This window comes from Rhinolophus sinicus, linkage group LG03, assembly GCF_036562045.2.
Source record: "Rhinolophus sinicus isolate RSC01 linkage group LG03, ASM3656204v1, whole genome shotgun sequence".
Lineage (NCBI taxonomy): Eukaryota > Metazoa > Chordata > Mammalia > Chiroptera > Rhinolophidae > Rhinolophus > Rhinolophus sinicus.
Genome location: NC_133753.1, coordinates 160,418,590 through 160,562,768, shown reverse-complemented (window position 1 = coordinate 160,562,768; position 144,179 = coordinate 160,418,590). Strand labels below are relative to the sequence as shown.

Below are 144,179 nucleotides of genomic sequence, written 5' to 3'. Positions count from 1 at the left end.
TTACATATATCTTATATGTAGTCTTTTGTGGTACAAATATGAAAAGAGAAAAAGAGGCGGCAAAACTGATGGGGTGATGAGTCTTTAGGCCAACACTTGGCCTACATCAAGGTCCTGCAGGACACAGGGGTCATGCTCAAGTGGGGCAGCTGAGGGGAGTCAAGGGCTATTGACAGAAGCATGGTCAGGGCTATGGGAACAGCAAGAACTAGTACTGTGTTTCCCTGAAAATAAGACCTAGCTGGACCATCAGCTCTAATGATTTTTTTGGGAGCAAAAATTAATATAAGACCCAGTCTTATTTTATATTATATAAGACCCGGTCTTATATTATAGTAAAATAAGACCTGGTCTTACATTAATTTTTGCTCCAAAAGATGCACTAAAGCTGATGGTCTGACTAGGTCTTATTTTGGGGGAAATACAGTAATAAGGAGAGGGAACTGAGGCTGAGGAGAGAGCTTCCTGACAAAAACTGTGGCTCTAAGTAAAGGGACCCAGCACGGGGGTGGGAAGAGGGAGCAGGAAACTAAGTGCCCTGACTTCTCTTGAATTCTGCCCTCCTTTCTCATGATACCGCCTCCTCTTGGCCAAATTTAACCAGAAGCCAGAGGGTGAGGGAAGCTGAGATACTTGCCACAAAGGGCAGAGCAGGCTAGGGAAGTGTGGAGGGATCTCTAGAGGTAAAGTAGACAGTGCCTCATCCATAGGTTTGTTAATGGGCTAGCTAGACATTGACTGGCTGAGAGTGCCTGTCTCTTAGGCCTTGCATGGGCTGGAATTCCAAGGTCATGGTTCATTCCTACCCTGTGCTGCTCAGGAGTTAACCGTGGGGGACTCGAGACTTGCCTTTTCCTCCCTGGTTGTTTTTCTGGTCCATGGAGCCACTGATCCCTCAGCTTCCACCCAGCTGCTGTTACTGCCCAGAGCTTTGGCTCCTATGGCTGTGGCTTCTGGGCCTGTGGAAATGGTACAAGATGACTCACTGGCATTGCCCAGCTGATGAGCTATGGCAGTAAGTGCCCTGAGCACAGGCCAGGGACTTGGCAGGGGGCAGGGCAGGGGTCTTAGTAGGAGCTGGTGAATGAAGGAGTCTGCTACAGGCTCAGGGGCAGACAGAAGCTTTGGCCGTGACTTGCATGGAAGCTTTGAACTACGCTTCACTTTTCTTTCCAATCTGGGAAAAATGGCCTCCTGCCAAATTTTGTAAGGAACGGCAGACCCCTCGCCAAGCCTCCTCCCCAGCTCAGGAGAATGCTAGCTGAGAAGGGAATAAGGTTGGCATTATTTTCAATTCCCCCAGAAAAATACCATTCTCTGCCCTGTGAGAGCCTCTTTGCCAAATTGCTTTTAGCAAGGCTGAACTAGTGACAGAAAAAGACTCAGATGGCATTCTATAGAAGTAAAGAGAGGAATGAAAATAGCAAATGCTTATAGTGTGCCTACTCTGTGCTAGGTGTGCTCTAAACACTTTACGTATGTTCTTTTTTTATAATCCTTGCGACAACCCCATTAAGCAGAGACTAAAGTTATCCCTAGTTTGCAGATGAGGAAACTGAGGTAGAGAGAGATGAAATAACTTGCCCAGTGTTACACAGATGGTAAGCAGTAAAGCTGGGATTTGAACCTGGGCAGTCTGGCTGCAGAGTTATGCTGCCTCCTTTTCCTTCTTGGCTCACATCTCCTTAGGTAGGTGCCAAGAGACAGGATGTTCCTAAATATGAATGGAGGGTAGAGCTGGAAATAACTTGGGGTTTATTTAGTCCAGCCTCTGTGTCCTTACAGAGGGGGAAACTGAGGTTCAGCCATCAGGTCTCTGGGGCCATGATCTAATGTGAGGGATTTACTTGGCAGTTCTGGAAACACTGGGCAACTCAAAAGAGGCTGGCTGTGCCTAGTGATACTCTGGCAATTTTCCTAGTGTTGTTTAGCAAGTAAATTTCTTTGAAGCAAAGTTCCTTTAATCCAAGAAGCAATGTGACCTCAACTCTTGTTTTCATAAAACATCTCTGACGTTCGCTGCATGAGGCAAAAGCCCTGAAGGTGTGTGTGCTGCCCTGTGCTCCCTGAAGCTGATGCTGTCTCTGGCACTGGCTGAGGAGCCGTTTCTCCTGTGAATAACAGTCAAGCATCAGGGCGTGGGTGGGTGTGTGGGGGCTGGGCAGAGGCCAGGTGAGCTGCGCATGCTGGGGACACAGGAGAGGAGAGAATGTTATCAATTTCCAGGGGGTTCAGGGGGCACCTGGAGCATCTTTGTCTGCAGAGGTCTGCGGCCCACCCAGCCAAGCTGCTGCCACAAAGAACAGAGTGTCTTGGGCCATGTGACCATGGGGGAGGTTGCCCAGGACTCCGAGGGGGCTGCCAGCTTCTGAGCTGTTGATTCCATGACTCTGGGACCCAGAGCTGCAGAGAAAGGGCAGCATTCTTCCTGCAGAGGCCTGGTCCAAATGGCCCCGTGGCTTTCTTTTCTCTGGGATCAGCAGGGCTACTGTTGGGAGGGACAATCGAGGTTGTTGTCCTGGCCTGGCCCAGCGGCACCGCTGCCAGATGCAGAGCTGGCTCTCTGGGCTCATCCTTGCTGCACCTGCCCTCCTTGTCACCTGGTGATCGTGGGTTGGCGCCATACAGGCCCTCTGTTTCTTCTCACCTCCTGGCAGCTGAGGCCTGGGACAGCCTCCCCCTGTCCAAACCCAGACAGCCCAGGGGCCAGTGAAGAAGCCCCCCTTCCCCCACATAGCTGGCATGTTTTTCTTCTCCTTCTGGATACATTAGAATTAAGATGGAGACACTCTATGTCTAAGAAGAAAGTTTGGTGCTAAATTGGAGGACACTCATTTGCCCCGATTTTCCAGATAATGCACTTACAAAGGGGTTAACATGTCAATATTTTCCTTTTCCATCACGTGGCTTAAGTGATAAAGGGGACAGCTTGCTCTCTCTAGGGATGAACCCGCTATCTCTTCTCTCTTACGGATGCTATGTTTTTTAGTCCTCAACCATGTCTGTTTTGAGAAGGCCAAACATGACTTTGACAACCTCTACTCTTGGTATTGGGGCGAATGCTTTCTCATGTTCCAAGTGGGAGATCTCAGGCCTGGGTTTGGCTATTGGAGGAGAAACAGAGAGAGAAAGCATACCACAATTTCTTTGGTCCAAGGTACTTCAGCCTATTGGGTGTTTGGTCAAATAATCTTGGAATTCTTAAACCCTGTTCCAGACCACAACCCTTCTCTCAAGTGATTTCCTATCTCATCTGTATCAGTCAGGGTCCAGCAGGACATGGATGGTATACTCAAACTGAGTAATTTGAGGAGATTTTAATTAAAGGGATGACTTATAAGTGTGGGCAGGTTTAGGGAAACCAATGATGGATGGTGCAGTATCCTGGAGCTAGCAACAGCAGGAAACTATTACTACTTCTAGTCCTGAAGGCCAAGGGGAGGGAGCAGTTACTGAATGCAGGGAGAGCCCTAGTTGTAGGAGACAGTCTCCTGATGGAGGCTTTGGCCTGTGGAAGACGAAGCCATCAACCAATCATGATCTGGCCAAGGGGGACCGGGTGTAATCAATCTCACTCTCCTCCCTCACCCCCACTGGCCAGTTTCTCCCATTGGCCAATCCCAACCAGAAGCCAGAGAGAGGGAGAGAGAGAGAGAGAGAGAGAGAGAGAGAGAGAGAGAGAGAGAGAGAGAATGTTGATGAAGTCTGTCAACACAACTTATAAGAGTCAACTTCCCGAGACACATAGCAAGGTAGAGAAAGGTGGAGAGGATTTGGAGGGGTAAATAGGAAGTATCCAGCACAATATCATGTCATCTGCTGTCTAGTATACAAGGTCTGACAATTAGGTTTGCGAACTTGTTGCAATGATGTTGCTAATCTTTCTTGATATCAGAGGGATTATTCATTATGAATTTGTACCAACTGGACCAACAGTTAACCAAGTTTATTATTTGGAAGTGCTGAAAAGGCTGCATGTAAAAGTCAGACGACCTGAACTTTTCTCCAACAATTCATGGCTCTTGCATGCCAACAATGCACCAGCTCACACGGCACTGGCTGTGAGGGAGTTTTTAGCCAGTAAACAAATAACTTTATTGGAACACCCACCCTACACACCTGACCTGGCCCACAGTGACTTATTTCTTTACCTGAAGATAAAAGAAATATTGAAAGGAAGACATTTTGATGACATTTAGGACATGAAGTGTAATACAATGACAGCTCTGATGGCCATTCCAGAAAAAGAGTTCTAAAATTGCTTTGAAGAGTGAACTAGGCGCTCGCGTTAGTATACAGCTTCCCAAGGGGAGTACTTTGAAGGTGACTGTAGTGATATTCAGCAATGAGATATGTAGCACTTTTTCTAGGATGAGTTCATGAACCTAATTGTCAGACCTCATATCTCTGACTCCTAACAAATATATATACACCCCAACTCAGGGAGGGGTGCTGCTGGCACTTAGTAGACAGAGGACAAAATTGCTGCTAAACATCCTACAAGGCACAGCACAACCTTCCCAATATAAAGACATACCTGGTACAAAATGTTGATAGTGCCAGGGTTAAGAAACTGCTCTAAGTGGAGAAAGGAAGGCTTGGGTTCTGTTAAACAGAATCAGAGAACAGGTAGAAAGAAGAATTTTGTGTGCTTTTGTTTGTTTGAGTTTGCTTGTTTTGTTTGGGCAGGAGTAGCCTATCACAGAGGAAGTTTCCACCTCTCTCTTTGGGGAGCATTGTCCCCTGTTGGGTCCCAGCTGGGCTCTCACAGTCTCACTGCCATCTTGGCAATCAGCTGAACTACAAGGCCAAGCATGTGAGAAGCAGGACCGAGAACTCTTTGGGGGAACGTCTCAGACTATGTGGACGATCCTCAGAGTTTCCTTGCTCTCTGTAGCTGCTGGAAGTGGTACAGCAGACTCGCAAGAGCTGTTTCAACATGGTTCAGCCAGACCCAAAGGTCTGGCAGAGTTCTTGTCTTTCCCAGGCTTTGGGGTTCCCCGCTTTTCATCTCAAAGCTCTTAGAATGTTAATAAGCAGGGACTTACAAAGTCCTGAAATAGTTCTCAGGACACAAAGGAAATGTCCCAGCACAGAAAGTAAAGAAGCCTGTGTTAGTCAGCTGTCCTTTGTGAACTTGCTAGTCTTTGCTTCTTTTTTGTTTTCCTTCCTACATCTCATTTTCAGGTCATTTCCCTGCCTGTTTGTACGTCTGTTGGAGAGGATTGACTGGGCTGTATTACAGCTTGAGTGACTTTCATATTTATTACATTTTCTTTATTTTTTAAACAAGTAAGTTATTTACATTGTTTAAAAACAAACTTTTAAACAATGGACTTAGATAAAGAGGGGACAATCTCTCCCGTCAAATCCTGCCCCCTCCACATACCCCCAAAAGCAGTATCTATCCAGAGATATTTTATGGCTATACAAACAATATGCATATTCATGTTTCTTTGATCTTTTCATTCCATATAGATAGTAGTATATTTGCTTTTTACTCAGCAATGTATCTTGGAAATCCTTTCATATCAGATCAGTAAAGAACTTTTGTTTTAATGGTTCCATAGTATCTTATGGATATATGTCACCAATAGTGACTTATTTTTAAAAAGACTTCATAACCTATTTCAAACCAGAAAGAATGCTCAACTAAAAAAAACAACAAAAAAATTGTTTGATAGTTTAGCCACGAAAGGCCAGTTGCTTCTATCATTTTGTAAAGCTTTTGTTCTCTCATCTTACTGAGATTTTCAGATTTTTTTCTTTTCTGCATTTGCCCCTTATAACTTAAAACCTCTGTCAAATAGCTGTTCAGAACCATGGAGTACCCCAGAGGTTTGGATGCTACACGTGACTTAAGTGGTAGCTGTTTTATTAAATTACTGACTGTTTATTATTTTTTCTTATTGAGAGCCAGACTGAGCCAGTCAAATGATATTAACACCAGAAAAGCTTGTTTGGTCTTGGGAGGAGACCTTGCACCTCTCTGTTTTCCAGTTTTTCCATTTTTAAAAATCTGGGTATTTTCCTGGAGTCTTAGCAGTTCTGAAGCTCTGTGCCCGGCAGGGCTAGCTCAGATTCAGAAGTAAGAGCCTAGTTCCCTGTAATATTTCAGTGGTATAGCCAGGACCCATGTGAAAGATGAACATATTTTTAAGTAAAGAAAGAGCTTGCTGTATTTGGAAGCCAAAGAGAGGGCAGGCAGAAGAGCCGTTGTGGTGTACTGCGTTCTGGGCTCCGGGGCTTTGAAATCCTTTCCAGTATTGTCACTTGGATGTCGAACACGTTATTCTCAGTGGACACTAAAGAGAAGTACAGGTACGGGGGACTCCAGGGGGGATTCATTATTCAAGGCACAAAATTTCCTACTCTGGCCTGCAACACATTATAATTCAAATGAGCCCAGCACAATAGAGGAAAAATATGCAAGCAGATTTCTCTCTGTCGTGTTTTTTTCTTCCTCTCTGAAGCCCTGTAATTACAGCAGGCAGGTGGAGCATCTGGGGTGTGGGGTAGTCCACTGTATTTTTACCCTCCCAGAAACGCGACTTGCCTACCGCATCAATATATTTTATTTTTAATTAAGTGCTTATTGCAGAACCTGAGTCCCTGCGTGAAAGCCTGATTCACAACTTATTTTTCCCCTGCCATTTCCTGAGATGCTGCTGCTATTAGTGTCTCAAATTTCCTCTCTTAAAATTTACTCTTTTCGTAAATTAGTGCTGGACTTTCAGGAGCTTGGCAGCTCTGAGATGGCCGAATTGCGGGGCTCCACCTCTTCTTTCCGCTCTGCATCCCTGGGTCAGTTTCCACTCCCCGCCCCCGCCCCCCCTCCCCCTGCGCGCAGCAGCGCCACGTGCCGGGAGCGCGCAGTCCAGGGTGGGGAGCCCTTTTCCCCCCTGCCTAGCGCCTGTCATGCTGGGATGGGGAAGGCACTGTGCCCCGAAGAGACCTCTAGTGATGCGGTGGGGGATAGTGGAAACGCAGAGACCACGGGACAAAGCGACCTCAGCCTTACAGCGCCCCCGGGCACCCAGCAATGCCTGGGCTTCAGGGGCTCGGGTAGAGGAGCCACACCTGGAGAAGATGGGATCGAGACCCCTAGGTTGGCTAAGTGTATGCGGGGTGTGTGTGTTCAAGGGAGCCTCCTTGAGCACACACGGCACCTGGCCGATGAGGGTTAGGGGGAGAATAGGGCAGGAGTGCAAGCTGGCGTGGGAGGGTCGTCTTCTTTCCGCCTCCACGCGGGCCACCAAGGAAGCCCAGGCAAGGCAGCCCCAGGGCCTCCGCGGAGCACTGCTTTTCCGATCCGGCTTGTCTGGGGCTCTAGGCGGGGCAGGAACTTGTGTCCCGTGACGGCCTCGCTCAGAGACCCCCAGACCAACGTCTCGGCGTGGTGAGGGCTCCCGGGGTTACGAAGGGAGAATGAAAGAAGGCCCGCGCCCCTTCGCCTTCGGACACTCTGGGGGCAGGCAGGCCTCTGCTGGATCCCTGGGAGCCTGGTGTCCGGGCAGGGTACGCCTCCCCAATTCCGGCTCGATGAATCCCAGTCCCCTTCTCCGGGAACAAGTAACTGGATGCAAATGGATTCCCAGCAATCCGCGGGATCCTGCCCAGGCCCGCCTGCCTCGCGGGGGTGGCTCCCGGCCACCCGGCAGTCACCCCGAGTGTCAGCTGGCATTTCTGCCTCCTAGGGGCAATTCGAGGCGTGGTCAGAGTTGGCCCGGGACGTGGAGGGAGACTGAGAGGCAGCAGCCAAAGGGCTGTCAGCACTTGCAGAGAGAGGCAGCCACCTTCGGTCACTAGTGAATCTCAACCAAGGGCAGGAGAGTCAAAAGGGTGTTTCTGGGCAGATCCAAAGGAGAGAAATCTGTCTCCGGAAAACGAATACCCACATGTCGCCAAGTGAGGAGCCAAGCCTGAAATGAGTGCTGCCGCCTAACTCCCCCCTTGGATCTCCTTCAGGCTCAGGCTGCCTCTGTCCACGCCCGCGTTTCCTGGGCTCCGTGTGCAGGGCACAGACCGGTTCTAGGGGCCCAGATCTCACTAAGGAAGGGTGGGGAGAGTTGGGGGCTGACTGCTAGTTTGACCTCCGGGAAGGGCAGGCCTCCATGGGGCCAGCAGGGTGCTGACAGGTACGGGCGGGTCCCAGCTCCCTCTCCGGAGGGCGTGGGTCAATTCTATGACTCAGTCCTACACTCCTGCTCTTGGTCGCCCTGGGAACTAGGACCGGGGCTCTGTGATTCCTCTTTTACAACTTCTATTGTATTTTTTCTTTCTCATTACAAAAGCAGTACATGTTTATTGTAGAATTAAGGAAAAATGCAAACATGCAAAAAGAAGAAAATAAGAACCAAACAAATACACGCTCATCACCTAGAGACAGACCTTTCTTGTATATCTTGAGTACAAACAGTTATTTTGTGGGATAACTGGCTTTTTCGTTTCCAACAATGTATTTTGAATATTTTTCCAGGCAAGCATCCTTCCAATGAATCTAGTGCAATAAATAAGCTCTCTGCCTAGTGACTACCCAGTACTTCATTGCAGGAATTTTGTGTGATATTTTCAACCATTCCTTTACTGGGCTTTTAGGGTGTTGCCATGATTTTACTTCTGTCCACTCCATTCCAGGGTCTTTCTCCTGCTGGGTCATTATACATGTCCTAAATTATTTCCTTAAGATCTATTCCTCAACGCAGCTGGGTTAACTGCTCTGCATTTTTAAAAAGTTTTACTACATTTTGTCAAATTGACCTTTAGAAAGGTTATGTCAATTCATACTCCCACCTGCAGAGAATGCAAAAAGTCTGTTGCCAGAATTCATCGTCATCAATCATGAGTATTAATCTTCTTTTGTTCTTTTATCTTTGCCTATTTTTTTAAATTAGAGTATTCATCCTTTTTCTTATGGTTTGTAAATGTTTTATATATTCAATTGATTAATTCTTGCTTATGTGTTTTGCAGTATTTTTCCTCAATTTATCAATTGCTTTCCACATTTAAATTTACATTGAAAATGTTTGTATAGTTGAAATTCTTCATATTTTAGTTTATGGCTTGTGCCTTTGATGTCATTCTATAAAGTCTTTCCATACCTCAAGATTTTCTAACTGTTTGCCTATATATGGTCCTCTAGTACTTTCATTGTTCCCTTTAAATTTCTAAGTCATATGGAATTTATTTTGGTATATGGTATAAAACAAGAATCTAAATGTTCTCCCGGCCCTCTCCCCCTACCCTCATTGTTGTTTCTAAATCCTCTTGACTCTGGCACACACTATGGCCAGTTCCTAAACAAGCAGAACAGAAGGGAAGATCTGGTGGCTGAGGTCCTGCCTCTAGGAAGCACAGAGATTGTAGGTGAGGGATTGCGACATTTCCTGGCACTGGAATAGGACCCATTTTGTAGTTGTGTGTCATTGGAATCACATAGATCTGGCTGAAGTCCAGTTTCTGCCACTTTTGTCCTGTAGAACCTGGAGCACGTGACTTAACTTACCTAAACCTCAATTTTTTTATCTGTAAAACAGGTGTATTAATGGCACCTACTTCTGAAGATGGCTATGAGGGTAGTGTGATATTATGTTTGGCATGTAGCAAGTACTCAGTATTATTATTAGGTAGAGAGAAGGTGGGGAAGATGAATACAACTGCATGTAATAAGGAGATGTTAAAAAGAAATACAAACTATGAATAATTATAGAAATAAAGGTAAATGATTCCATGTGCTATAGTATAGTGTGAGTTCAAGAGAGTTTATCCAAACCAGTTTGGAGGGTTTTCCATGAGGGCGGGGGAGTGTGGGAAGGCTTATAGTCTTACAGCCTGGATCTACTGGAGTCTGGATTTAAACTAAACTCAAACATTTCAGAGGAATTCAGTATCATTTCTGTTCTCAAACCTGTTCCAAAGCTTTCCGATGGACCTTCCTGGGATGAAGAGAATCTGCGGCACGCGCTGGCATTTGGACAGCTCACAGGATAGAGACACTGGGGCTGGGGCTCTAAGTGGGCAGCCACCTCCCTCCTGGCTCACCCCCAGCTGAGGTCCACTGCAGAGAGAAGCAGACACTGGACATGAGCCAGGGGCACCAGTCAGCTTAACCAGAGGACTCAATAGACACTGTGTTCCCCCCTGCAAATGAGGAAAATGACATGGTGAGAAGGCTTATGCCTTGTCCAGAATCACAAATCCCAGGAGCAGAGAAAGCCAAGAGAAATGCTGCCTCAGAAGGAGCCATTTCCCATCGTGAGGATGCCCAGAGCCTGGCCTCGATTACCAGAGACAGCAGGAACGTTGCTCTTGAGCTCCTGGCCAGTGGAGGCCCAGCATATGTTTATGAGGCATGGACGGTGAGTAGCCATGCCAAAGGCCAACGCTGCCTCTTAGAACTCTTAGAAAAAGGCAAATATTTTAGGAATCCCTTGTTACTAGGCAAATGTCTGGTTGCTTTTCAGGGGAATGAGACTCAGCTTGGTGCTCTGTATTTAGGGCTTTAAGCTTTGATTCTGATTTGCTCCAATAGGACAGGAGTTCTCAATTCTGGCTGCACAGTGGAATGAGCTGTGGAGCTCTTCAAAACACAGATGCCCAAGCCCCATTCCAGGAGGCTGGATTAAATAGGCCCGTGGCAGGGCTGAGATGTCAGTGCCGCTGAAAAACTCCATGGTGACTCATGTATTTTAGGATCGAGAAGAAGCCCGTTTTTGCAATACTGCATTATCTTCCCAGCTACTGAGAACTAGCTTAACAAGACAAAACTATCCTAGCAACATGTTTCTCGAACTTTAAGGAATTATCTGGGCATCTTATTAACATGCAAGTTCTGATTCAGAATGTCTGAGATAGGGCCTGAGATTCTGCATTTCTAACAAGCTCCCAGATGTTGCTGCTGCTGCTGGTCTCAGGACTACCTTTGAGTCTAGAGGTGGTCCTCGTATTTCAATGACCATAAAAATGACTTGAGAAACCTACTGACAAAGCAGATTCTAAGGCTGATCCAGAGTGTCGGGGATGGGGTTCAGGAATCGGCATTTTAAACAAGTCCTCAGGTGAATTGATGCTCTTGGTAGTTCAAAAGCCACACTTGGAGAATGTGGTCAGCCTGCCTATGGTCTTCTCAGGTATTTATCCTTTTAGCACATCCTGGAGTCAGTGCTTGCCTGGAAGATCAGAGAGTCAATGGCTTGAAGTTGAAATTGAGCTGAGATCCCAGGATGCCTTGCTCCCAGGCTGGAACTCCAGCTCCCTGACTCTGAAATCCCTTAACATTCAAGCCAAATCCCATTACCACAGGAGAACTACAAGTCCTTGCATTTTCTTGGACTAAAGAAATCATCAGTTTAGGTTTGGGTTTTAACTGTAAAGTTATTTGACCTGTCCCTCCTTGGAACTGTGACTAATGCATCAAGAGTCAGAGCACAGATCCTGGGAGGAGGAAAGCAAAAGGCTTTCAAGATACTTTCCACCCAAGGAAAAACCTCAAGAAGGAAAGTGAAGGGTGGTATAAACAAAATCAATGCTATATGTGACCTTAAAGACATCAAATAAAAGGTCTCCACCAAAGTAGTGTGCTTTACAGCCTGTGAGGTAAGATAAACTCAGGGACCTGAAACGAGACTCTGAAAGAAAATGGACATATCCCACCTATTCTCTTGTTTGGTTCTTGTTAAACCCACTGTTTCCCAAGTACTAATCATTCAGCTTGTAGATGATTCTGGGCCTTTATTTACTGGTTCTTCTCTTTTATTTCTCCTTTTTTGGGTCATTTCACTGCTTAATAGGAGGCAGGTAACATCTATGAGTAGATCTGCTTAGAGGTTCAGTGGGGAGAAACAGATAATTTATTAGTGCAGGTCATATGGCGTTCACCTGAATGTGTTATCTAGGCTGACTTTTATATGACTAATTCAAGACTTAGAGTTAGAACAGAATGCCTTCCCCATAGTTCAACAACCAACAACAACAATTTGGTAGAAAAATTAGAACTTGAAAAATGCTTTATTCTTTCATTCATTCAGATATATTTATTACTTTATATGCTTTTTATTCTCATGGTCTTCTGGTAACACTGGTATGAGATGGGGACCATAAATTTATTACCACATATGTGTGACTTTCATGCTTAAGAAAGGGTCTTTTGGGTTGTTGTCTATTTCTTCTAGCTACTTACAATACATTATATAACAAAACATAACTCCTATTCCTGTTACTTGGTATAATAAATAACTTGGTGAAATTTCTTACAGAGTTTGATTACTCAGTCAAAACCTAAGTATCCTGCTGGGAGAAGAACAATCATTTTAGTGACATTGTTTTATGCTTTGGTTGAATTGAATAGTTACTAATCTAGCCAGAGAAGAAAAAGACAGGTAATTGGAATTGAGCAAATACACTGAGCCCCTCAAAAAAAGACTCACAAGAAGTGTATAATTCTCATCAAACATCTATTGTCTATTTTCTCCTTTCCTTGCAATAGTCATTATAACTGTAGGAAATAACTCTAGGGGCCTGGTCTACGCCAGGGGAAAAATGCTGTTCCTCATTCAAGTGATCTGGAAATGAATTTAAAAAATAAAACCTGCCAGTGGTCAATGTTAGGTCAATAACTCTAATAACCAATTTGAATTTTTTTATGAAAGTGTAATATCCCCACCCACTACTCTACCCCTCACTTTGTAATGCCACCAGATATTTTTGGATTGTCTGAAGGTAGAAAACAAGGAGGTTGGTTGACCAGTTTTCATGTAACTTGCATAAATTAATAGCAACTGTTTTCTCTCATTCATCTACACAACCTGAAGTACCAGGCGTTATCCAGGACCACTGTTGGAGAGCACTTAGAAGAACTGACGCAATGGGATTGACTGTCTTGGTTATGGAGTGGTCAGGAACATGTAGAGTGGGTGCTTCCTGAAAGTTTCCTGACTCTTTCTCAGTGCTGTATCCCTGGTAAATAACAGTACTTGGTTCTGGGTAGGCATGTAGATTGGCAGTCTGGGGTTAAACCGTATCAGGCAACTAAAGACTTTTTTAATTTATGGGTTTTTAGCATGGGAAGGGATCTTTGAGAGAACAGACATTACTATAAATTTCCTATCTAGCTGCAATTCCCCCCATTTTCCTTCTACACAGAATCATGATTTTGTGCACTTGTCCTCCCTCTCCTGTACCCTCGGGAGGCTGAAGCAACTCCTCTCGAGGATTCGCCTTCCCAGTGATTGGTTCAAAAATGGCACGTGTGACTCAGCGATGGCCTGTGCTGTGTGAGGGGAGGTCTTCTGGGGGATTCGCTCTCCTTTTCCTGGATGTTTTGTGTTTGACTGTGATGCCGAGAATTACAGCAGTCATTTTACTAACAATATAAAAATAAAGCTGATATTCAAGATGACTGACAAGATTAGACAGAAAGATAGAAAAAAACCCAGGTCCTTGATGACATCATTGATCCACTGAATCAGCCGTCCCCTGTAATGGGTAATTTTATGTGTCAGCGTAACTGGACGAAGGGATGCCTAGATAGCTGGGAAAACATTGTTTCTGGGTGTGTCTGTAAGGAGGTTTCCTGGAGAGATTAGCATTTGAATCAGCAGATTGAGTAAAGAAGACCGTAAGTGTGGGTGGGGCAACATCCAGTCCATTGAGGACCTGAGTAGAATAAACAGGTGAAAGAAGGATGAATTTGCTCTTTTTTTTTTTTTTAAGATTCTTATTAAAATATAGCTAACATACGTTTATATTAGTTTCAGGTGTACATCATAGTTATTCAACAGGACCCACCTGGCACTATAAATGGTTATCATCATATTATTGGTTATATTCCCTATACTTTAATCCCCATGACTATTTTGTAACTACCAATTTGTATTTCTTAATCCCTTCACCTTTTTCACCCTGTCCCCAACCTCCCTCCCATCTATCACCCCAATAGATCTAGTATCCATCTGACACCATATATAGTTATTATAATATTATTGACTATTCCTTATGCTGTACCCTACAACCCCATGACTACTGTGTAGCAACCAATTTGTACTTCTTAATCTCTTCCCATTTTTCATCCACCCCCAACCCCTTCCCATCTGGCAACCATCGAAATGCTGTCTGTATGTATGAGTTTATTTCTGTTTTGTTTGTTTATTTTCTTCAGATTCCACTTATAAGTGAAATCATATGACATTTGTCTTTTGCTGTCTGACTTACTACACTCAGCACAATACCTTATAGGTCTATCCATGATGTTGCAGATGGCAAGATTTCATTCTTTTTTATGGCTGAGTAATATTCTGTTGTATATATGTACCACCTCTTCTTTATCCATTCATCTATTCAGGGACATTCAGCTTGCCTTCATATCCTGGCAATTATAAATAATGCCACAGTGAACACATAGATGAGCACATCCCCTTGAAGTAGCATTTTGGATTTCTTTAGATAAGTATGCAGAAGTGGGATTACTAGGTCCTTCTTTGTCTCTTATTATAGCCTTTGTTTTAAAGTCTGGTATAAGTATTGCTACCCCAGCTTTTTGTTTATTTGTCTGTTTCCATTTTGATGAAATATCTTTTCCCATCTCTTTACTTTTAGTCTGTGTATGTCTTTTGATCTGAAGTGAGTCTGTTGTAGTCAGCATATATAAGGGTCTTGTTTTCTTATCCATTCAGCCCCACTATCTTTTGATTAAAGCATTTAATCCATTTCCATTGAAAGTAATTATTGATCGGTATATAATTATTTCTATTTATTTATTTATTTATTTATTTATTTATTTCAGCTTAAAGAAGTTCCTCTAAGATTCCTTATAATACTGGTTTGATGGTCATGAACTCCTTTAGCTTTTTTCTTGTCTGGAAAGCTCTTTATCTGTCCTTCAATTCTAAATCAGCTTTGCTGGGTGGAGTAATCTTGGTTGTAGGACCTTGCTTTTCATCATTTGGAATATATATATATATATATATATATATATATATATATATATATATTCTCTGTTTCTCCAGAGAAACAGAACCAACAGGAATATATGTATATTCCTGTGTGTGTGTGTGTGTGTGTGTGTGTGTGTGTATCCTGTTGGTTCTGTTTCTCTGGAGAACCATGACTAATACAAACCCTAAGCTGTCCTACTATTCAGTTTTCTGTTTTGCAGTATAATACATTTCCTTAATGTTTAAACCAGTTTGAGTCATGATTTCTGTTGCCTATGACCCAAAGCATCTTAAATAATTAAGAGAAGTTTAAGGCCAAGTTCTCATTTTCACAGCAGATGTAACAGAGTTTGCTCAATATGATATTGCAGGTGACAACAGGCCTCAGGACTAGGGGTTGGGTCTTGTGCCCCAGGGTCATTTGTATCATATGCTGCCTCTTTCACAAGTTACTCAATTACAAATTAAGGGCGGCTTAACAATGTCTCTCTGAACTCACTGGACTTGCATTTAATAAATTTACCTTGTTTAAGCCAAAGTCTGGAATTCTAATCTGAATTGTCCTCATTTGGACATGCTGAATCAAACTGTTCGCTCACGTATACCAAGAGTGTGCTTGTTGACTTTGAAGAACTGAAAACCCTTTGTTCTTCTTTGCTGGGGAACACTGGACTGGGAGACTTGATCTGCTCAGTAGGCATGGGCAAGAAAGACAAGTGGTACCTCTTTGGGTCAAAGACTTCAGGATGTTGTCTAAGGCCTTTGTCAAGACTTTGGTTGGAAGATTTCCTGGAATCCACAAGCAGAGCATGAGGTAAGGGGGGTAAAGAGTGGGAACATTGGTTTATTCTTTCTGTTCCTAGGGGCATTTCTTATATCAGGCCATCCCCCATGTGTGAGGCCTGCTATTGGCCTCTGGTGCAACCTCCCTTTGACCACCCCCCACCCCCTCCGTCTGCCCATGCTGTAGGGCCCAGGTTAAGCTGTCTCCTCCACTGTAGCAGCAACTCTTTCTTTGAACTCACTAATTTCCTGACCTCCTTATTCATTAAGGATGTCATGTTATTATGAAATAATTCTTCTGGTATTTCACTCATATGTTTTGTCCTAAGTTTTATCTTTAGGGAGCAGCTCAGCAAAGAAGACAGGACATAAACTTTAAGGACCCATTGACTTTGTTTGAATCCTGCTCTGGGGTCCCTGCTTTGCAGAACTCCAGGGGCCAGTGAGGCAATGTGGCAGCCCTGCTTGGCTCTACCATTGTGGAGTAACCTTCTCTGGCCAGCTCTGGAACGTACTGAAGGCAGGCATGAATAAGCACACTGTATTATTTTTTAATTGCTGCTTAAATTATCATGACCTTAGTGCCTTCAAACAACACACATGTATTACCTTCAGTTCTGGAGGTCAGAAGTCAATTGCGTCAGTGAGGCTGATGTTCTCAGGAGGCTCCAGGGGAGAACCCATTTCCGTGACTGTTCTAGAGGCTGCCTGCATTCCTTGGCTCAGGGCCCCACACCAGTCCAACCTCTGCTTTCTTCATCATATCTTTGTTGTTCTGTCTCTGACCTTCCTGCCTACCTCTTACAAAGGCCTTTGAGATTACCTTGGGCCCAGATAATGCAGGAGAATCTCCATCTCTCAAGATCCTTAACTTACTCACTTCTGCAAAGTCCCCTTTGCCATTTGAGTAGCATATTCACAGGGATTAGGGTATGAACAGCTTTGTGTGTGCGGTTAGGTGGAGAGAAGTGTTCTGCCTGCCACACATACATGCTTTGGAAGTCAGTTTCCACATATGTAATATGGAGATACTGCTGTCTTCCTCACAGGGTGTTACTGAGGTTATTGACTGAGGTGATTGATGTCTGTAAATTCCCAGCCCCGTGCCTGGCACCCTAGAGGTGATCAATTCTGGGCAGTGTTCTCTCCTGAGTGTGTTGTTGTGAGCTGAAGGCCAAGCCCTCTGACTTCTGCCTCTTTCTAACCCTTTAACTTCTAGCTAGTGCTCAGTCCTGAGTAGGAAATCAATAAATGTAATAAATAATTACCTCGATCGATGACAATGCCTTGCATATAATAAGAGCTCTAAAATGATTTGTTGATTGTTTGTTATTTTGTTAGCAATGGGTGGGGTGGTGAACATCTGATTAAATGCTACGATTTGTCAGATCCAAAATATAAATTTGGGTTCGTCTGCTATAGTTTTACCTAATTACCCTAAACACTAATGGGAGGGAGGAATTAGTTCACGATACAATTTAAGGGGAAAAAAATCTTGCTGCCATGGACGTTTCTCCTTGGTCTGGACACTTCTCGGTTTCCTAGGGGGCAGCTGACTGTTCTCTCTGCAACTGAAAAATCTCTCAAAGGGCCCTGTCCAGTTAAGTCACACAAAGCCAGTCTTATTATTTAGAGAGCACACAATGCCCCCTCACATGGAGCACAGAGAGGAAGGAATTTTTTTAAAGCCAATTCCAGTGCCCTGGAGCTGCAAACTGCCCTCGGGGCAGAGAAGCCTGCAGAATAATTGGGAGGAGTTTGGCAGGAGAGGGGCCTACGTAGGCTAAGGCTGCATTTTCCTACATCCAGGGATGGACGCCTCGCCACCTTTTAAGCATTCCCCTCTGGGACAAACCTGTATGTCAAGATAAACAATTAAATAATATGCAAGGGCCAAATCAAGAACTGCAGTCTCAGCCAGAGAAAATAATACTGGGAAACGTCAGCCTGTCTGCCGCTCGAACTTGAGGAGACAGGTTCCTACAATTCTGTGAGAGAACTGGGTCAGGGAAGAGACACTGGCTGTTTGGAATATGCTTCAGGCCCCCTAAACTTGGTAGGTTCATGCTTTTTTCATGATAATAAGGTGGCAAAGACCTTACATCATTCCTCTGTCAAACCTTAGTGCAGTGGTCCCAGAATCCTTAATGTAGTCGTAGATAGTGTGTTTAGAGACTGGGGTGAGACAGGGTCCAAAAACCAGACCCCAAAACTGTGAGAGAGAGGTTGTGAGAGGAGGGCAAACCATTGGCTGGGATGCCTCTGCCCTTAGAACCAGATGGGGACTGGGAGGAGAGGATTCTGCGCTCTGCCAAGCCTGCCCCATGGTTCCACGTCATCAGGCCTGGGGCAGTGAAGGCCAAGGTGCAGTCAGGTAAACGTGCCTAGTCATGACCTTCTGAACTACTAGCACATGGCGGCTGAGTTTGTCTAAGGGACTTTTTGGGGACAAGGGGAAAGCATTGTTTGAATACTGTGTGACCAGAGTATAGCATTCATAGTCCCAAGTTGACGGTTGAATGGTCTTAATGTCTCATTTTCTCTCAGGACAGAGCAAACCAGCAGGATCTGGGGAGTCAGGCTGGCTGAGGTGGTGTATTTCAGAGGACAGAGCAAATCCCAGCAATAATACCCAGGAACATAGCCTCCAGTGCCCAGGGCAAGCACCCCAGACCTGGCGTTGGGTTATCAAGGTTGTAGGCAAGAGAAGGGTGAGTCAGGTGAATATGCAAGAGCATCTGACCCAGGGAGCTAATAAGTGCAGGGTGAGGACCCAGGTTAGAAGGCGTGGCCTGAGGGAAACTCTGAGCGTCTGTGTGCAGGGGCTCCTTAGATCAGTTGTACCTACGTAGGACATCTGCACCTTAAGACTTAAGGACAAAGATCAAGAGTGAAGGCTCAGAAGTGTTTTGAGCAGACTGACCCCTTAGAAAAAGTGAGACACACTCAGTCTTTAAGATGTACATTAAAAAATGCAGGTGAAGCAGGGGGCTATACTTTGGAGCCTTTTGCCACAAAACAGAGGGCAGTTTTTGAGTTAATGTCTATGTCAGACCAGCCCCATCCTATACAGGGCTGTTAAGTATATGCTCAACAGAGGGCTTTCTACACTTTTCTTGGATGGGGTAGAAGAAAGTTATGCTCTGAGAAGCCCCCGTGGGGGTATCAGTGTTGGATATGAACCAAGGGAAGCTTGGGGTTCATACACTGGAACAGAGGAGGGACAACAGATTTAGCAAAAAGTTTTTTTTTTTTTTTAAAGGACACTCAACTAGTTTGAATTTCAGAAAAACAATGAATAAATTTTTTGTATACATATATCCCAAACATTGCATAGGACATATTTATCTGAAAATCATTTGTTCTTTTTCTGAAATTTGAGTTTAACTGGGTGTCCTGTATTTATCTGGCCACACTACACAGAGGCCCATGTAGAGCAGTGGACTGAGACGATCCCAGGTGTCCGGCCAAAGGAAATCAGGCCCACGTCTCCCCTTGACCTCCAGGAAAGGTCCATTTTAAAAGTCAGATGCTGAGTCAACAGAACAAGCATGTGTATTGAATAAAATATCATTTGCCATTAGAAGGTCTTTGGATTTAGTTCGTAATCCACCCATGGAGGTGCCACCCACCAATGAGCCTCACCCAGCTTGATAAATACACACTACAGATACAGATGGAGCCCAGCTCAGGCACAGCACTCAAAATCCCATTGTTTCCTCGATTTCAGAAAGCTTGCTGATATCTCTCTTTTGGCTTGTGTTCTGAACTCTCCTTGGAGAAATCATTGGAGAGGAAGTCATGACTGCTCTCACTGGGCCAGAAATTCCAGGCTGAAATGACCCAGGGGTGGCAGGCTGGCTTGACAATCTGTCAGTCTCTGGAGAGTGTTACTCGTCAATCACTCATTCCTGCTAAATTGCAGAAACTCCGTTTCTTCCTATCAGACTTTATTTGCTCATGATGCAGTTTGAGTCCAGTTTCTGCAGTGTTTACAGGGAGCTGGGTACCACCCTGTCCACTTGGTTGTAGGAGAAACTATTTAGTCAATCCAAGGCGTTGGCTTTTATTTCTTCCCATCTGACACTAAACCGCTGGGTCTTTTCTGTATTCATTTTATGTTCTGATCTCATTTTGGCTGTAGTCACATTTACCTACTTTCTGTTTCTTGAATGTGCTGTGGCTCCTTCCCTCCAAAGGGCGCCTGGAATGCTCTTCCCCAGGTCTCCCTACTGCTGCTCCCCTTGCCTCCTCCCTGGCCTCCCCGTCTTATCTCTTTCTATTGCCTCATGGGCTTTTTAATAAACCCCTCATAGTGCTTATTGCTACTTTTTGTTTTCCAGTTTATGGGTTTGTTCATTTATTTATTTTGTTTCCCTCATCTGGAATGGAAGCCCCAGTCTTAGGATAGTGCCTGGTGCATGGGAATGGCTGAGGAGAATGGAGAGCTTCCCCTCTTCCCCTCCCCCCTGCACCCCCTACCCCCCCCCACCCCCATTCCTTCTCTTCCTCCCGGCCTCTTGCCTTCTACCACACCCACAGGAAGAGAGAATAACCCCAGCAGCGCAATGCTCTGATTGTTTTACAAACGCAGATAAGAAAACAAGTGAAACTTGGTCCTTGCTCTATGGAGATAAAAACAGAGTAGTATTTTATTCAAGAAGAATGTGTGTAATAACAGTAATCTGAAAATAATGATATCTATGAGGACCTTGGCAAAGCCACCCAGGAAAAGAAAAACAATAGAGGTGAAAGCTTCAGTGAGTCATAACACCACCTTTCAACATCAAACTGCCCTGGAATCAGACTCAGATAGACCGGTTTCCTCAGCCCTAGACTTGGCTGCATGTGTCCATTTTCATTCCTAGTGCCAGTTGCACATTCCCCAGATAATGGCAAGGTAATTGGCTCTCCTTCAGAATATTCAACTGTGCAGGGGAGGAATGAAAAGGATTCCTCCTCAGAGTCTTAGATCTAAACACAAATAGCTCCCTTCCTGGGCCTGCCCATTGGGCTTTCTTTTCCCGCTGGTCATCTACAGAGAACTGCTGGCTGGACCAGTGTTCAGCAAAGATGGCCCATGGACCACCTGCATCAGAATTATTTAAAAGCTTATTTAAAATGCATGTTTCTGGGAATCACCAGAGACCGTGACTCTGCTCTCCTGGGTAGAGCCCAGGAATTCTGCCTTTTTAATGACTCCACGCCCTGAGGGTTCTCAGGCACTAGGGTCTAAGGGTCACTGGGTTTGTCCAGCCATGTGGCCCCCACCTTATCCTGCTGCCTGTGTTGTCACCTGGTGTTCTTTGAAGGAGTGTCTCTTCTTTCCCATGTATTTCTAAGGGCAAGGGATACATCTGAAATTTCTTTCTTTCTTTTTTTTGTTCACCTTTAGTGCCTAGTTCACTGCAATGTTCATGGTGTTCAAAAAAATATTTATTGAAAAAAGTACCTGAAATAATTTATTTTTGCTTAGAACTTGTTCAAAGAAACATTTCCCACAGAAGATTGGATCGTGAATTTGCCAATTTGATATTTAAGGCAAATAGATTTCTGTGTGTGTGAGTGTGTGCGTATTGCCCTCCTGAACAAATATTCTGAGGCAAAGCCCCACCACCCCTTCCCCCCAAAAATGACATGTTGCTGGGCCGAATTGTGTAACCCAAGTGGTAGAAGCGATCTTTGTCTTTTCCTGGAACCACCGTCTGAAGAGATTCATAAAGATGTCAGGGTAAAGGAGATCTAAGTGAATAGGTAAATATTTGCACGGTGTGGTTGAAGGGGCATTTGAAGGCCTACCTGACCAGTTGTACCGAGTGGCACTTGACCAGTTTGTACCTGGTGCCTGGTGGGGAGGGAGCAGTGGGAGAGAAAAGGTCCCCAGCAGGCAGTGGTGGAGGGCAAACATCACCTCTTGCTCAGAGGCTGCATTGCCACTGTGAAGTTCAGAGTGGCAGGAATGAGAAGGAAGGAAATGGAGGTTGGAGCACAGAACTCTAGACTCCCAGAGCTGGATCTTAGTTCAACCTGCCTCTGTAATTAGGAATTTGATCCACAGCCTCCTGAACGTCCTGTGTGAGCCATCCCAGGGAGAGGCTGCTCATTCCCTTACAGGCAATTCGGGAGTTAGAAAGTACGTTCATGGACTGAGCCACAATTTACCTCCTCGACATTTCCTGCCCTTTCCTTGTAATCCTTTCTTTTCTAGACTCCCTTTTTGGAATTGCTTCATTTTCTAGCCTCTACTTCCTGACAGACATTTATGTATATGAAAAGAGCTCTTGTGTCTTCCCTCAGTTTTCTATCCTGCAGGTTGAACTTTCTGAGTTACTTCCACTTCTCCCTATGACTCAGTTCCCTGCCTTTTGTTTCTTCTGCTCATTGACATTCTGATGTGCACCTGCCTCTATCACCCTCTCTGTGTCTGTAGATGACACCTTCATCTTCTCTGTCACCCAGGCTTGAACAATGAACTCTTTCCGCCTCTTTCTTCTCACCCTCAAGATATTGGGATGTGGGGTGGTAGCAGTGCACTTTTACACATCTTTACACAGATTTTGTTGTGGAGCAGTCCCCAAGGCAGAAAGTGGACATATATGTGGTGTAAGCTTGAGGTAGTTCATGCCCGAGGCTGGATTCTCTCAAGGAGAGCCTGCTTAGACCAAACTGCCCACCACTGAGACTTGCTGAGACTTCTTCCATTGCTCTTGGGACGAGTTTAAATTTATTTAGGCATAGAAAGGCCCTTCCTGATCCAGCTCAGTGCATCTCTCCTGCTCATCTCTTGCTCCTTCACTCTGTGCTCCAGCCATTCTGAATGCCCCATGTTTTTTCTAGCAGAACTTTCTCTATTAATATGTTTGGTTTGGCCTATTAGTAATGGGGGATCCATCAGAGCTTCTGGAAGCTGTAAAAATGAGGGTAAGCTTATCTTAAACTTATATTGATTAAGTTTATATTGTAAAAAGATCAAGCAATATGAGCTTGGAGGATGAACGAGAAGGAAGTGAAGCACTGGAGGAAGTTCGCTCTGGCTGAACTTGATCCTGAGGGTAATGTGGGAGCCATGAGTATGTTTTAAGCAGAGCGTGAAGTAATCGTGCTTGCATGTTAGATGACACTGGCTAGAAAGCAAAGCACAGATTTGAGGATGACTCATTTGGTATGGGGATGTGGAAGGAGTCAAGAATTTTGTCCCAGTGTCAAACCTGGGCAAGTGGGTAGATGGTTGTGCCATTCAATGACCTAGCGGTCAAGGAATGAAGACTAGGTGGGGTGGGAGGTCGTGAATGAATTTAGTTTTGGACAGTCTGAGTTTGACCTTTGGGACATCCAAATGGAATTGTTTAGAAGTCTGTTCAAGAGAGGGAACTGGGCTGGAGTTATAGAGTTAGGAGTCATTAAAGGATATAATTGGTCAAGTTCAGAGAAAGTTTTTATTGAGAGTGAGGAGGGTCTTGGGCTGAACTCCAAAGAGATGAGAAATACGTAGAGGAGGCTGAGAAGGAGAGGCCTGAGGAGGAGGGAAAATAACCAGAGTGGGGTGTGGCATGAAAACCAAAGGAAGAGAATGTGTCCAATGCAGCTCAGATGAGATGAAGACAGAGAAGAGTTTGTTGGCGTTAGTAAACAAGCAAATAGTTGGTGATATTGGTAAGAGGTCAGAAGGTGGTTGCAGTGGGTCAGAGAATGCAGACATGTTTTATTTTTAAAGAAATTTGGTTGTAAAGGAGAGGAGAGGCCAGCTGCTTGAGTGATGATTGAAAAATAATATTGGGAGACACTGAAGTATGTTTAAAGGTTAATATGAAGGATCCAGTAGAGAGGGCAATTTTGACCTTATGGAGGAGGGAGAAATTGATCCATGTAGTAAAGATATGTCTGAGGAGGGGGTGGAAAGTAGGGATGGGATACAGAGTAGGCTTTTCCAGGAGGAGGGACAGATCTGCCATGGTAACAGGAGGAGAGGGGGAGATGTGGACCAGTGAGGCTGCAGGGAGAAAATGATGGGAATCAGAAGGAGTTCTACCTGGTGTTTTATTTTACTTTGAGAAGAAGGGAGCAAGATCAACAGATGAGGTTTGCAAAAAGGGACAGATGCAGCCACCCAGGTTCAAGGATAGTGGAAAAGGTTTAAATAGCTGTGTCAGGGAACCAGAGAGCTGCTGAGTGAAACCATGGGTTTCTGTGGAGTGTGAAGGCTCAGTCAACTTTTGACGACCTCTCAATACTCTTTCTATGTGGAAGCAATCTCTGTGTCTCTCACACTCTCATCATGTCTCACATTATCTGTACCTCTCTTAGTGAGCTTATCATTTCTAACTCTTTGTACAGTTACATGGGCCTCTGAGCTCTCCACTCTTGTAAGCTCCACAAAGGCACGCTTTGTCTTTCTGTTACTCACAGCCCTGTGACATTGCATGGCATATAGAAGGGGATCAAAAAAACATTTGTAGAATAAGTGAGTGCCGCCTGACACTGTAAAAGACAGTAGGACTCTTACTCTGTGATCTGGTGAATGTATATTTAGAAAGCAGAGCTGTATCTAGTACGCTCTGAGGGTGAGACGCATAGCTAGAGATATAGATTTAGGAGTCACAAGTTTATAAATGGCCAAGTTCAGAGAAGTTTGACTCCGATGCCCTACTCTCATTTAGATGCTCTGACGTTCTGAATTCCAGGGATCTCGGGGCACCATTCTCAGCCCTATCAGACACAGCACTCCCTTCCATTAAAATATATTCGATAACTCCCATTTTACTTTCTTGAGGTGAAATTCAGTGATAAGACGACCCACCTTTTATAGATAATAAAAAAGATAATGTAAGGTCCTAATGTAATAAAGAGAAGAAATAAAATGAAAGTCATTTATAATAAAGGAATACTTTTTTCAATGCTCATGTCTACCTAACCAAGAAGAGAGGTTCTCAGACTTTTATGTTTAAGAACCCTGTGGAGGTCTTGCTAAAATGCAGACCCAGACCAGGTAGATTTGGGCCAGGGCCTAACAAGGGTGTGGGGAGAAGCAGATGCTACTTACTGGTCTGTGGGTCACCCTTGAGGAGCAAGGAAACAGGGCTCAGAAGGAAATACTCGGATGCTTTCCTTATCTTATAATAAAGCCTTTGGATGTAAGAGAAGTAGCACAACGTTTAACTGAATACTGACCTTTTCCTTAGAGTGGCAGTTTGAAATAAGACATATATATGTTAATAATAATGTGAATGTGACAGCAAAGGCAGGTTTATACAGGTGTCTCAAATATCATCATACGATTTTTGGAAATGGCGACTAACTCTGGGAAGAGTTTTAGAAAAAGCAAAGTAAATCTTTCCCCAATTTCCACTGCAGTTTCATTATTGGATGACTTATTGGATATTGAAACTGTGCAAAAAGTACTTTGTATTTATATGTAAACCATAGTTAGGCCCCAGTTTCAGAAAACTGTAAGTGGGATTTTTCATTGGCATCCATATCTGGTAGGACTGCAAAGTCATGTTGTCACCACGCCTGTCATCCATTGCAGAATGTCTACATCTCTGCCCCTGCTCAATAAATGCTGGTGACACAAGCAAAAACGTCCCTGAGAACCACTGACTTAGAGGGACTGAGGAAGAACACCTGAGGGTGGAGACTTCGAGAAGCATGTTGCTGCGTCAGAGCCCACTGCCGTGAGCAGAAGGTGCATGCCCGAGGGCAGGAGTCACATCAGATAGCATCCACTGAGCCGAGTCTGCAAATCCTCGAATGCTGAGTGGACACAAATAGCTCGCGTTTTGTATCGCTAAGAAGACAGAAGCTGCATGCTATCCTGAGATAAGACTTTTTCAAGGTGCTGCCTGAGACATAATTACACATCTTTCTAGGCACAAATTAGCGCCAATGATGTTTCTGCAATGACAGTCAAATAAGACAAGGCTGCAGTCTTGTCCTTGCTCCTCCTGGAGAAGAGGGAGAAGTACATGAGGTGGGACCGCTCTTCCTGGCTGCCGGCGGCTTCTCCAGCTTCGTCTGGCACCAGGCCTCTTCATGCTTACTCTGCTTGTTTGGTCATTTGTTTGTAATGTTGCTTTGGTGGTTTCTAGGACCACTTTCAGGTCTCAGGCTCTCTTACATACTGTGCCTAGGATGTTATCCTGCTTTCTCATCTTGTTTAAATGACTCTTTCTCAGGGAAGCCTTCCTGGACCCCCAAGACAGGGTCACAGATGGTCCTTCCTTTCATGCTCTCATATCACCCTGAGCTTCTCCTTTCTAACTCCAACCACAATATTAATTACATAGTGATTTTTACTTAAAATCTGTTTTTCCCATTTAGATGTGAACTAGTCCTATTTTCTACTGTGTTTCCCCGAAAATAAGACTGGATCTTATATTAAGGTTTGCTTCAAAACACACATTATGTTCAGGGGATGACATCCTGAAAAATCATACTAGGGGTTATTTTCCGGTTAGGTCTTATTTTCAGGGAAACATGGTAGCACAATTCTTGGCGCCAAGCAGACTCTCAATGCTTGTTTGGTGAATGCATGTGAGTCAAATCGAAGGGATTTTATTTATTTATTTTTGTAAACAATAAAGAGTATGCAGGCCACGAGTTTGTGGAAGGATTAAGCTAAACTAATAAATACAGCAGGGCACAAGTGAGTTAGTTCTTCAGAAAGAAAAAAGGAATTCTGGAATGTGAAAGAGTTTTCAGGCAACCATACAACCGGCGACTTGACTTTCTGCAATTCCGTCGGGAGCAGTTTGGGTGTGTTTCATATAGTACGTGACTGTGTATCAGTGGCCTCCAACAGCAGGATGAGGAGATGTGCAGACAGAATGAGAGCAACTCCAGAGAACTAGTTGCAGGGCTCCACAGGAGCAGATCAGTACATCTGCTGCCTAGTCGGAAGCAACACTGAGACTTTTGCCCAGTTGAGAAGTGAATTCATATTAAGGCAGGGCCCTGGCTTGCTTTCCAATGTCCACTGTTTCTGGGCTTTGGAAAAGCTTATTAAGTCCCTTCACCTTCAGTTGCCTCACCTGTAGATGAGGACATTACCTATCTCGGCTCTCAGCTACGGCGATTAAGATGTGCTGGTCGAGCAAGGCCTGTGTAGATTGCAAAGTACCCTACAAATATTTGAGTTGCTGTTACTTTCTGTCCTAAGCAGATTTCCCCCCACTGTCTGAGCTGCACCTAGAAACACTGGCGACAGCCTACACTCTGTAACACGCAGCAAGCATTATTGAGCACCTGCTGCATGCCAGGAGCTTTTCTCGGTCCTGAGAATGTAGGATGAACAAAGCAAAGCAGGTGGTAGTAAGTGCTATGAAGCTAACTAAAGCGGGGAAAGGGGTGAGCGAAGGATGGAGGTGGAGAGTGTGCTATTTCAGCTTGGGCTGTCAGGGCGGCAGTGACAATTGAGCAGATATCTGACAAAGTGAGCAAATGAGCCACACAGATAATGTATCAGGATATGTGTGTGGTTGTTATTTAATTTAATCCTTTCAATGATCCTGAAAGGCAGATATTTTTATATAAGAAGAAATGGCAGCATGGGAAAGTGAAGCAATGCGCCCCAGTTCATATAGCCGTGCAGAGACCGGTCCACATCCTCTCCATGCCGTTCTCACCCTGGCCTCTCTCTTTTCAGCCTCAGCTATGCCATTCTGTCCTCCTCTTTCTCTTCCCACCATGGTTGCACGATCTTTTCTTCAATTTTCTCTGTATCTCCCTTAAAAAAAATGGACAAAGAGAAGAGGGAATGAAGAAAATTGGTAACTTGATGTACACATATTCTCACTGACAATATTGAGTTTAAATTCTAAAACGTATATTACTCATGTGCATCCACGTCTCTCCAGCTCCCTGCCACCTTCCTGATCCAGGCTATCACCATCTCTAGCTAGCAGAGTCTCCCAACTGCTCTCTCTGCTTCCAATTCATCCTCTGAGCAGCAGCTAGGGAGATCTCTTAAAAATGCAAATTGGATCATGTCACTCTTAAACCCTCCAGTGGCTTCCCACTTGCACTCAGAATAAAATTCAGACTTCTCGCCCTGACTGGAGCCTGGCACGATGCGGCCCCTGCCTACCTTTCCAGCCTCATCCTGTCCCATTTCCCGCCTTGTGCAGTCAGGTCTTATTTCAGTTCCTCAAACATGTCATGCTCTTCCCTGACTCTGTATCTACCTAACTTTTCTTCATTATTCAGTGTTCAAATTAAATGTCACTTGTGCAGATAAGCCTCCCCTCGTCACCAGCCTAAATTAGGTCTCACCTGTTATTCCCTGTCCACCTCCAGAGCCTCTGATAGACTAAGAAGCCAGGAGGACAGAGGCTGGCTATGGAGGCGGGTTTCACCATGGACCCATGATCCTGCCTCCTGGTTTTCATGCCCTTGGGTAATTCCCTCCCCTTGAGTGTCATCTGAACCCAGTGATTTGATTTGCATCAGTAGAATATGGCAAAGGTGATGGGATGTCACTTCTGTCATTAAGTTACAAAAGATTGTGACCTTTGCCTTGCTGGCAGACTCTATTGCATTCTTGGCTCACACACTTTGATGAAGCAAGTTTCCATATTGGAAAGATCTGCGTAGCAAGGAACTGGGGGCAGCCTCTCTCTGGTCAACATCCGTTAAGGATCTCAGGCCCTCAGTCCACGTCCTCAAGAAACGGAGGACTTGAAACTGAGTTCAGAAGCAGGTCCTTCCCCAGATGAGCGTTCAGGGGAGACCACGCTCTGGGCTGACACCTGACTGTAGTCTAGTGAGAGAGAGTGAGGCAGCAGACCGGCTAAGCCATACACGATTTCTGATCCACAGGAACTGAGATAATAAATGTGTGTTGTTTAGGCTGCTAAGTTTTGTTATATAAGAATAGATAACTAGTATACTGTCTGGGCATTCCCTCATAAACATTGGTTGAATGAATGAATGACTGCTTTTCTCATGCCTTGGATATCCTGAGCAGGGTTGGGGACGAAGTAGCCAAACATACCAGGATTAACAAACCTCTAATCCCTGTAACTCTCAGCTCTCACAGGGCTTCTCTCCCAGGCCGCATAGCAAACTCTGAAGAGAAGGCCTGTTGGCGTCCTGAAAAGCTACTTTTAAACAAATGACCTTACCTTTGAACTTTCTCAGGATTACCTCTTTACCCTCCTAGGATTCAGTGGTCTCCTAATAAGATGAATTTCTAAACCCAACATGCATAGTTTCCAACAATGCATGAGTTCTCCAACTGTATAGACAACTCCGTCCTTTTCCCTGGTTAGCAGTGATGCCACACTCATGTGATAATGCCCCCAAAATGACAAATTCATGGCTTATGAGTACAATTCATGAATACACAGGATGCCATCTAAAATAACATAAATGGTTTCTAATAGAATTCATACTTCCCAAGCGGTTCAGCTTGAGGCAATGATTGCACTTCCTGGGAGATACAAAATTCTTTGCCCTTAGCCTCATGCCGAATAACTCCCCCCCACCAAAAAAAAAGACACATACCAATTACACAGAAATACACTGCCTGCCGTAGCTCATTGACTAATTGACGATCAGTTTAAAACTTCAGCAAAACATCTTAAAACTTAGGCATCACATTTAGCAAGGAAACCAATTTTGTTTATCTCCTCATTTTGGTCTGCCTCATTGGCAAAGTTGTAAGTAAATGACTGTGCAGGCTTATTATAATGATCAATGGTAAAGACACAGTATTCCATCATACCATATAGCATTTCCATCTCTAATTTCTGTGATTCTATTAAGAACAATTACAATATTATATCCATTAATATGATGCAAAAATAGAATGCAGCCATGTGTATAATGTTTATCGCGAGTGTGGTCTGTTAAGCTCAGGGTACAGCCGTCACTGACTCCTTTCTCTTGCTCTTCTGCCATGTGGCCTTTCCCTGCTCTGTGCCCCTTACATTCTGATCCAGGCACAATGCACCCTGAGTCTGTGCTGCACCTACACGCTTTCCTCATGCCTCACAAGTAAGTTGTGAGCAAAAGCCAAATCCTTGGGAATCATTCCTCACTATATTCTTTCTATTTACAAATCACTATTAGAGACCTAACTTTGTATGAAGCTGTATGAGCCCAGCTCTCCCTTAATCTGATTTCTAATCACCTTGATTATTTCAGGAGTTGACATACAACTACAAACTTTTGTTCTGGATTTTCTAGGATAGTCCAATCTTATAGGGAAAGTACATCCAAATTTCAAACAACTGATTTATAATTAAATATCTGGTATGTGACTCATTCACACTTTGGAGCTCGCCATTATGGGTGGTGCAGAACAAATCTGCAGGAAGATAGCATTATAAGAGGGCAATCTCTGTGGGATTGTGGGACTGGCATTTCATCTGGTTACAATCAAAGAATATCCAACCAGGAGTGGCTCGACAATTAGGGAATTATTTCTCTCACAGAACAAGGCTTCCAAAGGCAAGAAGAAGTCAGGGGTTGATGGTTTAGCTCAGGGATTGCATCCAAGACCCACCTCCTTTTGTTTTTCTACTCTGCCACCGTTTGCATGTGGCTGGTTGCCTCATGTTCTGGAAATGACTGCTGTAGGAGTGGTGAGGGGTCTGCCGCTGTGACTCGTGTTTCTATCAGGAAAGCATAAGCTCTGCCTCAAAAACCCTCTTCAGATGTCAGCTTAGCCTCATTAGCTAAAAGTGGGTCACATTGGCCACACCTGGCTATAAGGGAGGCCTGGAAACATAATTTAGCTGGGCACAATGCTGTCCCTAATCAATCAGGGTTTTGTTAGCCAAGGGTATGTGGATCCTAGAGGGGGAAATGATTGAGTCTGGCATAATTGGGGAAGGTCTGAGAGAGGAGGGTCTATCTAAGCTGGAACATGAGGGATGCGTAAGATTTAGACAGGAGACAGGAGAGGAAACGGGATCTTGGGTAGAGTTATAGTGCGACTAACTTTGGGAGAGGAAGTCATAGCAGCACGTCTGGAATATTGGGAAAACACTGCTCCAGGAAAATTTTGTTCTGGGATGTTGGAAAGAAGCCAGCTCAGTGAGGTGTGTCTAGTTCCCAGAGAACTTCTCACCCTCCCTCATCCCCACTGCAACCCCCCTCACGCTCCCTCCTCGGGCCTCCTTGGTCAGATTCAAGTGGACTTTCTGATCAAAGAGAACAAAATCTTAAGGGGATTCTGCTTCTTGCACATTGATCTTTCCCCTAAAGTCATTGATTTTCAATATTGGCTACACATTGGAGCAACTAGGGAGAAGTTTTGAAAATCCCAATACCAAGCCCATTTCCCAGACTAATTGTCAGACTCTGGGGGTTGGGTCAGTGATGTGCTGGGGGGGGAGTTTAATAACTGACTCTTTCCAAAAAATAAACACACCTATATATAAATATGTAAATTTTATAAATTATAAATTTTACTGATATAAGGGATGTGTAGCCAACACCTTACAAATGATAATGAAATATACAATACTGTTTATTATGGAACACTTAAGCCCATTGATTCTCAGATAATGCCTTTCTGTTTTTTTTTGCTGAACTCCCAAGTCTGCAGTTAACCTATGGCTGCAATTCAATCATGAGTTCACAAAATTAGACTGCAAATGAAAGCTTGGTTACTGTCCACATTCAGCCATTGACTCATGAGTGTGCTTCTAACATGAATGTTAGGATATTTTTGTTTACATGGACAAAGAAGATGAACATGAAACAATGAAGATGCATTTCACTTGTTCATCAGTGAAGTAAGAGACGTCTTTGTTGATGGGGTCATGTTTTCAAATACTGGAAGGACACTCCCTCCACTGTCTGCGCCATTCACAATGTAACAGTTATAGACATGCTACCCTTTTAAGTTTAATTTGCATTATTAACATCTTAATCCATCACTTTCTTAAGTCTAGACCAGGGGCTGGCAAAGTTTTTCCGTAAAGAGCCAGATAGTAAATATTTTATACTTTGTGGACCACAAATGGTTTCTTCCTTCTCATCCTCCTCATTTTTATTTTATTTTTAAACAATCCTTTAAAAATGTAAAAACTTATGGGTTATACAAAAACAGACTGCAGGCCAGATTTGGCCTGTGTGCTGTAGTTTGTTGACCCTTGATCTAAATACTCAACACAACAAATGAAGCCCTGTTATATAGTGTTTGTTAACTTCCGTGGTATAAATAGTGTATAGGTCATTAGTGTGACAGCACTGAACGTGGAGTTGGGAAGAGATGCATAACAGCACATCACTATATGGTGTTTCCACCTCAGTAGACAACCCCAAGAGCACAGATAGTAGTAAAATAATTAGAAAGTGATGCATTTTGAGTATTTATTACCTCTATTTTTAATAAGCCTGATTTAATTGTAAGGTTATATAATCTAATTTTGAACAATGCTGTGCTTAACCATGGGCTCTGAAAATTTAACCGTCTCTTTGTGAGATGGTAAGAACTGGCTCTAGCGCACCACTGGATGGGACCCGGGATTCTTTATTTTTTACTATTATTTTAAAAGTAGACTTTATTGTTTAGAGCAATTTTAGGTTCATAGCAAAACTCAGAGAAAGATACAGAGATTTCCCATGTACCCCTGGTCCCCTCACACGCACAGCCTCCCCCATTATCAACACCCCTCCCCCCCAGAGCAGTACATTTGTTACAATCGATGAACCTACAGTGACACATCATAATCACCCGAAGTCCATAGTTTACACTAGGGTTCACTCTTGGTGTTGTACATTTGTCGTGCGGGGTATCCCCGCGCAGGTTCGAACCCTGCTCGCTGCGCCATGTGTCGTGCAGGGCGTCCAGTGGGGTCTCTGCTCCCGCTCCCCATACAAGAACGCAGGATATGGTGAGGCCAAAAGGAACACCCAAGGAGCCATAGATGGGGGAGCCATACCACTATATTCTCACTGGCGGCTGGGTTGGAGACACAGGAAGCAGGAGCCACACTATCCACAGCCTGCCGTCCACTACTTTGCAATCTACAACCCACACTCCACCGTGCTAACTGCAATCTGCGCTTGCTAGCTCAGCCGCCATCTTCTTGCTAGCCCCATTCTCTCTCCTCTTCTCTCTAGCGTAGCCACAGCAGTTATATTAGTGGCCAATGGCTTACTGGTTATAGCTGACGGCCAACTAGCCACAGCTGCTGGCCATCCAATCACAGTTGATGGCCATTTACTACCTGAGCCAGCACCTGTCTATGTGAGGCCGAGAGCCTGGAAACTACTTTCTGGGGCTCTGCCCCCACAACATTCTATGGGTTTGGAAAAATGTATAATGACCTAAAAATCCTGTGGTCCATCTATTCATCTCTCCCTCACCCCCCGACCCCTGATTTTAGTTTCTCCATAGTTTTGCATTTTCCAGAATGCCAAATAGTTGGAATCATACAGTATGCAGCCTTTTCAGACTGGCTTCTTTCACTAAGTAATACGCATTTAAGTTTCCTCCATGTATTTTTATGACTTGATAGCTCATTTGTTTTTAGTGAAGAATAATATTCCATTGTCTGGATATACCACAGCCTCTTTATTTTTTTAAAGCTCCGCAGGGGATTCCAATGAATAGCCACTGCTCTCAGTACATCTGGCCCCTTTAAGACTGGAGCTGAAGGCAAAGTGGTGTGGTTTCTTCCAAGTCTGTCAATCACATTTTTTGAAGTCTCTGGTTAATATTCACAAGCTTCTCTTTCTGTCTATCCCACTATCCCAGTAAGGAACTCCTGCCTTGTCCCACGTGAGTTCCTGCCGCCCCACCAGCTTGACCAGGCCTCTTTGGTTGCCTGCTTTAATGAACCACCCCGGCTACCTTTCTGCCTAAGCAAAGCATTAGCCTGGAATATGTATTTGAAACTCGTGGGTCGCATTCCCCAGTCTTCCTCCTGGAACTAGTACCTGGCACACAGTCAGAGCACAATAGATATTAGAAGACTGAGCCTTCCAAGGACACCCCAGGTTTCATCACGGCTCCATGGGCAGCTGAGGCCAGGTCACAGAGGACTTTTTGCAAGTCATTTGCCAGTTTGATCTCACGTCCGTTACCCTTCCCTTCCCCTGCTCTGAAGCTCAAGGTAATGAGCTCCTGCAGGCGTCCATGGCAGCTGGCATTTGTGTAGTGTGGTCTGGGGAAGACTGGAGAGCAACAGGAGAAAAGGAGCCCGGATATTCCTCAGTCTTTCCTCCTGCCTTGGACAGCATCGCCGCAGTGGCTGCGTTCCCTTCCAGCCTCCAGCCCCTGCCCGGCAGCACCTTATGATTTTACCCCCTCCAGGTGGCTCTGGCTCCTGGGCTCTTCTTTTGTCCCTCCAGCCCCAGGTACTGTCTTCCCACTGGTGCTCATCTTTGGGTGGCCTTACGATCCCCCTCATTCTTTCACCTCCTCCAACAGCTTTGTAACAACTCCCCTGTGTTAAATTCCTTCTCTTAAGCTCTTTTCTTAACAGACCTTGTCAGATTCAGCCTAAAGTGCTTTCCTGAGGATTCTGGGCTTCACGCTTATGGAGGTTGGTTGGACACCATTAGAGGTTTTTGAGGAGAAAATGGATAGACCAAATGGAAGAAATAGGTGTTTTGGGGAGATTCATTTAGCAGAGCTGGAGAGAATGAACTGGAGGTTCTATGGACCCCCTAAAAGATTTTTAGACAGCTTTTAGGAGTCTGTGAATACCCTACAACTCTAAAAAATTTTGTGTATATGTGTGCAAGTGAATTTTTTCTAAGGAGAGAGTCCATACCTTTCATTAGATTTTCTATGGGATCCCAAAATGTGTTAAGAACTACTGAGCAGAAGTAGGAAGACCAGTTAGGAAGTTAAGTAATTCAGTGTGTCAGTCAGGATCCCTGAAAAAAATAGAATTTACCAAGATCCAAGATGATTCCAATAGTCACTTTAAAGAAGGAACTATTGTTAGAAGAATGGACAGGGTTAGGTGAAGAAACGTGAGACATGGAGGCACTCAGAGATTAGCCACAGTGGGAAGCTGTTATCTCTTAGGACTAGAGGGCAAAGGAGAGGAAATTAAAAGGGCCCAGGATAACTACGCCCTAGAAGAGGAGTGCTGGAGGGATCGGCCTTTTCAGAGATGGGAAGGCAAAGTGGAGAGAGAGGAAGGAAGACATACTCTGGCCTCTCTCCTCCCATGCTCTGATCGAACATTGACCATTGTCAGTGCCTCACGCTGGTCAACCACGAAGGGAACCTGGGTGATATGGTCTGCAGGGCCAGAGCAGGGCAGCAAATGTGGGGAAATGCATGGACTGGGACAGAACAGTGTAAACAGAGATTAACCAACACACAGAGAATACATTCCCTAGAACTTCCAGAATTTGTCCAAGATGGGAATTGACAAGTCCTGTTGGGTAGCTCCAGGCATTGTCCCTCGCTCTCTGATTTCTGGATTCTGCCATTCATCAGACCCTCCTGCACTAATGTGGGCCTGCCCAGTAACACCAGAGACAGAGAAGCAAAATACAGAGAATTTTTGTTGTTATTGGTAACTTTGTCCTTCTCCTGCCACTAACACGCTCTTTGACAGTGGAAGTGACAAATGTCTGCAAGCCTCCTGGATACATAAAGTCTGGACAATGCATCTGATGTTCTCTGTGGTGCCTCTGGCTTGCAAGATTTTTTAGGAGGGTCTTTGGCTTCTTCCCTATGATGGCAGTTAGCATTCTGGCTCCTTCCAAATAAGCAAGCAGCCCTCTTTTGCCTACCGCTGTCTGCAGTGGTTTGAAGGCTGGTCAAGAGCAAGGGCAACAGAGCCCTGTCCATCCAAGGAGCAGACTGCAGCCTATTAGCATTTTATTGACTTTGGCTCTGCTGTTGGTTGTGAGGATTTGTAGTGAAATGCTTTCCTATACATTTGAGTCAAAGCGTTGTCCAGGCGAAGGAGCACTTGGAAGATATGTTTGCGTTCTAGTCTGTGTTCTAGAGACAGACCTGATATAAAGAAACACACCCAGCAACTCTGCTTCCTAGGTGGGTGGAGGGGGCTGAGGAGTCTTGCTGAAGGGGCTCACTTTTGTACACATTTCGGAGGTTTAATTTTATTAGCCGATGCAAATGATCTGTTCCACACATGTAAAACAAAAGGACAAGAAAATGATCCCTGTGTCAACATCAGGATGTCTGGCTTCAAATCCCATTCAAATAGCTCCCTAAAAATGATCAGACACTGAATACATTATTTTCCTGACTTTGACAAAACCAGTCTGCACAAAGCAGCAGCCCCATGAGGTTACGGATAAACCAACCATGTTAAAACTTCAGCATTTTCATGTCAGTCACAGATTTTCTTAAGGGCCAAGTCACTGTTTAAGGACTAATGTGTTTGGAGAGGGGGAAAAAAATCGCACTGTGTTATTAGGCAGAATCCCCTTTATATACAGGGATTGGATCAGTTTGACCCTGATTGTGTTGCCTGCTTTATTGTCCTACTTCAAACACGGGGCCCTGGGCATCATCTTAAGGAAGGGCTGATTGAACTGTCCGCCTGACACTTGTCAGCTGTGGATAATACGGGTTTCAGTCCGTCATGCTCACACATAAATGAACCATGACAGAGATAGACTGTTGAATAGAAAAAAGCAGTTTTACTGTGGATAACCTTTCTTGAATAAATGCAACAAATAATAAAGCCTGAAGAAGAGGACATGTACCTTAGGAAAGCAGTGATGTTCAGAAGCAACTGGTTATTATCTTTCGGGGTCTCAAAAATCGCCCCTTTATCAGGGTATGTGATTGAGAGAAAGGGGAAAAGGGCTGTGATTACAATAAAAATGATGGCAGTTGAGTCCATGCGGTCTTCAATATAATATCACATAACAAAACCCAGTTACCACTCACCAGGATTAAAAGAGGAGGCATTGTTTGTGTACCAAATAGAATCCGCAATTGTTCTTAGAAAATGGTGGCACACATCTTAATTAAAACAGCAGAAAAAGAATCTGAAACTTTATTTCTCTAAAATCTCTCTCTCTCTCTCTCTCTCTCTCTCTCTATATATATATATATATATAAATATGTATATATATATAAAAATATGTATATATATATATATATATATATATATATATACACTCCAAGTAGAAATTCTGGAAACTCTACATTTCAATCAGGGTAGTCAAAAGAATGATTTGAATTTACAGGCCTGTAATTGGAACAAATTGGAAACAAAAGAAGAGCTCGTTTAAGCCACGTGATGAGGCCACAGTGCTGCTGTGTACAGTATGCTAGAAAAAAAAAAATCATGTTTCTTTAAAGCAAAGCTAACTCCACGGCAGGCTCCAAGCAATTTGCATAAATGTCTCTACCATGATTTTTTTTTTATTTATGGGCCCTAAGTTTCTAATTAAATACTAATTAATACTATCACCAGAATTGTCTCCCATCCCCAGCTCTTCATAGCTTTGTCACTTTGATTAATACACAGTCATTTATTAACTTATTTAACAAGCTGGGGTGCCTCATGACAAACTAGATTAAATTATCCTCATAACAGTCTCATTACTGAAAAAAGGGAGTTTTAAACTTAATAAAAATTATCCTCAATAATGTTAAAGCTTTTTTACTGCACCCTTAAAAGATAGAAATAGGTTTCTTGTTTGATTTATAATATATGGAGTTGTATAAAGCATTCATTAATAAAATTTATAAGTTCATTTAAGCTTGCACATTACAGTAGTGCTGTAGCCTTGGGTGCTTATTATTTAACTTTTGCTGTAGTTATGAAGATAATTAATGTCCTGACCAGACAGGGACTAAAATACCCACTAGAATGAAATAATTAGAGACATAAATAATGTTTAGGTTCTTGTGTGCTGCTCTTTAAATTAATTGTTTTGTTTTCCACCCAAACTTGATAAAGAAGAAAATAAGAGTTTACCAGGGAACTGTACGATGAAGGCGAGATGTTTGTTTCGGTGGATGGGCAAATGCTATGATGCCTCCCAGTTTCTGGGTTGGAGAAGGGAGTGCCAGGGATTTCAGCTCTTTCTGGGGAAATGTTGGGCCCTTGTCGCTCTCTGGCTCCCTCTAGTGGCCAGGTCCTGGAGGCAAGCACACCTTGCATCAAGGCCTGCTTTTAGCCCACTCAGGAACCCCGAATGGGTGTGTCCCAAATGAAAACTGGAGGAAGTCTTCTCATTAAGTGCTGGGGTAAGCTTCTAGTTTTAGACTCCGAGGAGAAGGAAAGCCCCAGAATGCGCTGAATGAGCCTATGGCAGCAAATCTTTCATGCTGACGAGGCAGAATACAGGAAGTTGTGGCTCAGGCCCTGCTAGCTTCAAAACAAATATGTACAAATACTTTGAAATGTACATGGAGTGCAGACCCTTGGTGGGGCTGTGTGTTACAGTAGGCACTCCCCATGTTCTGAGGGCATATTCTCCTCTCGTTTTCAGTTTCTTGCTAAAATAGCACCTTCGTTATGGTCCCTAGGTAATCTGGGGAGAGGACAGTACAAGTGCTTCTAATGATGGGCAGGTTTGCTAGTTAAGTTCCCTTTTGATCTCTGGTGTCCTGAGTCTTTGGGAGGGGCTGCTGGAAAGGAGCAGTAAAGCCCTGGTCACAAATAGGGAGCTGACACCCTGTGTGGACAACACTTTACAATTTACAAAGCCCTTTGGCATATATCATCCTTAGTCCCTCCAGAAGCCTGTAAACCCAGAGGGGGCACTGATACCATGGTAGCTGAGGAGTCACCTGGGGCTTTGAATTTACAAACTGGCCAGTTGGTTACTTCTTCCCTGGGAAGGGCACATGGCTCCTTTTCTTTTGATTTCCTATGTCCTTCCTGCATTTCTGTATCTTGCCTCCATTTCTCCTCTCTCACGCCCTCCTTGTCTCTCTCGCTGTTCCCTTTTATCCTTGATTCAGAGCAGAGATAACAATAACTCTACTTGTTCACATATGAAAATAGCTCACTTGTCAGAGCTGCACAGGGACTGGTGCCACGGATATTCTGTGAGCAGAACAGCTCAGAGAATTTCCTTTGGGTTTACAGTGCTTCATGGCCATAGGCGTCTCCAATTCACATCTCATCCCGGGCTGGTAAGTAGATGGCAATGTTTTTATATTTTATTAGGTTGGTGCAAAAGTAATTGCGGTTTTTGCAATTTTTTTTTTTTATAACCTTTTAAACTGCAGTTACTTTTGCACCAACCTAATATAACTCTTGTTTAGCATCGATTAAGATTTCCATATTTGCACGTCTTTTGGTGGAGACCTATTAGTAGATGGTGGCTTTGGCCAAAAATAGATCAATATTAAGCCAAATCTCAGCTCCCTGATATACTTAGTTTTCTCCTGGCAACTTGGAATTCGGTGTATTAAGTCCCCAATGTGTCCAGTATTCCTTTTGAGCAAGTAGGCCAACTGAAATAAAGTGGGGCCTCTAGGAACCCCGTGAGATGGCATAGATTAAAGCAAAAGCACAGTAAGGTAGGAAGGAGATCGAGGGCAGTAGTGGAAGGTGAAGGACCAGGGGGACTTTTTTCCGCCTAGGCCCTTCCACGTGCATCCCCACTGGCTTCATTATGGTGACCCGAGGAGTGGGAAGGTGAAGAGAGAGATGGAGAGAGGCCGAGGATTAAGGACGCATGGTACTGAAGAATGGAGGAGAAGTAACTGCTTTTTAGTGGTTCTCAAACTTGGATGGATGAAACAGTGTTTAAAGGCAGATTCCCTGGCTCCGGTGCAAGAATTTCTGATTCAGTCTGTCTGAGGTCCAGGCATCTGCATTTTTCATAAACATGTAAGTCACCCTGATGCAGGCAGGAGGTTATGAAATACTGGGCTGGGAAAGGGAGAAAGAGAAGATGAAAGAACTGATAGGAGGCAAGGGAAGTGTGCCCACATCCTATTTCCCCCCTGAGAAGGTGCCAAAGCTGTGCTGTGTCCTTCCCTGCTGACCTCGGGATTCGTCTCCAGGTGGCGAGCAGCGGGCAGGGAGGGGCAGACAGTGCAAAAATTCCCTCAGGGCCAAGAGGAAAGTATGGCCACCAGGCTGCTACACTGCTCCTTTAAGATTTGTCACTTTCCTGCCTTCCTCTTCCCTCTGACAGCTGAGGAGTCCTTCCCTGAGGGGGAGTCTGAAGGAAATGGGGGTGTGGCTGTGCCCTGAGCCTGGCACTGTCTGGAAGGGCCCTCTTTCCTGCCTCCATAGCAATCCCCTTGAATAGTCTAGGTGTGAAATGGCTTTAGTGAAGCTGCTTCAGGCACACATGGCCTGCTTCTAGCTGGGGTCCTCTGTGGAGGGTCTGGCTTCTGAAGGGGTAGTCTATTGTTTGGGTCACAGTGGGCAGAAAGGTGCTGGGATCCTCACGTGGCTTCAGAACTAAGCATGCTCCCAGTCAGAACTTCCTGACCCATTGGGGCTTTTTCTATGTGCTCTTCATGCCTTCACAACCATGCAGCTAGAGGGATGCAGATACCACATCTGTACACGATTCAATGCAACACTTGTGTGTCACGGGCAAGCACCTGGCACTGTGCTGGGTGCTGGCAATACAAAGACGAAGGAAACTTTCTTGCCAATTCAATTGACTTTACCCCTTGAGGCCATCAGTGACATTGCCCAGAGGAGAAAGGGTAAGTCCAGAAAGGTTACCTGGGACCCAGCTGGTCCCCAGCATCATACTGTCACCCGACAGAGAGCAAGACACTCGAGGCTAGATGGGTTCCGGGTTGGTAGATGGGTTCAGGGTTGGTATTGCAGGGCAGATGTGACAGAGGGCAGAGAGTGACAGGGCTTAGGGCTGTGGTTCCCAAACTGGGGTGTGTGTTCCTCCACGGTCTCTGTAAGATGACCCCCTGGGGGTGTGCAGGGAATACTGAAGCTCTTACTATATTGGCCTTTTAAAATCTTGCATATATGTCTTTCTATTTTTGTGGTCTGTTTTAAATGAAGGAAGTATCAGTCCAGTAGTAAAATTATGCGATTTATGAATGAATGAATAAATAAACAAATAAATGGCAGAGATATGGGCTCAATTGTTTTTCTTGTTTCACTGTTAGATGTGCATTATGAAATTCATAGACCATTGGTTGAGAGCATTGTGAAAAGAGTGGTTGATGTTCTGGGCTCTAACGTCGAGATCGGAAGGGGACAGAAACAAAACCTCGAGAGAGCTAAGAGAATGGAGGGTGGAAAAGCTCAAGGCGATTGAAGCTCAGGTTTAGTCGATTTAAGGGAACAAGGTCTCAGGAGAGGAGGTTGTGGCCAGAGAGCAGGATGAAGATTGAGAATGCCTCCGGTGGGACGATGCTAGGTGATTCCAAACTCCAACTCGTGATCAGGGGAGGGAGGGACTGATAGGGAGGGAGGGCCAGTCTATTGTCCCCACGGATGTCAAAGTGCCTGAGTTGATGGCGAACTCTAGGACAGAGAAGAGGACGGTAAGCTACCAAGATGCCAGTGGGAGGTCGGGGGTGGGGGTGGGTAACCAGGTGGCGTAGGAAGAGAAGGAGGAATTTACATGACGGTAGAAGACTAACAGTGTCTTTGAAGGGTAAGGAGGACACAGATTCTCCCTCTCCAGGCTCTGGGAGTCTGAGAGGAGAGGATGGTGCCCAAAGGAAACAGGAAAAGAAGGGAACGCTCCCTGCCCCCAGGCTACAGTTGAAGGGGCATTGTGCGCCGTGGGACAGAAGCTCCAGAGGGCACTGCAAAGGCTCTGGAATGAGGGGTGCGTGGGAGTAGGTGTCAGAGGAGAGATGAGAGCAGGCTGCAGGTGAGTCTGTGGGCGAAGGAGCACCGCCTGTGCTCAAGGCCCCCCCTTTCCAACGGGGGTGTGCTGTTTCAAACGCTGTTTGGTGGGTTGTGGAAAAACTTTGTAAGCATAGCTGGCATTTTCTTTTTTTTTAAGGAATGTCTTTTTATTCAAAAAACACAATTTTTTTTTTAAATCTGTGGTCATTCACAGTGACAGCCATAAGCCATCATGTATTTTGTCAACTGAAACCCATAACCTTTTCTTTCGTCTTTTTTTCCAAGTGATTTCTCTGAGGTTATTGGTGAGAAACACAGCTTTGAGCTTCCTGTAACAGTTCATTAATAGTGATAATGTACTATTTTAGGAATTAGAACATGCCACCTCCGCCCACTCTGCCCATGCCAGGGGTCCTCCCCCTTTTTAGGATTTTCGTGATAAATTCTGCTCTGTTTCACCCAGCAGCAGCAGCAGCAAGGAAGAAGCCCCTTACTACCTTAGCAGTGCCAATGATGCCTTTTTCCACCCTAGCCACAAAAATCTCGAAGTGTAGCATCACAACCAACTTCTGAAGGGTTTTGCCTGATGTCCTTATCTGTCAAGGAGCCTTCTAACTGTCCTTCTTGGCAAGGTCATTGTACATAGTTTGAATATTTTCAAAAACAATTTCTATGTCACTTTTTAAAAAAAATCTCTATAGTTGGATTTGGTGAGTCCAAAGCTGGAATACACTGAAACCAATCCCAATCACCTCCTAGAAAGATGCCTTCTTCAAAGGAAACTGGAGCACACACTGAGTGCATCTGGAACTCCTTTCCATTCTCTCCCTCACTTGCCCCAGCAGCCTTCAGCTTGGCTATTGCATCTGAACATTTTGCCTTATGTTCATCCATTCAGTCCTTCCTCTTCATGGTCACTGGTACCAGCCTTGCATAAATATGTTTTGTTTTATTTTCCAATTTGTGACTCATCACCTATCCCTTTCAAAAGCATGCAGTTACCTTTGGTCTCAATGACCTCTACTTTTCTGAGGCTGAACATCTTCAAGATGTAGCGTTAACCCTGCCTCTCCAAACCCCTACAAAACATTTATAATAAAAATGAGACAATTCCGGGGTTTAGCTTTCCTTTATTGTACCAAATTTATTCATAATACATTATGCAGGTGTTTTAATGAGAATCCAGAAACATCTTGAGACACCATATTTCTCTGAAATGTGAGAATTAAGACCCTTGCTGTTCCAGGACAAGTCTTGTGTGTAGAGTTTTCTATTGTATTCATTTGCATTAGTTCCTTCACTTCTCAGAACTCTGTCAATTAGCAAGAGCTTGATCGTGCAGGTGAGATAAAAGAACCCAGAGAAAATGCACCCAAAGTCACTGCGGGGACAGAGTCCCAGGGAGCAGTTTCCAGGCTCTCAGCCTCACATAGAAAGGTGCTGGCTCGGGTAGTAGATGGCCATCAGCTGTGACTTGTTGGCCATCAGCCGTAACCAGTTAGCCATTAGCCACTGACATAACTGCCATGGCTGAGCTAGCAAGCGCAGATTGCAGTTAGCAAGTGGTTGTGGGTTGGTTTGCAGAGAAGTGGATGGCAGATTATGGCTCCTGCTTCCTGTGTCTCCAGTCCAGCTGCCAGTGAGAATAGAATGGTATGACTTTCCTATCTATGGCTCCATGGGTGTTCCTTTTCAGCCTCACCATATCCTGCATTCTTGTGCGGGGAGCTGGAGCTGAGACCCTGCATGACAGTCACACACTTGGAAGACTGTGGAGACAGGACTAGACCCAGTGTTCTCTGTACTAGATCATTCTGCTTTTCACAATTAAGCACAAATCAGAGAATAAGATCATTCCTGATCAGGTGCATGACAGGTTACAGCAGGAAGGGCCCTTCTCTGTATCTAATTCAACTCCCATCTTCCTAGACATTCAGCCAATGTACCTAATTAGAAAAAAATGCAAACTATTTGTATACTATAAATATTATCCCCGAAAAGAAAAGGAACATTTGGTAAATGTACAAAAAATATGGGAAAAATGTGCATGTCATCCTTGTGTAGGGGCCATGTTAATCTTCTCTGTATTGTTCCAATTTTAGTATACGTGCTGGCAAGCCGTCTCCAGAATATTTTAAAATGAATATACTGCAGTAGAAAATACCAAAGTGTATCACATACAATAAAGTTAAGCATTGTTTTGTGAGACTTTTGTGTTAGTTGCATATATGTGTAGACATTGTGGGTCCTGATATAAAATTTATTTCATGCTGTGGATTGTGCTAACGAATGTTGAAAAGCCACTGGTATAGTAGAAAGAGCGTTGTAAAGTGGGTTCAATTACTTGATTCCAGTCATTGCTCTGCCAACAATCACCTGGTGAGCTTGGCCAAGGAACTTAACCCCTCAGGGCTTTCATTTCCTTATCTTTCAAATGAGCAGGTCAAATTCGGTGTTTTGAGATCCCTTCCTCTAAGATTGTATCAATCTGGCGATACTTTCACAGCATGGATGGAACACAAAAGCCATCCAAAGGAGGAAGATGGGTGGGGAGAGGTGGCAGAAGCAGAAAGGCAAATGGGAGCCAGGTGCAGCCACATGACTTAACCCCATAGCAGAGGTGAGGACTGCCAAGCACACACACCTGGTGCTCATTCTTATTGCTTGTCGGCGTGCTGATAGCACTCCAAGATGCTGCTGCCACGTGGGTGTGAATGATGACCATGGTTAAGTCCAAATGGAGCTCGTGGACATCAGTGGAGGTGAGGACTGCCAAACACACACACACCTGGTACAACACTTGGCATTGCTAGGTGCTCAGGAGCAGTTCTTGAAGACAAGCATGATGAATAGTCCGAGGGGGAAGCAAGGGAAAGGCAACTTAAACAGAACAGCTTGAAACTTAGGAACCATGTTCCCTCTGCAGTCTATGTGGCCCTGAAGTAATAAAGACCTTCCTTAGATAAAAAAGGAAGGGGAGCAGTTTCAGGAAATATGCAACATGAAATAATGTAACTCCTTTTCTGGTGTAGACTGGTGCTTCGTTTTCTATAAAGAATAGGGACCTGTTATCATTTTCCACTCATTTGGTGGATAAGATGCAAAGTTGATTTCATGGTGGAGAAACACCCAAGAAGTTGCTTGATTTCTATTAATATAGAACACATATTTGATACTAGCACATAGTATGTGTATATGTCACACCAACACACACACATGTGCACACACATGAGAGCAGATAAATGCATTAAATGCATAAATTATTTACTGGTCCTGGGACAGCACACAATATGACAAGAAATGAGATGTATCTGTGATATGCAAGCATGCGTAGAAATTAAGGGAGTATTTTTTCCCCCCTGGTAGAAACATAATGCCAGAAAACATTCTGCATTGGAAGAATAAAAGTACAAAGATGTTCCAACAATCGAAGGTTATAGTTTTGCACAGCTGCTTATTATTCGTTGCATTTGGAAACAGGGCATGGAGAACACAATCACTTCTCCCGGCCTGGATCTCTTCAGCATGCTGCAATTCAGCGTCACCTGCTAGGTAAGCTTTAACAAAATGTGTCTGTTGGCTTGCAAAAAACCTGGTGACAAGAGTCTGGTGTGTCAGGAAGCAGATCAAAAGTGAGCTGGGTTGTTGTTGAACACTGTGTACTTTCAAAGAAATAAATAAGTCATTTTAGTACTTGTGGAGGGCATTGAACTGACAGTTCAGAGGCCCATGGCCTGTATGGTGCTCAGATGCATTATGGGTATAAACATGAAAACGATCCCACCCAGTCCCACAGAGGAGCTTCTTCCAGTCACACCAGCTCGGCTGAGGAGAAAACGCAGCCTGGTGGTTGGGTGCCAACATGACATGGCCATGCAGGAGAAACTGCTAGACAGAGTAGAGAGAAGATACACTTGCTAAACTCTCCTTTTGTGCAGGTGACTGGAGAGATTTAAGAGATGAATACCTTTCTGGTCCTGACCTACCTCTGGAACTAAACCCATGAGCCTAATGTGGGATGTTGATATAGCAACTTCTTCAGTTACTCTGTTTACTGCCAAATGACAAAAGCAAAACAAAATAAAATCCAACATCAAAACAAAAAATAACTCCAAACAAAGTCCCAACAACAGGGGGAAAAAAAAATCTCCAGCCCATACTAACCAAGGGGCCATTATTTTTGGCTCTGAGCTGGGTGAGACGCTCTTTGGCCGGCTGACACTGTGCACAGACGTCTGACTGGAATTTTTGTGAGCCGGGAAAGGGATGGTTATATTTGGCCTCTGGAAGGGAAGTTGCTGAGATAGAGAGGCAGCTTTGGGTCATAGGGTTTGAGCCTAAGCCAACAGAAAGGGAAGCAACTCACCCCTTTCCAGCTGAGGAAGTGGGTGGGACAGCCCAGCCGAACCCTTTGGCAGGGTCGTAGGGGAGGTCTGCAGGGGAACACACCACACCACTGCCAAGGAGTTTGTTCCAGTCCAGTGAGACACTCTGCCTCTGGCTGAGCTCGTCAGGAGGGCCAGCATGGGCTTGGCTACAGTGCCTGAAGAGCAGATTCATTTCAGTCTGTTTTTCTTCTTTTAGCCCACGGCACTCAGTCTAGGCTGTCTTCATGTACTGTATTCCTGGAAGTTTCTAGACTTTGTTTGCTAGTTATTATTCACATCCCCTGTGTTCATTATGAGATCTTGAATGCTTTGGCTTACCTTTATCATCCACATAGCTTCCACATACAAGGGCATTTTAAAAATCAAACATGTACTAGGCTGCCCTCCCCCTTTAAGATCTGGGTGATGTATATATACAATAAATTATTAAACCTTCAGTTGTGTTATAAAAAAAAATGACACTGGAGTCATGATAGAAAAACAAGATTATTGTTTACGAATATACCACTGAAATATGCATTTTGTAAGGCTCATTGATTTATTTCCAATTCGAGAAACCACATAGACATACAAAATGGTTCATTAGATATTCATTATACCTCCTTAGCTGCTTTTACTAGAAGTGCCCACGGTACCAATGGCAAGGTTGACGTTTTCAGGGGTTGAGTCAACGCTCGAAACTCATCAATTTCTTATAGGCAGTTTTGGTTTAAAGTATTTTGATGATTTTATAGAAATGTTTTACCCCATTAAAAAGCTATAACTTAAACTGTGGAGCAGGGCAGGCACACATTAGATGATAAATGGCTTTGTGTAAGAGATTTCAGATTTGTCAAATCTGCATTAAAGAGCTATATTTGAAATTGGTTAGAAGGTTGGGTGAATTCTCCAGGTGAAAATGACATTTGTTTTATGGATCCCTCCAAAACAATTCCCCCAGAGTTTTCATTTGAATAAATCACATCCAAGTTCAGGACTCCAGAAACAGCTAGCAAGGTAGAGTCGCATTAGCTGCTTTTCTGCTTCCTCTTTTTAGGGAAAAGGGGCTCAATTTTCCTCATCTGTAAAGGAGTGAGACTAGATAACCTTAACCTGGAGGTGTGAATTTTTATACTTTCTCGTTCGTTCATTCATTCATTCGTTCATCCCACACTTATTTAGTAAGTAGGTGTGAACCTGCTCTGGCAATAAAGAAACAGCAACATATGAAACCTGGACCTTGTTCTCATAGAGATGACACCCTAGAAGGAGATAAACAATAAACAAGTAAGATAATTTCATGAATTAATAAGTGCCTTGAAGGCAATAGAGTATTGGGATGGTAAATTGCTGGGCAGGTGGCTGTAAGCCTCTTTGAGGAAGGGGCATTTCAGTGGAGGAGAAGCCACCTGAGCGAACGTCTAGAAGAGGAGCATTTCAGGAAGGGGGACCCGCCAAGGTCGAGGAGTGGCAATGCGACAGCATGCCCGAGGAAGAGAAAAACCTAAGTGTTTTCTTCCCCCCACCTCAGAGCTGTGACTACTCTGCTGCATGAAAAATGAATGAGGGACAGGGCAGCTGGTTAGCTCAGTTGGTTAGAGCACCGAGCTCTTAACAAGGTTGTCGGTTCCGTCCCCATATGGGCCACTGTGAGCTGCGCCCTCCACAACTAGATTGAAACAACTATTTGACTTAGAGCTGATGGGTCCTAGAAAAACACACTTAACATAAATGAAAATTAAAAAAACAAAGAATGAGGGAGGCCAAGGGCATAGTGGGAAGTGTGCAGAAGGGAGAGAAACAAGAGAGTCGGTTGGGAACGTGGGTTGGAGTGGGGGAGTCATGTTAAGGTAGAATAGGCTACCTGCAGTTATGAAGAAGCCTGCGTCTCAGTGGCTTCACCCAGCATGTGTTTGTTTTTTCCCTGTCCGTGTCACGGCCTGGTGTGGGTCTGATGACTCCTGTCTGAGCGGGGAAGCATATTCTTGCCACTATGTGTCTCCATTTTCTCAAAGTCCTTTATTTCCAGTCTCAAGAATCAGGAGGGGAGAGTGAGTGGTAGACTGGATTGGATGTCCTAGGGGCCAGGGCTGTACTCGCCACTTGACTAGACTCCAGGCCCATGACTCTAGTTAACCGGAAAGGAGGCTGGGAAACATGGTATTTCTTTGTGCTGAGGGACGAGGCGCTGAATCGGTGAGCATCAAGCCAATCTTGGCCACATGAGGGGAAAGAGGAAAACAAGGGGTCCTCCTACTGTCCCTGTATGCTTGAAGACCTGTATGACATATGTTCCATCTTGGCCAGAAGCGCTGACAAAGGGGCTGGGATGGACAGGGAATGTCTTCATAGTGATGACTTCTCACCATCTCACCACATATCACACAGAAGAAGGGGGCAACGTCATAATTTCAGCCCTGGAAGGAGCTCACCTGGATAAACCACTTTAAGCTCAAACAGAATCATTTTGCTGCTTGTCAAGAGTCTAGAGGAGAAGCCAGGTTTGATGCTAGAGACCCCTACCTCCCATGGCCCAGCCTTCAAGGCTTTCTTCCATATAACTTTACCCCATGTTAATCCAACACTAATGCTCTTGCCTCAGACCACCCACTCTAGGCAGGTCTGACTTCTTGAAAGTTCCCATTCAACAGAGAATAGACTTCATCCCCTGTGTTCTCACCATTCTTCTCCTGCAATGCCTGGGCCGTCTTCTTTACCAAATCCTACCAGTCCTTCTTGTCTTTCTGGAACCATCCCTGCCTTCTCATGCCTCAATGAAGTGCAATCACAAAGAGGCTGTATATCTTTTCCATTTACCCCTCAAGTCTACTCAGTTGCATCCCTATTTCCCATCCATCAGAGACATCTCACACAGGTCCCATTGCTTTCAACTATTAGGAAGGACTCAATGTTGAAAATGAGATTTATTTTCAAGTATTAAAAGTCCCACCTAATGTAAAACTTCAATCTCACCTCCAAATCAAAGTCACTTACCTAAGCTTCGGCTCAGGGGTGTGCAGCTGGGAAGGAGGGGTTTGTAATTGTTTCCTCCCTCGATCTCCTCTCCCTCTGACTCATCCAGGGTTCAGGTTGGTATTAGTGAGATTAGAGGAAGAGGGGCAAAACTATATCTCACATGAAAATTCCCTCTTGGTTAGTATTGAGAAGCCATGCAATGCTCTCCTTTCTGGCAGGGACCATCATCTGTTTTCTCATGGGGCACAATTTTGGGTGTTTTGAAGAACCTCCTCTCACTCATCACGTAAAACTCACACCCCATCCCCCTTGATCTATTCCAGCCACTTTAGTCTTCTTTCCATTTCTTAATAATGACATGTTCCTTCTTGCCTTAGAGCCTTTGCTGTTTCAGTCCCTTTGCCTGGAACCCACCCTCCCTAGCTTCTCACTTAGGTAACTCCTAGTCATTTAAATCTCAACTCAAGCATTAATTATTTAGAGAAGCCTGACCTGAATTCTCAGCTCAGGACAGGCCCCAATCATATACTCTCATAGCCCTTGGGATGAAGACATTAATTGTGTAAATAGCTGTTTAACATCTGTCTTCCCCACTTGAATGTGGATTCCAAGAGGGCTCGATAAACAGATATTTGTAGAAAGACAGAATAAATGGATCTTCCCAATACGCTTATGAGCACAAACAGATAATAGGTACGCAACAAATATTTGTGTAATGGACATGAAATTGAAGGCCAGAGCCATGTCTATTAATCTCTTGTTTCACTCTATGACTGAGCACATAGTAGGATCAGTGAATGTCTGTTACCTCAGTGTTTTTAACAACCTCTTCAGAGTTAACTCCACTAGTGGAGAATTGGATTCTGACCTGTGCCATATAGATATTCCTCGGTGTCGGCAGGAGAGCTGCCCTGTTATTGCTAAGCCAGGCCTCTCATCGGCTGACATCACATTCTATAGTCTGGGAGGAGTATGACTGTAGGAAGAAGACACAGATAATGTGACCATAGATCCAAAGAATGACAATTTCTTTTTCTTTTTAAGATTTTATTGGGGAAGAGGAACAGGACTTTATTGGGGAACAGTGTGTATTTCCAAGACTTTATTGGGGAACAGTGTGTTTTTCCCAGGACCCATCAGCTTCAAGTCAAGTTGCTGTCCTTTCGATCTTAGTTGCAAGGGAACGCAGCCCACCGTTCCTTGAGGGAGTCGAACCAGCAACCTTGTGGTTGAGAGGACGTGCTCCAACCAACTGAGCCATCCGGCCACGCAGGAGCTCAGTGGCAGCTCGTTGTCTTCATTCTAGTTGTGGAGGGCGCAGCTCACTGGCCCATGTGGGAATCAAAATGGCAGCCCTGTTGCCCTGAGCTCACGCTCTAACCAACTGAGCCACTCATCCACCACAAGAATGACAATTTCTAATAACTTGTCCTTCTGTTCCCTTTAGTACACTTGTACTTCTATCAGCCCATCAGAGCCAATTCTTGGTTCCCCAAGCAGAGTCACCATATGTGCCTTCAACCAACTTGCATGAAGACTTGCTTTATTAGTCACAATTAGTTGCAGGTGCAAAGACTGAGGCCACAACTAACTGTATCTGGAATCACCTCCTCACATATGAAATTAAACACTTGCACACTCAGAATTAGGTTCAAGTGGCTAATTGCACCCGGAAGTAGGTAATTGCAGGTGCAATTAGCTGCAAGTGCACTTTTTCACAGGAGACTAATTGCTACCAAAGTAAAGAGATAGGGATTGGAAATTCAGCACTGAGTGGATGTGTGGTTATTACAACCACCTGTGATTTTAATAGACCTCCCCCTCCTGACTTAGAGTGTGGTGGCCTCCCTTTGGTCTTTATGAACAGTTAGGTTGCTTAACTCCTTCCGTATATTTGTTCTATAGCATTCTCTTCTCCAGTTGGGCTTTCTTTCCTTGTCAAGACACTCTTTCTTCAGGAGTTCTAGAATCCCTGACATTTTAAAAGATATTCTTCCACTATTCATCGGTACCTAAAACCCTTCAGAATATAAGAAATGGTCAATAACTTGGACAGCTTAGTGGGTGGTAACTTCCAATTAGGTCTTGAACACAGTTCCTTGACAGTCATTTGAATGTGACAGATGAAAAGCTCTTCTCCCCACCACAGGTGAGGAGGAGATGGACCACTCCATCAAACTACCCAGAAACTTGTCTTTACTGGCAGATTCATCAGGGCACATCTTTTCCTAATAGTTTTATCAGCATAGAAGTCCAACCAGGAAAACAGAAACCACAATAGTTGTTTTTTTTTCTTTTTAATGATTATAAAATTAAAGCACAAATGGAGAAAAATTCAATGAATTTTAATTTAAATTCAACACAGTAAAATTAACCAATGAAACCCAAAGTAATAATACCACTACAGAAAGTCTTTTGATCATATAAACATTATTTAGGTAAAGAGTTGATCACCATGGTTATTTTAACAGAGAGAATTTAATAAAGGGAATTAATTAATCTGGTATTAGCAGACTGAAAGGGTAAGGAAGTAACCCTGAGGTATCTCAGAGATATTAACTGCAGGAAGCAGCTACCATCCCAAGGGCTGGTAAGAGGCAAGGAGTTGGGGTTATCAGCAGCTAGAGGCTTGGAAGAGGGGCTTTGTTGAGCTGGAACGCAAGCCTCTGGTGGAGGGCTGTTTCCTGGCTGGCTTGGTACCTTGGCAGATTGGAAGAGGTTCCCCATGGAGCTGGAACCCAGACTGCTGAGGAAGGGGACATACCCAGCTGGTTCTGGTGCCTCTGGACCTTAAAGGAGAGACCCTGCAGAATGGGACACAGAGTTTGAGTAGGGCTGCTGCCCAGCTGGTACTGCACTGTTGGCAACCTGCTCAATACTGTAGCCCCCTTTCCGAGGAGGAAAACATGCCTACAGGGTATGCCACGGAGCCTGGAGCTTGTGGGCTTGGCTGAGATCAAACCAGGATGGAGCTTGCTTGATAGAAGCAAGGGAAGAAGGCAGCTGAAGAAAAGAAGTTCTGAAGAAGGCATGAAAAAGGTAAATTTGAGCCTGTTCAGGGTGCACGCTTTCAAGTGTGTCTTTTGTTTAAGCCCAGCATTTTCCTTTGGGTGGCTTTATTCATTTTATCATGAAGAAAATATGTGTGAGAGAGACAGAGACAGAGAGAGAGAGAGAGAGAGAGAGAGAGAGAGACAGAGAGAGAGAGAGAGAGAGAGAAACAGACAGAGAGACAGAGACAGAGACAGAGAGAGACAGAGAGACAGAGAGGGGAGAGAGGGAATATGCCTGTCATAGTGAATGCAAGCCAGTGGTTGTCTTAAGATGGAGGCCTTAGCATCTTAGCAGGTGTCCAGAGCCGGCTCAGCACTGTGATCTGTAGCAGATTCCCTTTCCTTACACAGCTCACCTGGGGTAGGGGGCGGGCTGGTGGTGATGGCTATCTTCTTCTCTTCCTGCTAGGAGAGTTCAGGGCGCCTAAGCCGACCTCCCTGACTTCTGCAGTGCTGACTCCTGTGCTTCTCTGCTTAGTCATCTGAGGTGGGACAGGATCCCACTTGCTAAGCTGGTGGCAGCCTCAACTGAATGCCAATTGGATGGGGCTGTTGACCCCTTTGAACTCCTTTGGCTGTTGAATCCGCTGTTGTTTAGTTCCTGCAGTGTGCAGGGACTTTGTGACAAAGCCCTGGTGAGGAAGCAGGAGAGATGACAGTGGAGGGCAACAGAGGAGGGGAAGGGGCTCTGACTTGGCCTGGGCACCTGGCTGGCCCGACAGATTCATGCTCCAAGGCTGTGGAGCCCTGAGGTCTGGTGCAGCTATCACAGGAGGCAGTGTTTACTGGCCGAAAGGCCAACTCCTAATGGATTTCTTCAGCCAGTATTTCCACTTGGCAAGGGGGGGGGGGGGGGGCAAACGTTCCTTTGCCCTTATCACCCTCCTTGGTGGTAATTCAGGCCTGTTGAGAGGGGGCATAATTTATCAGGAGAAGCTGGATCACCTACCAGTGGTTTGGGCTAAGAAAAAAAACTTTTATTTTTCTTCTCAAGAAGATGAATAAAACCCATGAAGGAAAATGCTGGAAATAGAGAAAAGAAAACAACAGCTTTAAAAAACCTGACTAACCTGCACTAGTCACTAATAGCATCTGAAGGTGCTTGTCCCCACCGCCCCCCAAAGCAAATCGTTCATTGGTGCATTCATTTTTCCATTCCATAGCATTAGTTGAGTATCTGTTGGTGCCAGCGTCTGGATTCAGGACCCGGAAGAAGACAGGTAAGAATTCTATGGAGCTTGTATTCCAGGGGGAGGAGGGTCAGGCATCTCGTACATAAAATTTCCTGTCCTGTTTTCACTTGTTAGTCTGTCTCGTGAGCCCTTGTCATTGCATCATCTTCATATCCATTATTCTGATAACTGCTCACATTTCCAAGTGAATGGATCAGAGTTTATTTAACCATTTCACTACTGTCAGGTATGAGTTCTCTTTCACATTTTCACAGTTTTACATAACGCTGGGATAAATACATTTGTGCAGGCAAGTTTTTCTTTTTCTTTTTTTTAAAGTTATATTTTGTGTAACTTCCTCCCTGGTTGTATCTTTCACAGTATCAGGCAGGACTCTTGGTTACAAACGACAGACCCCCAAATCTGATTATGCAGAAAAAGAATGGACTGGAAGGCTATCCATCCACTCACTAGCTTACAGAATTGACAGAAGGCGGAACCCAGCTCAGAACCAACCTCAGAAAAGCAGCAGAAACTCAGGGTCTAGGCAGCAAAAGTATAGCCCTGGGAACAGTTGACTAGGACCCTGCAGTGTCCCCTCTTCCTGGTCTCAGTGCCTTGTCTCTTGGTTGCACAGCTATTGCCAGTAGTCTCTTTTTTCCTTGCATCTTTGTCTCATGCCCCCTTAAGATTCCAAGTTTAAGGTGGGAGGTTTAGCTGAGCTGGCAGATCACTGGCCTGCTTCTCTGCTTCTAGAAAGTGAGGGAAGGGAATAGCCATCCTTCCTCTCCTGTCCTAATGGGAGGTAGGTTTCTGCCCTGCTCTAGACTGAGAGAATGTAAGATCCCGGATAGAAAAAAGGAAAAATACCCACTACAAACACGTTCTTTTACTTATTATCTATGTTCTTATTATATGTGGGGGGCAGGGGGCTGGGGGGGTAGGGACATAGTTAAAACGACCATTCAATTTTGCTTGCCAGTGGAGGGTACAAATACTGCTCAGCAGTGCTGGGATACAACCTGAGGTGTTTGGCACCTCCACCAGCCTTGGGGCACTCAGCATTGGGATCTGAAGAATGTGGGTGAAATTCATACTGATGAGCTCCATTTTATGGATAAGGAAAAGGGGCTTTGGGAAAAATCTGTGACTGTCCCCGATCACACAGCCAGGAAGCCTGAGCTGGCGAGACCTGCGTATAGGCCTTCTGAAAGCCCCCAGGGTTGGAGGGTTCCTTGGACTTGCACTGCTTCCCAGCATGGGGTGGTGACTGGTGTAAGGGGTGCCTGCAGCAATGTAGGCAAAGGTCCTTTCAACAAAGGGGCCTTTGTAACAAGCCTTTCTTTGTTTGCCACCAGACTGTTCCCTGGAGTAATTAAGGCCTGTAGTGCTTAGATATAAGGCTGGTTGACACTACTTGACAGGAATACAGCAATCTGAGCTTCGTTGAAATGCTGCGTTTGAAATACATGAACCAGGGCAGCCCTACTCCCAAACCCCTGCGCACAAGCCACACGGCTAGATGGCCTTACCTCTCCTGCCTATTCTGTAGGTAGCACAACACACACTGGTCGTACGAGGTGGGGTGCTAGTGGCACTCTCCTGGGCAATGCCAGGCAAGAAGGCTGACATGCAGCCCTTCCTGCTGTGGCTGCATCTACAGGACCTGTGGATGGACGTCTGGCCAGCTGCTGCCCGGGAGGGAAAGGTCATAGCCTTCGGAGGCTCCTCGGGTGTCAGGCAATAAATGCACACCTGCATCTTTTCTGCCAGTGCCCAGTGCCCTCCGGGGGTGGTGAGTAACTGTTGTCTTCTTTGTCTAGGGAAATATTCTCCCCTTGTTTTGCACGGGGTTTCAGGAGCCAGTGTTAAAATTGGTTCGTGATTGTAGCCATCCTCTGTGAGTCTGTACCTTTATGTAAAGGTCCCTCATCTAGAGGAGAAAAGACAAACTTGACTCTTCCCCAGAACTAGGAAATTAGCCTTTCATCAGACTTGTTCCACTGGGGACCGTGAGGGTCACTGGACAGAAACTCGATCTCTGCCCTCAAAGCCCTTTCGATGTCTCTCAGGGCAGCTGCCACTTGGAGGAGAGAGAGAGGTGTTTTCATTAAAGAACAGTGCCGAGTCATAGCCTTGCACAGTGGCTGCGCCTCTGCCAGAGGCTGCTGCATTCCCTGTCCCCTGAACACACCAGTACATGGCTCATTTACCTGACAAATCAAGACATTTCAGGGTTTACATGTAGGTGGGATTTTGGCATTGGTAGAGTTAACATCTATGGATTCAACTATTTGTGTGTGCCCTCAAGGGTTCATGACACGAAGTGATTTTTAACTGCTGAAGCACACACTTCCATCACATGCGGGTGGGTGAGTCACTTCACTACGGAGAACCTGGCACCACCAGTGTTTCAACAGTGCTTTGGGTTCTCAGTTCCTCTTCACTAAAGGCAATCTATGAGGGCATCTTTATGCTTTGGTAATGTTGAGAATTGGGGGAGTCACGAGGGTCTCCAGCTGAGACTCCGGGCATACGTGGTGAGGGCCCTGGTGTCTCAGGCTCACCCTTCAGCACTTCCCCTCGTACCCCGTGTCCCTCTTGGAGCCCTCAAGCCTGGGGTCTGGCTCCTTCAGGCTCACCCCATCTAGGTGGCTCAGGTGCAGGGGTGCCCGTGCGGGCAGTGGGAGGTGTCCTCGCGGCTCGTGTGGTGCCGCAGTGTCTGCTGAGAATTTAAAACCCATAATAAAATCGACTGTAAGTCAGTCTGCTTTTTATTATTCCCATGCCAGCAATTCTAAACAATGTCAGTGATAAAATACTCCTTCCCCCAAATCTTTTGCTGGTCCACATTCTGAACAATTGCTGTGGTGACGGTTGAATTTTAATTGTATACATTCATATATTTGTGTGTGTGTGTATACATTAAATTAGCATTTTTTATTACTTATCCTTTAATAAATGTTATATCCCACATGAAAGTTAATTAGGAGAACTCCCAGTAAGAGCAGTGTGAGATAGTTCAGCCTGGCTTCAGGCAAATCTGTGTCTCCAGCCCCCACAAGGTACTAGGTATTCCTGCATTTAAACAATAGATGAGTGATAACAGTGATTGCAAAGCCAATAAACAGAACTTCAGTTAATTCAATTCTGTTCTTCTGTGTGATGACCCTGCATTTTAATTTTCTGTTTAAAATTTAGTAAATGCAAATTTTAGTTCATACATGAAGTATTTGGCTGAATTCAAATAATATTTTAAAAATAGAAATATATTCTTTGCAAAATGATGGTTTTAAGACGAATGAACTAATGAGGATAATAGTAATTACTGATTATCATATCATTCTCACTGAAAATAATTTTGTTACATAGAGGAGGGTGTTTAAAAAATGGTCCCATTTGAGTACTAACCATGCTAGGTCTTCCACTGCCAGCGCTGATTCAGACGGCAGAAATCATTCTATCTAGTTGAAACAGGAGGAGGTATGTAGTGGCCTACAATACTTTGACGCAGGCTCTCATCAGAGCTCTTGGAAAGAATTGCAGCGCACAGAATTACTCTAGCTCAGCGAGATACCACGGGGGCAGGCTGTGCTCCCACCTGCCCACTGCAGAGCCCACCGCCTCTGCCATGATCTGGGCCAGCCGAGGAAAGACTTCGAGCCTTGCTTCTCACCCCACCTAACTGGGCTTTAAGTTGAGGTCTAGCGCCAGTGAATCTGACTGGCAGAACCTAATCCCATCCGGACCCCTACTTGCAAAACAGGATGGGAAACTCAGTTTTCATATGGTGTCTGCAGTGTAGGATGGTTCCCTGGAGAAGCTTGGAATGGAGGTTGAGCAAGCCACTGCAGAGCGTCTCCGCATGCACCCAGCTGGGTACATGCGCCTCCTTTTGGTCTCTGGACGGGTAAGCACCTCCCGTGTTTGACTGCCAGGTCCTGTTCCATGCTGGCTTCTGGGTTAAATGTGGGCTCTATAGTGAACTGTTTCCAGCAGAGCCATGTCTGTGCTGTGTCCCCTCTCCTCCCTGACCGCAGGCATCTTCTCTGCCTGGGCACTTTCATATGGCTCTCCTGGCTGGCACATCGTGAGTGTTCTCTCCAAACCTTCTCTACGGCAACTCACAAACATCTATTGGGTAAGAGTGGCTCCCAAACACCACAGTTCTCCATGATGTTACCCCTAACCTCCACTCTACTTAAGTACTGTGTTTTTATCATCATTACTATTCTTTTACAGGAACTTCTTTCAGGGAGTCTCCTCAATACCCACTTGCAGATTGAATGCAACTTTTGTCTGCAAGGAGTTTTCACTATCATTCTCATAACATTAAATATACTCTAATTTGCATCTACACAGGGGCCCTGAAAGCTCAGCTCTCCTGTCCCTTGTAGGGGCAGTGGGTGGTGCTGGAACTAAAGAGTAGGTTCCATGACGACTGCCTGGAGGGTGACACTGCAGAGTGACAGGATGAGACATCGGCATGAAAGTGCCAGGTGAGGCTCAGCCTTGCACAGGAGGCTTGAACCCAGTGTCCATTCTGTAGCCCGGGAAGCAGGACCTGCCAGGGAGTAACAAACACCGAGTGACGCTCTGCTCACAAAGCAAGAAGGAAAGAGCCGATGGTAATTTGCAACCAAAGCAGCTGGATGTCTTTCTGTTGCAGACTCTTAATAGCTGTGTGAACATACACCATAACCTTTCAGGGAAGGGATGTTACTTATGATGATGGTGGTTCTTATTTCTGGGACGTGGGACTGGGGAAGGAGGTGGCACAGAAGGAAGTAGGATTTGCAGCATTAGGGGTACTTCTTTGTGTAGTGCCTCTGGATGACATCCCCGAGGCAGCACAGGTGATCAGCCTGGCAGACACTCTGTGCTCCACTCCTCCCGCCCCAGCCACTGCGAGGACTCGCAGGGACGTATCCACAGTCCTGAGCCCCAGCATGGAGTGAAGCTGAGGTTTTCTTCCCCTACCCAGTGACTCACACAGATTCGCCTCAGGCTTCAGAAGCCTGTCCTCTTTCTTCCCTGCAGCTTCTCAGTGGCCTGACCTCCATTTTACTTCTAATATGGGGACAGAAAGTTTGACCCATTACTATTACCTTCACTAAATACAGAAAGTCTTGTTTCCTCAATTCTTATTTTTTTAAAATGAAAATTGTATATATTGTAAGGGGGATCAAATATATGGTGATGGAAAGAGAACTGACTCTGGGTGGTGAGCACATAATGGGATTTATAGATGATGTAATACAGAATTGTACACCTGAAATCTATGTAATTTTACTAACAATTGTCACCCCAATAAAAAAAAAAACCAAAAACAAACGTATATGTTTAGATGTACAACATGATTGTATACATATACACAGTGAAATAATTACTACAGTCACTATGGAACATGGATTTTCCCCCCCAGAATCCATGTTCTCATCAAAGCATAATTTCTCAGTGTCTTGAAGGACATGACAGCCTACATGGTCAGTTATATGTATAAGAAATATATATATGTATATATATATATACATATATATGTATATATATATTCGATACATGTATATATGTATTTGTATTCACATTCGTGTGTAATTTATGTGTGTACACACACACACACACACACACTTATTATTTATTTATTCCTAGTTCCCACTTACCAGAATGACAAGACATCTTGCTGATGCCTCCAACCAGCTAGGAAGTCTCTCCAGAGGAGGACATGGTCAAGATCAGGCTCTTCTCCAAAGATACAGCTAATTCCAAACAGCACATTAAGATTCTAAAGTTAAGAGCACATTGTGAAATGTGAATCGATGTGACACTGTCAAACAAAATGACCTGTGGGCTCGGGAGGTTGGCGCTTGTAGGAAGAGGCCGAAGTGTGCATCTTAATCTTGATTTCCTTTGGGAATATGTCCCCCATTGTGTTCCTGATTCTGATTATGTTCTTGTGCAATCAAAATAGCTCTAGTCTCCAGGGCTGGACAATTCTCTCTCTCTCTCTCTCTCTCTCTACAAATTATTTAATAGATTAGAAAAGACAAGCTGTTGTTTCATTTTAATTTTTGATCAGCAACAACACTTTGGTTTTTGAGCTGTAAGTCTACACGTGCGCACAAAATCCCACCCCATTAGGAAGAAAAGAATTGGATTGTCAAGTCCTACTTGCTGTGTAAATTATTTAATGCACAGGGACCTCAAATGTTCAACCATAAAACCAAAGTTCAGCATTCAGAGTTCGACTTCAAAATGGCATGAACAATCCAACAGATAAGCACAGAGTTCTTTCTTTATATCTATAATCTCAGAATATTACAAAGCCTTTAGCCTTAAGAAAATTTCAGTCAGGATTTGTGTTTAGCATCAAGCTTATCTTTTGCTTGGTTTTAAATGTATAGTAGAGACAACGTAAGCTGGAAATAACAGAGGTTCTGAATTCTAATATAGGGTTTGTTGCCCTATCTCTTTTCCCCTGTCAATACGTGATTTGGAAATATCCCGACTGCATATTATCATAGATGGGTTGTTGTTGTTGTTTTTTAATCTTGAACCAAATCACAGTGTTTACAGTGTCCATCCATCTCCATATCTGGACTTCACTCAGGCCCTCCCTGAGCTCTTTCAATTTCTTTGGCTATGTACTTCAGTGAACTGCAAACAAACAGATCATTTTCCTGATGGTGATAAGGCGGTAATAGACTTTACTTCATTGCCTAGTGCCCTTCAGATATGCTTCCTACAAAACTCCTCAGCAGAACAAATATAGTCACTGAATTTAGTTACTGGTACACAATGAAATAATAGGTAAATAACATAGTTACATGGTCATAATATAGTTAAATGATGCAGCAAGTTGCACACAATAGAAAATGCAGTTAGGCAGAGAGAATGAAATTAAGGGTTAGAGGTAAAAGAGAGGATGTATCTTTAGATGTGATTTGAAATGAAAAGCAGACACCCTCGAAGGACATAGAAAGATGTCACCAGAGGATGCCTGAGGAAGCGGCTTCTTTTGTCAACTAAGGCAACACGGCAAGGACAGTGGCAAGGACATGTTCAATGGGCTGTATATCTTATGTATCCCTTCCTTTCCACTTCCATGGCAGTCATTCTGATTTTGTCCTTATTACCACTTTCCTGGTCTTCACAGTTGCTAAATACATGTTCTCCCAGTTCTCCTCTGATGTATCCTACAAAGCATTGCCCGATTAATTGTGCTCCAACATCACTGCTCATGTTGTCCTTCTGTCTCAAATCCTCCGGAGCTTCTTATTCCTTGCAGAAGTAGAGTAGGTACCGATTTCTTAGCTTGGCATTCAAGGGGTTGACATAGTCTTTATTCTAACCCTACGATGTGTCCCACCACATAAGCATCGCCTGGGAACTTGTTAGAAAGGTAGCATTTCAGGTCCCAGCTCAGGTTTATTGAATAAGCACCTGCATTTTCACAAGATCCTCAAGTGATTCTACATGCACAGAAAGTTTGAGAAGCACTGCTTTGGCCAATCCAAAATACTCACAAATATACTCCCTACTTTCCTATTTTTTGGCTTTTGCTTGTAGAATTAATTCCATGTTTACGCCATCTTTGCCTGTCCATACATGGGATCTTTTTAGGATTATCTCAAATGTCACCTCCTCCATGTAACCTTTCCCAGTTATCCCATGGACAAGGCAGATCAACCTTCAGAATGCCTGCCAAGCCCTTTATAAACTGAACTGCCCCTGCTGAAGGGACAGCTTTATTTATACCCCATGACCTGGTCCTTTTGGCCATAGAGAATTGGTCCATGGTTGAGTAATTGGCACTATAGACCTTCGAGTGGCTGGCCAGTAACCGAGAGTTTGGCCACATGAAATATGAGTGGGGACAATTAAATGCTCTCTCTCCTTTTTAGAAATTCAAACAAGGCAGTTAGCAGTGATTGCTAAAACTAAACACCAGGAGATAATGTCAAGGGCATGAGTGGTCAAGAGCAAACCACGGTTATGAGGAAACAGAAACTGTGAGTAAGCCAAGTCTGAAGAGACGGGAGGATGGAGCAGACCTGCCGACATGGTAGAAATGCCGTAAGAGCAAGAGAGAGATGGAGTGAATAATGAGTTCCTAGACCTGCCCAAATTCCTGATGATTTTCCCTTGGTCTTGGGTTCCCATAATAACACCTAACCCCCATGACTTCAGAAAACTTATATAAGTCTCTGTTCCTCGTAACCAGAATAGCCACTGTGGACCCCCCAAATGGAGCTTTTGGCTCCATCCCTAAACTTCTCTTTGAGAACTTTGCATTATGACACCTGTGAGGCTACCAGCTATTAGCAGCTTGTGATACAGTGTATCCTTCTCATTTTTGAACATCTGGCAAGATGCATGCTAAAAGTAGTGGTAGGATTGACTCACATTGAATTTCAGGGAAGCAAAAGCATTATAGGGAAGAGATCTGGGAAGGAAGGTGATAGGATTTATCATTTAAAAGGGCAACTGAACTGTACAGTGGCCAGCATTTAGTTGAATCTTTGGTGCATTGTACCACTCAAAGAGCCACGAGCCAGTGTGTATTTTTAATACACGCTGTTCAGTGTCATAGCAGCAAAATTAGTAATTCCCATTTCTCAGGAGCTTGATCTCAGCTGATGCTATTTTATCAGTAAAATAATTTCTTGTAGTGAGTTAAATGTACCAAACACACGTTTCCAGCTGGTCAGCAATCTTTCCTCGTAACCTTTAATCTTCCCCGGGCTGTTCCTACAGATCACAGAACAAATGATATTTGGGGAATGATGAGTCTCTGCAGATAGAAGGAGGCAGCTTCATCACTTGTATTTGGAAGGCTGCTTCCCACCGCGGGTCAGTATGGGTCTGTTGTGTGCATTGTGGTATATGCAAGGGAGCTATGTACACACAGAGACATGGTTCTGTGTGTGTGTTTCTTTTAGTGTGGGAGATCAAGCTGATTCTGAGAAGTGTCATTGTGGTTGTCTGGAAGGAAGGCAGAGAGGGGGCCCTAATTTTACAAGTAGATGGGGATTTTTTTTTTTTTTTTTGCCTTAACTCCCTCTTGGAGAACATCACACTCCAAATTCAGAGGTTTCATCTGCTTTTAAGCTGGAAGCTTCTTCTTTAATGGCTTTGTGACTCACAGGGCCCGGGTGATGGTTGCTTTTTCTGTGTATAGAACTATAATCCTTCTCAATTATCAAAGACATAAATTACTATTATTTCCTTACCAGATCGAACATCTTGCTTAAATATCTGAAAGAAAAATTGTTGGTTGTCTGGTGAATTTTCCTCTTGGAAAAACTGCCTATTCTTAATCTACAAGTTCAATGAAAGTTCAAAAGTTTATCAGTGCAAACTCTATATTCTAATAATTCATCAACCGGCTTCTACATCCACATTAGGAGGCTCTCGGTTGAGATGCTTTTGTCTTCTCTCCCATGTAAAAGTAATCAAACTGCACATTTCCTGGGCATATCACAAATACCTATTGATCATAATCAGAGCACAGATGGTATGAGAGCTTGGCTGACATGCTGGTCCTCATGTCAATCACAGGAACAAATTGATTTTGATGGCCCCGCCATGATTCTCCTAACCCAGCAGAATTCCATTCAGTGCTGCTGTTTGAAGAATTTTGAGCATACAGCATTTCTGAAGAAGTGTCATAGTCCAAAGTTATTGTAGCGGTAAACTTGATTACTGAGAAAATGGTGCTTTTAATGTACTTCATACTTACTTTTGCCACAGAAGGTCAATACTTTCCTCCAGTGTCGAAAGAGCTCCCATCAATTTAAAATTTACACAGATTTATGTCTGCTAATTAGGGAAAAGGAAAATCCTGATTTGCATTTTTCTATGACAGTATGAAGTGCCATTAATACTTTTCTCCAACTGGGATTTGTTTTTTTACTTTTTCAATTAATAATTTTTATTGACAAAATTAAAGAGCTTACACTATGCCATCAATCTTTCCCTGATGACTTGGGTATAGATATGGTATGCTAGAGAATAAGATAGCAAGAGAGGGCTAATTACCCCCAAATACTATTATAAGTATTAAAATCCTCTGTGAGAGCCAGATAAGAAAGGACCTTCTTCGATACTATCCACTGCTATCTACTACTTTACTGCTTCATACATCAAAACTGCCAGAACCAGTTCAATAAGAAATGGGCCTGACTCCATCAGAGAAGCGTTTGGGACATGAATGAAGAATGACTTGGGGACCAAGCTGTTCTGCTTTTATTGCAGTCTCCAGCTTTAGACTAGCATCTTTTTTTGCATGGTCCTTCTTTCTTGTCACTTAGCTATCCTCCATCTTTTCTCTTAAAAAGAGCATCCCACCTATGCTCTGTCACTGATGGGGGAGATGAGGAAGCAGACTAGGTGACATTGCGTTTATGCTACTTTTCATTAAACACCTAAGCCTATTCTCCAGCCATACTTGATTGTACTAAGAGTAGATATTTGACTCAAGGGGAACCAATCCATAAACTGGCCTAATCCAACCAGCTGCCTTCTCTCCAGAATTCAAGTTAAGAGATACAAAATCTGTAATCAGATAATGTTAGGTGTTTGGAATCAAAGGCATACAGGCCATGTAGGACCCAAAGGCCATGCAGGCCAGGAGCAGCTGTTTTTGGCTATGTGGACTCTGATGAATCAGCAGAGAAATATTGTCTGTGAAGACAAGCAAGAGATCAAAGCTGGCACAGAGATGAGAGGCCTCAGGCCCCAATCAGGGACAGAGGGGGTGATTCTGGCTCTGGGCTTTGCAGTGTCAGACTTGTCAAATTCCCTGTGACTCAGCTCCTCTACCTCTTGTCTTAGGATACACTGGTTCTTGCTTGTTGTACTTCTGAATAGGTCCTTGTTTTTCTTAAACTGGTTTGAATGCGTTTCTGTTCTTTACAACCAAATATGCACTGACCAGAAAGTATCGTACTAGAGAGATTCAGTTGGGGAATTTCAGTCTCCTTCACTAACCTAGTGCAATGCCTGGAAACTCTAGAAAATCTTGGTGCTCTCTCTCTCTCTCTTTTTTTTTAATTTATTAGGGTGACAATTGTTAGTGACATTACATAGATTTCAGGTGTACAATTCTGTATTACATCATCTATAAAGCCCATTGAGGTGCTCTCTTTTGTCTAGCTGAATGTAGTTCCACCAGAGAGGATATGCCAGGAGAAAAAGCATTATTCTTTAAATGTTCAAATTTCTTACACTCACCTCCAAAGCTTTCTATACTCATTCTCTGTCTCTCATTCTGATGATTGCTCCTGCGCTTAGGCATTCACTATTTACTTAAACCATTCTGCTTTATTCACTGCTCCCTGAGTTGGCTACACATTCACTGTCATTTTTTCCATTGGAGGGTAGAGTCTAATTCCCATTCCTGTGAATATGGGCTGGATTTTGTGACCTGCTTAAACAGTAGAATGTGGTGGAAGGAATGTGTGGGTCTTCCAATGTTAGGTCATAAAAAGACTGGCAACTTCTGGCTATGCCCCTGGGAACACTTGGAATCCTAAGCTGCCTGGTAAGAAGTCCCACTACTCCAAGGCTCCATGCAGTGAGGAGCCCAAGTCAAGGTGAGGGAGAGGGTAGGAGGAGAAAGAGAGACAGACAGACAGGCCAAGGACTTCACTTATGAATGAAGAAGCTATTTTGGAAATGGACCCTCCATCTGCAGCTGACACCATGTAGATCAGAGATAGAACAACCAGCTAAGCCCTTCCTGAATTATTAGGACCCCCAAACTGGGAGCACAATAAAATGTTTGTGTTAAACTACTAAGTTTTGGGGTAGTTTGTTACACACCAATGGATAACTAGAATATTCTGAGTCACCCCAGGGCTACTCCAGCCTCCTGCCTTTCCTGATGTTATTCCCCGGCCCAAGGACATCCTCTTCCTTCCCCTCTACCTCTATATTCTTTGGTTACCAGGACAAGGGTCTCCCTTTCCTAGAGGCCTTCTCTGATTTTTTATCTCTTCTGTAGCATGTTTGGCCAAAGCCATTTTAGAACCCTTTGTTCATGCAGTCTTATGTGCCTCTTCCATACGATGTTACTGTCATGTCCTAACTCCCTAAAGGCACAGCCTATTTATTGCTCCTGTTTTGATCCCTCTGCCACTCAATAGAGTCCTGGACAGAAAGGATTCAACATATGTTGAGGCTCTAAATAGCCCTAGTCACCTGAACCAAATTTATATTGGCACTAATCAAAAAATATCTTCAGTTACACATTTCTAATTAGGAATTTAGATACAGAGGTACTTCCTATTTTTCATTCTCAGATTGTGTTTGGACTCTAAACTTTTGGGGTGGTTGGGAAAATAACTCGAGGTGCACAGAAAGAATTCTCATGTAGCATAAATAATGGGCAGAACCAAGTGACGTACTCTAAATTTGTTTGCTTGTCAACATATGCCTGTATCATTTATGGGAGGTCAGGGTCAAACTCTCTGTTTATAGTTCTGCTCTAGCCAGGGTGAGTGTATGTCTCTTAACCACATCACCTCTTTCTAAAACCTATTTTGTTTGGATTTCTCCCAGCCCACCAAAATGAACTTTCCCATGTTCCCAGGACATTTTTTTTTCTTGAAATTTCCACGTACCCCTTGGTTTCCCTTTCACATGCAACATTCTTCTTTGCAGTGTTCAGAAAACTCATTAGCAGAGTAAACATGCATTACTCCGAATTGTCTCCCACTGCAGTAGATACAGACAGAATTCTAGCAAAATGTTGCCCTCACACCCAAGAACCTCACCACTGAAGTTTACTTCTCTTTAAATTGAGGTCACATCTTCCTGCAGTTTTCTACATAGAGTAATTAAGCCCTTATCTCCCTTTTCAAAGGATCACTGTTTCCTTTTCTGCAAATATCCATTTCCCCTTTACTTCATCATGCATACTTGTCTATTACTGTATATGTATCATTCATTTTTTGAATCATCTGCTGTTAGATTTTCCCTTTTTTCTTAATCTAACAATCACAAAATCAGCAACATGATAGCACGCAAACCAAACTGAGAGACAGAGATCTTTTTTAAATGCTGCAAAAGAAAAAGAAAGGGCACATTCATGTTCTGCTTCATAAAGAATTGTTAAACAAAACAAAAAAAAAAGAAGAAGAAAAGCAGCTGTGATATTATTGCACTTCTCCCTAGCAATTGCAACGGTATAAATTTTAACGTTTCCCAATGCTCAGGCACACGGGATACGGGGAACATTAGCCACATTCTATTCATGTCCATAGCTCGTGACTAAGATAAATAGATTGTCGAGAAACACTGATGTGGGTGTACTCTAAGTGGGAGGAATTTCACGTTCCAGTCTCCTTGCTGAACACCTAGAATATTGGAAACTCTGGCAGGTTTGTGCTTGACTCCTTTCAAAGGAGAAAGTGACTAAGGTCACAGTGTGATGAATCTCTGACACGACAGTGTGAAGGAACTGGGATCTGAATAGAGGGGAGCGAAACAAGCTGAAGTGAAAAGTTCAAATGCATGAGTGGTATTCTTACAAGTAAGAGGCAATTGAGGGTTATTAAAGAGTAGCTTTTACAGAGGAGGTGGCTAATCATCCCCATTTCAAACAGAAATGCACTGTGCTTGCTCTTTCTCTCCTGTTGTCAGTTATAACACGAAGTGTGCATGCACGCGCACACACACGTGCTACTTATTTATACTTAATATCCAAACTGTTGAAAAATATTTTCTCCTCTTCATCAGAATGCTGAATTGTGACATGTATCTGCAGTTCCTTAGCAACAAACTGTCATGTCACCCTTGTGAAATTCTGGTCAGTTGAGAGGAGAGGGAGCGCTGAATTGTGATGGAGAAAAATTCTTTCTTTATTCACAAATGTGTATAAGAACTAGAAAGACAATATGAAAAGGCAGGTCAAGGAAGCTGCGTTTAAACAAGTGTTTTTAATGTTTGTGTTGGCCCAGAAGTCCCCTTTAAGTTCCTTTTCATTGAATAATTTCCCTTTGATCCTTGAGTAAATAAACAAAACAAAACAAAACAAAACCCAGCACTTCACGTTAACCTGGGACTTAGAGACCTCATAGGATCTCACCTTCTTTCCTTGTTCTACCTCTTGAAAATGATGTAAAAATAATTTTTAGATACAACCAAATCATTGAACAACATTATAATTGGAACAAATGGGAACAAAATTAAAAGAAAAAAATGCAAACTTCTTGAGAGAGAGAGAGAGAGAGTCTCAAAAGAAAGCAAAGATTATTTAAACAACTCTGAGAGTGTTTTTAAAAACTGTATCAGTGCAATTTACCCAATTCCCAGTTTTCGTATTTAAATGTCTGATCAGTCATTCAGTTCCAATACAGACATGACGTTTGAAGGCCACTTTGTAATGGTTTTACCCTGGTTCAGATTATTTTCAATCCAGGGGGAAAATGTGCATTCTGTGTGAAAGCAAATAGAAAACATATCTGAGCACAAATCAAAAGAATGATTACCACACTCTACGTTCTGTATCCATTACTGAGTCCCCAAGGCTCTCGTTCTGTTTGTCTTGGCACTTTTTCTTTAGCTGCCTTCAGTTGGATTGGGTGGGGGGGGGGGGGAGGGAAACAACCACCACCCACAAAACCCTCAGCAGAGAATGAGGGCAGTGGACACGGACAACCAGCAAAGATGCGACGTGCTTCAAGAGCGTAGTGCTCCAAACTTCACTGTGAGGGAAGCTGCCTGGGGAGACCTCCCAGGGCTCCCACCGAGGTCCTGGCGGAGTGCGTGTCAGGAAATGCCTGGCCAACTGCAGGAGGGGCAACCCTGCTCTCATTTCAATCTCTAGCAAGCTTCCAACTAGTGGGTAATGAAAAATGGCATTTGCACAAAGTGGAGAGAAAAAGCATTGTTTCTACAACACATTATACTTTGCACTTGCTCAGGAGACAACATTTCATATCCTATAAAAAGAATTATCTATATAACTTACTGTGTGTGGCAGAAAAGTTGCAATGCGTCTTTAAAAGAGCTGTCTCCACACTACAAGAAACACTTTGTCTCTCCCACTCCCCAGTGACAGAATTGTCTGTGTTTATAAGCAAATCCACTCAACCCCTTAATGATGACCTAGAATAAACATCTGACATACACTGGCTTTCAAGCTCTCCTGTGTTTAGGCATGAATTGTTCATTTCTGTGCCTTTTGTATCCAGGCTGAAGGAAAGACAAATGATACAAGGGATGATTTACATTATCAATGGAGGCAGAGGTTATGCCTGTGTTTATCTGATCCTCTTTTATTGTATAACAAATGGTGAGATAACCAGCCTGGTGCACAATGACCATTCAGTTTGAGCCACCCACCCATCTCATTTCCATGTTGACTTTAATTTAAAAATATATTTAAAAGACAGGCCCTTGAATTACTAGGCTCCTTTGGTTCATGCAGGCCTGTAGGAAAAGGATGGGGTCCTCATTTAGCATCTGGTTTCCTTTCCATGTAGCCTGCAAGGGTATTGCCACTGGGCCATTCCTCTCGAGTTGCACTCAGAGAATTGGTACTCAACTTTATGAGGATGATGGTGGGTACTCAGCTCAGGTTGACTACATTCTTAGCAGAGCACTAGAAATTAGAACAAATCCACCTAGCATCAGAAAAGACCACAGGGAGCGTGCATGAGCCTGGACCATAAGTAAACTTGCTTTTCCTTCCAATACATTTATAAGAAAAATCAGGTCACCTCAGAAACTATCAGTCTGGCCTAGAATAGAACTTCATGAAACCATAGGCCTCCAGGACAAACTGTACTGCATTTGGACATAATGCCCCAAGATTAAATTCTTCAAGTATCTTTTTTGGAACAAACTACTAATTCTCATGTAGTAGAAATTGATCTCTGAGGGGAAAAAAATGCTTCTTAGCTGTCTAGGATTTGCCAATCATCAAAGTTGACTCCGCCTCAGCTGCAGACGATCCCTGTGGAGCTCATGGAGCTGGGATGGTGGGAAAGGTGGTAGTGGTGCAGACATGCCCATGGAGATGGAGCGATGCTGGGTGGTAGAAGATAAGATGGCCCCAGATATCAGGCCCGACACCCTTCTCTGAATTGGCTCAAAGAATGTGGGGGAAAAGTCTAAGTTCTGGGTCAGATGGAAGAAACATACTCCATCTGGTTGTTCTGACTGACCGCAACTATAAAAATCTGGACAGGATCAGTGAGACTTCTGAAAAGTGGTAGCAAGCAACTTGGAGAAGAAGCCCAGAATCGAAAGCACCACTGAATTGGTGGTGAGTTTATCATTTTCCCCTCTTCAGTATCCTCCATCCTGAATTCAACACAGCCTGAAAATTAGAAGTGGGCTCCAGGGAGCAAATTGGGAGTGCTCCAGAGAAGCTGGTTGAAGGAGTGGGAAAAAAGTCTCGTAACTCTCAGAAAGAGTGCAAAAGTCCATCATTTCAGTTTTCTTGTCTCTATTCCCTCATACCCCAGTCTCCAAGCAATCCCTTAATGGCAGCAATGAGAGCAAAGGAAGCAATAAAGAGCAGAAATCAATGAAATTGAAAATAGGAAAACAATGGAGAAAACAAAAGCCAAAAGTTGGTTCTTTGCAAATATCATTAAATTGATAGGCCTCTAGCAAAATGGGTGGGTGGAGGTATTGAGAGAAAGAAGACACAAATTACCAATACCAAGATTGAAAGAGAAGATATTGCTATAGATCCCACAGACAATAAAAAACAATCACCAGGAATACTATGAACAACTAACTCTATGCACATAAATTCAACAACTTGGTAAAATGGTGTCATTTTCCTCAAAAAGCCCAAACTACCAAACCTCACCAAGATGAAATAGATAACCTGAATAGTTCTATAACTATTAAAGAAACTGGACTTGTAGTTTAAAATCTCCTGAAAAAGAAATCTTTGGGCTCAGATGATTTCATCAGTTAACTCTTTCAAACACTTACAGAAGAAATTAGACTAATTCTACGTAATTTCTTCCAGAAAACGGAAGAGGCTGAACACTTTCCAACTCATCTTGCAAGGCCAGTATTAACCTGATACCACACAGATCTTATTGTTTCATTGATTTCTGCTCTTATTTATAACCACTTTTCCTGCTTGCTTTGGGTTTGTTTTGGTCTTCCTTTTCTAGTTTCTTAAGGTATTAACTTAGATTATTGATTTGAATCTTTTCTAACATCATTGAATATGTTATCTAAGCATTTAAGGCTATACTTTTCCCTCTAAACGTGCTGTAACCCACATCTCACAAAAATAACACACAAAAGAAAACTACAGATTGATATCCCTCACAAACAGAAAGCTCTTCAACACAGTATTAGCAAGTCAAATCCAGCAATATACAAAAGGAATATTTTACCATGATCAAGTGTAAGCCACCATATTATCAGTCTAAAGAAGCAAAATCACATATTCATTTTATTTTCTGCAGAAAATGCATATGACAAAACGCAACATCCATTCATGATAAAACTCTCAGTAAATGAGAAATTCAAGGGGATTTCCTCAGACTAATAAGTGGCACCTATTAAAAAATTATAGCTAAAATCATACTGAATGGTGAAAGATTGTATGCTTTACTCCTAAGATAGGGAATAAGTCAGTGGTGTCCTCTCTCACCACTTGTATTCAACATTGTACTGGAAGTTCTACCAAGTACAACAAGGCAAAATAAATAAATGAGTCATAGATTGGAAAGGAAGAAATAAAACTGTCCCCATTCACAGATGATACATTTATCTATGAATAAAATTCCAAGGAATTTGCAAAAAAAAAAGTGCTAGAATCAGTAGGTGAGTTTAAAGTTGCAAGATATAAGGTAAACAAACAAAAATTAATTGCATTTTTATATACTAGTAATGTACAACTAGAAACAAACAAAAAACCCCCACAAAAATCCTCACCATTTACAATAGCTCTGAAAAGTGAGATATTTAGCAATAAATGTAATGAAACATGCACAGGATCTGTTTGACAAAAACTACAAAATGGTGAGGAAAGAAATCAACAAAGACCTAAAAATGGAGAGGCACCCTGTTCATGGGTTGGAAAACTCAACATTGTAAAGAGGTCATTTAACTTTAAATTGATCTATAGATTTAACACAACACCAATCAAAATCCTAGCAGGATTGTTTTGTATGTATATACAAGCTGATTCTAAAATATATATGGAAAAGTAAAGGAACTAGAATAATTAAAACAATTTTGAAACAGAAGAGTAAGGTTGGAGGAATCATACTACTTAAGAAGACTTACAAAGCTAGAGCAATCAGGACAGTATGGTATCGGCAAAGAGATGGGCACATAGAGCAATAAAGCCCAGAAACAGACCCAAAAGCATATGGCCAATTGATTTTTGATGAAGGTGCATAAACAATTCAACGAATAAGAAATAATCTTTTAAATAAATAGCTTTAATACAATTGAAAATCCATATGCAAAAAAATGAACCCTGACCAAACCTCACACTATACAAAAATGAACTCAAAATGGATCATAAATTTAAATATGTAAAATCATAAAACTTTAAGAAGAAAAATAGGAGAAAATCTTTATGATCTGTGGTTACAGGAAGAGTTCTTAGACATGACACCAAAAGCATGATTTTATAAAAGAAAAAAATTGATAAATGGACATTGCCAAAATTAAAAACTTTTGCTCTGTGAAAAATACTATTAGGATAACAAAAAAATCAATTCACACATTGGGAAAATACATTTTCAAAGTACATATCCCAACAAGGTCTTGAATTCAGAATATATGAAAATGTTTCAAAACTCAACAGAAAGAATAACCGATTAAAAATGGGCACAAGTCTTGAACACTTTACCAAAGAGGATATAAGAATGGCAAACAAGCACATAAATAGATGCCCAACATCATTAGTCATAAGGGAAATGTAAATAAAAGCCACAATCAGATACCACTTATACATCTATTATAATGGCTAACAGGAAAATGCTTACAACACAAAGTGCTGGTGAAGAGGCAGAGCAAATGGAACTCTCATACACTGCAGGTGGGAATGCAAAGTGGAACCACCACTCTGAGAAACAGTTTCACAATTTCTTATAACATTAAGCACACATGTACCATACCACCCAGGAACCCCACTCCTGGGTATTGACCCTGAAGAGATGAAAAATTATGTTCTTATAGAAATCTGTATATGAATGTGTATAGCAGCTTTTTTCATGATTACTCACACCTGGAAATAATTCAAATGTCCTTCAGTAGGTGAATGGATAAACCAACTGTGGTGCATCCATACAATGGAATACTTACTCAGCAATAAAAAGCAACAATTTGATAAACCTCAAAGACATTGTAAAGGCATTCTGAGTGAAAAAAAATCAAGTTTGAAGAGTATATACTATATGATCCAATTCATATGACTGTTTCAGAAGGACAGAACTATAGTAATGGAGAACAGAGCTAAGGCATATCATGAGGGAGTTTTTTGGGCAATGGAATTGTTCTGCATTCTGATGGTGGTGGTGGTTATATATAGTTATACAAGTGCTACTATCCATAGATCTGTGCGCGTGTACACACACACACACACACACACACACACAGAGAGAGAGAGAGAGAGAGAGAGAGAGAGAGAGAGAGAGAGAGAGAGACGGAGAGAGTCATTTTTACTGTATTATTAAAAAACACAATTTAAAAAGTCTGAAGTCTCCCCACAAAGGTCCTCACCAACACCCTTCTACTTAGGGGTCCCAAGGCCTTCCCTTCCTCTCCTTGCTTCCTTGTTCTCAGTCTCATGGTGCCATTCTGTCCTCCTCTGCGTCCCTGCCATCACCAGGCTATGGCTCCTCACCCAGGCCTATCCCTGCCTGGAGATGTGGCTTTGCTCTGTACTCTTCTTAGTCAAGACCAACCATCAAAATCCATTGGGTTTGGAAATCTAGTTCTCTCAACAAACCAACAAACATCAATAAAAACAGAAGATAAACTTGATTTCTTTCTTTGTTTTCCCACCTCTCTATCCAATTCATCACTGAGTACTGATAGTTCTGCTTTCAAACTAGATCCAGAATCGAATCACTGCTGCCATCACAGTCCAGGCCATCACCATCTTAGGCCATAAGTACTGCAGGCACCTGTCATGCAGGGTCTCATGCAGGGTCTCTGGTCCCGCTCCCCGCACAAGAACACAGGACATGGTGAGGCCAAAAAAGAACACGAACAGAGCCATAGGTAGGGGAGTCATACCACTATATTCTCGCTGGCGGCTGGGTTGGAGACACAAGAAACAGGAGCCACACGATCCGCAACCTGCCGTCCACTTCTCTGCCAACTAACCTCACTTACTAACTGCAATCAGCCATGTTAACTTAGCCACGGCAGTTATATCAGTGGCCAATGGCTAACCGGTAACAGCTGACGGCCATCTACTACCGGAGCCATCACCTTTCCACGTGAGGCCAAGAGCCTGGAAACTGCTCTCTGGGACTCTGTCCCCACACACCTCTCTCCCTGCTTCCATGTCTTCCCTGCACAGCACAGAAATCAGAGTAATCCTACTAAAACAGGTATGTGCCATTTCCCAAAGCCTTTCCAGTGCATTAGAAGAGAAGCCCTTACTCTGACCTCCAAGGGCCTCTGGAACTAGCCTTTGCCTGCTTCCCAGCCTGCTCTCCTCTTCCTCTCGGGCTATGAGCCAGCCACTCTGACCTCCTTGCTCATTCGGGAATACGCCAAGCTCATTCCCACCTCAGTGATATTTTTTCTGCCTGGAATTGGCTTCTCCCAGACATCGGCATCGTTGCTGCTCCAGGTAGTCCACGACTCAGCCCTCAAGTCACTTCCTTGGAGAGAACTTCTCTGACTGCTTGTTTTAAAGAGCCTCTCCAGCCTTCCGGTTTCTAGCCCCTTCACCTGATTTATGTTCTCTCAGAACTTAACCACCTTGTGCAAAGCTGTATTACAGATGCTGACTTCCTATTGCAACATAGAATCCAAACCCCCTACGATGGCCTACAAGACGCTATGTGGCCAGGCTCCTGCCTCCCTCTCTGACACCATAATGCTCTACTCCTAGGAGCAGTCTCCCCTTGCTGCCTGTGCTCTCCCCTCCAGCGACACTGACTTCCCTGTGCTCCTGGAACACGCCAAGCATGCATCTACCTCACGATCTTTGCACTTGCTATACCGTCTCCTTGGAATGTTCTTCCCACATAGTGCTTTCTAACATGCTCTCTGCTCAACTGTCAATCAGAAACCTTCTCTGACCATTGTGTGTAAAACAGCAAGCCCATCATCATTTGATATCCTTTACCTGATTTATTTTTCATAGCATTTAGAACTACCTGGGTTGTGGATATATACATATTTATTGGTTATGTGTCACCTGTCTCTCATCACTGGGCTGCCAGTCTGGTAGGAGCAGGGACTTTGTTTTGCTCACTGTTGTCTCACCTGGTGAGTCTCAGCTTTGCTCACACCACTGGCAATTTGATGGTGGCTGCGTACAGGGGGCAGGGGGACCAATAGGAGTTCTGGGGGTGAGGTTGGGGGGTGGTGGTGACTGGCAGCTTGGCTGCTGTTCCTCACCTGTCCCTTCCCTAGGTATAAGCTCTATATACGCAGTGGCCAAGAGGCAATGCCCAGTGCACAGTGGGTGCCGGAAGTGTTTGCAGAATGAATAAATGATAGAGGCCTTTGGATATTTAAAATGGATTTTGCGGTTTTTAAGATGTGCTTTCCAGGCTCTAAAACCCAAATGCAGAGCAATGGTATGAACTCAGGGTAGGAGGGTCCCTCATGTGGAGGCTCCTTCTGGTATCTTGACAGTTACTCTCCACGGGTAAACACAGAATGATGGTCTTCTATTGTTCTTGTGATAATGATAACACATTTTCACCTGGCCTCTACCCGTCCTCAGCCACAGCCCTCCTCAGGTCCCTTCCCCTGGCTCTGGGCTTCAGCCACACAGCTCTTCTTTCAGTTCCTCTTACACATGCTCCCTCACTCCCAGGACCTTTGCCTGTGCTTCTTCGTCAGCCTGGACCACTCTCCTGGTCCTGCCCTTCCCATCGTTAACGATTCCTCATCTGCCCATCTGAGCTTAAGCTGCACTTCCGTCACGCTGACCCCAGGTCCAGCCCCAGGATGTGCTCTCCTGCACACCACCCACCACAGCGGGGATTTGCCATGTGTCTGACTGACTATTTAGTGCAGGCTTCCATCGAGAGGGAACAATGGCTATCTTTGCCCCACCATTAATCTCCCGGAATCTAGCAGTGCCTGACACCAAACAGGCTTTTAATAAAGATTTGTTGAATGAAAACATTGTTAATTAGTTAATTAATGAAACAAAAGCTACTAACTTTTCTGTAGAGCCCAATTTTGGGATCAGGCAGTGAAGGCAATTGTTAAAACAAAAGGCAAAGTAACACATTAAGCCCTTAACCCCTTGGTACTGTTAGAATATGAAGGCTGCCATGGTGTACCAGGGATGGGCCACGGGACAGGTGGATTTCTAGGGGGAGAGACAGGAGATGAGCTTCAGAACTGCCCAGACCTACCTGCCACTCCAATCCGAGCAGGCTTCCTCGTTGTCTGAAAATATAACAGGACCAAACCTTCAATCCAATAATACAGCTAGTGTGCAGATTCTTCTCCTCATTTATTTATTTTACAATATTATGTGGAATTGTCTTTGTGCCTTCTTCCTAAAATTCCAAAGATAGGAATAAGGAGAGAAGAGATCATAGAAATCAGCTCAACATGAGATCTTCAGGCAGTCAGCTGTGTCCCATTGTGAACTGCCTGGCTTTGTGTGTGGGGGTGGGGTGGGGTGGGGAGAAGGGGATGCCAGAGGCTAAGGCACCACTCCTCATCTGGGACAGTGTGGAGGTGAGTCAAGCCTCTCGAAGCAGAGCCAGGGGATGAGGGGCACCTTTAATGGGCCTTTCCGTCTGGAAAATCCTGTACTGCCTGTTAGTCAAAGCTTCCGTCTTTTCCCTTACCTAACCTTTTCTGGAAGGACTAAATCTGTGTTTGCCAGTCCTACTGCTCGTGGGAATTGCACGAGGAGGTTTGGAAATCTGAAGCCAAGGCCCCACCTGTAAGCAATAATTAAATATTTGGGGTAGAGTCCAGGTATCAGTCTTTTTCAGAAGCTCCCTGGATAATTCTGAAGTGCGGCTGAGGACCGCTGTAAGACAGGGAGCACAGCAGGTTGCTTTCCTTTTCTTTCCTGTTGCTCCTTCCTGTTCTCTGGTGGCTTAAATATAATGGTGTGTGTGGTAGGCAGGCTTCAGTGATGGCTGCCAAATGTCCTGCCTCCAGGCCTTCCTGCCCTGTGGAGCCCCTGCCCCTTGAGTGTGGGCTGGACTTGAACTCAGAACAATTGAACCATCCAGAGGAAAATGACCAACACAGCTGGAAGGGCAGGGAAGGTGAAATGAAAAGCCCTGCAGAATCCACAAACTTGGCTAATCAATCTGGTTGCCAATGACTTTTACTGTGTCAGGACTCCCTCCTTACTCTCCCCCCAACTCTAACCCCAACCCAGTGGGGGTGGTTTAGGGGTTATCAGCCCCTTGGTGCTCTAAGCATCCTTCATAGACTCTTTCTTCAAGGCTTCTGATCCTGCCTTCCTCCTTCTCTGCATCGTCCCCTTGCCTTGCTGCCTTGTCTGAACAGAGAGCTGGAGTCATGGCCCTCTTTCTCTCAGCTACAGAAAATCCTCCACTCAAAGTTGAGCCAGTCAGAGCAATGCTTTGGGCAGAGTGACCATAAGAAGCTGCTTATCTCCATCGTTATTACATTCATTACTGTGGTGTGAGCTCAAGCACCAGGGGCCAAGGTCTTGCTGGATGCTCTGGCTCTGGCAATAGGCTGCTCTGGCAGAGCCAGTGTGTCCTCTCTGAAAAGGAGATCAAACCAAGGCTTCCAGACCACTGAGACTCTTGGCATTTATTTTGGGAAATCTGGATTGCCAGGCCAATTGCTTCCTGTTCCCTTAAAATTGCCCCACGCATCAGAGGAGCTGCTCTGGGGATTCTATTCCATGTCCCCAGTTCCTCCCCCACCCCTAGAGGTGCCAGCAGCCCTTTGGCTGGTTTGGCTTTCCACTTAGATCACCGAAGCGATTTCAGATCCAACTGGGCAACACTCAGCATTTCATTTATGTCTTGGCAAGGTTACCATATTATTACTTAACTGTGCTGCTGCTACTCAATAAGTGGCAACTGATTGAAATAACCACAGGAGTTGCTGGATTCCCCTAACTTGAGCACAGAGTTAAAGCTCACTCCCACAATTGGAAGCTAAAATAGGCTGCCAGCCCACAGAAATGCCCACCCACCACACCTAACTGTCACACCACTGATGCCTGTCATGGAAGGCGCTGTGGAAGGCTGGAGAACATTCTTAGAAGCGAGGTTCTTATCTTTGGCAGATGCCTGAAGTCTCTTCGGCCTGGCCCAGTTTCATTCAGACCTATTTCTTTCAGCCTGTGGAAATGTGCATGGCTGCTTTGGATACTCCTGTTTTCTCCCTTGATTTGTTTAACAGGCGGTCCAAGTAGAGAGCACTCATTAGAGCCACGGAAGAGAACAGAAACTTCTGTTTGGGGGTGCCTCTTTACATGACTCATTCCCGGAGTCCAGATGTGTGCAGGGCAATGACCCTGAGCAATCAAAGTAATTTGGAAAGCAGAAAAATGGTCTCTAATCCAGGCTAACTTGCTTTCTCTTGGTGTCATAGCGGTCAACCACCACCCCAATGCCACAACTTGAAGAAAAGTTTGAAGTCCATGGCTTCTTGTGTAACTCCCCCCAACCCTACCAAGTTTCTTTTGTTTTTCTTTGTATTGAAAACTGTGTTTTACTCGAATTTTGAAGGAATTCTGTGAGAAGTTGTTTTTAATAGTGTGCCTGCTACTTAATATTTCTCATCACTGTGTAATTTTGTGTTATCTGGCTCCTATTTTAAGCCATAATCTGTCTGTAACATCTTAGCACAGCATAATTGATCAGACTCTCAAGGGCAAAGCAAAGGAATAGAATGGGAGTGATTTGTAGAGACAGAAAAAAGGCTTTAGCCACAAGGTGTTTCCTGAGCGGACTCTGGGCAGCTCCCAGAGTTCAGGCCAGTCTTCTTTGCCCCACTGAGGATTCACTCTTACTCTCTCCATTGTCATGGCCACCATCTTCTCCTAGGCCTCAATGGCCTCCCCGCCAGACTGGGCAGGAGCCTCCTGACACCCATTTTGGTCATTACTGTCACATTAATCATTTTTAAAGATAACTTTCCCCATGCCTCTCTCCTGCCTAAAAATGTTCGGTGACTTTCTCTTGCCTGTAGGATCAAGAGCCAATCTCGTAGGCTTTAAATGCACTTACTGGTTCCTAATGACATGCTGCCCTTAGGTGCCATTGTCCCTTCGTGAAAACTCTTTCTGGTCACACTCACCATTTCCTTAACATACCTGTTCAAACTAACCTTCTCACTTCTGTTAACTTGTCCTTCACAGATGCCACATCTTTCTTCAGTCTGCCCGCCTCACTCAGTCCCACCCATCCTTCCTCGCTGTCCACGGCTCTGCTCCTTCCCTAGTCATTCCCAATATACTGTGATCTCCACACGTTTACATTTCCATGAGTACTCTTGGTACAATTATCATGCTGGTACTTTTTTCTGTTTTTCAACTAGACTCCTCGAGAGTCCTAACCCTTGCTAACTATTTGCTGATTGATTACTTTTTTTCAGAATCAGTATTTCGAGCATCCCAAATGGGTAGGAGAATATGGATCCAAGAAAAGACAAGGGAGACACAAACAAAGGAATGGACAATGTCGTCTATAATATGAGCTTTCAGTGTTAGCGGGCCGCTTTATAAAATCTATCAAAATTCCCACTTTGGAATTGCCATGTGACAAAGTCTGCTGCTGTGGTATGGGGACCATCTGCACATGGAGTCACAGTTCTTGCCTTTCAGGAACCTATCATGGTAAGAAAGAGACTTGGGCTTGTTCACTTTTTCTAAAGCTGCAAGGAAATCACGTCCATGACCATACGTATTCACACATTCACTGAATCAGGCCAAGCTCAGAACTAAACGATGAAAATGAAAATTAATCAGGGACTCCCATGGGTCTCACATATGGCAGTTTTGACTTTTTTTTTTTTCACTATCATAATTGTTTTTCTTACTCATTTTCTTTGGTTGAGTACACAACTGTAAAAAAAAATAAAATAAAAATGGGGCAGTTGTAGTGATGGAAATGAAAAAAAGCCCACAGAAACAGTGGAATATCTACAAAGATAAAATTAGGCAGGAAGGAAACAAAAGCAATTGCAGTATCTCTGTGTGAGGTATGCACACCTTTCCTTGCCAAGACCCCTGGATCAGGTGGTCCGACTAGGTGGCAGGTGCTTCCTTGACTCATACTGAAAACAAGCCCTGGGCCTCTTGTGCTGTTGAGACGAGTTACATCCGGCACATGAAAACCACGCCCTGTTCCCTCTTTCTATTCTTCCCAGAAGAGAGAAAAATGATCAAGTCACTGAGAAAAATATCAGAGAGAAGGCTTTGTGCCTTTTCTTAATTCATCAGCATTTAAAGTAAAAACTTTAGTGACATTACAAAGTAGGGTTATGTCTCCTTTGTTGTATTTTTTGTGGAAAAACCGAACTGCAATGGAAAACAAGCAATCACATAGAATATCATTCATCTTGGTAGAACGTAAACATTTTAATGCATAGAAATGTTTTCTTCTCATACTAGTTAACAAAGGGCATGTAGCATGATTCACGACAGAATTTAAAAACTTGACTGGTGCCTTTTATTAAGAATTAAAAACTATGTAAGACTCTTGCCCCCGGAAACTGTGTTCTGACAGTTTAATAGTATTGCCTTAGCAAGAGTAGAGAACGTCCAGGAACTTAGATTCATAGGAGGTAAATCAAGAGTTCATCCAAAATGGAGTGCCTTCTTCTGAGTGATGGGGTGCTTTCTATGTGAGATGTCATATGTAGCTTCTACACTTGATATAAAAGTTCCCATTAAAGAAAAAAAAAAAAAACTAAACTACTTCTCAATTGTTTTAATCAAGCAGAGTTATCTAAAGTGCTTTTTAGAAGAGACTATCAGGAAAGGACTGGAAAGTAGTCATTATGACTAATCAGCTATAGGAGTTGGGATAACCAGTATTGTCAGTGAGGGACTTCAGGGCCCCAGGGACCTTTCAGAGGACTCAAATTCCTTCCATTGTTTGAAATGGTCCTCTGGAAGGGACACAATGAGTTAACATGCCCCAAAACAGATCGAATGTACTGCCAGCTGGTAGTTTACTCTTATACAGGAAGGCTGCTTTTCTTACACACCATTCTTTGTTGTGCTAAAGAGAAATAAATATATAAAAGCCTAAAAGTAAGCCTTCAGTTCTTTATGTCTCGCAAGTTGTCAGTACCATGTGCCTTGAGGACGTATCCACCATGCTTGCTTTGCAGGGTTGTTGTGAAAGAATAAGATCGTATTATAACAACCACGCCACACACTGTAAAGTTTGTCAAGAACTTACGTACACATTTTCTCAGTTGTACCTCACAACATCAGTGGGAGGCAGATAAAGCAGATATTACTCTCTCTTGAGATGAGGTGACCCTGCTGCTGCAGCATATGTGTCTTTTGCTTTAGGAAGACTGAGTTTATTGTGTTGTATTTTCAAGTATTTTCTATTGCACAAGAATGTTTATTGCAGCAGTGTTTATAATAAGGAAAACTTGGAATCAACCAGAACATTCATTAATAAAGGACTATTAAACTATAGTACCAGCCTAGGTGTAATACTACACAGACACTGGGAATTTTGACTTCGAGGTCTTAGAGGTAAATTCATGAGTGTTGAAGTATGTTATTGATGAAGAAAATTATTCATAATATATTTAAGCCAGTAAACAATGCAAGACGATCCCTTTGTGATAAGGAAGAATCGCATGGTACCAGAGCACTTACCTTTGTGCTCTGAGAATATGTGTGGTCTTTGTTTTCTTTCTCATGCTCGTCTATCACTTCCAATTTTAATGTTAACCAACATTAGCATGTGCTACTCAACACTGTCAACCAGATTAACTTTTAGAATAATAATGAACAGAACAGGGACAGTTCTACCTCTGGGTCCCATGGGTAAAGTGATCCCCACGCGTGTGGGGGTATCAACCAGGGTCCTGGCAGGGACCTGAGTTCTACCAGATGGTGGAAATGCAAAGTGTGAATGAAGGCACAGTTTACAGTGGTGTGAAACGGGTAAGGGGAACAAACAAGGGTGGCAATGCACCCAGACACCAGGAACAGTGGGAAGCTATGAACATCCTTAGGGCAAAGGGACAAGAGGAGGAGGTAGTTACAGGAGCTCAGGGACGGGTGCCATGGAGGAGGCTCCAGGCCAGTGGAAGCTGCAGTGGCGAAGGGTCACAGCCCTTGTCAGGCACCGGTGAAGCTGGGAAGAAACACTCCGACCCCTTCCCTCCTGCCTTATCTCCTGCTGATGCCTCCTGTTGACCAAGCCCAACCGGATGCCCATTGGCAAGGGAGTTGAGGTAAACAGTCCATAGAGGTTAGCCCCCTGGTGCAGAGCATGGAGCAGAGAAGGGCAGGAAATAGTTCTGATGATGGGGGATGTTTAGTAATCTCAGGGAGCAGAACTCTCGGTGTCAGTTGCCTGGAGAGGAAGGGGTGTCTCTTAGTTAGGACACTGAAACAGAAAGAAAGAGCTTGTTGGGGCAATGTGATGTGAGTGATTTGATTGTAATGTCTGTGCTCAGAGCTTCAAAAGCATGAGGATGGGATGACAGATCACCTGGCCCAAGGTGAGCACAGAAATTCTTTGTGGAAAGTTAGATAGAGGTAAACTTGTACATACTTGGATACTAATAAATATCATCGCTGCTGCCTGGGGGGAAAGGGGACGGCCGGAGGACGGAAGCCCCAAGTCATCCCATAGCTCCCTAGCTGTCTCCTGTTGTCCCATCTCTACTTCCATGCCCTCGTCCATTTCAGTGTCCTCATCACAAGCCCCAAATGAGAGCGGAACAAGAGTAATAGTGGCAGCCCACATTTATTGAGCACTTACCAGGTGGCCAGCACTGAGTGCTCTAAGCACTTGACATGATTAACTCATTTAAGTATCTCAACAGCCCTGTGAAGGAGGTAATATTGCTTACCACTCTACTGAGCAGATAAGAGCATAGATAATGGAGCCAGACCACAGGGATTTCAATGTCACCTCGGCCATTTCCCAGCTGTGTGACTCACTTTTCTCATCTGTAAAATGGGGACAATAGTAATGTCTACCTCACGGGATCATTATGAGGAATAAATGAATATATATGAGTACAGGGTTCTGACCTGGGCTTGGCACATAGCAAGCAGTCAGTAAGTGTTTGTTGTTATTGGCCCAGTTCCCACGTAAGGAAACTGAGGCACAGAGATGTTAAGGTAGTGGCCTCAAATCACAGAGCTGATAAGAATAGAGTTGGGAACTCTAACCAGAAAGTGGGGTTCTAATATTGAGCAAAAGGCCCCACTCTTTCCTACCTGCTACTTTGAAGCAGACAGGGTGGAAATCACCTCCTCAGGTTTGAAGTTGATCCACTCTGCCTGCCAGCCTGACACGTAAAACAAGTCCCTCATATTTTGGAACACGCTCACCACTATGCAGGTGATGAGCTGCAGAAATCCTATCCATCCTTCAAATCTCACTTTCTCCAGGTGTGGCGACACCAGCAGAAAGGAACAGGTGAGTAGCTTCTCAGTCTCATGTGCCTTGAGATCTGACAGAGTAGAGAGCAGAGTTGTGGGAATTTAGGGGCCCAGGTCAGCCACGTGGGTCCTCAGTTTCCAAAATGTGCACCGTGGAGAGACATGGCAAATGTGTGCTCCATCCAGCTCCGCTGCCCACTCGGGGCTGAAGAACAGGGTGGGGCAAGGCTCCCTCCCTGTATGGAGGTTGCCAAGACAGTGCCATCATCAGTATATCCACCAACTTGAGTACTAACCTGAGAAGGGTCAGGGGTAGTCACCTGAGCAAGGTAATAAAGAAAAGCCAGCCCAAAATGTCAAGGTAACCAACAGAGCTCAGACTGGAATTCATGGATTCTTTAAGCCTGGGCCACAGCAAGATCCCTCAGGCTCTTTATTTCATTTCTTGCAAACTAGCTTACCTGCCTCTCTGTCTTGACTTCCTCTTAGCCACTTTATAACTAGATTTTCATCAGTCTCATCTTCCATTTTACAGTGAAATATCAATTATCACCTACAACAAAACACTCAAATTATGCCACCAGTGAGTCAAAAGGCCCCAATGTAGGTTTGTTGAAAACACAACAATGAAAATGGCCATTCAACACATCTCTTTTTCTTTTTTGGCCTAGTGTTTAATGTATATTAAAATAATATGAATACAACAACGTGTCCTCACTTTTACAGGTGCCTAGTAATCAAAGTCAAAGCTAGAAACCCCTCCAAAAATATTATACATAAGTGAAAAGTGTTTAAGTTTGCACAATGTCAGTTTGTGCCTTATTTTCTCACTTTACTCATCTGCATAAAGTTGCTTTCAGGAAATGGGTCGTTTAGTCAGTTATAGCAGTTCTTTACTTGAAACTGAGCTGGTCACAGAAGCTGCTGAGTAAGCAGCCCTGGCTGGAGCCTGGCATCTGGCCTGGGGAGAGTAGGAAGTGATACAAAAGTGGTTCTGGACTCAGTTTCCTCATCCGTCAAATGGAGAGATTGGCCTAGCCTTAGATAATTGCTAAAGTTCCTTCCAACTGCACAAATATCTCTTTCTCACTAGTTCTGGACCTGAGAACTTTAAATGTGCTGAGCTGTGTTATGAGTTTTTAATGAATCAAGAAAATGCTCTTAGCTTTGAACCAAATGTGGGAGCATCAAGAACTAAATACCAGAGGTGGGAATGTGGGTGGAAGCTGAAACTTTGCTGGCCCATAAGATGATTTTCTGGTGATTAGAAAATGTGCCCTCCTTGGGTGGAAGTACTTTTTAGGCACATGGCTTTGTGAGCCAACAGTCCCTCTTGGGAATTAGGAACAGGCATCTCTTCCTCTGGGTAGGTGTGACCTGCGCCAGGTTCTCTGCTTGGTGAATGAAGCCCCACCCATTCCTCAGCCAAGCCCCCTGCAGGTACCATCTGCACAGCCAGCCAGAAGACCGGTGTGATGCACGTCATGTCCACGAATAGAATTGACAATACCTAAGTGGGAACCTGATATTTTGTGTTTTCCAAATTCCTTTCTTATCTAAAAGCCAGCCAGCAAGCAAGCAAACAAAAAATACCTTGGTGCCAATGTGAGTGGAGATTGCTTGAATTACAACACAATGACCTCTCACTTTACAGAAAGAGCATGTTTTGTGAATAGGTCTTGGATAGTGTCTTAGCCTGGGTTCTTGCAGAAAGTAGAGCCTGAGAAAGGAAGGGAAGGCAGGTGGTTTATTTTAGGAAACACAAACACCAGGAATGGCAGACTAAGATGTCAAACAAAGGAGAAGAGAAAGCCAATCCCAAGTGCTTTATTGAGCTGATAGGCATGGAGGTCAAATAGGGCTCCATCCTGCTTGGACCTTTGAAGACTGTCCTCAAGGAATGGAGGAGAGGATCATTCTTGGCTGTTGGCACCAACTGGTCAAGGGTTGACCCTGGTGTGTTAACTCTTCAGACATATGTAGGAATGGTTAAGTCAGTGGTGCTGCTGGCAGAGGCACTGGGTCAAGGAAAGCAAACCCATATCGCATCTGGTAAGGCTGAGTCACTGCTCCCTCCTGGACAGAGGGTGTCTGATGGGAAAAGCTACCACCAATGACCTGCTTGTCTCCTTCAGGGACACATGCCATATGGAGGGTTCTGTGCCAGTCTCTGGTGACAGGCAGACTATATAGTACAGAAGTTGCTAGACTGGTCTTGGTGAGATGGCACTCATGCTATGGAGGCCATGCAGACCCTCTATCCCTGCTCCATGTTCCCTCTGTCCCCGCAAGTCCAGGAAGGGCTAGGGAGAGGGGCTGGCTGGCATCCTCAGGACATCCTGCCCACCTAGATGTTCGGTGCTGCATCTCAGGGAGGTACTCCCGTGGGCCTGGGTGTGAGACACAGAGCTGTGTGCTATATGCCCAGTACCACAGGTCCATCTACATATTTTCTCCACGCTTTCTTATCTCTTGGTCTCCAAATTTCATGTTTGCTCCTTTGAGGCTTCTGACCCAACCAGCAACCCATTTATCATTGCTTATGGGTCCACATGTACCCTTAACTCCAATTGCTTTTTTCTCCCTACAGGCTTAACGAACAAGGGCATTGTCCACAGCTCTTCTCACTAGGAGGAGTGACCTTCACTACCCTTGAGGGTACCCTGAATCAGGCTGTAGTCTGGTGATGGTCCAGTTTTTGCTAACACCAACTTTACAAGGTAATCCATTTATCAACTAGGTCCAAGTCTTTCTCCAATGAGCTGGTTATAAGGAACTCTAAGGCTTTAGGTGTGCACTGAGCAAGAGAGGTAGATAACACAGGAATCTGAGGCAGCTGGAACTTACTCTGGATCCCTTCTGGACCAATCCCAAATGAAACATTTTCATTGTAGGACACATTATAGCTGTGACTGTCCAACTTCAACCATCTGATCATACCTACCTCCTAATGGGCAGTTCTGGCTGTGTGGTCACTTGATGTCCCATGATCAGAAGACTCGTCTCCGTCAGGGCTCTGGAGCTCTCTTTCAAATGGTTTATAGTTTTCTGCTACAGGAGGAAGGTCTAGCTCTAGAACTCTAGGATCCGCTCTGTAGCTCTCTTTATGGGGCTTTACAGAGACTTCCCACACACAGTATCTTTATTCACAATAAACAGCACCGTTATATCTACTGGTCATACGGCCTGAGTGACAGAGCCACTTGTACCACAGCAGGATCTGCGGCAGATTTTGCTCTGCCTCTCAAAACTGGCAGCCTTCCAAGTCGCCCAATAAATGGATTAGAACGGTGTTCCCAAGAGTAGTATATGCTGCCTCCAATTTCTAAAGAATTTTAGTGGTTTTAAAACATCTCCAACTTCGTTGACACTCCTACAATCAAGAGATGGGGTCTATATCCCCTCTTCTTGATCTGGCTGGAATTTTTACTGTTTCAACTAATAGAGGATGGTGGAAGATACACAATGTGAATTCTGAGGCTGGGCCATAAAAGGCCCTGTAGCTTCTCTCTTGTTCATTGGGACACTTGCTCTTCTAACCACCCTTGAGCTGCCATACTGTGAAGAAGTCCAAGCCACATGGTGAGGCCATGTGTTGATGTTCAAATTGATAGTCCTCATGGACTCTAGCCTTCCAGTCACCCAGCTCAAGCTCTAGAAAACTAGGTGAAGATGACTCCATAAGATTTTACTCTAGCCTGAGTTACCCTTAGCTATTTGAGTTCCCCACTTAAGGTTCCAGCTAACCTTTCTCAACCGAGGTTCCTCATCTGAGCCACTGAAGACAGAAAATGGTTTGAGTGACTATTTTTTCAATTCTCCCAAGTATGGTACATAACTAATACCATTCTAGATACACTGAGAGAAATTAGTTCATTGCATAGAAATGGATGCCTTAACGAATTAGGGATGCAGTCTATCATGGAACCCCAATTTAGAAAAGCTGCAAAATCAAGAAGTAGAGACAAGACATTCCTGGCGTGTCCTATCCAAATTCCTGAGGCACAGAATCTGTGAGCATAACAGCATGGTGGTTATTTTACATCACTGAGTTTTGAGGTGGTTCGTTATACAGAAATAGAAAACTGGAATAAGGTACAAGATCTAACATCTTGTCCTTCACCTCAAAGATGATGTCCCAGCACACCTTAGATCACTGGACTCCTAAAACTGTCACTGATGAGGCAGGTTGCGGAGTCTTTGTGGGGTTTCATTTCTCTGACACACAGTATGCTCCTTCTGTTTACCAGGTTAAATTTGCATGATGTGATCAATATAGCATTCCAGTGTGCCTATGGAATATCAAGGAAATGATGATGCCTGCACACTATTCTGTGACTTTGCACAAGAGACTTCCAATAGCCTTAAGCAAGACTATGAATGTGTACTGATATCTTTGACAATTAAATGAGACATGCTTTTGATCCTGTTTACTGATGAGGAGTTGAAAATAATACAGTCACCAGATCAACAGCAACCTACAGAGTGCCAGAGGCTGTGCTGATGTGTTAGTAAAAATATTTAGCTCAGCAACTAAGATTGGGGTTTACCTCTTGGTTAAGTTTATGGTAGTCCACTGTCATCCACTGTGATCTGTCATTTTATTTTTTAAAGGTCCATACAGGTGAATTATATAGGAATATGATGGAGAATATTATCTTCATATACTTTGTCCTTGATGGCAGCACCAATTCCCCTGCAGAATGCAGTGTTGACTTGGGTTTACTCTCCTGGCTGAGGGACTAGGGATGGATAGGCTGCCACTTGGAGCTTCCAATTCTAATGGCTCTTACTTTGTAGGTCAAGGAACCAGTGGTAGGATTCTGCCGGCTACTCTGTTTATCCATCCAAATTATGCACTTGGGGAATGGGAAAATAACCTCCTGGACCTACTGGATCTATATTGATGTGTCTTTCCGCTCTCAGTTTTTTTTTTCTCTATTTTTACAAGTCAATCATCACCTTACTTGGCTGTTCATCTGTCTCTTCACTGGGGACACTGGCCTTTTAGCCACTGCAACAGATGCTTGAGGGCCTAAGCATCTTCCAGCCTGGTTGCCCCTATAGTAATCACATACAGGTTTTACTGTCACTTAAGAATTGCTACCTGGCTTCTGACATTCCAGAATCCTATCATTCTGATTGATACTAAGGAGCCCAGACTCATGGAAGCATCTCCTATCAATCTCAGTTTACAGGGGACAGACCAACATTGGAGTTTCTCAAAAGATATCAGTACTTTCTTCATCAGTGCATTTCTTATTGCTTTAGTCAAAGCAATGTCCTCTGGGACTTTCTGGGGAATATAGAAAGATGAAGAGTTCTCTGATCTCCCTAGTAAATCCATTTTAACATTCCCATTCCCCCTTTGACCCTTCCTCTATAGTCTGCCAAGGTCATTCTAGCAACTTTACCTTATTTACAGTAATCCATTGCAGTAGCCAAGCTCCAGGCATGCCAGTAGTGTATTATAACTGGATCATGGTGTTTTTGCCAGAATGTTAATTCCTGAGTCAAGGAAGAATCAGTGAATTCTTCCCGTCCATCTTTATATTTAGGCCTCCCTTATCCAATGCCTCTCAAGATGAACTTTCATGTGTATTTTGCTGGTTTCTACCAGTGCCTATTTGCCAGGTCTTACAAGTCTTTTTGCATACAAGAAGCAGGCATTGTATTTCCTAGATCAGGCTGTGCTGAGACCTGACTCCAGTTACTGGTAATGAGAGGAGGGCAAGGTCAGATCTTGAGGAGGACAAGCATGGTCTTGTGAAGCACCTGCCTCAGATGAGGCCTTGGTTTGTTTCTGCACAAGGGGAGGCTGTTTTTCTGTAGAAAGGGGGATCTAGTTTTTACCTTGAGACCAGAGTGGATGACAAGGTCCATTTTTCCCCTCATCTATTATTTGTTTCTTATTTTCTTTATTTCTGCCTTCTTTTAAATTGAGTATTTGTTAATAATTCCATTTGATCTCCTTTATTGTCTTCTTAGCTGAAACTGTTTTGTCATACTATAATTCTCACGTAGCTTAAGAACCTTATAAGATCTATCTCTCTCCTCCAAGACTTTGTGCTATTTTGTCAAATATTTCTTCTTTATGTATTAAAACCTTATTTTACATTTGTTTAAATAGTCAATTATCTTTTAGAGAGATTTAACTATTAAATATATATATATATATATATATATATATATATATATATATATATATACATATATTTATGTAGCAGTTCTCTTCATTCCTTTGTGTCAATCCAGATTTCCACCTGGTATCATTTTTCTTTCTGCCTATATGACTTCCTTTAACTTTTTTTTTTTTTTTTGGTAGCATTGATCTACTGGTGAAAAAAATTCTTTTTCTCGTTTTATGTCTAAAAAACCTTTATTTTGTCTTCAATTCTGAAAGGTGTTTTCATTGGGTATAGAATTCCAGGTTGACAATTTTTCATCTTTAAAGATACTGTTCATTATCATCTCACTTGCATTGTTTCTGATGAGAAACTGTTACTATTCTTTTTTGCTGTTGTTCCTTTGTACATAATGTATCCTTTTGCTATGACAGCTTTTTAGATTTTCTTTTTATCATTGTTTTGAACAATCTGTTTATGATATTCCCTGGTTTAGTTTTCTTTATGTTTCCCATGCTTGGGCTTCAATTGTTTTTCCATACCCCCATCTGCTCTCCTTGTAAATACCAATTATATGAATATTGGACTCCTTAGAGTTGTTCCAAAGAACAACTTCAGTGAGTCTTCATTTTTTTTCATTATTTTTTTTTTCTATGTTTAAGTGGGCATGGTGTCTACTGTTGTTTCTTTAAATTCCTTGAAGTTTTTTTCCTGCAATATCCAATCTGTCATTAAATTCATTTGATCTGATTTTTATATCGGAAATTGTATTTTTCATCATTGGAAGTTCATTTGGGGTCTTTTAAATATCTTCCATGTTTGTAATTCACTAGTTGACCGCCTGCAATACAGGTTTAATAGTTGTTTGAATGTCCTGCTCTGTTAATTCTATCATATGTGTCAGTACTGGGTTGGTTTTGATTGGCTGTTATTTTCCCTCAGTATAGGGCATATTTTCCTGCTCCCTTGCACAACTGGTAATTTTTTACCAGATGCCATACTTTGTAAATTTTACTTTGTTGGGTACTGGCTCTTTTTGTATTCCTATAAATACTCTTGGGCTTTGTTCTGGGATGCAGTTAAATTGCTTGTAAACGATCTGCTCCTTTTAGGTCTTGTTTTGAAGATTTGTTAGGTGGAACCAGAACTGTGTTTAGTCTAGGGTGAATTATTTTTCATTACTGAGAAAAGAGCCTTCTGAGTATTCTATTCAATGCCCCATGAATTATGAGGCTTTTCAGTGTGACTGGTGGAAACATGCAACTATTCATGGTCCTGTTCCCTCTCCTTTTTTGGGGTGGTACATTCCTCATTGGGTAGCTTCCTCACATGCACTCTTTGATCAGTTCTCTGCTGACTATTTAAGGGGAACCTCTATAAATATCTGCCCCTCTGACTTTGTGTAGCTCTCTTGTCTCCAGTAGTCTGTCCTGCAAACTTCAGTTGTCTTGGTCCCCAGGAATGAGCTCCATCTTCTCTCATGGAGTCCATTGGACTCCTATGCCTGGATTCTTCTTCCTTGCATGGGGGCCTGAAAACTCTCTTGAGACATTAAGCTTTTGTATGGCTTTCTGTATAGTAAGCCATACTTTTTTGTTTGTTTCTATCTCTTGGAAATCAGTGTCTTAAAAACTGTTGTTAGGCACATTTTGTTCATTATTTTGGTTGTTCCAGGCAGTAGGGTCAATACTCTAACTTAGCCAGTTGTGAAATATCTTTGTCTTTAAAATATCCAAAACTACATTTGACCTTTCATTTGTACATTTGCAAAGATCTTGAGTCCAGAAATCAAGCTGAATTAATCTTAGTAACCTTAGATGACTGACACAGGACTTTGCATATAGTAGGTGCCTGGTAAATGGTTGGTGAATTGAATTACAATAGGATAATCAGGTGAAAATTCCTAAAGGGATATTTTTTTTTGCCTCATGCAAGAAAGAAATATCTAACTAAGAGTTCAGTAATGAAAACCTTTAAAAGACACAGTGATCTTTCTAGTATGGGAAGTGTTTAAGCAGAGTGAGGTACTCATTTGCTGAGAATTACCATTTCTGTATTGTTCAGAGAAAGCCTCAGTCTGATGCCAGCCTTCCATTAACACCTTTCAATCTTTTTCTTTGCCAAATGTGAAATATTATAAAAATATAATAATTAAGGAGTCGCTCTCTAAATTAATTATTAATTAATTGGGAATGACTCTCTCTCTCTAGATTAAATAGAAAAAGGATATTCCCCTCTAAGCTTTCCTACAGCTATCCTCTCTATTATCTACAGAACATCACATAAAAAGGAAGCATGGATACTATTATCTCCAAATGACGGAGAAATGGAAATACATGAAGTTTAAGGCACTTGTTTTAAGTTACACAGTCACCTCGAGAACCAAGCCAAGAACACAGGTCCCTAAATGCAAGACAGAATCCTTTCCCTTTGACTATGCTACCTCAGAATACCAAAGGAGGTTTAAAAAGTCCAATTCTTATTTTTTTTAATGTGGGTTTTAAAAAGTAGGCAGGAACAAAATAGTAAAACAACTGTGGGATTCAGATAATGTGGCATGTGTTTCCACCATAGAAAGTAAGACTGAAATTGGAGTTGTTCTGCAGCAGAGGTTAGACAATAAGAAAATGGAGTAGGGATCCCCAAGGCCCTGATGATCTGAAGAATCTAAGCAAGCATTGAATTAAACTGGACAAGCAGGGGTTCAGGTGAGCCAGACAGTTTTCAAGGTAAACAAAACACATCCAGTAACACAACCTCATTTCAGATAAGAGAGTTTCTGGATAAAGGAGTTTTAGATAATCAGGGCTCAGCAGCATAAACAGACACACGGGACACAGAGCAGGAGGAACTAATTGAGATGATTCAAATAATAAGAAAGCCGGTATCTCTAACCACACTGTTTGGCTTTGGATGGTTAAATTTCCAGAAGTCACCAAGGTAGGGTAGCGAACAGGATAGAAATGTTGGGCAATTAAATAATCTATCGGACATAATTGAATGACAAAATAGTATTGCAATTTACGAATGCCTCAGGAAGGCAGGACAGAGTAAAGAATATAAGGATAAGATGCGAGCCGCGTGCTTGTCATGGAGTTGCAGGGAGACAGGGAAGTAGGTGAAGGGAGAAAGGGGCTGAAAGGCTTTCTCGGTGTCAGAGTTAGCATTTAAGTTCAGTTGTATTCCCATGGCATGATGGAAAAGGGAAAAAGAACTAAAAAATCTGAATTACTGAGCAGAGAGTATCAGACCTGGTTAAGAACAGCGGGCTCTATCCACCACCACCACCTGTCTGCCTCCACCACTCTCTTTCTGTCTCCAAGACATAAGTGCCCTCATCATCCAGCTAGGAAGTCCCATGACTTGAGACTTAGAAGAGCAAAGGCAGGGCCTTGGAAGTAAGGAGCAAAGGGGATTAGATCAATGAGCCCTGGAGGAGAAGGAGAAGTAGAGACGGCCCATTCGAGAGGAAAACGAAGAGAGTCCTTGGCGCAACTGGAAAGGAGGAGATAGTGCATGGGGCAGAGGCTCCATTTCTGATTTCTTTTACAACCACTGTCATGTGGTATTTCTCCCATGGGTGGAAGGCAGCAGGAATGTGAGATAGTTTTTGTGAGAAAAACATTCCCTTTTTTACTGCCTTTCTATATTCTGAGTAAGTCTAGAGAAAACCACAGTTTGAAGCCAGTTTTCCTTTAGCACCTCTCCAACACTGCCTGATGTCCTCTACCCTCTTTCCTTAACAAAAAGTGAATGGGTCTCAGCTTAAGAGCCCCGGTAGGCAGCTGTAGTTAGCTGGAATTTAATCGCAATGCTTTGTTTCCATAGTATTTGTTTCTATTAATGGGAAGTGATCTGGTTTTAAATTTACAGTAGCTTAAGTTTTCCTTAAAGGGAAATTTTGAAAAAAGAATTGATTGTATTAAAATTCAACCTGGGTTATCTAAAACCAATTACCAAACAAAATTCATCATCGACCTAAGTGTCAAGAAAACGATAGGATGGTATGGTAGAACTACACCCTGCTCTGGGATTCAGAACTTTGCTGTGGACTCCAAGTGTTATTTGGGGTCAGTGATTTCATTTTCATTTTTATCAATTTAAGACATATAACTGGTAATCAGAACTTAGCATGAGGTGTTCAACGTTTTAACATATTAAGTTACTAAAGTTCTAGTCAAAGGCAAAGAAATAAGATGTGTACTCAGTACATGCCAACTTAACACACATATAAGCTCAGAAATAGTGAAAAGTCATGTGAAGACCCTCACCCTTAAAGGAGCTCTTGGATGACAACCATTGGAGTACATTATTTCTAAGGGATCTTCTGGTTCTAAAATGCTGTACCAAGTATTCAATCCAGGGCAAGCAAAAGCCATGACCTGATAAGGAAGAATAGTGATAGATTATTGCATTAAAATCTCATTTTCTTTATCTCTACCTCACCTATCAAGTAGATAGCTTGGAATGAATCCACTTGAAACAGAAGTCAGGTGCCAAGTATTTCCCTTGTCACTTAAATCCCTTTCTCCTAAAAATCACTTTTTCTCATGAAAAGTTCTACAACGTTTTTTGAAGGTCGAAGGAACTGAGACCTTAACTAGATGGGCAAGGGCAACAAGCGGTTGGCTTTTGTGGGCCAACTTTTGGCCCTGAAGGGAGAGACTTCCACCTCTGTGCAGCTTCTCCCAATGGCTTGCCCAAAGAATTTCCTATCTGTGGGATCCCCTGAGAGCATCACTTCTCTGCATTCCAGGGCAAACAGGGGTTAGGATAGGTGCTTTAGAGACTGACAGCCTGGGTTCAAATTTCAACTCCCCTAGGGAGCCTCCATCTTATTTAAATTTTCACATTTATCTAGCATAATAACTGAGTGAGATAGGTTCAATTTCAGGGCAGTTGCTTGCTGTTACTACAAAACCTTTGTGTGAATTAGAAAAGCACAAGCCTCTCTCTCTCTCCCCTTCTCTCTCTCTCTCTCTCTCTCTCTGCCCATGAATGACAAAAAGGTACCCTGTCCTCGGGGCCAGTGCAGTTTCCAGTCTGCAGTCCAGGCCCGCAGGCAGCACAGGGAGGTTTAACATCCATCTGCCCCTCCACGGTGCACTTCTAAGAAGGGCTCAACCTACCAAACCTTCCCCAGTGGCCTGACAGTTTTCACCATTTTACAGCCAGGAAAGGTTAAATATTTGTATTGTTAAAAGATCACCCTGGCTGTTTCGTAGAAAATGGATTGGAGGGGGATGAGGTTGGATTCAGGGAGTTGTTAGCAGCTCTTCAGGTGAGACATGATGGGCATTCAGGTTCAGGGGTGGTGAGAAGTAGACAAATTTGGGGATGTTTAGGGGACAGAGTTGACAGGTCTGGAGGCTGCTGTGAAGATTCAAGAGATGATGGATGATGATGATGATGATGATGATGATGATATCAATACTACTATTTCCTGAGGGCTTACTGGTACCATGCACTAAGTTATTTATATAAGTTCTGTGAACCAGGAAAATTGACGTTTTACTCCTAAATGGTTGCCATGAGAGTCAAAGAAAACACAAAGTGCCCATCCCATAGCAGATCGTTCATAAATGGTAAATACTAGCTAGTGAGTGGCCAGTATTTGAAATTCCTGTTAGTTGAGAAGCCCTGGTTTGTGCGTGTGGGCGATGGAAGATAAATAGGCAGTGAAGCAGAATTAAGAGAGTGGTTTCATCACTCACTGAGCATCAGATTAGATTCCTCAGGTAACTTTTAAAGGTGACATGCCCACCCCCATTCACTTGGTCTGGGGAGGGGAGGGGTCCTGGTATCAGTGTTTAAAGCTCCGCAGAAGCCAGGACTGAGGACGGGGGTTGAACACGGCATCTTTGGACTCAGACACAAGGTGACATCCTGGTTCGGCTCTTCACAGTGTGGTTTCCCTAAGCCGCAGGTTCCCTATTCGTAGAAGTAGGATGGTCATCCAGCCCCTTCCAAGTTATCTAAGGATTAAACAAAGGCTGGTATGTACTTTGTGGTACCTCTGGGGACATCTCTGTCCACGCCTGGCTTGGCATGGTGCCTGGCCCCTAATGTGGGTTCACTAGATGTGGCTGCCGTAACTGTGGGGTCAGGAAGCAAAGGGACCTCTGGGGGCCAGGGGCCAGCCCTGGGGCTGAGAGCTCTCCACATCCATCACTTCGTGTAACCTTAGTCCAAAGTGTGACTCGCTTTCACAGAGGCAGAAACCCAGGCTTGGGAAGTAAATCATCTCTCCGAGGGCGCCAAGCAGGAGAAGCTGCTTTGGAGTCCCATTCAGCCTCCCAGAGGACAGCTTAGTGGTGGGCAAGGAGGGAAGTGTAGGGAGAGGAGACGGGCAAGGGGCCGGGAGAAGACGGGCTGCTGATTCCAGGGCAGGTGGAGAAGCACATACCTAGTGTACGGCCAAGGCCTGGAGATGACATATACTAGCCGGTACAATAGCTAGTAGACAGGAAGTATTCCGTACATGTTATTTACCTTTTATCCTCATTCAGAGCTGCCTCCTGCCCCCAAAGTATGGGCATGAGTCCATTTTCTTTGGTGGGACACATCTGTTGGCTTGTCTGTCCATCCTTCCCCTTCCTGGGAATTGCTCCCCCAGCCACATGTTTACGGGCGCCGCCATGGCCATACAATGTCCCGTTTGGTCTTTGGGGAATTCGGAAGGGGTATCTATTAGAGAAAAACAGCCCCTCTGGCCTGGGAGATTTTGACTTTCTGTTTTCCATGTGTGTTTGCTTTTATCAAGGCAGGTAATCTGCTACTGGCCAGATACAGCTACTACATTGGGGCCCAAGGACGTCCCAAACCACTGCCTGGGAATGCCAATTTCTCATAACAAATTAGAAATCAACACTAGCAGTTTCCTTGCTAAGTAAAAATAAACATAAAAAAAATGTTTTTTAAATTACATAATTCCTTCTGCACTACTGCATTAGGCAGATTTTTCTTTTTTCTTTTCCTGAATGTACAGCAAATCCCAAGTGATTTAAGCTATGGGGCTTCTCTTTAAACACAATATGAAATCACTACCAAATTTAAATAAAAAATAAATTCTGTGTTGTGCTAGGAGATTTTCTTCTGCCAAAAACTCTCACACAATTAACACACTAGCAGAATGTGTTGCTAATTTCATGCCACCAGAGTCTTTTCTACTTCAGAATATAGAAACAAAATCGGGTCAGAGCTCCAATAATAACAGGATTTTGTTAAAATATGCAGCCCGGCGCTGTAGATATGTTGTAGGCATGGGTGCAAAGTAGTCACAGCGATACGTGAAATAGCTTACTCCTGCAGAGAGAACTGGAAGAATTTGTTTCCAGTTTCTCTGCAACACGACAGAGAGACACAGAGAGAGTTCAGAACTGTGTGGTGCTGTGGGAAAAATGCGTCATTATCAATGTTTGTCCATCTACATACTATACAAGGGAGGCAAATGCCAGGCAAAGAAACTCGCGACTGGCAAAGCCAGAAAATCCTAGAGCTCTGCTCTCCCATTGCTCCCACACTCCTCCCCAGCTTCAGCTCCCTCCTCGAAGCCTCCATACGCAGGGCCTGGTCTTTTCCATAACAAAAACAGCGATAATGAAAATATTTTGGCAGCATTCGGGGCCTTTCACATGGTGACCCTGACCTCCAAATCAATTTTCTTTATTCTTAACCTGACCTTGGCATCCATTCTCCCTGGCATTCAATATTTGTTACAAAATCCTGAACTCCAGGAGACCTCCCCTCCTCCCCCCTGATAACCAAGGCAGGCCACCCTGGTGAAGAGAGAGAGAGAGAGAGAGAGAGAGAGAGAGAGAGAGAGAGAGAGAGAGAGAGAGAGAGAGAGAGAGAGAGGGAGAGAGGAAGGAGAGAAGGGAGAGAGGAGAGAGGAGAGAGAGAGAGAGAGAGAGAGAGAGAGCTTCTGGACAAAGAAAAATAAGGCGCTCCACCAGGCTGATGTGTTCTTTCGCAGTCTCATTTGCACCAAATGCCATTAGCCCCGTTATTTACTCAGACAACAGTGGAGGCAGCCTGCTCCCCTGCTTGGACGGGCGCTCAGGATGACACCATGCATCAAGGCCAGCACAGCGCTTCGCTTAAATAGTGATATGTAAGGTAGAGCCTGTTACATTTAATCCATCACCCCTGGGTTCGCCGAGTGCAGAGACTGGAAAAATTGCGCACATTTCTCCATTGCCGCCTGCGTTAATATGAGGAAGGGAGTGAACTGAAAAGAGAAAGTGCCAATTTCAGCACACATGTTAAAAAGAGAAGCAAAGAATAAAAGGAAAAGAAAGCATCTCCCTGGCTGGGTGGGTGGGGTGGGAGGTTTTTAAAGGAGAAGACTGCTTTTCAGAACTCTTTGCATTTACGATGAGAATAAGTGCCCACAGAGACAAGAGTTTTGGGTCATCATACATTTTGGAGGAGAAGTTCGCTGGCAGGGGCTATTTTTCTGCAAATTAGTTTTCTCTCAAGGGTAATGGTGGGGGAGGAGCAGAGGAAAATGAATTGGAGACACTGAATAATCGCGTATTGTTTGGCTGGTTGTGGGACCTCTGAACTGAAGCTCTGAGAAGCCTTTCCAGGCCCTCTTTTGACATTAGCCAGGGTGGGAAGTCTCTCGCAGCTGTTGATGAGTGTCGCGTAGGGGCAGCCATGGGGCAGAAGTGTGGCCTCTCAAACGATGGCCCACGGAGCATCAGCCCCACTTGGCAGGAAGGCAGGGTCTGCTGGTCATTGCCACTGAGCACAGGGCTGGATAGGTGGCCCCGCAGGGCAGTGAGAGGAGGCAGGGTCCAAAGTTTGTGCTGGTCACCAAGAGGTGAGCCAAGGGGAACGGCAGGAAAAACACAGCGATGCAGGAGGAAATGATAGACCAGTTTTCTTTGGGGCCCAGGTGGGGGGATGTTTATAAAATGAAAATGAAACAGTTCATTGAAAAGTGTTTGTGTCTCATTGTTTTCAGGTCCAGATTCTGACTGGATGCTCAGCGTTGTGTTCTTCCTCCAGACCTTTTCCCATTCTCACTTTGGCGTTTAAAAACATTGCATCGTTTAAACCAGTGCCTCTCAGCTTCCCACAAAGTACCCCTAATGCAGAGGGTTAAGTCCAAGTTCAGGGACTCAAGAGATAGAGCCAGCCAGTGCCCTCCAAAAGGAGAGACTTCTTGGAAGTCTTGCATTTGTTTATCTTTTAAAATGTACCTAAAACTGATATATTGTGAAGTACTCTGAAATACTTAGCATTAAAAATAATACTTCAAATTTGCTTACTAAGACACAGATCAGTCTGTATCAGAAAAAAAGAAAGAACACAGCCACCAATTTAATGCATACTTTGAGTGTGAGAGGCATCCTTTCAGATTTCCAAAGCTTAACGTTTGAATTAGATTTTTAAAATCTGTCATAAAATCAAGGAAATAGGGTCATTATAATCAAGGAAAATGGAAACTTGAGGAAGTAACAACCAGTTTAATCTGTGACTCTAGACAGACTGGGCATACTCCAGTTTGCAAAGCATTACAGAGGAGACGGCTATTGGAAAGTGATGAAAAATAAACTTCCTTGGTTATAAGCACTCTGTAATAAAATGCTGTGTCGCATTCACTCCGGCGCTGTCAGCATGCATTGCAGCACGAGGCACATAGCAGGTGCTCAGTAAATACTTGCTGAATTGAAAGTTGTTGATAGCACTCCACATTCCTACTCCCCTTTAGGTAGCCTGTGGCAGAGTGATGAGTGTGGGAGGGAACAATTACTCAAGCAGTGTGGCAGGTGGCCCTTCCTGGGAGGGCAGAGCATGTGCTAGGTGTCCTGGGACGGCTGTCAGAGTCTAGGCACTGGGCTCACACCCCTTCTCTGCCAGTGACCTCATGATCTTAGGATTTACCTTCTGACAAAAGGGAACAGCAAATCTCACCCTCTCGAAGATCTAGTTTAACAATTCTACAATTCTGTATATTTGGACTTATTTTAAGAGAATTTCATTTCTCACCAGTCCACGTGCGATGATGCTATTCTAGGGCTGAAGCAAGAGGCAGGGTGGGGAAGAGAAGTCAGCTCTTCTGTCCACTGTACTTTCTTTCCTGCTGGAAGGGCAAAGAGGGCCCAGAGGGGTCCCTGCCTAAGAGGTTGGCCGCTGTAGTGCCCTGGGCCTTGTTCTGGGAAGAAAAATCACAGGACTGAAGACAAACTGCAAAGTGTGGTGAAAACCCCTGCAATTCCCTTATCACCAGTTCATGTAGATTAGGGAATTCACAAAGCAGCTTCCTGTAATTCAGTTTACCTCCCCCCTCCTTCCCCTCCTTTTCTTCGCCTAACACCCCGTCATTTTCTAGTGCATGGCTCACTGTGTACTGGTACTCAAACACTGGTCAAAGTGTTTAAGCAGACTCATCTTAAGTCAGTGTTGGGTGATATTGGCTCACGTTTTTGCTGTTGTCACAATAGATTATTTATTAAAATGACCCAGATTTTAGGGCCAAATCAGTAGGAGCAGGAAAAGAAATACATGATGATGTCAAATTTAAAACATCAGGCAGAAACGCACCCTTGTGTTATGTTCAGTGAAAAGTAAAGTTGGCGATTCTTAAAAATGCAGTGTTTCCCACTTGAAGAAATCCCAAACTTATAAAAATAGATTGATTAGAGAGTAAGATTTTAATTATAAAAGGATTTTGCTTTCTACAGTGATTCATCCTATGGTTCCAACGTCTTAGAAGAATTTGAAGTACTATTGAATCTCCTTCCCCCACAAAAATTCATATGTCACTTTTAAAAATTAAATATCTAAATATCTGAAATATATTTAAACATAAATAAAACATGGAACACTTATATACTTGACTTAAGATCTCTTTCCTAAAGTATGGAAGCTTTGACATTGTATCATATTTATTCACTCATGTATTTATTCAAGAAAATATTGGTCAAGTCCTAATACTTGGCAGGCACGGTGCTAATCCTGAGGATATGTCCTGATGTCTTGATACTTTTCTCTTTTCTTCTCCACAGCGTCCATTCTCTCTGTGTCCCGGGGCTATGGATGCAATCGTGGGTCTGACCCACTGGAGAAGGAGGTAACTACTTTAGGATGACAAGTAATGCCCTGCGAGAAGAACCCTGAAGTTGAAGCTATAGTAAACAGTCAGAATAAACTTTAAGTCAGAGGTTGACGAACTTTTACTCATGGAGACTGGCCTAAAGCAGGGCTTCTCAAAGCCTGGTCCATGGACCAGCAGCATTAGCATCACCTGGGAACCTACTAAAAATGCAAACTCCAGGGCCCTGGCCCTGACCTACTAAGTCAGAATCTCTGAAGAAGGGGTTCAAGAAATTGTGTTTTCACAATACTCCAAGTGCTTTTTATACACGTTCAAGTAGGAGAACCACTGTCTTGAAGTTGTTCAGGCTTCATTTGGGCAAAGTCCCTGAAGCGTCTTTTTTCAAGTCTTAGTAGTATTGCCATTTGTGTTCCATCATGTGCCCATGATATCTTTAGTAATCTTAAAAATCACACAAGCATCTCCCCACCAAGTCATTTATGCAAAGTTCCAACTCAGGGAGAAAAACAGCAAATTCTCAGTGATAATCAAAAGGCAAAAATATTTGGACAGGTAACTTTAGGAAGCAGGGATGGATCACTATGTACAATGAAGTTGAGCAATTAGGTTTAGAAAGCCACAGCACAGAAAATAATTAACCCACAAAGTAATCATCTTGTAAGTCCCAAAGCTAATGATTAAAATAAACCTGAAACAAATGATTGTTTAACTTTTAAGCTGTGCTTGTTTTAGCCACAGCGTACTTCAGGTGTGAGCTCTAGGGAATTCCTCCTGCCTGCCGAGATTGGCTTTAGGACAAGGGCATGTGTCCATTCTCCTGCCTCTTCTTCCCTGGGGAAGGCTGCTTGAGTAGCACAAAATAGCACTCCAGTGTGGGTTGGGGAGGTTGGCTGGGTTGCTCAGCTGTGCTCAGCACTGGGGTGCATCAAACCCCAGAATTTCGTCTGCAGCTGTGGTGGGCTTCAGCCATGTTGAATCCTATATAACCTTGGAGGCTGAGATGCATGCTTCGTTTTTATGCAGTTTGCTTTGCACTTTCGTTGGCGGTTTATATTTGCAAAGCATGGCACTCCCCTCCCCCACTTGCCTCTCCACCCAAAGAAGTGAATTAATAACTAGAAAACGAGACAGAAATGAGATCTAGAAGGGCCCGAGCTTGTGAATGTCACTGTGAGCAAACAGCAGTGGAGAGAAAAGGTTCCTTTCCATCTTTATGTGCAGTGCTGTCTGTGCATTGACTTGTTTCCTGACACATGAGCCATGGCTTGAAAGGAATTCAGGCCCCAGCAAATTTTGCATTGCGCTTCAATGTGGCCTCTGGGATTGAATAAGGGCAAATCTATTATACTGTTGCTATGGAGACCCTGGCACAACTGCTGATAAAGAGTGTCTGATGTTTGGTAGGCCTTATAGCATGGTACATACCATTTAAAGGACAGTGTGTGTGTGTGTGTGTGTGTGTGTGTGTGTGTGTGTGTGTTTAGCATGCATGTGTGAATCTGTAAAAGAGCAAGTGTGCCTATGCATGTGGGAGGAATGGCTGGGGGAGGTGGAGTGCAGACCAGGATGCAGTGAGAAGGAAGGAAGAGGCTGGTTTGCTGTATCATGAAGGAATGTTCTGTATTTTCACAAAGAATTTGTAAATACTTTCTTGCCTCTAAAAAATTAATTCTGCCTTCTAAGAATCTACACGTTAAACAGATGGGGGCAGCAGAAGATACGCAGACTCTCTGCTTAGTCTAGCAAAATTAGTCTTTAATTCATCTGAAAGAGAATTAGGCTAATACAATAAAAGTGAAAATATGCTCTTTTGCGTCCTTTGATGAATGCTGCCTCCATTCAGCCGTCTGTCTGAGGATCAATAGTGGGCCTGTAAGGATTGCCAGCATTTGCTAAAGCGGGCTAGCAAGATGATGGATTTTAATCATTAAAATGATTTTATAACCACGAAACAAAGGCGGCTGATCGTCCTTTCATATGCATAATCTCAATTTTGCTGGTATTGATTTTGCCAGTCCTAAATTCACTTCCTGTCTGGAAGGCAAATCTCACCCTCCCCAAATTCCATCCCATACACCCATTTCTGGCTCTCAATGACCAATATGGGCAACTTGCCTTTTTTTTTTTCTTTCTTGGTGCCCTTTCCCGCATTAGTTTCAGACCTGGAGAGGGATGGCACATTAAGCCTGCGCCAAGCCTCCTGGTTGGTGTGGTTGGAGGCGAGGCTTCTCAGGCAGAATCACCTACAGTAAGCAAGCTTCAGAACGCAGGCTCTAACAATAGGAGGCTGGGCGATTGGCGACAGTTGATAGGATTATTATTATTACAGAGTGCAAAAAGCTTCTGCTTTCTTTTCTGCTGCTTTGCAGACCTCGTAAGGCCTCTCTGTGATTTCTGCATAGTTAATTTGTCAGTTTATAAATTACCACATTATGTTAACGCTGAATGCTTCAAAACACAAATATATGCACAGAGGGCTTGAATATTTGAAGTGTTTGAGTACTATGGGGAAATAATTTTGTTGTCAAGCTGTGGCAGATATAGAACTGCTAGGGGATACATGGCCATTTCATCAGGACTGTGTCGGTGATGGCCTGTGAACATCCAAGGGGGAAAATCATCTTTTATCACTATTGTGTACCGCGCCGGTCCAGATGGAGGATAAAACATGCATGAGTTGCCCGCAGCTCTGAAAATAATTATACTCATTTGCCAGAAATGTAGAAAGTGCATCCAACCAAGTTACCACCCATCATAGTGACACTCCGTTTGCATACTGATGAAGTTGAAAGCCAGAGACAATGGTGTTGGTATCAGTAGCGAAGGGGGGGCTGGGCACCACCAGTGCCGTAGGATTAATAGCGCCATCATTTTAGATTATGCAGCATTTCACTTATGCTGCATATCAAAAGACTACTGCCTCTGAGGTTCACCTCACTGTTTATAAGATTACAGTTTGCTTTAAGACTCCAAACATTAGCATGGATTCTTTTCAGGTGCCACAAATGCATGCAAAAATATCTGTGTTTGATAAAGTGCCTAGAATGTCCTTATGGGTAAATATATTTGGATACCATTATAAGTGCTTACATGTGTGTATATGTGCTTGGGAGTGTGGGCGGGTGTATACATACCCACAGGCACATGCATGATTTTGGAAGACTGCAATGGAACACGAGAAGACAATATGCGCATGCTAAGTCCTGGTACTACTGCAGAGTAATTGATGAATGGGTTTTTAAAATGTAGAAAGAGAATGCATACAAGTAGAACCCAAGAGAATAATTCTTTACATTGCTATCAGCTCGGCTTATATGTACTTGCTTTAATCGTAGAAATCAGCAATAAAAAACATAGACTTGGTTATTTAATCCTTACTGAGTAAAAGAGAAGGTCTTATAATGACCCTCTAAAATATTGTAAAATATTAAATTATTTTGATATGCCTCTCATTTTTAGACACCTATAAAATAATCAATGGAGCCATTACCAAAAGATTAACATATTTCTTTAAATTTTTGAATCCAGCAAATGCACGTGTATGAACCAAGAAGATGCATTTTTCTCATGGAGCTCTGAATTCTCATAGGTGTTCCCCAGTTTGAAAATAACCCAATCATGATGTTGTCACAATGCTTATTTTTAAGTAATGATTTTAATTAAACCCTCCAAAAAGGAAACAATTCTGCACCTCTCTTATATGGTCTGTACTCTGATGATTACACAAGTGCAGTTTCCCATTTTGCTCTAGTGTCATGGGGGCAAGGATAACAATTTCCATCTCATCACAGGAGAAAGACACTCTACCTCACTCTGCACAGAGCTCACTGTAATCAGAGGAAGGATTTTACACTGTAAAATTACAATAAAATAGCCAAGAAAAAAGTACAGTTTCAACAGAAGTGGTTCAAAGACAAGAACATAATGCAAGATACCACAGAATATTTTTATGGCAACAAATGTAGATCATTCCAACTAAGTGCGCCAGACTGGACCAATACATCTTTTAAAGGTTTTCCAGTTCTACTTCCCTTAGAATGGTCTTTGAAACACAGGGGAACAGGGAATCCTCATAGCTCGATAATGAGTGGTGAGAGAAAACGAGGCACGCCAGCTCGGCCGGGATAGCAAGATATACTCTTGGTATACCAAGCACAGAAAGAGGCAGATCTACAGAAATGCTGCTTCTGTCTTTCCTTTCTTATGCTATTGTATTAGCTATGAGAATACCACGGGGTAACACAAAAAACCTTAGGACTGTCTTGAAATCATCAAGACCCCAAATTTTCAGGGAAGTCCCAGAAAGTCTCAGTGGGTCAAAAACTTCTGAGAAAAACAAGTGATATATTTATTTAAAGTTCAGTAAGAAACTAGACCAATTTTCTGGTTTTCAGAACTGTTGTTATTTATCAGTTTTTACATGCCTGAAGTTCTTCCCATGGTCTCAAGGCTCAAAGAAGAATGAACAAAGAGGCAGATTGTGCACACACACGTACACAAACATGAGACCTTGTTAACAAGGGCAATGTGATAGGAATGGACATTTAGAGAATGCTTTACTACATGGAATATATATATATATATATATATATATATATATATATATATATATATATATATATAATATGTTACATATGTTATATTTTATATATATAATATTTAAAAAATAAAGATAAATAAACTAGAGTGATTTGAATGCAAGTTTGACTTCTAAGCTCACAGATTGTATCATACCAACGAGTGCCAGGCTTCAAGAGTATATACAATATACATGAAGATCTATGTACCATGTGATGGGGCAGGTAAGGCTTCTGTGCTAATAAGGGAATCATGTGAAAAAGAAATAGGAGGCAATATTCATCAATAGTGATCTTAATGATAACAGCAACTACATATTTGAATGCTGAGGGTGTTTCCAGTGAAGTAATCAGTGTCTTTTGGTGACAAATTACTTTGGGGGAGAAATAAATATGGACATAATTTTTCCTACATCTTACACATGAAGCACCAAACTGTCCTCCTGAATACAAACAGTCCGTTCTTTACCCCACTGACAGTCTTCATTGGGTCAGAGAAGATGTTAAAAACAAAAAAAGGAGCTCTTCCTTTTCCTCTGCCCCTTTTCTTCCTGAACAACATAGTCCTAAATTCTTTAGATGATGCAGAACAAGGTTGGAGACTACTCCAAAAGAAGTGGGGACGCTGCAGTGGCCCAGAGCAGAAGTCAGAGACTGAGTAGACTGAGGGTGGTACAGAGAAGGGTGGCCTGACGTAGGGTATCAGAGCCTGAGCCAGGTTACAAGTGTAGTCATGCAGGAAATTGGCCCAGTGTGGGAAGTTAGAGCCCAAATGAAATGAGAAAGGCATCCACAGAGGGTATGACACTGGGACACAGTGAGTCAGAATGTAAGCAGAATAAAGTGGGCATCCCTCTGTGACATGGCCCGGCAGGGGGGTGGGGCTCACAGCACAATTAGGGTTGCAGGTTGTCCATGCAGAGAGGTGACTGGCCATGGGGTGACAGAATACACACAGGGAATGGATTATAATAGGCATAGTAGCTTGGTTATATACAGAACTATTGCCCAAATAATTAAATATATTGAGGACAATGAGAGCTAGACTATTCATGGTTGGAGAAAGGAGTTACAAATATGGAAAGTCAAAAAACTAGAACAAATTTTGTACTGTTGGTCTAAAATAGAAGATATGAGTATGACTCATGGATTTTGATATATGAAAATGATACGGAAATAAATGTATACGTAACATATACTCCCTGGCTCTATCCACTGAGAGGAGCTGGGAACAGCAACAATCCAATAGTGATGAATACACCTAGTGCCCAGATTATGGTTTCTAATACTATTCTCTACTGAAAGGACCCAGGATTCCTTGGAAAAATGGATGATTCCAGGGCTGGGGCAGAGAAAATACAAGATGAGCCTGGAGTATCTCATTTTGCAGAAAGAGCAACTAAGTCACAAAGAAGTTAAATGACTTGCTCAAGTCACAGATCTAATAAAACTGCTGTTGAATTATATGTGGGTGAGACAACTCTAACAGAGTGAGAGAAAAAAAACTAACATCTAAAATGGTTCTGTATTCAAGTTGTTTATCTTTAAGTTCTTACTCTTATTTAGAAAAACAGAAAGTGGAAATCAGAGATGATGGATCATGACAGGCTTATGCAAGACAACAGCATGGAACGCTAATCAGGACATCACGTCGCAAAGGATAACTATCATGTTTACAGTATTCACATATCACTCTACTTGATTTTCCCACTTTGACTGACTAACCAAACAGCTCCCAACCCTAATCACCTGATATAAAGAGTGCTTCTTCTGCCACTTGATAAAGTCTACTGCTACTTACAACAAAGTCAGTGAGCACATAAGTCAATGCTGACATTCCACTGACGAAATTTATGGGAACCTGAGTGTTTTCTGAGTCCTGATACTCAATAGCTGGGAAAGCTTTTCCGAATCCCTAACCACTTTGTGCTTGGGTTTCTGTCTGTAAAGTAAGGGACTTAGACCAGAGTATCTCTAAGATCCCAGTGAATCATCATGTTCTAGTCTGTTTTTCTCTCATTGATGGGGCTGAACAAGCCTACAGCAATTCATCCAATGGTTAGTTTTAGGCTCATCTATTCTGCCATAGTGACGGGCTGTGTCTCAGCCGAGATGGCTGATTAGCTAGTCAGGATCCCCCAGCTCCTGAGTGGACCTCAGGCCTGGATGCCTGTCAAATGGCCATATGTAAACGATGAAAGAAGTGACACACTGTAGATTACAACTCTGAACCACAAGCATAGGTTGTTAAAGATAAGGCAGTATGAGTCACTTTTCCCAGCTTCTACCCTTCCTAGGTTAAAATCCTGTCGCTCCCTTTTTCTCGCTTTCTCTCCTCCCCTCCCCCAATTTAGAAAATGTATTAATGCTTTTATCTCATTCAGATTACCAAGTACACTATGAACACTGTTGAATCTCAAAGTCTGTTGACCTATAGCAGATTTTTTAGCACAAACTTTTTCAAATTTTGAAATTATCACCAATTTACAGAAAAGTTGCAAGTAGAGTACAAAGAAATTTTTCCTGATCAATTTAAAATATACACTATAGTGTTTTGGGGATGATGAGGCCTCAGGCTGGCAATTACCCTCTCCCCCAAATCATAAGGTTTTGATAAGAATTAAATGAGATAATGTATGTGATAGACAAAAAAATTGCTCCCCTTTCACCCAACATGGAAAGGAAAACATACTAGAATGAACTTTGTGGTGTTGGTTTGGAATTATAGCTATCAGTGTGACTCCTGGTTTTTAAATATAGATAAATATATAAATATAAATGCACATACCTTTCTCTGCTTGTCCACTGTAAGAACCAATAATGACCATTACACCTGGTGCACAGATCTTAGTCTCTAACATCATTACCCACTAAAAGGATCCAGAACTTGAAGAAATGGCTGATTCCAAGGTGGGGGAGGTAAAGTACCAGATGAGCTCAAAACATCTTGTGCCAAAAGCAAGGAAGTGCTCAAACAAGAATGGGGAGATATCAAGCCAGTTTGAGGGAGATGCTACTGGCAAAAATGGTGGCAATCTGAGTATCAAAAGAATTATATTAACAGATTATAACCCATGAATACAATGGGATATTATGAGTCCTTACAGAAATAAAGAATGAGTGAATTGAAAGTTGGATGAGGAACTGGATATTTACATTGTATCAAAGTACCTCCCCACAAAATATTTATGAACTATGAATGGAAAGAAAGTAGCTTTATAGTGGAAAAGTCTTTCAGGTTCCACCTTAATCAAGAAATCCAAATGAATATCATCAGTAGTGGGACAAATAAAAACTGCAATATCTGATAAAATGCACTGAGAAGAACGCAGCATGACTTCATCACTTGTTCGATTTTCCTGAATAAAAGAAAGAGGAAACATAGGATAAATTCATAACGAGGAACCGTCCATAAAATAACTGGCAGTCTGTATTTCTAACCACCATGCTGAATCATTCTGATGTACACCAGAATTTGAAGTCCACTGGTCTGAAAAGAGAGATGTCACAGACCCAGGTTCACAAACCTAGATTGGTGGCAACCACTCACAGTGAAACATCAAGCACTAAGCACTAAGCTGGATGCTAAATTTTCATTAGCATCCAGTTGCAGTTACCTTGAAGTTGTAGAACTTTAACTCAGTGGACCCAACCTTTGACTTTACAAGAGTATCTGTGCTTATACCATGTGTGCCAGTTCTAGAAAAAACTCAACTAAGGTGGTCAACCTGTGACAGAAGACAAAGGGCTAGATATCTATTACAATAAATCACTAAAAGGAAGATACCGGTAGAAAGGCTGCTGCCAAACAGGGAAAAAAACAAAAACAAAACAAAAACCAACAACAATGAGGAATCAATTCCAAAGTCAGTGAGAAAGTTCACAAATGTAAACCAAAATTCCAGAGGCAGAGCTTTTCAAAGATGTATAACCGAAATCCCTTTTCACAGGACAAACGATACATCAGAAATGAGATGCCTTAATTGCAAAATATCTAATCAGATCACTGTGATAAAAACACAGAAATCTACTTCAAAAGAAAATTCTCAAGAAAGAATACAAAGAAAGCAGAAATGAAGAAGTTAATTTATTCTAAAACTGCAATGAGGAGAATATTTGGCATTTTCAAGTGTCAGAGTAGGAGCACCAAAAGCGTAACTAAGACAGAACCTAATAATGAACTTGATGTTGAACCTGTTCTTGAGGCATTAGTGAGATTCAGCTTTTCAGGCTGACAGGAGCAAGGAGACTTGAGGTTCAGACATCACCACCAAATCTAGTTTAGGACGCTTTTTTTCCCCATTGAATTTTTCTGCTCTTCAGATGTGGAAGAACTGAGCTCACCACAATCAAATAACCCCATCAAAGCTTTCCTAACAGGAAGTTATATAATGAGTCTTTTTAGCCTGAATAATGCTTTTTGCCTTAAAGTCTATTTTGTCTGCAATCTCCACAGGCAGAAAGTCTGCATCTATAGCTCATTACCATTATTCTGATGATAATGTTACATCTCATCAATTACTTGGGAGCAAGGTCAAATTTAGCAGCCAAATCTCCTCTTTTGTGAAGCCATCAAGAGCATATCTATCACCTCCCTTCCCAAGATCTACTCCCCCTGCAAAAGCTTCCATGCTCAGGTTTTCTCTCTTGCTCTCCCCTCCTCCTTCCCCTCCTCCCTCCCTCCCTTCTCTCTCCACCTCCTCATCCTGTCACAGAATTGCCAGTTACAAAATCCTGCCTGATTTGAGCCCTGATTAATTTATTCCTTTCACTTTCATTTGAAAAAGGACAAGCAAGAACGGGTGAGAAAATCATGGAGACATAAAGAAGGGAATGAATCTGCACATAAGAGGAGAGATTGTCTGACTTTGTAAAACAGATATTGAAAACTAGAGGTAGGTGGTTCTCTTGGAATTTTAGTCCCTGGGGTGAACCTTTTTGATTGAGACTATGATTTTATAAGCCATGCCACTGAGATTTATTTTAATTAAAGAAAAGAAAAATTTCACAGCCAAGCAAACAAAACAAAAAAGACAAAGTAACTAATAAAAAATTACTCTCTATTTCCAGAATTTGGCTCTGTTACAGAGCTGTCAGCCAGTTCAAAGTTCTCAAAAGTTGTTTCAGTTTCATAAGAAACTTACCCGGAAAGTCTACCTTAATGCGTGAATCTTGGACAACTGGCTCAGGTTTTAGATTTCTTTATGAAAGTTAAGCTCAATTCACAATTCACTTACTCAATTTACTTCCTAAAATCAGTAAGCAAAAATTCAACTTCATAAACACAGCTGTACTTGGCAAATGAGATAAAAAGGATCTGTTTAATCACTTTCCAGTGTATTTATAAATTAACGTTGCTTCTGAATAGTTAGGATTAAATTGAACCAACAGCCACTCTCTTAAATTTGACTATTTTCTTGAGGTTTTAAGCCTTGTGAAAAGGCAAAACTCCAAGGAGATGTAGCACTTTAGGTAGGGGCTGCCACCAACCCCTGAATCTCTTTATATACTTCATTCAAGTCTATGCTGCTAAGTGCATATGGGTTCAGAACCATACATCTTCCTGGTAATTTTTAAAAATAATGATCTTCTTTATCCATAAAAATTAGTTTGCCTTAAAGACTAATTTGTTTGATATATAGACACAATGGCTTTCTCTTACTAAGAATTTGTCTTACAAATCTTTTCTTATCCCTTAATTTTCAGCCTTTCTGTGCCATTATGTTTAGGTGTCTCTTATACAACTGATTTTTAAATCCAATTTGAGCATATCTGTGAGTTTAATCCATTTATATTATCATGATCATACACATTTGGTTTTATTTTCACCATATTATTTTTTTGCTTTCAACCAGCCATGCTTTGACTTTGCTTGTTTTCCATTCTAAACCTTTTTTTTGAAGTGTTTATTTTATATTTATTCATATTTACATACAAGGACAGACAACTGAGTTCACGAACTCATCCAGAAAAAGTGCTACATACCTCATTGCTGAATATCACTACAGTCACCTTTGAAGTACTTCCCTTGGGAAGCTATGAACCGATGCCAGCATCTAGTTCACTCTTCAAAGCAATTTTGGAACTCTTTCTGGAATGGCCATCAGAGCTGTCGTCACATTACCCTTGATGTCCTGAATGTCATCAAAATGTCTTCCTTTCAATGTTTCCTTTATCTTCAGGTAAAGAAAGAAGTCATTGGGGGCCAGATCAGGTGAGTAGGGAGGGTGTTCCAATACAGTTATTTGTTTAATGGCTAAAAACTCCCTCACAGACAGTGTCGTGTGAGCTGGTGTATTGTCGTGATGCAAGAGCCATGAATTGTTGGCGACAAGTTCAGGTCGTCTGACTTTTTCATGCAGCCTTTACAGCGTTTCCAAATAGTAAACTTGGTTAACTGTTTGTCCAGTTCATACAAATTCATAATAGATAATCCCTCTGATATAAAAAAAAGATTAGCAACATCGTTGCCACAAGTTCCCAAACTTAATTGTCAGACCTCGTATGTATTGGAAATTCACATTCCATCCTCCATGTTTCTTAACTATTCTTTTCTATTTTCTGTCTGTTTATCTTACTATCACTCACAATGACCCACTTTTGGAATTTTTTTCCTGTCCTTGCAACTTTAGGCTCTGTGGTAGAAGTCCTGATTCCCAGAGGGTGACTGCTTCCACCAGGGGATACAGTGACAGTCCCACTTTACTTTAAACTATGGCTGCCACTGGATCACTTAGAGTTCTTCGTGTCAAAATACCAGTAGGCAAGGGAAGGAAGCTCCATTCTCACAGGGGTGATTTACACTGATCATTAGGAGGAGGTACAGCTGCTATTACATAATGAAGAAAGGGAAGAATGTATTTCACACTCAACGAATAACTGGGGCATCTCTGGATACTCTGCTGCCCAATTTGGATGGTTAATGGATGAGTGCTATATCTTATCCTTATGAATACTGGGTGTGCTCTTAAAAGAAGTTGCAGTGGCAGGGCCTGTTAACTTTCTCCACTAACTTTCCTTATATAAGATCCCTCCAGAGTCAAGACCAATCAGCAGCTTGAAGACACCCTTCCTAGATGGGACAAAGTTACCACAAAATGCAAAGTAAATGGAATTGAGCCGTCCGAGGGTGGACAGTAGTGGATGCTCATCTGTGCTGCCCTGGGTCTTCAGCTCCCATCTCCAATTTCGGGACCCAGACACTCGTTTCTTTGTTGCTGGTGCATTGGCAGCTGATGGCTCACTTATGGATCTTTCTGGGAATTGTCTTTGGCCCAAGGGGGCCATCTTTCCCAAGTTTATTAACTCTTCTCAGGGGCAACTTAACATCCAGTGACTAGTTGATGTTGGAATATAAAGGCCGAGTCTTCTTGTCCCAATTTGGGATGTTCTTAAAGGCCATCCCAACTCTAGAGAGCCTTATGGAATCAGCTGAGGCTTCTGTAACAACTGCATCACTGTATCTCCTGCCTAACCCTTCTTTCAGTCCCTCAAAGGTGTTCCTTAGCGTGTTCTCCAAATAATCTCCTGCATAAAATCTCCATCTCAGAATCTGTTTCCAGGAGATTCTACTCAAGGTACAAAGGTTTACAGATAATACTTCTATTATTGTAGTTTACTGGGTTTCTGTTTTTGTACCTACATCTTGGATTATAAACACATCTTCAGTGGAAATTTTCCTATGAAAATCCTGTGTGGCCTAGGTCGTGGAAGTGTCACTCCATAGAGATTTTCTCTTCACTTCTGCCGAGTACTCCAGGGACATCACTGTCCCAGGACTAATTTTTATGTAAATTTCTAATCTTGACAGTTCCCAAACCATGACAGAAGTGTACATTCTAACTTCAATGCAGCATGAGGCAGAGGTCTGAGATTTTTATTTTTCTGAGAATAATTTTTTTCCTTGTCCATAGCCCAGAATAGCAAACTTTATCATCTCCCTATTAAGGTGGGCAGATCTTCTGTCTACGTCCATCATTACTGAGGCTACATCCCTTTGAGCATCCCATTTTTCGTGAAAAGGTATTAGTTCCCATTCAGTGTCTCAAAGGACCCACGGCCTCATATCCTGGCCTGATTGTGTGTTAAAACCCAAACTATGTACTAGCTATTACCGAATTTGATAACCACCCATGGGGAAGCTTCAGGAGCAGATCCTAAGCTTATAGCTCTTAATTTCAGGCACTTTGAGATTTCCATTTATTTCTTGAAAATTGATATGCTGAATGTGATTTTTAACATATTGCCAGAATCTGAAACTAGTGCTAAGTAGCTGAAAGTTTCCTGGAGCTGGGTTTTAGTAAGAAATGGAAATCCTGAGGGCACTGACCTTGGAACTGAAATGGAGGCAATGACGTAACTGAGAAGAAAATGAAAAAAGTCAAACTATCTTTTTCATGCCCGGGATAGATTCTGATTGGCTAGGCATTATATGATATGAACTAATCTAGCGTCGTAGTGGACTTAAGTGTCTCCCTCATGGACTGTGAGATCCTTGAGGACAGGAACGCGTCTCGTTTGCTATTGTATCTCTAGCTTCTAGTTCATGCTCAGCACATATTAGATGTGCAGTAGATGCCTGTTGACTAAATGAATGAATCATTAATAAAGCAGTGCTGTGCAAAATGATCAGATATTAAAAAATAAGAAGCAAGACTATAGCATAACATTATATCACCACTGGTCTAAGGAGAATAATAAAATATGATAGAAAAGAAAAATGTGAACTGAGTTATCATATTCATTCTTTTCAATGTTCCACCAACAGGTACTGAGTGTCTACTATTGACCTGGCACTGTGATAGCATGGAGAATGTGATGGTGAGCAAAAAGGACATGCCCAGGTAGAGATCTGGGGGAGCCAAACGTTTAATGAAAACACTAATAAGCAAATGGTAAGTATAAAGAACAGGTGACCAAATGTTCTGTGAGCCTAGGAAAATCTGTTTATACATAATGTCCCAGTACAATTTTTAATGGTACCACTATTCACTCTCAAAAGGATCCCAGTTTGGATGGTCATTCTGGCTATGACTGAGAGGTATGTGGTGTTAAGCAAAGTGCACAACAGGGAGAACTACCTACTCAGGGAATAGAGGAAAGGCTTCCTTGGGAGAGGCAAGACTGACCTGAAAAATGGAGGATGGAACACACAGGGTATGTGATTGTGTTGGGGTGTCAGTGGGGAGAGCCTGCCAGGCAAATAGAACAGTATGTGCAAAGCAAGGACCATCAAAGAACCAGCATAAGGCCTGTGTGGCTAGAGTATCGAGGGCAAGTAGCCTAAAAGGGTAGACGGCACCATGCAGGCCTTGTGGGCATTTTATGAATTTTGGATTTTTTTCTTTATCTTTTAATCAGAAATGGAGGTGGGGGACTTAACATTTTGAAAAGATTTCCTTGGGCTGCAGTGTGGAGAAGATTTGAGAAATTTCAGGAGGGTAGTTAGGAGGGTACTGCACTAGTCAAGACATGATAGTAGCTTAAAATAGAATGATGGTGGAGATGAAAAGAAGTGAATGGATTTAAGATGAATCTAGAAGGCAAAATGAACAGAACTTGGAGATGGATTGGCTATGGAGACAGGGGAATAGAAAAGTATCTAGAAGAGGCTTCTGGCTTATGCATTTGGATGGATAGCTATGCAACTCACTGAGCTAGAGAATGCAGTGAGTATGAAGACGTGGCATATCTGTCTATCCATCCATGTATTTACCTCTTTAGGGAACCAACTCATTCAACTCAATGCATTGATGCCTAGTATACAGCAGACATTGTAGGTAATAACAAAGAAGTTTACTATGAAGTCTAAGGAAGAATGTAAATATACAAATATTTATTTTACCAGTTATACTTTCAGCTGCAAGGAATAGAACACTAGACAACTTGGGTCAAAATTGCTTAAACAATGAGAACATTTCTAAGTCCTGAAATGAAGCGCTCCAGCTTGGCTGATTCAGTGGTCCTAACGATGTCAACCATGTTGTTCTTTCCATCTTTCTACTCTACTGTCCTTACTCAGTTGACTTTTCCTTGACTAGTACCCTTTATGGTTGCAAGATTGTTATCCAGTACCAAGCACACACAGCTATGACATCGTTCAGCACCAGAATGATGATTTTCCCCTATACATCTCTTTTTCAAAGCTAGGAAACGTTTTCTAGAATCCCCCAATTGATTCCTCCTCACGTCTCAGTGCACAGAATGGTGTCATGTGTTTATTCTTACACAAGGACTGGCAAGAAGAACGGGATTGCCATGACTTGTCCAGTGAGGCACACGGCCAGGTAGAAGAGGATGACTTGCCAAACAAATTTGGGGTTTCATTTATAAGAAAAAGGGGTGAAATGACTGCAGAGTACGCAACCAAGGATGTCTACGATATCTGTAGAGCAGGGCAGTAGTACTATGTTTCCCCCCAAAATAAGACCCGGACTTATATTAATTTTTGCTCCAAAGGATGCAAAAATTATGTTCTGGGGATGTCATCCTGAAAAATCATACTGGGGCTTGTTTTCTGGTTAGGTCTTATTTTCGGGGAAACATGGTATTAGTGGTGCCTTAGGAGTGGTTCAGAATAGTTCAGGAGATTGAAGCAGAAGCAATCTCCTTGGAGATTGGAGAAGAAATGTTTCCAAGGCTGGGATAGGTTATTAGGTTTGTATCACTGAGGGCAGTACGTGAGGTCTGAGGTTACTCTTAAAAGAATACTAACCAAAAGATCTTCACCCATTGATTCCCCCTGAGTTCAGGCTTCCTCGCAGATTTCCTGAATTCCTCCAGTCATATAAATACTGTTTCTAAGCTTCATTGAACTGAAATAAGAACAGTTGCACAGTGTTTTGCATAAAATACTAGAAATATTTGTTACATAGCTCAGGCTTAATCCGAGCCTGACCTGTTTCTGTCATTACCGCTGGAATAGTTCTCCAGCTCTTGCCAGATTTTGAGTTGTCAGGATAATAATTTATCCATCTTGTTGTCAGATTCACAGCTAGTTTGCCTGACTCTAGGGGAATCTAAATGATTATTACTACACATGGTGTGCAACTTATATTTTACATGCATTTAATTCCAAATATCTTCCCCCTGCCACACCCCACATCCAAAAACTTACAAAACTACTGTTGCGGTACCATGTTCCCCTGTTGTAGAAACCTCCACCACCCACCAAAGATCAGTTTCCCTCTGGTTTCCTTTAAACAGTCACTGAAATGACTGGCAATACTCACTGACCACAGTTACTAAATCAGTCTCCCGGGTCTCTGGGTCCTGAGCTCTCCTATGTTTCCACATTCCTTCCATTCCCACTACTCTCAAATTATGCCTGTTCTTCAAAAGAGTCCTGATTTCCCAGTATGGCATATAACTTGTTTTTCCTTTCTTTCACAAATGGCCAATTTTTAAAGACAACTCTTTAGTATCTGCTTTACAAGGCCAACCAGAAATTATTTTGCATGTTTATTAATGCATCTCTTGCTTTCCCCCCTACAATGGGTCCTTTTCAAAGTTTTAACTATAAGCATTAAATTACCCTCTTGATGTATCCCTTTCTTCCACCTCCCAGGGATATTTGGAAAGGAATCCAATTGTGGGTAGATGTTAGGTCTTTCTCAAAAGCATTCTGTGTCAAATAACAAGCATCCAGTTGTAGTTCAAACAGAATACTAACACTGATTTACATGTTAAGCAAGAGTGGTAATTACTGGCTTTGAAAGCACATCATAATGACTTTTTACAGTTGTTCTTATACTCCATCATTCTTCCTTTCTTATTCTCTAGTCAGTGTTCTTAATTGCATATCTCAGAAAAAAATCACTGGGAGAAAATACAGCAAAACACATGATGAGATGGTGACACATCGGGTCACAAGCAGCCAGATAAGATTTGGTTAGTAATGTGGGGTCATAGGGCAGTAACATCATAATATTTGGGCCTCCTTCTCCTAATTTCTTTTGCTCACCCTTAAAACTAAACACATACCGGTGAGGGAATCAGTTAATCAAAATATATTTATTAAATATCTATTACTGGTTGTAGAGGGATTATCCAAGAGATTCACAATTTATTAATACCTCTAGATCAGGGGTGTCCAAACGTTTTTCAACGTTTTTTACCAAGGGCCATATGTGGTAAAATACACAAACAGCCGGGCCACTCACTCGAGGTGAAGTACGTATTGTCTCACCTGGTTTCTTTAAGTAAACTAAATATATTTTTGGAATTTGCTGCGGGCCAATTAACAATGGATTGTGGGCCGCAGTTGGCCCGTGGGCCGCAGTTTGGACACCCCTGCTCTAGATGCTCTCATATTTGTTACAATCAGACCAGCAGAAAACTCGACCATAAAATTTTGTCCTTTCCTGCCCAACCCCATGGAATTGATTTTACTGGGTTTGACCATGGCATTTTATCACTTCCTTTGTCCTTCATTGAAGGACATTATAAAAAATGGAGTTATTAAACTTGTGGTTCTACTGGCTGCTAGGCTATTGTTGAGGACATTGTTCATTACATCATGCAGTGTCTTTTTTATGAGGACTCACTGGGAAAAATTCTATTTTATTTATTACTGGAAGTAGTCGTGCTTCTCCTGATTTTTTTTTTTTTTTTTTTTTTTTTTTAATCTCATGGTCTCGCTGAATCATGTCACTGATCATGTCTCCCTTTTTGCTTTGACTAAGGAAGCTCAGCTCATAATGTTGTGGCTCAACTCTACCAAACGTCCATTCAGACCTTAAGCTGTGCACGTACGCTGGGCTCACTCCTTACTCCATCCTGTTTTCCCCTCCACTCACTTTATACCATCTTGTTGGCGTCACTTTTTAAATTTTTTTACACAACATAAATTTGTTTCTTGCTCACATAATTGTTGAATGCAGGTATTTGGTAGGTGGCCTCCTGTGAGGTAATTTGGAGGCCCACCGTCTTTCTCACCTTACTGATTTTCCATCCTCTAGGGCCTCCTACTCTCTGTGTGGAGTCAGCACATGGTGAAGACACAGAAGAAAGTAACTCAGAGGAGGTTTCATGGTCTAGGCCTGGATGTGCTACACATCACTGCTGCTTAGGTTCCAGTATGCAGTCACATAGCCACACCGGATTGTTAGGGGAGCTGAGAAATGTGACCTAGCACTGTGTCCAGGAAGAAAGGAAAATAGGGATGGTAAATGACTAGCTAATATTTGTAAAAAAAAAACCATGAAAAGTAAGGTATAAAGGAAATAGCTCACTCTGTGTTCTTTAAAAGACTTCTGCTAATAGTATTCCCAGAATTGTTACCATGAGCAGAAATAACCATGAGTGGCTCTGGCATAGAACCCCAAAGTAAACAAGGAATTTTCTGGGGCAACTTTACCTCTGTCTCTTCTTCTCGATTCTTTCTGCCATTGCCTTTGTACAGGTCCTTTCTACTTTATGCTTAGGTTGCTGGAACCTCTACCTTCCTAGCCTCTGGACAGGGCTATCTTCTGGACATGTCTTATGTTTCTTTTCCTTCTGTGAGTTGGCTTACATATTTTATTGGTACCTAATGCTGTGTAAAATATCATCCCAAAACTCAGTGGTTTAAAATAGCAATAATTATTTATATCTCTCATGGTGTCTGTGGGCCAGAAATTTGGGGATCAGCTTAGCTGGGTGGCTTTGGCTTGCTGTTTCTCATGAGGTTGCACTGAAATATCTGCTGGGGTTAGCAATCATCTGTAGAGTTGATTGGGGTTTGAGGATCCACTCCCAAGTTGGCTCACTCACATGGACGGTGAACTGGTGCTTGGCTGTTGGCAAGATATCTAAGTTCCTCTCCACATGGGCTCTATTCATGTTGCTTGACCAACCTCATGATATGGCAGCTGGCTTCTCTTAGAACAAGCATTTAAAAGATAAGGTACAAGTCACAGTGCCCTTTTTGACCTGGCCTCAGAAATCCTTCTACTGTACTCTGTTGTTCACCCAGAACAGCCCTGATTCAATGTGAGAAGAGACTACACAAGGCCATGGATATCAGGAGGAAAAAATCATTGAGGGCTATTTGGGAGGCTGGCCACTACACAAACTTTGCATTTGGAATATGTCCCTCCCTTAATCTCAAATTTTCAATACTCAGATCAAAGCCCATCCTTTCCGTGAAGTCTCACTCAGCACTCCAATGGCAACTGTTATGGTTCTTACTATACATATGGCCTTTATCATTTAGTATGTACTTTGTTTTGAAGATCTCAACATATGTCTTTTCTTTCAAATGGAATTTAAGCAATTGGAGACACACCCACTGTCATAAAGTAGGCACTCAGCAAATACTTTTTAAAATAGAACACTGAAGGGGGAGGCCGGTTAGCTCAGTTGGTTAGAGCACGCTGCTCTTAACAACAAGATTGCCGGTTTGATCCCCACATGGGCCACTGTGAGCTGCGCCCTCCACAACTAGATTGAAACAACTACTTGACTTGGAGTTGATGGGTCCTGGAAAAGCACAGGTAAAATAAATAAAAGTTTAAAATAGATGACTCAATGAATGAAGAGTACAAGCCAGAAGCCCTGAGTCTCTCTGCCTGTGGACTTTCCCCCGTTGCTTGACCTTAGCCAAATCCCTTAATCCTTCAGTCTGAGTTTTGTTCTACATAAAATAAAGATAATACCTACTCAAGCTTTCCTCACAGAGGTGTTTTGGGATTTGAAAGAGGTAGCACTCACAAAAGTGTTTGCAGGTGTATAAAGAATGAGGGCAATGTGAGGTTAGTTACCTGGCACACAAGCGATGGCTGAGATGTGTAGTGTTGTCACAGGTGGGAGTCAGTCACTACCTCTGACTCCTCCTCAAGGAATAGTTAACCCCTACATCAAGCTGTCAGCATACAAATGCCCTTCAATCCAACAGCTGCTGTCAGCATATAATGGCTCATGCCTGGGAGAGGCTCTCAGAAAAAAGAACAGCCTGGACCAGTGAGCTGGGCCCGTCACAATCACACTCTGGAAATGTCAAAGCTCAAAGGCCTGGTTTGTTTCTTTAGGAGAATTTTCAGGTGTCTTCTTCCTTCATGTGCTCAGGTCTTTGCATTTTTTTGGTACAGACAATTGTCCAGGAATAATTTTTTCTATCCCATCCCTTATTTAAAAAAATTAACATCCATCCATCTCTTTTTTGGTGTATAGTTCCATGAATTTTCACACATGGGTAGATTTATGTAACCACCACAATCAAGATCCAGAGCCGTTCCATCACCCCAACAAATGTCCTTGTGCTTTCTAGTCACACCCCCACCCACCCAAATCAGTGGCAGCCATTGATCTATTCTCTAGCACTACAGTTGTGTCTTTTTGAGAATATAAATGGAATCATACAGTATGTTACCCATGTCCTTGAGATTCATCTCAGTTTGCTCCTTTTTATTACTGAGTAATATATTCCTTTGTAAGGATGTATCTGGTTTATTATCCATTCACCTGTTGAAGTACATTTGGAATGGGATTGCTGGCTCATGTGATAAATGTATGTTTCACTTTATAAGAAACTGCCAAACTGTGTTCAGAGTGGATATACCATTTTAGATTCCCACCAGCAATGCATGAGAGATGCTTATGCCTTTGATCCTTGTCATCATATTCTATTTTTTAAAAGCCATTTTCATAGACATGACTTTAATTTACATTTCCCTCAAAGGTGAAGTGTCCGTTCAAGTCTTTGCCCATTGTTTTATTGTGTTGTTTGTTTTCATCTTATTGTTGAATGTTGAGAATTATTTATGTCTTCTGGATACAAGTTCTGTGTCAGACATGTGATTTGCAAATACTTTCATCGAGTTTGCCTGCAGCTTGTATTTTCATTTTCTTAATAGTATCTTTTGCAGAGGAGAAGTTTTTAATTTTAATGAAGTTCAATTTATTAATTTTAGTTTAATGGATTATGTTTTTGTGACTTTGACTAACTATAGGTCACAGAAATTTTCTCCTACATTTTCTTCTCATTAAACAACATTTACATTTACATTTAGATCTATGACCCACTTTGAGTTAATTGTTTCCCACCCTGCCCACTAAATTTTCATCCCTGTTTATGTACACACAAAATCTCAGGACTATTTCACATCCATTAACTAAAAGCAAATTGTGCCAGGCACTGTGCTGTTTGCAAAGATGAATGAGACTATTCTGCCCTCAAGTTCACAGTCTTGAGAGAAAGACGTATATGGGGAAAAAAAAAAAATCCAACATGAGGTACTATAGTGGTATAAATCAAGTGAAATATAAATTAGGTGTCAAGGGAAGATAAAGATGTGTAAAGTTGTTTCCGTAAAGAAGTTTACAGTTTAGCTGGACAGAAAACTGTAGTCATTAAAAGTTAATGGAAGCAGTAGAAAGTGGAGAACATTTGCTTCCTAAAATGTTGTGTAGAGAAGAAGTGCTATAATTGTTTGCAGGAAGCAGTGAACACTTCAGGCTCATAAAGGAAGTAGATATGAACTTTTTCCCCTTAATTTTTAAAGATAGAGAGGATTTGGACTAGCTGAGAGAATACGAAGGTTCCAAAGAAGGACACGGTTTATGAAAAAACAGGCATGTTAGAAAAGTCCAAGGTATGTTTTGGGTTCTGTCAGCAGGCCAGTTTGACTGCAGAGTCTGTCCAGTAGAATTCTGGGTAATGATTTTTTTCCTTGCCAAAGTGTTCATTTACCCATCATCTGGTAAGTGTACCTAGGTCTCCTTTTGGGTAACCATCTTCCCAGTACTCCAAGCCCAGTAGGAAAGTGTGAGTCCAAGGCCTGAGCTAAACAGAGAATTATATCCCTTGGGCTAAAATATTAATTCAAGACATCAGCAAAATGGAGCAATAGGAGGTCACAAAGTTTGTCTTTCCCTACCCCTCAAAAAACAAACAAACAAACAAAAAACAGAAAAACTATAAATAACTACAAGCCTAAGAAAATAGCTCAGAAACAGGCACAATGCCCTTCTAAATCAATGACACACTAAGGGAAATCTGCTGGAACTTTCTATTAAATCAGAACCTGAAACAATACAGGGGTCAAGTCCGTTACTGCCATGTTGCTATCACACAAAACCAGACACTTTAACTCAGCAAACACAGCAGACGGCACAGCCCAGACATGGCGAGAAACTGACTCCTGATGACATAATTTGAGTCCAGGATCTAGTCATACCTACAGCCTTATTTTAGAAAACTCAGAGATAAGACACTACCGTATATGAAACAAAAATTTGAACCAGGTATCTGAGAAGAGTAAGGGGAAAACTATGCATAATAAGAGAAAAGGACATCATTGGCTTAGAGGTAACACCAAACCAAAAATATTGTGCAGGCTTACAAGGCCTTTTGTGGTGTAATGTTAACCTACCTTTCCACCTTTGCCTTCCCTGAATCTCTCTCTCCTCACCCTAAACTTTACCTATTATGTAGGCCAAATTCCATTTTCTAAATATTCCTTGATCTTTCATAACCCCATGCCTTTACCAATGCTGTTCCCCATCTGAAATTGACCTTTCCTGTCTTTTTTATTATGGAAAGCTCTTCAATCATGTGAAAGTCCAGGCAGGTGAACCTTCCCCCTGTGCACTTATGTAATTCTTTATATTTTTCTATTATAGCATTTACCTCATTGTTAGGAATCATTTTTGTTTGTCTCTCATTATTCTGTGAACAAGAGGGAACAAATTAAGTTCTGTACGCCTAAAATCCCTTCAAAGCATTTAGCACAGCTTCTCACACACAGTAAGAGCTTAATAGATGCTTATGGAATAGGTAGTGAATGAATGAATTAGAAATGGCAGGTAATAAATGAAGAGAGACTTGCTAGCATTGCCTGGCTTTTGTCACAACTATTCCTGGAATCTCTGCCACTTGGGCCTACAGATTACTAGAAATTACTTATTTGCTCACCATAACTTATTTCTCCTGTGTTTTCCAACCTCCCTTTAGGTAAGTGTGGCCATGGAACTGATTTCAGTTCAGTGGGGTGAAGTACAAGGGATGTGTACCACTTCCAGGCCTGGACTTCAAAATTTCCATGCTCCCCCCTCCATGGTTCCCTTTCTGTTGGCTGGGGACTGCCCAGAGTGAACTTGGAAGCCAAAGATCAAAGGCAGCTGAGGATCTGTCAGCCAGAATCTTTAAATGGCTGCATGAAGTAGAGCCCTACTCCACCCTATCAATTGCCAACCCAGAACACCTGCACGGAACTGTTCCATGAGCGAGAAAGCAACTACCCTTGAGTCAAGCCACTGCACTTTTGGAGTCTGTTTGTTTCCACAGCTAACATTACTCCAACTAACACAGGACCCAATAGAATTTTCTCAGTTCAAACTAGATTCAGAATGTGGAGAATGTTATATACAAGGCAGAATTAAATTCTGGAAAGCCTCCATTTTTTTTTTTTTTTTTAGTAAAAGGTCACTTGTGGTATGAGGCAGCTGGGCACTGTTTTGGAGCAATGGGCAGAGGGTGAGAAGGTTCAGTTCTATTTCTGGGTCTGTCCCCCACTGGCTTTGGGTTCCCAGCCAAGGAAAATGACAGCATGGATGCTAAAACAACCCACCCAAGGGGGAAAACACATAAAGGCAAAAACAATTGCCCCAGCAGAAATGCAGGTGATGGTGATTTCAGCCGCAGGAGAAAATAATGCTCTTATGCCTCATCTCTTCCAGGCTTCACTAGACTGAACGCGTGATGCCTCCCAATCCTATCCATGCTGCTTACTGATTCCAAGCCTGGCCAGCTGAGAGGAGCATTTTGACCTTTCTTTGGTGCAGGTCCATTGCAGATGCACCAATCAAAATGCCTCTGTTCTTGTCAGTGTCAACTTTCTAAGCCATAGGATGAATATTGACTTTACTTAGTTAAAAGACCAAAAAAAAAAAAAAAAAAAAAAATGCCAGTAGGAGCAGCACTGTTGCTGAAACCGACCAATCAATGTTTCCCAGCTGCAAACTTTCCTGGCTTAGAGTATAACCTATTTTTACAGAGCCTGTCCCCAACACATCCACATCCTGTGAACAGGCTCCTTGAGCGTCTGTTGCCCACCCAGAGGAGGGATAGCTATTTCTTATCTTCTTCTACCAGACTTCCCGAGTTTTCTTCTGTGGGGAAAGAATCACAGCAGTTGTTTCTCAGGACCAAAGTTCTCAAAGAGTCAGTGATCTCTAATTCCCATGCCAGGGATTAGCACTTCCCCATCTTCCTCTCGGGCATTTGCCACCATTATTAGACTCCTTTTGTGTTCCTAAGACTAAATGTTTGTTATCTGGCCCTTGGCACTGAAAGAATTGCCACCACTGACAGTTGAGTGTCTAGCAGGCATCAGAATCACCTGGAGGACATCTCAACAAGTGTAGGCATGGGGATCACGCCTGGGATCCTGATTCAGCACATAGGGATAAGGTGCAGCCCAAGCTTCTGCAGTTTTAATTGGCACCCCAGGGGAATCTGATGCTGGTGGATCTGAGACCACACATTTAGATACATTCCTTCCTCTTGGCTATGAGTGATCCTCTAAAAACACAAATAGGCAATCCAAGATGGTGAAGTAGGTAAGCACTGTGCAGACTTCCTTCCATGAACACATTAAAATTATAGAACAATCAACCTGGAAAATCATCTGACGACTAGCTGAACAGAAGTTTTATAATCAAGGATATAAAGAAGAGGCAGACACATCGGGAGTGGTAGGAGGGATGGAGAAGCAAAAGGGTTGGCCCCAAACCTTCATGTGGCAGTTGAGAATCAGGAGGGGTAGCTCGGCTGTGGAGGTTCTCCCTGGACGAGCAAGGGACCCACCCCCACACCAGGCTCCCCAGCCTGGAGTACTGGTGCTGGGAAGAAGAGCCCCCACATCTGGCTGGGAAAAACAGTGGGGATTCCAACCATTTGGGTGGCACAGATGGCTGTTGGAAACCCAGACGTCCTCGTAAACAGCCCGCGCACAGACTCTCTCACATGCAGGTACTCACCTTGGGCTCCAGCAGAGGGATGGTGACTCCAGGGGTGCCAGAGGCATATGGGGGGCAGACTAAGGTATGTGGCTTGAGGCAAAAGCTGGAGGACAGTCACCATTTTCCCTGTGTGAGGTCTTACTCCTGTGCGGCCAGCAGGTGGATGCCATTTTTCCTGTGTTGAGCCCTTCCCCACCATGGCCAAATCTGAATCTGATTGGCTTGGTGAGCTTGGTTTGCTCCACCCTGCTGACTCCCTGGGATCCCACCCCATTCAACTCGCCTAAGGCCAGAGGCATTTTTTTTCCATGAGTAGCCAGATCCACACACATTGCACTTTTTCTTGAAAAACTATTGGAGTTCATGGGCCCCAGGCAGGGGGCAACTGGCTTCATTGTGCTCTGGGACTTTTGCTCAGTAGCTTTAGGCTCAGCACTGGCAACAAATCAGAATCTACATTAACTCGGTGACCACAACTCTTCCCACTCTAGTAACTACCTGAGACCCTGCCCAACTCACATACTGCAGGAGGCTTTATCAGTGGCTGATCGTAAGGGATACGGCAGGTGGTAGCAGGCCTCAGGGTGCCTGCCTTTTTGCAAAACTACCCCAGGCCTGGTACTTGTGGCACCCATCCTCGGTTCGCAGCATGGCCACTCCCACATGCCTCCAACTTTAGCACAGGCAGGGAACAACTGTGGATCACTTTGTAGCTCCCACCAGGTAGTCCCCAGCCAGGCACAGGTGAGCTGGGCATGCACTGGAACCCCTTCTAACAGGCCCCAGAACCGACATACTTGGACGTTGGCTTCAGACTACAGCAGAGAACCACCCAATTAGCCCCACAAGTGGCACACACATAGAGCAGTCTCAACAGGCACCAGAGCCCACTGGGTGAACCCCACTCAGTGGTGTAAGCCCCCACACAGCAGCCTATAATCTGTGGACGTGGCCAAACCCCACAGCCAATCAGCCTGAGGGCCAATCCCACCCCCAAATGTACCAATAGCAATCAAGGCTCAACTATAACAAGAGGGCACACACAATCCACACAAGGGACACTTGTGGAGCACCTAGAGCAGGGGACCAGGGAGACTGTATGAGGGACCCACAGGACACCTACTCCAAAAGGCCACCTGACCAAGACTGAGAGACATAGCAGATCTACCTACCTAATACACAGAACAAACACAGAGAGGCATCCAAAATGAGGCAGTTGAGAATCAGGAACAAACAAAGAAATATGTCCCAAATGAAAGAACAGGAGAAAACTCCAGAAAAAGAACTAAACAAAACGGAGGTAAGCAACCTACCAGGGACACCATTCAAAACAATGGTTATAAGGATGCTCAAGAAACTTAGTGAGAACTTCAACAGAGAGATAGCAAGCACACACACAAAAAACAGAAACCATAAAAAAGAACCAGTCAGAGTAATAACTGAAATGAAGAATGCACTAGAAGGAATCACCAGCAGATTAGATGTAACAGAGGATCAAATCAGCCATTTGGAAGACAAGGTAGAATAAAACACCCAGTGGAAACAGCAAAAAGAAAAAAGAATCCACCCAAAATAAGGATCATTTAAGAAACCTCTGGAACAACGTCAAGCATAACAACATTTGCATCATAGGGGTACCAGAAGGAGATGAGAGACAGCAAGGGATTGAAAACCTATTTGAACAAATAATGACTGAAAACTTTCCTAACCTGGCAAAGGAAATAGACATACAAGTTCAGGAAGTGCAGAGTCCCAAACAGGATGAACCCAAAGAGGCCCACACCAAGACACATTATAATTAAAATGGTAAAGTTTAAAGACAAAGAGAGAATCCCAAAAGCAGCAAGAAAAAGGCAACTGGTAACTTATAAGGGATCCCACATAAGATTGTTTGCTGGTTTCTTAACAGAAACTTTGCAGGCCAGAAGGGATTGGCACAAAATATTCAATGTGATGAAATGCAAGGACTTACAACAAAGGGTGCTCTACCCAGCAAGGTTATCATTTAAAATCACAGAACAGATAAGGAGCTTTCCAGACAAGAAAACGCTAAAGGAGTTCATCACATCACCAAACCAGTATTAAAAGGAATGTAAGAAGGACTTCTTTAAGACGTAAAAAAAAAAAAAAAAAAAGATCAAAATTATGAATAAAATGGCAATGGCTACTCATCTACCAACAATTACTTTCAATGTAAATGGATGAAATGCTCCAATCAAAAGACATAAGAGGGCTGAATGGGTAAGAAAATAAAACCCTTACATATGCTGCCTACAAGAGACTCACTTCAGATTGAAAGACACACACAGATGGGAAAGTAAAGGGATGGAAAAAATTATTTCATGAAAAATGGAAAGGAAAAATCTGGGGTAGCAATACTTATTCCAGACAAAATAGACTTTAAAACAAAGGCTATAACAAGAGACAAAGAAGAACCCAGTAACCACACTTCTGGGTATTTATCTGAAGAAAATCAAAATGCTACTTTGAGGGGCCATGTGCATCCATATGTTCATTGCAGCATTGTTTACAATGGCTAAGATGTGGAGGCAGCCTGGGTGTCTATCAATAGATGAATGGATAAAGAGAGGATGGTACATGTATATAAGGGACTATTGCTCAGCCAGGGTAGGTAATGGGTTCTTGCCATCTGCGGTGGCATGGATAGACCTGGAAGGTACTGTGCTGAGTGTAGTGTCAGAAAGAGAAAGACAGATGCAATGTGATTTTGCTTATATATGGAATCCAAAGAACAAAAGAAACAAAAATGTAGAAACAAACTCATGGATACAGAAAACATTTTGATGGTTGCCATATGGGAGGGATTGGGGGTGTGGGGAAAAAAAGGGAAGGTATTAAGAAGTACAAATCGGCTGTTAGAATGTAGGGTTGTTGGGATGTAGGGATGCAGGGTACAGCATAAGGAATACAGTCAATAATTTTGTAATAACTTTGTATGGTGTCAGATGGGCACTAGATTTGTTGGGGTGATAGATGGCAGGGGAGTTTGGGGCAGGATGAAAAAGGTGAAAGGATTAAGAAGTACAAATTGGTAGTTACAAAATAGTCATGAGGATGTAAAGTACAGCATAGAGAATGTAGTCAATGATACGGTAATAACTATGTATAGTGCCAGGTGGGTACTAGTTAGGGGGATCACTTCTTAAATTATATAAATGTCTAACCGCTATGCTGTAACCTGAAATTAATATTCATAATATTGAATTTCAAAAGAAACTCACAAACAGGTTCATAATACCCTTTAACAAATTCTTTGATGTTCTCCTGTAGCTGTCAGAATCGGGTCCAAACTCCTTTGAAGGCAAATCAGCGCCCATTAGGAACTTGCCCTTATTTCTCTAGGCTAAGTTCTCACCACCTGCCCCCTTATCTTCTTCATTTCAGTCATTCTGAGTTAGGATCTGCTGTACTTTCACTGCTTTGTGAATGTTACCCTCTGCCCGGAACACTCTCCCTCCACCCCCCAGGCTTTACCTACGCTGGCTAGATCTCCCACCCCCTTGGGAAATCTTGCTGCCCTTTCCTAAGGAAGTGCCCCACCTCTGTGCTTCCAGCCCTCTGCCAGACCCCTGCTGAGAGCACGTGTCACTGTGTGCTGTGTCCCCCTTCACCTGTCTTTGTCCCCCACCAGAGCCAGGGCTTCTCTTAGTGGGATCATATACTCATCTTCAGGTCCTCAGAGAGTTTGGTTAGGGGTCGGGAGACAGTGGTGGGCGGAGGTGAGCCTGAAGGGTAGCTGCCCCAGCCCTCAGTCTGTAAGGGTCACCATCACTGAAATAACTTGGGAACTGTTTCTGCTCTGCTCCCTCCAAAATAGACAGAAGTCTCAAGGCAAAGTAGTAAAACATTCCTGCTGGGGTTTTGAGTAGTTTTGCAACATCATCTTGCTGTTGCAGTCAATAGGTGTTGGAAAACTGAACAAGAAGTGGCCTAGTGTTGTGTATAGGAGCCCTGGACTGTTTGAAGAGTGTGTTCTGACCCAGGAGCTCTAACCTCGGCGGTCCCATCCAAATGCACCCCTTATGAAAATGCCCGCATCCTACATGGGACCTAAGTTATATCTCACTATGTGAACTGAGTAGAACTGCACTGAGGAAGACAAAACACCAAGCCCGTAGAACCTGGGTCTCAGAATAACTGGAGAAGAGCCGCCTGCCATCTTGCCCTGCTCCCATCCAGCCTGTTATCGACAAAAGAACATTCTCAGTAAGTCACTATATGGTTGGGTCTCTGTTACAGAAATTTAGCCTTCAGTGTAATGAATATGATGGTATCGTACCTCCTAGGCAACTTTGCCAGGATGAAGAACCTGATTTGGCAATGAGTTTCTCATATCTTGCCCAAAACATTTCCCGCAAGAAAAGCTCTGGAAAAAGCGAGCAGCAGGTAGAGCTTAGCCTTACCATTCCATGCATACACCCAGGAATCCACACAATTAACCCAAGAAGCCATGTTCCCTCTTTCTTATTCCCCTGAGGGAACAAATAAATGAAGGAATGAAAAAGAAAATAGGCAAGGTCAAGGGTAGGAAGCACATTTTCTCTTTGAAAATTCAGAATGTGGGTGCCCACCCTCAATTAATACCAGAGAAATACCAGGAAATTCTCTGGAGGAAAATGTGGAAAAGGGAGGCACTTGCTTTTGAGCTCTCTGAATAATGGTCTAGGGAAAGCGACTATCTTTCTCTTGCATGCTGTTGCTACCTTCTCACAAACACCACTCGTGCATTTGCTTCCAATTGCTGCTAGCCTCCCAGGAAACGACAGAGCCTTGCCATTTCCCCGGAATCCCAAGAGACTGCAAAGCAGACATCATGATCCCATTCTCGAAATGGGAAAACAGAGGCTCAGAGGTTGAGTGATTTATTTAAAGTGCAGTATAAGCAAGCAAAGAAGCCAGCAGGAGATAAGCGCTCATCTAACTCCCCAGTCAATTTTCAGTTCCCCAGATAACATAGAACCTAAATAAACCTACATCAACACCATATGGTATCAGCTAAGCAGGGGGATGTTGGGCAATCGTATTAAAATGGGCTATAAAGGAAAGATAGTTTGTATGTGTGAATAGTCAGGAAGCAAACTACACTTCTGATAATTCTCATCATTTTTAGTTCAGTAACCCAGGGTGACATGAGTTTTGACGGACTGAAAAACTTGACTAATACCTATCCAGCCCTCATTTTTAACACAAGTTATAACAAACCCCAGTTATAAATGCTTGTGGTAACAACTTCATTAAGCACGTTTAGAATGCTGGCGTATTAAATATTCTTCTTGGCTAGAAATCTTGAAGTCCCTTTAAAGGGCTTGTCTTGAGTTTTGAAATGAAAATACCTTCTGTGTTCTTTTGAAATAAACTGCTTCAGAATGTTCTTCAGTGCCAGTAGGAAATGTAGATTTAGTAAAACTATGTGGAAACCTGTTAACCCATAATAGCCACCAACTAAACCAGTGCGTGTTCCCCTGGACACAGCAATGCATCCTAGTGGGCTGACATAAGGGCAAACGCGATTCGTGTATAGAATTAGACTTCGCAGTTAGAGTCCCTGCTTTGGGTGCGTGATATCCTGTGGACTACAGGCAGATTTAGTGTCCCCAAACAGATGGGCTCTCCCTTTATGGGCCACTCTTAACTTTTCTAAGCAAACCACAGCTGTGCTAATGTCCCTTTGTGTAAAGGAGTGTTTAAGTTGAACCACTTCCCTTTACCTGATGTGTGTTTAGAGTTTTGAGCCAGGGACAATTGGGATATGCCAACATCTGCAGAAAAGGAAGATTCCCTTCTTTGTGCTCTTTAGGACTGAGTGTGACAGGCAGGAAAAACCTTCTCTGGATATCAGTGAGGGGCTTTCAGACCCACTATAGCTAGTAGAAACAGGAAAGGGCATTTAGTAAAGAATTGGTGGTGGCTCAAGGAATTTCTAGCAGGCCACAGACTCAAGCTAGGTGGCTTTGCAAATACAATACAAACTGTACTCAGACTGCAATGCCAGACTGTTCCACAGAAGAAGATGCCACAGGTCCTCCTGCCAACATGGCCTGGGACGATATGGCCAGGGCCTCTGGCCCTGCCACCTTCAAAAGCTGGGTGGACTCTCTGCCTCCCTCACCAGAGTGTACTCTGCATGGCGTCACCTTTTTCATGACATTCTCTTTCAAAGTAAAATCTCACATGGCATATCTGATTAGCGGAAATTAGGTCACATTCATGGAAACTCATCTCTAGCTGCAAAGGAGGCAGGCAAAGCAAATATCTGACCTCTACCCTGGGAAGATGGGCGATTTCCCAAACACTGAAAGGACGTTCAAAAGGTAAATGGCGATCCACAACATAAAATAAGTCTACTATGTCTACCCTTTGGCGGTTCAACAGCCCTATAAACTTTCTTTCATACTAAAATTCTAAACAACTACAATCAAAAGAGCAAAATGCTTCTGTAATTACAAGAACATCATGAAATTACATATTCCTTGTACAACTGAAAACCGTGCTCACCCTCTCCTCAAAAGGGGGACACGGTGACATCTTGTCAGTTTCCACATTGAGCTCCAAGCTCACGTCACCAGGGGATGGTCACCTTTTCCAATTCAGTCACAATCCTGATAGTCTGTGCCCCAGAGACTGAAATATTTAATTATCCCCCTATGTGATCCACATCCCCTGTAAAAAATGGAAGGGAAACAGAAGGAAGGCTAGTCAGTATATATACATGGCAAGGGAGAGAAATGAATGGCTGCTGTTGTCATTGTTTCTGCACGTGATTATGTAGATGTTGTGGTTTTCATAACATCCTTTCTCCACAACCAGGCCATGTTGTTTTTGCCTTCAGAACCAGCATGTCAGCAGGCTGTTTAAGTGTCTGTGGCCTGAGACCACTCCTGCTATCAGTTTCTGTATTGGTCAAGTGGTCCTGAGCTGCAAACAGCATCCACTTTAGGTAATATGTGCAGATGTGCAATGCAGTAAACCATGCTCAACGGTTCACAGAGCACCAGAAGATCAGGCACAGAGGTATGAAACCATAAACGGTATATCTAAATGACCACAAGCCTGCTACAGTTAGATTCTCTGCTCCTGCTGCCAAGGCAAGCCTGTCACCCACTTGGCTGATGCCAGACACAGGACGCCTCCACCAGCACTTCTGACACAGCTTCTTCTGAAAGATGACCATCTCTCCACCACTCTCCCCAACTTGGAGTCTACTCAATATTTCTCTATTAGTGCCATCCTCTTCTAAATTTGTATCTCACAAAGCAATGTTTGATCCTAAGTCATGTAATAGTGCTGTAGAAGAAACTGGGAAACATAAGGGATGGCAGGATTCACAAGGTGGGAAATTTCCCTAATATATGACAGATGGTCAAAACATGGGTAACGTCCATTACCACATGTGGCTAGCTCCCATGTTTAATTAGAGTGACATCATGTGAAATCATGAAGAGAATCAAAGAAGGGACTTCCACAGATGATCTGATTGAGCCCCAAACCTCCACCTCCCACATAAGGAAATTACAAAATTATTTATTCCCATTGCACATGGGAGGAAAGTGAGTCTGAAGGAAGCCGCCTGCTATCTAAATTCCCACTGCTCACTTCTATAGTATGGATGATGTCTATAAATGAGAGATCATAGTTTTCCAATTTTGCAAAGGTAGAAGAATCTTGCTTATTATTATTCTTTAATGCTGATGTGTCCATACATAGGCCAAGACTGAAAAAGTAGACAGACACACTGGAATGCTCAAAGACCCCCTATATTTTTTGAAGGGAACCATGGGAATTTTATACAATGTAGTCAGGAAATAGTAACGGTAATGGACATCTTTTGTTATGTGCACGACATCTATTCCCCTTCCTTTGGGTAATATTATTTACTGGGGGAATTCTCCTCCCCAAATATAAGTCCATGTGGTTGGCTGGCTCTCTGTCCTTCCCTCCTCCAGCCTAGGGTGAACACACAGCACAGCTCTGACCAATCAGCATATTTCGTACCCCTGCATCAGGGATGGCTATGCCATCCACGTCAATGCATGCAAACTCAGTCTTTGGTGGGGATACTGGTGAGAAATTCCCTTTCTCCTGAGCCGGAAGTAGCAGGATGTATGCCTGGAACTGTTGGGGTCACATGCAGATTGCTGCCTGAGAATAAAATTAACAGAGAAAGTCAGAGCTGAGAGACAGAGTCAGGACACTGACGACATGTCGAAGCCCCTGGATCCCCTTCAGCCCACCCCCAAGAATAGCAACTGTTTGAGCCACTACGTTTCTTTTTGTTTTGGTGTTTGAGTTACACGACTTTTATAGTATGGTGTACGTCCTGACACTTGCGATAGAAGGAGTCTAACCTGCAACAACTAAGCAAGTGTAATTTCCTTATGTGGGAGGTGGAGGTTTGGAGTCAAGGAAGATGGAGGGCCTTCGAGGCCACTTAGACCAATCCCTCCACTTGGTATTTCCAGTCCCTCCAATAAGCTGTCAGATAAACAAGTATGAAGGAAATCATTCTCACTTATACTGTGTTTCCCCAAAAATAAGCCCCAGTGAAGATCGTCAGCCAGACGGACGCATTTAGTACGTTCTGATGATGTTCCAGAAGATGACATGACTGTATTTGAATAAATGTAGATTGTTGTACATGAAAAAAATAAGACATCCCCTGAAAATATGCCCTAATGCGTCTTTTGGAGCAAAAATTATTGTAAGATCCGGTTTTATCTTCGGGGAAACACAGTAGGTGCATCAACTTGGTTTACATTCCACACAGAGTGTCAATGTACCACTTTATGGAAGAAACAAAATGGAGTCAGGATGTCACACACCCAGGTGCATAGACTGTTTTGAAGATGGCGCTCTAAGTCCTTGGAATTTCAACCACAGAACACGAACAAACCATAAGAGTTAGTGCAAATTCCAAAACAAAAATCATATTCCTCTTTACCCGTAAGGTGTGGTACGGGAAAATAGGAGTACGTGCATCTCAGAAAAATGTTATATACAAAACCTAACGTTTACTTCGTCTGCAACATATGTATCTTGTCAAATCATGATCACCTTGGTGCACATGGGAGGGGGAAACACCTCTAGTGGAGTGCCAAGGAATGCTGCACAGCTGAATGAGAGCAGCTGACAAAAGAGTATATACTGAATGATTCCATTTACACAAAGCTCTGGAAAATGCACAGTAACCTAAAGTGACAGACAACAGATCAGTGATTGCTGAGGACAAGGGTAGAGGGAAGGAGAGATTGCAAAGGGACATAAGGAAACTTTTGGAAGTAATAGAAATGCCTGATAGCTTGATTTCATGAATATATATATCGAAACACATCAAATTGTACACTTTAAATATATAAAGTTTCTTGTATGTAAAGTCTACCTCCAGAAAGTGGTAAAAAAAAAACACCAAAAAACAAAAAAAACCAAAAAGCAGTATAGTACCAAACTAAGTAAATGAAGCATGAAATGAAAAGCAAATTGAGCTGTAAGGTATACAGGAATTTAGTGGAAGCCTTCACCACCCTGAGTGAGCCCCTTATGCCTAGAGAAGCTTATCGCAAAGTTAGAAAATGTTCCCAAGCATCAGATATCTCAAAAGGCCCATATGCCCCAAGTTTCTCCTCCACCTGTGCACAATGGTACCTGAATTCCCTCCAGTATTGTCACTCCTGCAGAGCCCCTGGAGACAGGGGCATTTAAACTGATTGTAGGCATCATGTTACCTCATTAGCTAATGCCTTACTTTATTTACACCAGTGGCTCCCAACCTTTCCCTCCAGGAACCCTAAATTACACACCAGGGAGATTCTGTGACTCTGAGGTTCAAAAGTACCTTGTATTTTTTCAAGTGATGAGTCTTGCATGTCAGGATAATTACAAGAATCCCAGATAGCTCTTAAACCTTGAGCTACACCTACGCTATGCCCAGTCCTTCTATTCCCGATCCCTCTCCGTCCTCTCAGCTAAGATAGACCATCATATCATGACTGCGACCGCTCCTTTTGGCCATGGCATCGTGTTGCCTGTGATCATAGAACTGAATTTTGCTTCCAGTTGCTTCATGCACATCCCTGCCAAAAAACTCCATGCCTCTGTTCTACTTTGTTTCTTTTGGCCATAAGACTAAGAAAGTCACTCAAACAGTTCTTTATGACCATCTGTTTAAATCCTCAGAAATATTACTTTCAATGCTGACTTGGGGTTGCAAACCAGGGAGGTGGCTAACATTGCAAGGTGATTGTTTGGCATGACTTAGCCGTGTGGGTCCCCAGCCATTTTGCTGAGAGTTTGCCCTGTGGGGAACATATAAAGGATGGTTAATGTAGAACATAGGGAGGACAGAAGGATAAAATCAGAAGCAAGAAGGGGTGCCAGGTTCTGGTAGGGGAAGTATAAATGGGAGCACAGGGCATTGGGAGGCCATTTGGGGACATTGCCCATGTCTCAGGGCTTCAGGGCTTCCTCCCATTCTCTATCTCAGTGGTTCTGAAATGTGGCACACAGCTCTGGACACCCCTCTTCTGGGCAGAATACCCTTCTTGGAGCTTAGAATCCACACATGTCTTGTTTCCGCCGTGGAGAAGCTATTCAGATTCAAGTTAAGCTTTTAACTTAATAATTCACTAATCTAAGCATCTCGGAGGGGAAAATGTGGAGCCTTTCTATTGCTCTTGCTATCTATACCCTCGCAAGTCACACACATCAAGCCTCATTTGTGAAGATGTCTTTGAAATGTATTCACTGAAGATAATTATAGAGGTCTAACACTTCTGCTCTTCAATTAATGCTATAAAATTAATGGTCCTTCATTTTTACATCCTATGCAAATGATGGTGTCATCTCCAACTGTAAGCTTCTCTGCTCACACGCTGAATATGATTAGCGTCCCTTTAAGCTGAATTAGAGCATGTGACCTTCTGGGGTCTGGCAGGAGTGAAACCTTCACATGCTATTTCTAAGGTTTCATTATGACATGATCTTAAAAAGCAGAATTTCAAAGTTGACACCAAGGCACGTTTCAGTGACTGATCTTTTGGGGCTGTGGCCTTAGGAGAGAGCAGACAGGAACTGGAGGACAGCTCATAAATCTCCTGTTTTCAGCCTGAGACTTACCAGACTCCACAATAAGCACATTTCCAAACAATGGACAGATAGAGTCCTGTAAAATAATGGGCAGGCACAGTGGAAATGCAATGGTCTTCAAATATCGTACCCATTACAATATCCTTTTGCAAACAGACTTAGGGAAATACTTGGTTGGGGACTAGACGTATTTTCTTGAGAAAAGTTCTGAGAACTAACATAAATGGTTCGCTCAGTGGCTCAGAAAGGGAAAAACTAAGATGCTACAATTCCTTTATTTCAAGAACTGGAGTATAAGGAATTCATGATTTTGTGGCCTCTGACGAGGATGGTGACATCTTGCAGGGATAGCTGAGTGCACATATTTATTCCATGAGGTATATTTGTGCACTGTAGGCAGCTTGGATGAATTGAAAATATCACATAGCTCAAGTGCCTGTACACTCAGAGTCAATACCCTCACTCTCGGTTACAGAGTTGTCATCAAATAATGGGATACCATCTGGTATTTGAGTCCTAGGGAGAGTGTGCAAGTTTAAGAAGACTGGGGACTAAGGAAAATGACAGAAGAGACATGAAGGAAGGAAAATATAAAGAACCTTGGCCATCCCTTCTCAAGTTGGGGGGGGGGGGGAAGGGAATTGCAAGCAGAGTCAAAACACCCTGGTAGAACAGGGTCCAGGTTCATGAATTCTGCCGTCTCTGGCACCAGGATCGCTGGGATTGATGGACATACTCCTGAAGCCAAGTTCAAAGAGAGTGTGCCATTCATCCTTTGTGATCTGCTGAATTGGGTAAGACACAAATAGTCAGGGAATTTGCTCTCTATGGCAAGCAATTGGCTGTGGGAATATTGACTGTGAGTTGAGAAAATTTGGAAGTCTGGAAGAGTTGGGCTCTAACAGTCTGCCGGCAGCCATAGGTTCACCTGCTGGGTGATGAGAGTTGCATATGAGAAAACTGCTGAGCTTTTGCAGCGGGGAGTGGTGCATTTCAATGACATAAAAAGGACTTCTAGTGTGGGTGGCATCACTTTGCACAACCCTGTTACTGCTTTTTGAACAGCTGTGGCTGCACCAGGCAGCAGGTAGCGTTCTGGTGTCCTGCTCCATCAGAGGAAGGAATTCAGGGAGATGTCCCCAGCACACTGCTATGAATGTGTAGGATGAACCCGGGAGCTGGATCAGAAACAGGAGCTGACTTATGTACTTATAATGAGGTAGAGAAAATTCTATTCACCAGAATTCTTCTCAAAGACAGCCCTGAATATATTTGGATGAAGAAATACGTTAGCAATCCACTTGGGGTGGAGGGTGAGACCCAAGAGTATATTCAAGCTAGAAAACGTATTATTAATCTGCTCTGCATGAGATAACGAGGGGAATTTGTCATAATCAGGAGAGGGAGAGGAGAGAAAAGAAAAGGAAGTTAGGGGAAGCGAGTGGGTGGAGGCAAGAGAGACCAGCAGGAGATAAAAGGTTGTGCCTCCTAATGGGAGAAACCCTCTCCATGGTCCCGGCCCCAACCCCCAGTTCTTACAGTGATGAAGTTCACGCAATGCTGGGTGTGAGTAGAGGTCTGTGAAAAGCCTGAGGGAGCTGAGTTTTGGGTCTGGTTGAGGTGGGTGAAATAGAGGCAATGCCCATGATCGCGAGCTTCAGAGAGGAGGAGCTTATCAGCTCATTGGCCCTGGGCAGCCCAAGGCGTCACAGCATGAATTTGGACTTTAATGGGTGGTGGAATTGGTTTTGAATCAAGTTTCTTATTCTCCCAAAGGCAGGGGCGTTGAGGGTTGGACAACTGAAATCCAGGTTAAATATGGACAACCGTAAAGCAACTGAAACAGCTGAGGATGGCTTTTATTAGTGTGTTTTGTCTGAGACATGTTATCTAAAGTAAAAGGAAATGGTACAGAACATTTATGTATTTGGAGACAGGCCTTTAAAGAAGTAATTAAGGCAAAATGAGGTCATATGGGTGAACTCCAATCCATGTGAGCTACTTGGAAATAGGGCTTTCAAAGGGGTGATTTAATTAATCTGAGCTCATTAGGGTGGGGCCCTAATCATATGTCACTGGTGTCCTTATAAGAAGAAGGTGAGACACCAGGGGCAGGCCTGCACAGAGGAAGGACCCTGGGAGGCAGCAAGAGTGTGGCCGTCTGTACGCCAAGTGAGAGGCCTCAGAGGCAGAAACCCTGCTGACACCTTGATCTTGGCCTTCCAGCCTCCAGAACTGTTAGAAAATAAGTTTCTGTTGTTTAAGCCACCCAGTCTGTGGTATTTTGTTATGTACCCCTAGCAAACTAATACAAACTAAGACAGAAGGGAATAAAGCAATATTGGATTGACCCATTACAGTGAATTTCAGGTATTCCCCCTTCTCCCAACAAGCATCTCACTCCACTTTAAGATCCCACTTTCTTTCTCCCCTTTCTTTCATTTCTCCTGCCATAGTCTCTTTCATGATGCTAAAATTCTGGTCTTGGTGATCTTGTATCTGCCAAAGTATGGGGAGAAACACCTCCTAACTCATGGAAATTGGGAATTCTCTGAGGCTACTCTGGTTTTTTTGTCTGTCCCCTTCCTGGCCTGTCATTGTCCTCTGTGGACACAAGCAGCAAACATCCAGGGTGGGATAAAAATTAAAAAAAAAATTTTTTTTAAACCACTCAAGGAATTACAATAGAGAAGTAGCCTGCAATTCTACTTTTCATGTCTCCTAAAAAAGAAGCATTGTTCCAATACTTAAAGCATTTATTATATCTTAAAGGAAAGCTTATTCTTGTTCAGAAACTCAATGTGGCATTTATAATTATATTCTGGAGACAACATTGTAAAAATTTGGGTTTTCATGCTACAAGTGATTTTTAAAAAATATATAATTACCTATTAATTCTTCCAAAATTGTGTGATTTGCCTTTTTCTTTCTTTTCTTTTTTTTTGGTCAGACCTCATCCAAAACAACCCATTTTTTAAGAGAATCTCTGAAATAACACATGGGTGCCTTGGCATAGCTCAACTCTGCACACACGGTGATTTCTGCAGGAACACTAAACTGAAGTCATAACAACGGGTAATATTTTAATATAACGGAAAATGATCATTAACTTTTCTCAACAGGAAGGAAATGAATTTTCCTCATTATGCACATTCTGAGAAAAGTAGGTATGAGAAAATTTCAAAGGATGTTCTACCCAACCAGGCTTCAAGTACCATCATGACAATAGCCTTACAGAGTCTGGTCTCAGCAAACTGAACAAATAGAGCTTCTGAGGAAAAGAATGTGGTTCAATGTTTCAGAAATATATGTAAATTAACTTGAGATTTTAGAGGGCGATTAATCCTACACAGCCAAGTACCTTTCCCAGGGGTGTCTCAGATCTCAGGTAAGTCATTATCTGTATCACCTTCCTCTACCACACCACCCACTTAAAGGGAACACCCTATTAAACCTCCACAAACCCATTTCAACTTAAAATGGTGCCTAGCAGTATTAAAAGTGTGCCTTTATTAAATATTCTATGCAAATCTCAAGAACTTCAAAATATTTTTGTAAGGTATCTGGGACTGTGGTAAAAGTTGTTTTTCAGAAGTCATTAATCTCAAAAGTTCTCTTTGTTATAATCTCAGTTATGCCACCACCCCTCAATGATTCTTTTTTTTCCAAACTATTTTCCTTTTTACAAGATTTTTATTAAAATATAGCTAACATACAATATTATATTAGTTTTAGGTGTATATCACAGTTATTCAACAGGACCCACCTAGCATGATAGAGGTATTACCACATTATTGCTTTTATTCCCTCCGCTGAAGAAGTAATCACCAGGATAAGCCCAGCAACCATCTGACACTGTACCACAATATTATTGATTGTCCCCCCCTCTCAAATTTTTTCGACTGAAGTTGACATTCAATATTATTTTGTGTTAGTTTCAAGTGTATGGCCCACTTCTTGCCACTGCTGTTTCTTTTTCATTTTTCTGTCTTCATAGTCCTCAGCTGCCCAAATACAAACAATTGCCTGGAAGAGATACACACCCTAGGATTCTCCTTCCAACATTTACATCCAAGTCAAACCAAAAGGGAACCGAAACCAGATTCATGAATTCGAAGATCAAACATCAGTTAAGGAAAGAAAGAGGAAGCAGACCAATTTTTAACCCATCAAGACTTACCGATTGATTCGATCATTTGTGTTTTCAGTGTTACGGGGATCTCCCACACCCAGAGGCCTCTGAAGGTCTCTCCCAGCATCTCACACCGCTTGTTTTCTTGGTCTGTGGACCGGTGCTTACTTTCATGGCGGTTCACGATGACAGGAATGGAAACACGGCACTTGCGTCCCTGCCTCACCATCATGCATAAAGCAGCTTGTTGTGATGCAGATCCACACCAGCTCACCACCCACCTCCGACGGAACGAGCGTGGGAGTGGGCTGTCACCGCGCCGGGAGTGCCCTCCTTCCGCCAACAAAGGTTCCAACACGTGATGGCTCCTGTGGCCGGCAGGACTGTTTGCAACTTGCATCGTTAAGAAAAACCTTTTCACGCCTCTCCAGGTTGTCATCGCAGATCAACTTTTTGTCCACCCACGTTACTCCCCTCCCCGTCGTCCTGCTGCCCAGTGAAGGGAGTTTCTGCTGGACACGCGCCTATTGGAAGTGCTCGTGAAACTCTGGCAAACCCTGCAGTGGCCCCACCCTTCCTTTGCCGAGCTCCTTCCCTCCCCGGGTCAGAAAGGACTAGAAAGCCTCATTCCTGCGCTCCTGCCAACGGGGGATGCTGTGCTGGGCTTCCCTCAGGCCCCAGGGTTCCCACAGCCTGGCAACAAAGCTCTTCTGTGGGCAAACTTTGAGGAGCATAAGGCTTTTGTGATCAACACAGGAAAAACAACATTTTAAACATGCAAATGGCCAACCAACCAACAAAACAAACAACAAAAACCCTTTAGGTTTTAAAAAATGAAAACCTGGTTTTAGTCTTGAGTATTGGCTTTCTGATGGATTCTGTACTAAGGGGTAGCTCATGAAATACGTTTAATTTGCTCTATTCCTCACCCTCTCTATATCCCTGTATCTCCTCCTCCTTCTCCATCAGGGTCTTTATAGTAAAACTTTACAGCGGAAGGTAAAATTGGGATGGAGTTGGAGGAGACTGAGAAAGAACAGAGAAGCCAATTAAAATCAAAATCAAAACGCCTCTCATGCTTTCCTCCTCACTTCACTTGACACTTCTCTTGCACAAAAGAAATAGGTCTTCATTCAACCCGTCCTTCTCTCACTAGCAGGGAGAACATGAGACACGGGCCTTATTATCATTTTCTCTATTTAAAGCCTCGGTTTTATTTAATTTTTGTTTGTTTGCTTTTGTTTGTATACTAAATACAGAGAGATACCAAGAAAGAGAAAACGCCAAAAAGAAGATGGGGGCGTGACTGTGGTGGTGACGGGGCAGCAAGGTAACGGACAGGACCCAATACAGTGAAGTCCACCAAGGCGGACGCCACCTCCTTGAAATGACTGGTGCAGAGGACCGTCTCCCGTACCGACTGGAGAGGCTCGTTGGGAAGGACAGCAAGGACAACCCCAACACGTTGGCGGCTGATGTTCATTCATTGCTCACTTCCGTTCCTAGTGCTCCTGGCAGGCGTCCACAGTGCCATATGCTTTGGGGAAGTGGGAATGCTGACTGTTGTGGTTATGGGGCATTGAGTCTTATTGCTTCATAAAATTCCTGGTGGCAGAATTGTTCTGAAAAAGAACATGTCCCAATAGGTGTGCGATGGGAGTCTCAGACTAGGATGGGGCTTCAGAGGACTCCTCCTCTAAACTCTTAATTACGCAGGTGAAGCAATGGCGGTCCAGAGAGGCAAGGCAACCTGCCCAAGTTCACACAGGTGGTTAGTGCTTAACCAGAGCATTGGAATTAGAACCTGGGACTCCTGATTCTCTTACACCGTTAGGCCAACTCACAACTCATGAGCCTTGGGCTTTAGGCTTCATCCTGTGGCTTTAAGGGAGATGTGAAGGGTGCTAATACTAAGGCTTCCCACGCTTCGAGCCATTAAAGTATCACAACTCTTTTTGTTTACTTACAGCAAGCAACGAATATCAAAACACAGAGAAAGAAAGAATATAAAGGGAGAAAAAATGTGGGCTTTAGAGTCAAAATAAATTTCAGCTCTGCAAAGACCATGGCTTAGTTTCTTAATCTGTAAACTGGGAATATCACCATCATCGTCGTCATCGTCATCATCCGTATCTCAGACGGTTCTTGTGAAGATGAAAGAAAGTACACACAGACCATCAAGCAGAGACACTGGCGCACAGTAAATACGTAACAATAGCTCTTGGGGCAGGAAAAAAATGAGTAAACCCTGAACCTGAGAAGCCTGTCAGGGGAACAGAGGCCCGGAGCACTGGGGTATTTGTGGCACAGGAAGGAGTCCTGTCACATCAAGGTCCCTTCAACTGTTGTTACACACAAGCAATCAAAATACTCAGACCGAGGCCACCTGTGTATGCACATGTGTACTGGAACCATTTTGTAATGAGATGAATTCCCCAAAAACCACCCAAGAAAATCAGTCTCTGAAATGGCACCTAAAAGAGGAAAAAGTGCTTTCATAAGATTAGAGTGATGTTGGGATGCCTGGTAAAATAAAAAGAGAAAATAGGCTTGGAACGTGAAAAGAATTAAGAGAAAAAAATGTTTTGGAAAGAACTGATGTTGGTGTCAGAAGAGGGAGAGTCAAGTCCTGGCTTTTGCTTTAACTGCTGTGTGACTTTGGGAAAGTCACTTAACTCCTCTGAGTCTAGGCCTATTCAACTCTCAAGTGAAAATAAAATTATGTGCCTTGAAAAGTAACAGAGATAATGTATACAAATATTTTAAAGAAAAAAAATATACACTTATCTGTTTTAAGTATGAAACAAAATTGTTATTTATAAACAGTTTTTCAGAATTGGTCAGGTTTCAGAATTGTGGTTTTTTTTGTGTGTGTGTTTTTTTTTAATTTCCCAGAGTGAAATTGGAATTAAAAAGAAATGTGTCCTCTGGTTCCGAGGTCTGATGCTAACTTAGTTTTCTCTAGCCTGATGCCGCCTTTGAGTGACATGCTTCTTCACCCATGCTCTGTTTGAAACACCGGACTTGCAGTTGCCTCATGTGTGAAACTCAGCCCCACAGAGGTGGACAGTGGGCAGAAGTGGAGGGAAGGTTGGTTCAAGTGGCAACCCTGGAGCTTCGGGGGGACCGAAGCCTGCTCTTCTCCACTGGCTCCTACCCTCAGCGAAAGCAGAGACGTGGCATCCCCACAGGGATAGAGAAAGAAGGTTAAAGGGACAGAGGAATGTTCTAAACCGACAGCAGCTCCTTTTGGACATGGAGAACAGGTGATCTCTGTTTTGAATTATGCTTCCCATCCTGGAATGTGCCCCCAGTGCCCCCAGAGAAAGGCGGGCATGCAGCCTCATTGTTCCCGTCTCTGGGAGAGGTGCACACATGCAAGCACACACACGTGCAGGCACACGCACAGAAACACACACCATAGCCTACAGTTCCCTCGTCTGCCTTCCTTCGCTCAATGTGTGCATCCTGGAGCGATTCCCACTCACACTCCAGAATCCCAGAGAAGATGGGAGCTCTGCTTCCACAAGCAGCATCTCTTAAGAGCAATGTTCATTTTGGAGATAGTCTAATAGAGAGGGTCAACTCGCCAACATCATAACAGATTGATTTCTTTATTAGAATTTGAAGTTGCACCCTTGGTGATCCAATCACCCAGAGACTCAAAGACAGGGAAAAAAGGCAAGTAATTAAAATACATAAAGCAGAAGGGGCAATTATTGGCATACATCATGATCAATACACTGGTAATTTAAAAAAAGCCAGCTTCCTCTCTCACCCTGAGGCTAGCACTCTGAGTCTCTGTCGCACTTTGGAGAGGCAAAAACATTCCTTTGGCAAGTGCCACAAAGACCGACCAGGCTGCCACCTCCTTGCAGAAGGAATTTGGGCACTTTCAGCAACACGCTACAATTGTTCTCCAAGGCTGTGCAGATACAGTGGGCAAGAGGTCTCTTAAAGGCATGATTCTCCACCCTTTCTTTCCCCAACACACATAAAGTCTGTTAGACGCCCAAGAAAATATGCAGATTTTTATTTAAAAAATATAAGAATTTGGGCAAAGTTAACCTATGATAACCAACAGGTAGCTGCCAAAGAATAATGGTACATCACTGGTGTGGCTCAAGCCACAGAGCACAGGCTGAAGCCTACCCACCACCGCTCAGGATTGCTGACGCACCACCACAAAAGAATGTTCTAATGCAAATGAGAAAGAGGTGAGGGCCATATGGACAATAGTGAATCTGCCCCACTTGTAAAACTAAAGTTATTCTTGAAGAATGTATACTTAAGCTACTAGAAACAAATTTCTTTCCATTTCTTGAAACCTCTGTGTGTGACACACTGTGGGACCTAAGGACCACTTTCCCCAGGTAGCTTCTTAGCGACTTCTTACCTCACACCCAGCATGAATCACCATGGAGGTAGAGGGAAACTCTGGCCTGAGAGTGTAGCCGGGCCCATCAGCCCTGCTGCCCACTGTGTGTCCACTGTGGGCAGAGCGGTGTGCTG

At 43.1% G+C, this 144,179-nt stretch overlaps 2 long non-coding RNA genes and 1 pseudogene across 3 annotated transcripts; 1 reads left to right on the top strand and 2 right to left on the bottom strand.

The window, feature by feature from the left end:
* The first annotated feature begins 38,635 nt into the window (after positions 1–38,635).
* On the top strand, positions 38,636–122,867 carry LOC109453685 (uncharacterized). 2 transcript variants are annotated; one of them, XR_012495119.1, is made up of 11 exons: positions 38,636–38,760; positions 44,900–44,971; positions 52,979–53,035; positions 54,540–54,782; positions 78,731–78,971; positions 85,315–85,444; positions 99,868–99,932; positions 109,282–109,389; positions 110,433–110,708; positions 113,262–113,388; positions 122,427–122,867. It is a non-coding gene; the product is annotated as an uncharacterized LOC109453685 (long non-coding RNA). The 2 variants fall into 2 exon arrangements; XR_012495120.1 differs by lacking the exon at positions 54,540–54,782 and having other exon boundaries at positions 38,637–38,760.
* Positions 43,446–43,536, bottom strand: LOC141570836 (U6 spliceosomal RNA; annotated as a pseudogene).
* Positions 57,082–110,578, bottom strand: LOC141570703 (uncharacterized). The gene is made up of 4 exons (XR_012495121.1): positions 110,480–110,578; positions 75,538–75,684; positions 58,648–58,769; positions 57,082–57,551 (listed from the first exon to the last, which is right to left on the bottom strand). It is a non-coding gene; the product is annotated as an uncharacterized LOC141570703 (long non-coding RNA).
* Positions 122,868–144,179: the final 21,312 nt, after the last annotated feature.